At 43.3% G+C, this 107,758-nt stretch overlaps 1 protein-coding gene across 1 annotated transcript; it reads right to left on the reverse strand.

Moving 5' to 3' along the window:
* Window positions 1-3,005: 3,005 nt before the first annotated feature.
* LOC311113764 (complement C3-like) lies at window positions 3,006-76,714 on the reverse strand. Its single transcript, XM_084157074.1, has 41 exons — window positions 76,605-76,714; window positions 73,920-74,115; window positions 62,965-63,133; window positions 62,325-62,395; window positions 62,037-62,125; window positions 61,865-61,947; window positions 58,618-58,705; window positions 58,349-58,451; window positions 58,062-58,182; window positions 57,852-57,967; window positions 57,489-57,641; window positions 57,149-57,358; window positions 56,646-56,840; window positions 56,253-56,408; window positions 53,541-53,670; window positions 49,308-49,376; window positions 48,764-48,958; window positions 48,464-48,581; window positions 41,754-41,833; window positions 41,533-41,672; window positions 41,091-41,303; window positions 34,935-34,995; window positions 34,648-34,734; window positions 31,731-31,934; window positions 31,171-31,246; window positions 30,409-30,568; window positions 30,014-30,115; window positions 29,687-29,837; window positions 18,731-18,894; window positions 18,287-18,445; window positions 17,828-17,887; window positions 17,413-17,503; window positions 17,140-17,188; window positions 16,892-16,979; window positions 14,430-14,519; window positions 14,199-14,304; window positions 13,786-13,875; window positions 13,330-13,413; window positions 13,073-13,156; window positions 11,820-11,955; window positions 3,006-3,323 (listed from the first exon to the last, which is right to left on the reverse strand). The coding sequence occupies exons 1-41, from the start codon at window positions 76,697-76,699 to the stop codon at window positions 3,179-3,181; spliced, it is 4,977 nt and encodes a 1,658-aa protein (XP_084013200.1). The 5' UTR covers window positions 76,700-76,714; the 3' UTR covers window positions 3,006-3,178.
* Between the last annotated feature and the right edge of the window lie 31,044 nt (window positions 76,715-107,758).

Genomic DNA, 107,758 nt, shown 5'->3' on the forward strand with positions numbered 1-107,758 from the left:
CTCCACAGCGGAGATTGGAGTATCTGTCCATAGGACCACTTTAAGCCGTACACTCCACAGAGCTGGGCTTTACGGAAGAGTGGCCAGAAAAAAGCCATTGCTTAAAGAAAATAATAAGCAAACACGTTTGGTGTTCACCGAAAGCCATGTGGGAGACTCCCCAAACATATGGAAGAAGGTACTCTGATCAGATGAGACTAAAATTGAGCTTTTGGCCATCAAGGAAAACGCTATGTCTTGCACAATCCCAACACCTCTCATCACCCCGAGAACACCATCCATGTTTTTCATCGGCAGGGACTGGGAAACTGGTCAGAATTGAAGGAATGTTGGATGGCGCTAAATACAGGGAAATTCTTGAGGGAAACCTGTTTCAGTCTTCCAGGGATTTGAGACTGGGATGGAGGTTCACCTTCCAGCAGGACAATGACCCTAAGCATACTGTTAAAGCAACACTCAAGTGGTTTAAGGGGAAACATTTAAATGTCTTGGAATGGCCTAGTCAAAGCCCAGACCTCAATCCATTGAGAATCTGTGGTATGACTTCAAGATTGCTGTACACCAGCAGAACCCATCCAACTTGAAGGAGCTGGAGCAGTTTTGCCTTGAAGAATGGGTAAAAATTCCAGTGGCTAGATGTGCCAAGCTTATAGAGACATACCCCAAGAAATGTGCAGATGTAATTGCTGCACAAAAGGTGGCTCTACAAAGTATTGACTGGGGGGGGGGGGGGAATAATTATGCACGCACAAGTTTTCTGTTTTTGTGTCTTATTTCTTGTTTGTTTCACAATAAAAAATATTTTGCATCTTCAAAGTGGTAGGCATGTTGTGTAAATCAAATGATACAAGCCCCCCAAAAATCAATTTTAATTCCAGGTTGTAAGGCAATAAAATAGGAAAAATGCCAAGGGGGGTGAATACTTTCGCAAGCCACTGTAAGTCTTTGGTATGACTCGACAGGGGATTGAACCCTATACTTCCAATCTCAGAGGAGACACTAACAACGAAGCCACTGAGTTGGCCAGTTATCCTCTTATACAGTGCATTCAGAAAGCATTCAGACCCCTTGACATTTTCAACATTTTGTTACGTTACAGCCTTATTCTAAAATTGATTATTTTTTTATCCTCATCAATCAGCAAAAACAGGTTTTTAGAAACGGAAATACCTTATTTACATAAGTATTCAGACCCTTTGCTATGAGATCTCGAAATTGAGCTCAGGTGCATCCTGTTTCCATTGATCATCCTTGAGATTTTTCTACAACTTGATTGGAGTCCACCTATGGTAAATTCAATTGATTGGACATGATTTGGAAAAGCACACACCTGTCTATATAAGGTCAGACAGTTGACAGTGCATGTCAGAGCAAAAACCAAGCCATGAGGTCGAAGGAATTTTCTGTAGAGCTCCGAGACAGGATTGTGTCGAGGCACAGATCTGAGGAAGGGTACAAAAAAAATTCTGCAGCATTGAACGTCCCCAAGAACACAGTGGCGTCCATCATTCATAAATGGAAGAAGTTTAGACTCTTCCTAGAGCTGGCTGCCCGGCCAAACTGAGCAATCGGGGGAGAAGGGCCTTGGTCAGGGAGGTGACCAAGAACCCCATGGTCACTCTGACAGAATTCCAGAGTTCCTCTGTGGAGATGGGAAACCTTCCAGAAGGACAACCATCTCTGCAGCCCTCCACCAATCAGGCCTTTATGGTAGAGTGGCCAGACGGAAACCACTCCTCAGTAAAAGGCACATGACAGCCCGCTTAGAGTTTGCCAAAAGAAACCTAAAGGACTCCCAGACCATGAAAACAAGATTCTCTGGTCTGAATGCCAAGTGTCACATCTGGAAGAAACCTGGTACCATCCCTACGGTGAAGCATGGTGGTGGCATCATCATGCTGTGGGGAGGTTTGTCAGCAGCAGGGACTGGGAGACTAATTAGGATTGAAGGAAAGATGAACGGAGCAGTACAGAGAGATCCTTGATGAAAACCTGCTCCAGAGCGCTCAGGACCTCAGACTGGGGTGAAGGTTCACCTTCCAACAGGTCAACCACCCTAAGCACACAGCCAAGACAACGCAGGAGTGGCTTCGGGACAAGTCTCTGAATGTCCTTGAGTGGCCCAGCCAGAGCCCGGACTTGAACCCGATCGAACATCTCTGGAGTGACCTGAAAATAGCTGTGCAGCGACCCTCCCCTTCCAACCTGAAAGAGCATGAGAGGATCTGCAGAGAAGAATGGGAGAAACTCCCCAAATAATAATAATAATATGCCATTTAGCAGACGCTTTCATCCAAAGCGACTTACAGTCATGTGTGCATAATTTTTTTTGTGTATGGGTGGTCCCGGGGATTGAACCCACTACCTTGGCGTTACAAGCGCCGTGCTCTAAAAGCTGAGCTACAGAGGACCACAAATACAGGTGTGCCAAGCTTGTAGCGTCTTACCCGAGAAGACTCGAAGCTGTAATCTATGCCAAAGGTGCTTCAACAACGGACTGAATAAAGGGTCTGAATACTTATGTAAATGTGATATTACAATTTTTATAAATGTGCAGAAATGTCTAAAAATCTGTTTTTGCTTTGTCATTATGGGGTATTGTGTGTAGATTGATGAGTGGGGGAAGAAACGATTTAATACATTTGAGAATAAGGCTGTAACATAACAAAATTGTTCAGACTCGTTATAACCTCAGCTTTAAGCACGAAGTGATTTCATCCGTCTATGGAAGTGGGCCACCTACTGGTAGAGTTTGTTTTTTGGATCTATTTAAAAGTTGGTTTTCAAAAAGTACTGCATGGCATTACAACACCAACCAGCCAGGCCTTCATGGATATATGTCTTTACTCTTAACTGGTGCATGCATACATTTCCGAATGGGTGGGCCCAGACGTTGCAAGTCAATTTGCTTTACCAACTTAGCCACACAGGACCACATGGGACAGGTAGGGACATGGATGACCCTGGTTTAACCCCTGGACTGAGACTGCTGTCAACCCAGAAAATGTGTATAACATATTTATTCATGATTTCTTTGCAAGCATCTTCCAGTATAACTAACAAAGCATTTGATTGACAACTGTAGTGCTAATATAGGCTAAATTTGGTGCAAATACATTATTTTCAAGGACAAAATTAACTGTGAAGAATGAAAACAACAGAATAACACATGTTCACCCTAGTTTACACATCCTACGTTTTCCATTTCGTGAACAAAGTCATCGATTTCCAAACATCTTCTCCTGTTCGGACCCCGGGTATTGCACTCATCACTTGTGGGCCAGTATTCAATCCATGTCCGCTCACCCAAAACATACTCGAATCTAGAAACAAAGACATAGCTCTTAGCAGGGTGCCGTCTAGTAGTGTGAGGAAATATAGTTACAAATAATGAAATGGCTCATTTATAGCTTTTACTTAAAGGAGTAGTTCAGGATTTTACAACTTGATGTTAGATGAAAGTATTCTATATGCCAGGAGAAACTGTAATCCATAGTTCAGTTTTCTTTAAACAGTCACTACAAATTTAGGCACCGCTAGCAAAAAAATCATTGAAAGTGATGGGGGCATGTGAGCATGTAAAAAAATGATTTCTCCAAATCACCTGAAATTATTTGTTTTGTCGTTTCTGGAGGATTACATTGAAATTGTAACCAGCTTTCTATGGCTTGTTTTAGAAATAGTGATATTTGGGAGATGATTTCCTTTTCAAATAACTGAAAGTGAGAGGTTGTAATCTGAATAAAGGGAAAAAGGCCATTCTTGGGGTGAGACAATCTTACTAATTTGCTAGAGAACCAGTTCGGATTTAAGTATAACTTTTGAATGACTGAAGCTTTTAGTGATAGGTCTAATGCTTTAATATTTAATAATTTCTGTCCTCCGAATTCATATTCATTATATAAATAGGCCCGTTTAATTTTGTCTGGCTTGCCGTTCCAAATAAAATGGAATCTTGTTTTCACATATAATTTAAAAAACTGTTCGCTAGGCGTAGGCAAGACCATAAGCAAATAGGTAAACTGGGATAATACTAAATAGTTAATCAGGGTGATTTTTCCACAAATAGACAGGTATGTACCTTTCTATTTGGCTTGATATTACTTAAAGGTGATTTTACCATTCAAAAAGTAACATGCTCAAATCCCCCCATCACTTTCATTGATTGTTAGCTAGCAGTGGCTAAAGATAGCTGAAGTTTGTAATGGCTGTTTAACGAAAACAGAACCATGTATTACAGTTTTCCTGGCCCATAGACTGCGTTAAGGGTGAGGAACAATCCAACATCAAGTTGTAAAATACTGAACTACTCCTTTAAAGCTGATGCTGCATACCATTGTTTGTTTCATCTGATCTACACTTCAGGAATCTGATTCCAAAGTCAGATTTGACATCAGACCTGTCTCTTAAAGGATAACTCTCAACCCCAATTTGCCCAACCTCTTGAAAAAAAATGCATTCAGGTGAGAAAAAGTTGTGGATGGGGGAATTGCTCATATATACACTTTGGGGGTGGGTAAAAGTAGTTGTACCTGATCCCAACACTTTCTCACTAAAGCATACTTACCAGAAGTCCACTGGCAAGCTCTGATAATAAAATGATGTGCATCGCGAGCAAATGCTCACAGTGAAATGGGGACTCACATTTATTGCGGTATTATTTTGGGAAGGAAAGTGCAATCATCACCTTGAAAATGAAGACTAGGGGTTCAATTCAATCCAACCCACATTGCAGTATTTAAGCAGTAGCTCTTTTTCCAATGGTCAAATTAACTCAAAGATTGGTTTTGGGTACTGTATAAAAACCTTCAACTAATATCAGGGCAACCCCTCTCACAGGTATGCTTTCACTTTTCAGAATTAGAAGTGTGTGGGAACAGGATTAATATTGTAAATAAATTATAAATATACACCACCGTTCAAAAGTTTGGGGTCACTTAGAAATGTCCTTGTTTTCCATGAAAACATACATGAAATTAGTTTGAATAGGAAATATAGCAAAATGAATAAGAAATGTAGTCATTGACAAGGTTAGAAATAATGATTTATAATTGAAATAATAATTGCGTCCTTCAAACTTTGCTTTCGTCAAAGAATCCTCCATTTGCAGCAATTACAGCCTTGCAGACCTTTGGCATTCTAGTTGTCAATTTGTTGAGGTAATCTGAAGAGATTTCACCCCATGCTTCCTGAAGCACCTCCCACATGATGGGCACTTCTTACGTACCATATGGTCAAGCTGCTCCCACAACAGCTCAATAGGGTTGAGATCCGGTGACTGTGCTGGCCACTCCATTATAGACAGAATACCAGCTGACTGCTTCTTCCCTAAATAGTTCTTACATAGTTTGGAGCTGTGCTTTGGGTCATTGTCCTGTTGTAGGAGGAAATTGGCTCCAATCAAGTGCCGTCCACAGAGTATGGCATGGCGTTGCAAAATGGAGTGATAGCCTTCCTTCTTCAAGATCCCTTTTACCCTGTACAAATCTCCCACTTTACCACCACCAAAGCACCCCCAGACCATCACATTGCCTCCACCATGCTTGACAGATGGCATCAAGCACTCCTCCATCATCTTTTCACTTGGTCTGCGTCTCACAAATGTTCTTCTTTGTGATTCCTCAAACTTCGATTTGTCTGTCCATAACACTTTTTTCCAATCTTCCTCTGTCCAGTGTCTATGTTCTTTTGCCCATCTTAATCTTTTATTTTTATTGGCCAGTCTGAGATATGGCTTTTTCTTTGCAACTCTGCCTAGAAGGTCAGCATTCTGGAGTCGCCTCTTCACTGTTGACGTTAAGACTGGTGTTTTGCAGGTACTATTTAATGAAGCTGTCAGTTGAGGACCTGTGAGGCGCCTGTTTCTCAAACTAGACACAATGTATTTGTCCTCTTGCTCAGTTGTGCACCGGGGCATCCCACTCCTCTTTCGTTCGTCGTCACCGGAGTACTAGCTGCTACCAATCCATGTTTCTATGTTCTTGTTTTGTCTGTATTGGTATTACCTGTTTCCCATCATGTAATTATGTCTTCCCTATTTAACCCTCTGGCTCACACCGTGTGTTGTGCGTGTTTGTTCATGTTTTGGTTGTCGTATGTGAGCGGGTTTGTTCCTCCCTGCATGGAGGTATGTTCATTAAGATATATTCGAGTAAAGTACGTTTTTCGATTAGCTCTGTGTCCTGCGCCTGACTTCGTCCTACCGCATTACACTGACACCATGACAGAAACACGTACCAATAATGGAGTCAGCAGGTACAGCCATGCCAGCCAGATCGATGAAGGAACGCGTCCAACAACAAGCGACCATGATCCAGGCTCTCGGCACCGCAATGGAACGCGTGGTGAATACTATGGAGCGATGGGATAGAGGAGGTTTTCCTATACCTCCTCCAACTACACCACCTCCTACACCGCTGTCCACCTTTTCACCACCTGGGTCCAGTGGGATTCGGCTCTCGCTCCCGAGGGCATACGACGGTACAGCTGCCAGGTGTCAGGGTTTTCTGCTCCAGGTAGAGCTATACCTGGCAACCATCCACCCAGCTCCCTTGGGATATGAGAGCGTGTCCGCCCTCATCTCCTGTCTGTCCGGGAAAGCGCTCGAGTGGGGAGGAATAGACGCAGCATCTGTACGTTATGAGGAGTTTACCCGCTGCTTTCGGGCGGTATTCGATCATCCACCGGAGTGGAGAGCGGCGGGCGAACGTCTATTCCAACTCAGACAGTGGAAGAGGAGCGCACAGGATTTTGCACCGGACTTTAGGACTCTGACTGCCAGCACAGGATGGAATGAGAGGGCCCTTATCGACCACTACCGATGCAGCCTAAGGGAGGACGTTCGTCGGGAACTGGCCTGCAGGGACACCAACCTTAACCTGGACCAACTGGTGGATATGTCAATCAGGCTGGATAACCTGTTGGCCACCCGCGGACGTCCGGATCAGGGGCCGTCCATTCCATCCCCCAGCACCTCCGACCCTACCCCTATGGAGCTCGGAGGTGCTGCTCTTAGGGAGACCGGTAGAGGGGCCGTCCCCTGCACCAACTGTGGCTGCAGAGGACACACTGCTGGTCGGTGCTGGGGAGGGTCTTTAAGGAGTCGAGGCAGTAGGCAGAGCACTGGTGGACCGTTTCAGGTGAGTAGGCACCCGACTCACCCAGAGCTCCCTGTTGCGCATATGTGTATAGATGTTGTATTTCCAGAGTTTTCCCCTCATTCCCAGCATAAGGCGCTAGTAGATTCAGGTGCAGCTGGGAACTTTATTGATCGTCAGTTTTCCCGTTGTTTAGGGATTCCCATTGTGCCTGTTGATGTGCCCTTCCCTGTACATGCCCTAGATAGTCGCCCTTTAGGGTCAGGTCTGATTGGGGAGGTCACAGCTCCACTCTGGATGAAGACGCAGGAGGGTCATGAGGAAAAAATCCTTCTCCTGCGTTTCCAGTGGTGTTGGGGCTTCCCTGGTTAACCTCTCATGACCCCACTATTTCATGGCAACAGAAGCCTCTCAAGGGATGGTCAAGTCAGTGCTCTGGGAGGTATGTAGGTGTTTCCGTAGGGGCAACTACAGTGGAAAGTCCAAACCAGGTTTCCACCATGCACATTCCACCTGAATATGCCGATTTGGCTCTCGCCTTCTGTAAAAAGAAGTCAACTCAATTACCACCTCTGGGCACTATGAGTACCTCGTCATGCCATACGGGTTGATGAATGCTCCATCAGTCTTCCAATCCTTTGTTGATGAGATTTTCAGGGACCTGCACGGACAGGGTGTAGTGGTGTATATTGATGACATTCTCATATACTCCGCTACACGGGCCGAGCATGTGTCCCAAGTGCGTCAGGTGCTTGGTCGACTGTTGGAGCATGACCTGTATGTGAAGGCAGAGAAATGTCTGTTCTTCCAAGAGTCCATCTCCTTCCTAGGGCACCGCCTGTCCGCGTCAGGTGTGAAGATGGAGATTGACCGCATTTCGGCCGTGTGTAATTGGCCGACTCCAACCACGGTGAAGGAGGTGCAGCGATTCTTGGGTTTTGCCACCTACTACCGGAGGTTTATCCGGGGCTTTGGTCAGGTAGCAGCTCCCATTACCTCCTTGCTGAAGGGGGGACCGGTGCGACTGCAGTGGTCAGCTGAGGCGCACAGACCTGTTTACCTCGGCTCCAGTGCTGGCTCATTCGGATCCCTCCTTAGCATTCCAGGTTGAGGTGGACGCGTCCGAGGCTGGGATAGGAGCTGTACTGTCTCAGCGCTCGGGTACGCCACCAAAGCTCCGCCCCTGTGCTTTCTTTTCGAAGAAGCTCAGCCCGGCGGAGCGCAACTATGATGTGGGGGACCGGGAGCTGTTAGCTGTGGTTAAAGCTCTGAAAGTGTGGAGGCATTGGCTTGAGGGGGCTTAACACCCTTTTCTCATTTTGACTGACCACCGCAATCTGGAGTACATCCGGGTGGCGAGGAGATTGAACCCTTGCCAGGAAAGGTGGGCCATGTTCTTCACTAATTTTGTGTTTACTCTTTCTTACAGACCAGGTTCCCAGAACGCTAAGGCAGACGCCCTGTCCCGACTGTATGACACAGAGGAGAGGTCCATTGAGCCCACTCCCATACTTCTGGCGTCATGTCTGGTGGCACCGGTGGTGTGGGAGGTTGACGCGGACATCGAGCGGGCGTTACGTACCGAGCTCACTCCCCCCCAGTGTCCAGAGGGACGTATGTACGTGCCGCTCGAGGTTCGCGATGGATTGATCTATTGGGCTCACACGTCACCCTCCTCTGGTCATCCTGGCATCGGTCGGACAGTGCACTGTCTTAGTGGGAAGTACTGGTGGCCCACTTTAGCCAAGGACGTGAGGGTTTATGTTTCCTTCTGCTCGGTGTGCGCCCAGTGTAAGGCACCTAGACACCTGCCCAGAGGGAAATTACAACCCCTACCCGTTCCACAACGGCCGTGGTCCCACCTATCGGTGGATTTTGTTACGGATCTTCCCCCCTCACAAAGGAACACCACGATCCTGGTCATTGTGGATCGGTTTTCTATGTCCTGCCGTCTCATTCCTATGCCAGGTCTCCCTACGGCCCTACAAACTGCTGAGGCCCTATTTACACACGTCTTCCGGCACTACGGGGTACCTGAGGATATTGTATCGGATCAGGGTCCCCAGTTCACCTCAAGGGTCTGGAGTCTCGATCAGCCTGACCTCAGGTTTTCACCCCGAGAGTAATGGGCAGGTGGAGAGAGTTAACCAGGATGTGGGTAGGTTTCTGCGGTCGTATTGCCAGGACCGGCAGGGGGAGTGGTCGGGTTTTATCCCCTGGGCAGAGATGGCCCAAAACTCACTCCGCCACTCCTCCACTAACCTTTCTCCATTTCAGTGTGTGTTAGGTTATCAGCCGGTCCTGGCACCTTGGCATCAGAGCCAGATCGAGGCTCCTGCGGTTTCGGCGCTCGGAAGAGACCTGGAACACTGCCCATGTACGCCTGCAGCGGGCCATCAGGCGACAAAAGGCGAGCGCCGACCGCCACCGCAGTGAGGCCCCGGTGTATGCACCGGGGGACCGGGTCTGGCTCTCGACCCGAAACCTGCCCCTTCGCCTGCCCTGCCGGAAGCTGGGTCGGCGGTTTGTGGGGCCATTTAAAGTCCTGAGGAGATTGAACGAGGTTTGTTATAGGTTACAGCTTCCTCCTAATTACCGTATTAACCCCTCGTTCCATGTGTCTCTCCTCAGGCCGGTAGTAGCTGGTCCACTCCAGGAGTCTGAGGTACGGGAGGTTCCTCCGCACCCACTGGACATCGAGGGGGCACCGGCGTACTCGGTCCATTCCATCTTGAATTTGAGGCGTCGGGTGGGGGGCCTGCAGTATCTATTGGAGTGGGAGGGGTACGGTCCGGAGGAACGGTGCTGGGTCCCTAGGAGGGACATCCTCGATCCCTCCATGTTGAGGGATTTCCACCGTCGTCATCCGACTCGCCCTGGTCCGCGGCCTCCTGGCCGTCCCCGAGGCCGGGGTCGGCGCATGGCTGGTACCGCGCATCAAGGGCGGGGTACTGTCACGAATTCAGCCGAGGCTGCCCCTCCTCCTTGCTCGGGCAGGCTTCGCGTTTGTCGTCACCGGAGTACTAGCTGCTACCAATCCATGTTTCTATGTTCTACTTGTTTTGTCTGTATTGGTCTCACCTGTTTCCCATCATGTAATTATGTCTTCCCTATTTAACCCTCTGGCTCACACCGTGTGTTGTGCGTGTTTGTTCATGTTTTGGTTGTCGTATGTGAGCGGGTTTGTTCCTCCCTGCGTGGAGGTATGTTCATTAAGATACCTACGAGTAAAGTAAATGTTTCGATTAGCTCTGTGTCCTGCGCCTGACTTCGTCCTACCACATTACACTGACGCCGTGACAACAGGACTGATGGTTGCTGATACTGGGCCTCTGTATGCCTATGAAGATATTCCATAAAAAAATCAGCTGTTTCCAGCTACAATAGCCATTTACAACATTAACAATGTCTACACTGTATTTCTGATGTTATTTTAATGGACAAAAAAATTGCTTTTCTTTCGAAAACAAGGACATTTCTAAGTGACCAAACTTTTGAACGGTAGTGTATATATATCTATATATATATATATCTGCCCCATGTGGAATTAGAACCAATAACATATATAGAACCAATAATGTATATAAACCCTGGATTGCTGATAATATGTATTGGCCATTGAGAGGCTTTGAAGCCACTGGTCGGCCAGTGCAGTCCTCCATAGGAATGAATGGAATTCTACAGTGTTTCAATTAAATGTTTCAAGGACAAAATTATATGTATTTAAGAATTTTTGTTGTAACATTAGTCCTCTCCCCAAAAAAATACTTGAAGGAAAATGTTATATATTTTTTCATTGTTATGTTTAGTTCACATAATACAATTTAAAAGTATGCATTAAGGTGTCTGTAATAGAATAAGTGTGTCAAAAAGGAATGTAGACATTTCTATAGCTTCCAAAAATGTTTTACAATTGAGGAGTAGTACCAAGATGGCTGCATGGTGGCTTCAATACAGTCAGTCATCTAGGGTTTATACACATTGATTAGAACTCACAACCATTCAACTACAGTACGAGCCAACTGTTTTAGCAGACTGCGCCACCAATCAGTCAGTGGTTGGTAAAAAATACAACGAGTTGACCTGACCACCATTGTCATCTATTTCTTCTTACGATGTAGCTACAAATATAAATGTATAATCCTCATAGCCTACATGTTTTTTTGTAAAACACATAGATGTGTATGAAACGGTAAGCAAAAATGTTGCATTTTTGTCCATATGGGGAAATGTGCCTTAAAATATATTGGCACACTCCACTTACCAAGACCATTGCCAAATAAGGTGGGCTTTCACCTGCTTTTATAGTAAGACTTGAGGGTGTACCACCCAGCACATCTAGAAGGGAGGGTATTTCACATGGAACCCCTCCCTTGAGATGACGTAGAGGCACCTTCTCAAGGTACCTTTACATTACGATTTCAATGGTAGAGTTGAACTGCTAGGGGCAAAAAGAGCTAGATTTACTACTAAAAGACCAAAATATATCACTTTTGCAATGAAAGGTCAAAATGAAGACCAGAATAGACGTGTTTCACTATAACTGAGCCTAAAACATCTGGTTTTCGATTAATTGTTTTTTTCTTCATGAAAGTTACTCTTTAACACCGCAAAAATATGAGTCGTGGGCAAGATTTCTCTTCAAAACCGTTTTGAAACTAACGTAGTGTAAAAAGGTTCTAAATGACTCAAAGTGTTGAAATGATGAGAGACATTCCTTACATGTCACCACTCTGGATAAGATCTGCAGTGTCTCCCATGAGCAGGTAGTTCTGTCCTTCTTTCAGATCTAGTGCCTCTCTACAGGAGGGGTGGGCCAGGAACAAGCGTTTTTCCCCGTCCAACACATGGTCAGTGCCTAAAGAGAAATTGAACATTAACATTGATCTCATTTCTAAATAACTTGGTTTTAAACTTTCTGGAAAAACAAAAACATTTGCATGTGTGTGCAAAACCATATTGTGTGTCTAGGAAATATTTAGGTCGCTCCATGAATAGATTGCCTTTTATGTACTTCAGACATTATGTGTGTAAATGTTGATAAAACACTCAATTTACCAGTTGGATCACAAACATCTATGCTCTAACTTAACAATGTAAAAAAATTGTTTTTATTCAAATAAGTGATTTGTTTTCTCTGAAAATCACCATTTTGGCATGTCCCACATCATGTTTGTCCAACTTCTAGGAAGATTTTAACCCACATCACCCCAAGATTTTCACAAGTTTTCACCATCATTGTAAAGCCCTATTTATTTTGTTGCTTTGGGAAAGTCCTTTCTGAAGATGTTTACTTATTTCATGTGATTAGTGATTCATTAACATTAGTCCCTCAGTTTTAAGGTCAACCCTGTAATGTGAACTGAAGTCTCGTTTTAACCTGGTAAAACTAATATTTTTTTCAAAAGAAACATTGAATGTCTAATAGTCAAATCAAAGTGGAAAGGCATGTGAGTTGGCAATTTTCTGGTGTTTAATGGTGGAAAACTGAGCACGTTGAACATAACAAGTCAACACTGTTACCCATCGATAGATAGGCGAGAAATATTTTAACAAGTAAAACATTTTTATTAAGCTTGATTTAAATTGCCCCTCCCTGTTGCACACAACAAGCTTCCATTTCCCCTGTCACAAGGGAAGTTATGGCTGATTCAAGATGAAATCGTGAACACTGTTACGATCAACCCTGTTACTTTTATAGTAATTTTTCTTAATTAAACCTTGAGATGGGGAAAGTTGAACAGAATGTGAAAATTAGGTGAAAAATTGAAAATATATATTTTTGACAAATTACACTACTCAATAGGCACTCTATTTGTGGAATGACACATTTGCGTTAAAGAGAGAGGAGCATTTGAAAATGTTGACAAAATATCAACTGTCACTGTTGATATTCATAGTCCTACTCCATATAATCCAGCAGTGAATGATTATCGTGTGGAAACTCATGACTAAACATTAAGGACTTATCCTACCGTCTTTGATAATCCTTTCTATTTTCATGCGGTATGCATCGGTGTAGGACTCCAGTGTTGCATCAACCAAGGAGACTTTGAAAACTGTGAAAAATACAAAGTCATATGAATAAGTAAACATATAATTTTGTTCACTTTAATAATACCTGAGTCATGTCCAATAGGGAGAAAACACACATTTTCCATTGCAAAGCACTTTGCATTGCTGTGCCATACTACTGAACACAATTGTCTGTCTCAAAAGACTAGAGACTTACCATAATCCATAGCAGCTTCGCAGGCTTTGTCCAACAGTTTCACTTCACTCACATCTCCAAGTTTCTTCTGGTAGCTACAGCTCTCTATGAAAGAAAGGTCATGTGTGAGTATGAAAATATCAAAGTAACCAGCCAATCTATATAGTGAGGACAGTATTACTTTGGCATACAGTATATTAACGTTAGGCTGAAATTCAGAACCTGTTTTGTACAAACATTCCACTCCTTGCACTCTGTGTCATTGTTTGGCATGACAAGGAGTGGAATGATGGGGACCCAGGCTACATTAACATATTATTGTACAGGCAAAGTGATAATTCCATGTGAAAATAGAACATGATATTTGAATGGATGATGGAGGGATTGTTGACAATGGTAAAAGGATCAGAGTATGGTAAGCTCATCCTATAACTGCAACTACTTTTTGGCAGCAATTTGGCCACTGAGGCATGGTACCTTCAGCACAACGACACACATCATCTTGACAAAGCCTGTTTAGGGTTCCATCCTTCTTCATTGGGTGGTAGAACTTCACACAGCGGTTCTCTAAAATGACAAAAATCCCTATTCAAGACTTTTTCTTCTGTGTGTTGGCATTTCTAGTGAATGCATTGTAGTCTGAGGTACATGTGAGTGTGTGTGCATATATCAGACCTGGGTTCAAATAGTATTTGTTTTCTTTCAAATACTTTGAGTGTTTGATTGAGCCTGCCTGGAATGACAGATGGGCAGGGTTTATACTTTTGGGACTATTCCATTGGTTCCATTCCACCAGACATGCTGAATCAAGCACAGGTTAAGTATTTGAAAGAAATGTGAATTCTATTTAAACCAGGTCTGATTCATATCCCTTCTCAAATAAAGCATACCTTGAGCATAGTATTCATAAACGGTGACCCCAACAGGTTGAATCAGACCTACATCTTGTACCTTGTGTATTCTGAACGCCACCTTGTCTGCTAGTTTATTAGATACCTTAATGGATACCAGAGATATAGTGAAAGTTGAATAATAAAATGAAGTTACGTCATTGTATACATGTCACTGAGAAGAAGAAATCAATTTCAATACCAGTGTGGCATGCAGTCACAAACAGATACCTGGCCAAGATAGATGATGAGGGAGCCCCTCTCAGACAACGTTTTGTCCATTTCAAAATTCTGAATGTACCTTTCCCTCCCGGTTGACAACTGCAAGCAGAAACACAAGAGTGAACTTTGAACCATTAATGTTTATTGTGTATTATCCACTAAAAAATCTGAAATGAAGAAAAACTGTGTTCTTAGGCAATGCTGTGCTAAAAAGTGTTCATCCAGCCTGAGTGAATAAGAGTATTGCCATAACTACACCAGAGCTGCATTAAGCAGTTGCAATGGTGGAAAAATTAGACACTTGAAAAAGAGACACGCTTTTTATATTTTTTTAACCAAAAGCTAAGCTGTCTGATCAATTTCGTATTTATCTCCTTCAAGCTGTAGCTGTAGTTCTACCATCAATCCAATAGATGGCGCTGCTACTCTGTAGCAGTAGTAGGGATGGAAGAAGTTCTGGCCAGGCACGAGATTCTTCAGAATAAAGAATGCGCCAGAACTGCGAACACAGTAACTTTTGTGTCCGGTTATCGACTACTACAGGTATGTAAAAGCATGTATATAAAAACAATATGTTATACTATCCTCAGTAACAATTCCGTCAAAGGTGTAATCACGTGTAAGGATCAGTGCACTCAAAATTCAGTTTTTCCTGTGTTTTGTATTCTATTGTACAACAGCTGATGAAACTAACACTGTAAAAGTGTGAAACAAATTGATCTGTGTTATAGCTGATAGTTGCTGGTTGAAAATAAAATGTAATCAAGAGGTTTTGCATGGGTGGAGTTTTGGCTTGCCTGGTGACATCACCAGGCAGAATAAGTTAATAGACCAATAATAAAGAGTGTTCCAAACCTCTTGGCCAATAATAACAGCTAGTTTTCAGGTTACATATCCCTCCTATTAGGCCACTCCAATTAGGCCCCTCACTCAGACCACTCCCAGACAGTCCTAGCAAAATTCTTGCTTGGGAAATAATTTTTTGCTCAAATGCAAAAACATTATTTATTTTTTTGGACCATTTTAATGTAAAACTATAAGAGTAAGGTACTTAACTGCTACAAAGGGACTTTAGTGCAGACGGTATGGTTGCAGAAGACTATAGACACAATTTAATTGTTTATATAATCTGGTGACGCTGTATGTAATGTTTAACAGTTTTATGCATTTTGGCCATATTCTGCCACACTCAGTTGTTTCTATCTGTATCAGAGGATGCTGGTGGGAGGAGCTATAGGAGGACGGGATCATTGGCTGGAATGGAATTAGAACAGAGTCAAACGTAGTTTCCATATGTTTGATGTGTTTGACTCCGTTCCATTTATTCCATTCCAGCCATTACAAAGAGCCCATCCTCCTATAGTTCCTCCCACCAGCCTCCTCTCATCTGTATGTGTAGCTACATGTTTATAATATGTGAAATGGAAATACGTAGGACCATACTTGCGAACATTCAAAAAAGTTTCAGTTCAAGGTTGAGTTTAAGCATCAGCCAATTAAAATCGTTGATGTAGTGTCACGTGAGAGAACGCTACATTGTAGCTGGTCCCATCAGATAACCTGGCGCACATTAGCCCTATGCTAACCTCACCAGGTGAGCTAATTGTCCAGTTAAAAATTGGTGAGCGTTTTAGTACTGATTAGAAAATGGTGCTGTTTGACTGCTGTTAAGGAAAAGTGTTCTATATGTCCAACTACGTCAACGATGTTAATTGGCTAATATGGAATTTGAACCGGATATAATCATGGCCATATAGTGAGGTTAGCATAGGGCTAAATATGCCAGGTTATGTCATGGGAACAGCTAACATGTAGCCTTTGATCACGTGCAACTACGTCAACGATTTTAATTGGTTGATGCTTAATCTTAAACGAACACTTTTTTTTTATGTTCGCAAGTATGGACCCAATTGATTTTACAGGGAAATATTACAGTTAGGCTAATGAAAGACTACTAAGGATAAGAGTACATACAGATCTGCTATCTTTAATTTGACCATGTTTCTCACAGCAGGAAGAGAATCCTGTAGCAACAGGAAATGTGAATCAATTACATTTTTGTAGGGGTTGATACATTTTTCGTTAGGGCAAATCAAGTCTGATTTGTGGAAACTTTAGAAGCCTTTTTAAACCTCAAATACAGTACAATTTGCATTTCTCTGCGACAACGGAGTGATCAAATTAAGATAGAATATCTGCAAGCTGTTTTGCTAGGTATGTATCACAGAAATTGTTCAGCCAAAAGGAGCACTGTGATCCCTCTCTGATATCCAATGAATCCAGGCATTCTGGAGAAACCTGCTGGAATGCCTGGAGTCGAGGCTATCTGCAAGAAGCACAGTCAATACTACTGACCCAGTACATGCCAATGCGTTTTCTGGATCCAGGCCTGGGCAACAGTACTTCTAGGTCTCAGAAAGGCAGTAGCAAAGCACCACAAGCCATCTGCTATATCAACATTGATCACTCACCTGTTTCAGATCCTCAAAGTCAACTACAAAGCCAGTCAGCAAGCCAATGTCTAAAATGGTCATGGTGGCATGTCTGTCAGAGTTAAACCTTAGGAGAGAATGGGCAAGACTTGATTTTTGCTGATTTCATTTTTGCATGTATTTCCTATTCCTCACTAGATAAGAATCAAATATAACAATTTTGTCCTATGGCAAAGTTTGACAGTGATTAAAGTATAGCCTGAATAATCAGGTTTTCTTTTACTTACAACACGTCAATGTAGAGTTTATATGTCTCTGTAGCTTCTTTGAGTGAAACTTAAAAAACAAGAGATGTCATTTTGAAGGTAGATTTAGCAATATGACATCATCATACACAGTGGGGCAACTAAAGTCTTGCAGATATCAAGAACCACAAAACTTAAATCTGCCTCTATTAGCTCTTCCCCATTTCAATGATATAAAACAAAACAAACAAAACTTCAATTATCACTGTTGAGTGGAAACAAGTTCAAATACAATAGCCATGACAAGTAGCCTACCTGTAGCCTGCTTTATTAGTTCCACATTAAGCACAAACTTTTTGCAGTCTTGGTTCTTCTCCTTGGGCATGGCATAGTATAAGGTTGTAACCTTGACACGGATAGGCAAGGAGAGGGTTGGTGTTACTTGGTTAGCCTTGGGTACTCATTTTCTTTTCATGTTATCAAATATTGTCTTCACACTAATTAGGCTAATTTAAATCCAGTGCATTGTGTGTGCACAATTGTGTGGAAAGAAAACAGGGTATCAATTTGTAAGTCGCTCTGGAAAAGAGCGTCTGCTAAATGATGTAAATGTAAATGTATCGTTGACTTGAGCAACAAATGTTGCATCATTGCCCATTTGTCGGCAGACTAAATGGCAGTTTCTCTCCTGGAATTAAGGCATTGTAAGGAAAAGTGGCATGCTTCTTACCAATAATTCCCCCTGTCCAGTTCCTTTGGCTGTTACTGTGAAGTTCTCATGCAGCTGGACCTATACAGAATAGAAACGTTAATTTAAGACCTGCCTAACAGACAACATAGCCTACATCCCTACCCAAACTTTCATAGTCCTTCTTCTGTCTCACTGTGATCAACTATTCTCTAATTTTACTTCCTCTAACAAACATTTCTCCTTCCCCCTCTGTGCCCTATTTGTAAGTCGCTCTGGATAAGAGCGTCTGCTAAATGACGTAAATGTAAACGTAAATGTGATGCAGGTTGCCTTGTTCCTTTCCTCAGGGAACCATGTTCACACCCACAACATTTTGACTGAGAGGGGGGATTCAGGTGACCCAATAGTTTGGCTAAGTTGTGTTGTTCTGCCCTCATGGACAATAGGTCTGCACTTCTCACGTGTTACAAATGGGCTTATGTGTACATAGGTCCTTACCTTGTTTGTGCGTGTGAGTAAGGCGTTACCCTTGTTAAATGACAACTTGATGACTTGAGATCTCCCTGAGATATCAATATCCACATTCAGATTCATGTCTTTTACTTTTCCTGCTTTCGTCATGTATTCAGCCACAGCCTGGAACACCATGATAGTGGCCTATTTTGGAAGAAACAGAAGCAGGGGGTAAGAAAGTGTACAAAGTGTCATTATATGCTGCTCTTGAGTTTTGAGTATTGTATTTTCTGTATCCTAAATGCAGCTTTCTCCAACACACAGCATATTTCCAATATTGTGTTACAATGTTGCATGACCTCAAAGCAGCCTGTTTCAAATGATATGATATTGACATTAGCCCTACTTAGCCAAGGTTAGTTAGCCACAGGCTAAGGGCTTGCCCTTGTTGGATGTTTGATGTTACTTGTTACATGGGTCTGGCTGTACCTGAGTGGATGAATATTTTCCACCTTGAAACCCTTGGCTTTTGAGCCATCTGACGACGGGACCAGCCTCCTCAAAGGCATCAACCTTCACCAGGGCCAACAGTGCATAAGCTGTGGCCTCCAATGTGAGAAGGTCATTGTCTGAAACAGGCCAGTGGGTCCGGTCTGTGGGGGAAACACACAAACATTCACTGTAAAAAATATGTCATTTTAATGGACAATCTTCTGCATTTTCCCAACAGAAATGTTTTGTATAACCGCTTTACAGGTCATTTACGTATTTACCCAAACGCGTGTTGCCTGTTGGGTATTAGGCAGCATCACTACAGAGACATCTGCCATGTGCCAACCTTTGTTTCCGGAAAAGTTTCACCTTGAAAATGGAACACCTCTGTGGTAAATCATTTAGGGTATACATTTTATGAAAGCTACTTGACATATCGTTAATTATATTTTAGCAGACCGTTTAGACTCCATCATCGTTGATGGCAGATTAGCTGCCTGATTATGTGCTGTAGCTAGCTAACATTAGTTCAATTCAAAGTTGTGCTTTGAAATGAAAATGTGGAACACATCTAGCTAAACTTTTTTTTACGATAGCTGCTGGAAAGTAATTGTGTTATTTCCTGGACAGTTAGCTGCTGTGTATGTGGCTAACGTTAGCTAGCTAACTAGCTAACTTTAATTCATTCAGTTTTGGCGCCTTCTTGAAATTCTCAAAGTTGAGCACCTCCATCATAAACAATTTCAATGGTCTAGCTGTATAAGTTAGCTATACGATAGATCTGCTGGATATCATATGTTTGTTGCTGCTGGTGTGTTAGCTAAGTTAACTACTAACATTACAATAATGTTAATGTTGGTAACGTTAGCTAGCTGGCTACAGCCAGGGTCGGATGGTAAATGCTGTCACTTGGCACTGAATTAACGTTGGACTAGCTACTTTAGGCAATGTAGCTTAACGTTCTGGTCTGGGTTTCTCAAAAGCATCATAGCATTAAGTTCATCTTAATTCCATTCAATCTAAATGGACAAAATATTATTTTAGTACTACTAACGTTATGCTTTTGGGAAACCCAGCCCTGGCTATAATGCATCTCAAAGCCCCGCGTAGTAATGAGTGAATGAACAAACTCCCGTATGAGAACATTTTGCATTGCTAGCTATCTAACATGGAGAAAGGATGCTGTCCTGCCAGTTAAATTAGTATACTGAACAAACATTTAAACGCATACATTTCAAAGATTTTTACTGATTTACAGTTCATATGAGGAAATCAGTCAATTGAAATAAATAAATTAGGCCCTAATCTATGGATTTCTCATGACTGGGGATACAGATATGCATCTGTTGGTCACAGATACCTTAAAGAAAATGGGCCTCAGGATCTCTTCACGGTATTTCTGTGCATTCAAATTGCCATCGATAAAATGCAATTCTGTTCTTTGCCCATAGTTTATGCCTGCCCATACCATAACCCCACTGCCATTATGGAGCACTCTGTTCACAACGTTGACATCAGCAAACTGCTCGCCCACACGCCCATTGGAGGCAGTTTATGGTAGAGAAATTAACATTCAAATATCTGGCAACCACTCTGGTGGACATTCCTGCAGTCAGCATGCCAATTGCACACTGTGGAATTGTGTTGTTTGACAAAAGTGCACATTTTAGAGTTGCCTTTTATTGTCCCCAGCACAAGGGGCACCTGTGTAATGATCATGCTGTTTAATCAGCTTCTTGAAATGCCACACCTGTCAGGTGGATGGATTATCTTGGCAAAGGAGAAATTCTCACTAACAAGAGTGTAAACAAAATTGTGCACAAAATTTGAGAGAAACAAGCTTTTGGTGTGTATGGAAAATGTCTGGGATATTTTCTTTCAGCTCATACAACATGGGACCAACACTTTACATGTGGCGTTTATATTTTTGTTCAGTGTAGTGTAGTTGTTAGCTCACTCACTCATTCAGATGAACTTGGCTAATGTCAGCTAGCTAGCTATTTAGGTATCTTAACTGGGTAGCTAGCTAGCTAGCTCACGTCAGTTCAGATAGTAGGACCCAGGATTGCCAAGGCAATGAAAGGCTCTTTTTTTGTCTCCTTCATCCTGCTTTCAGACGCAATTATGCTGACTTGTGGTATTTGTGAGTTTAAAAGTGTCTCAGTTACCGCACATGTGAAGCACTGCAGGTCACACAGACATAGCTAGCAATGTCAGTTTTCCATGTGGTTATTCAGATTTTGAAAGGTTTTCTTCATTCAATTCCTACACTGTTCATGTCTAGAGTTCACCCTGACAGAAGGGCACAGCAACATTTTAACCAAAATGTGTGTACAGTTGAAATGTTCTTCAGCAGAGAATTTGTATATTTGAAAGGGCTTGTACCTCACTTGAGTGCCCACATACAAGAAGGTCTGAACATAACCTGTCACTTTGAAGGGTTTTCAAAGACTTTCATTGTAAAGTCATCCTTCTGTTTCCATGTCTCCAGATATCACAAACAGTGGGATGCCACTCAAATAGCACCTGTTCACCTATGTGACTAGAACTGCAATGCTGCTGAGTTTTTCACGCTCAACAGTTTCCTGTGTGTATTAAGAATGGTCCACCACCCAAAGGACATCCAGACAATTTGACACAACTGTGGGAAGTGTTCGAGTCAAAATGGGCCAGCATTCCTGTGGAACGCTTTCGACACCTTGTAGAGTCCGGGGTACACTCAATTGTTCGGTACACTCAATGCATACAGTATATAATGTATTTCAAATGATATGTTGTGACCTTTATATAGATAACAGATTGACTACTGTCATTGTCAGTTTTGTATTGTGCAGATTATAAATAGCAATCCTGGTATGAATTCTACATATTAAAGCTTTTTTCAAATGGAAGAATTTGAATTATCTTATCATGCGCTCAAAGGTTAGTTAATCAATAAACTTAACTATTTCTGTTATGTCTACCATTGCTCATGATTTGTTTTTGGTGATGTGTTCTATCCATAGGACCAAAGGCTGCCCCCAAGCCCTCTCAACCAGTTTTGTCAGAGCCTCCAACATTGAGAGCAGGTCCCAGTTACCTATCCAGTGAGGTGTTCACAATTCCTTGGCACAAACTACCCTCTAACCTCACTCTTGCAATGGAAGAAAAAAAGAGACCAAGCAAATCACTAAGAAGAGAGATGGTTTGCATTGTCACTGTTGATCTACTGAGCAAAGAGACCAGGCCCGGAAGAGGAAAGCTGTGGCGAGTTGCTAAAGAGATCGTAGAGAAATATCCCTGCTCTTTCCAAGACAGAAGTGGAAAGAATGCCATTGGAACGGGATACGATTCACTCCTTGTACAAATGGAAAACTGAATCGAAAACTCAGAGGGTGAAGATGGTGAAGATGGGGGGGGGGGGGGGGGGGGGGAGATGGTGGGACAAGGAAGACAAAATGTTCAGATCAATATGGATGATGGCAGCCTGACTCTCACGGAAGAACTGAATGAAAAGAAAACGGAGCTGAAGAATGCGTAAGAAAACATTTGCATCCAGCGCATTACAATTAACATGGAAAGCAATGTGAACACAGTAATGGGGAACTGGCCCTACCTATTTGAGGCGGCCCATCTCTTCGATCACACAAACACCCTCCTTGGCATAGCTTTGCAAACAAAGCTGGCTGAGGAAATCTCAAGAAAAGGAAAGAGCATCAAGGACTTCCTTGAAACAAAAGGGATGGTGACAGAGCTATGCGAAGACCCAGTAAAACGGATATCCTGCATTGCAGAATACTTAAAGGAAAGTCCAGAGGAACTTTTTCTTCAAAATGAGGTACTGTAAGTGGGGTTTTATCTTTGTCCACATAATTGCTCCCATTGATCACGTTTTTTTTTTATACTAGTTGTATTTTCTTGGTCTGTTGCCTTTTATTTACTTCCACAGAACGAACATAATATCCCAAGCACCCCCTGCATCATCATCATCATGGGTTCGTAGTCCGAGTTGTTTTCGTTTTCTTTTCCCAACTATTTAAAGTAGAACACTGACCATAGTTTACTTTTCACTCTCATTCACCCCCATTTATTCCTATTCACGCCCCTCACTGGTACAGGTTGAGGTCGCCAACTACAGTGCCCTCCGTAATTATTGGGACAGTGAAGCATTTTCTGTTCATTTTTTGAAAGTATGCGATGGTTAAAGTGCAGACTGTCAAATTTAATTTGAGTGTATTTTCATCCATATCGGGTGACCCGTTAAGAAATTACAGCACTTTTCTTTACATAGTCCCCCTCATTTTAGGGGACCAAAATTATTGGGACAAATTCACTTGTGTATTAAAGTGCTAAAAAGTTACAGTTGAAGACAATTCCTGACATTTAATCCTAGTAAAAATTCCCTGTCTTAGGTCAGTTAGGATCACCACTTTATTTTAATGTTAGAATAATAGTAGAGAGAATGATTTATTTCAGCTTTAATTTCTTTCATCACATTCCCAGTGGGTCAGATGTTTACATACACTCAATTAGTATTTGGTAGCAATGCCTTTAAATTGTTTAACTTGGGTCAAACGTTTTGGGTAGCCTTCCACAAGCTTCCCACAATAAGTTGGGTGAATTTTGGCCCATTCCTCCTGACAGAGCTGGTGTAACTGAGTCAGGTTTGTAGGCCTCCTTGCCCCCACACGCTTTTTCAGTTCTGCCCACAAATGTTCTATAGGATTGAGGTCAGTGTTTTGTGATGGCCACTCCAATACCATGACTTTGTTATACTTAAGCCATTTTGCCACAACTTTGGAAGTATGCTTGGGGTCATTGTCCATTTGGAAGACCCATTTGCGACCAAGCTTTAACTTCCTGACTGATGTCTTGATGTTGCTTCAATATATCCACTTCATTTTCCTTCCTTATGATGCAATCTATTTTGTGAAGCAATGCACCACCACAGCATGATGCTGCCACCCCCGTGCTTCACGGTTGAGATGGTGTTCTTCGGCTTGCAAGCTTTCCCCTTTTTCCTCCAAACATAACGATCGTCATTATGGCCAAACAGTTCTATTTTTGTTTCATCAGACCAGAGGACATTTCTCCAAAAAGTACGATCTTTGTCCCCATGTGCAGTTGCAAACCGTAGTCTGGCTTTTTTATGGCGGTTTTGCAACAGTGGCTTCTTCCTTGCCGAGCGACCTTTCAGGTTATGTCGATATAGGACTCGTTTTACTGTGGATATACAGTGAGGGAAAAAAGTATTTGATCCCCTGCTGATTTTGTACGTTTGCCCACTGACAAAGACATGATCAGTCTGTAATTTTAATGGCAGGTTTATTTGAACAGTGAGCGACAGAATAACAACAACAAAATCCAGAAAAACGCATGTCAAAAATGTTATAAATTGATTTGCATTTTAATGAGGGAAATAACTATTTGACCCCTCTGCAAAACATGACTTAGTACTTGGTGGCAAAACCCTTGTTGGCAATCACAGATGTCAGACGTTTCTTGTAGTTGGCCACCAGGTTTGCACACATCTCAGGAGGGATTTTGTCCCACTCCTCTTTGCAGATCTTCTCCAAGTCATTAAAAGGTTTTGAGGCTGACGTTTGGCAACTCGAACCTTCAGCTCCCTCCACAGATTTTCTACGGGATTAAGGTCTGGAGACCGGCTAGGCCACTCCAGGACCTTAATGTGCTTCTTCTTGAGCCACTCCTTTGTTGCCTTGGCCGTGTGTTTTGGGTCATTGTCATGCTGGAATACCCATCCACGACCCATTTTCAATGCCCTGGCTGAGGGAAGGTTCTCACCCAAGATTTGACAGTACATGGCCCCGTCCATCGTTCCTTTGATGCGGTGAAGTTGTCCTGTCCCCTTAGCAGAAAAACACCCCCAAAGCATAATGTTTCCACCTCCATGTTTGTCGGTGGGGATGGTGTTCTTGGGGTCATAGGCAGCATTCCTCCTTCTCCAAACATGGCGAGTTGAGTTGATGCCAAAGAGCTCGATTTTGGTCTCATCTGACCACAACACTTTCACCCAGTTCTCCTCTGAATCATTCAGATGTTCATTGGCAAACTTCAGACGGGCCTGTATATGTGCTTTCTTGAGCAGGGGGACCTTGCGGGCGCTGCAGGATTTCAGTTCTTCACGGCGTAGTGTGTTACCAATTGTTTTCTTGGTGACTTTGGTCTCAGCTGCCTTGAGATCATTGACAAGATCCTCCCGTGTAGTTCTGAGCTGATTCCTCACCGTTCTCATGATCATTGCAACTCCACGAGGTGAGATCTTGCATGGAGCCCCAGGCCGAAGGAGATTGACAGTTATTTTGTGTTTCTTCCATTTGCGAATAATCGCACCAACTGTTGTCACCTTCTCACCAAGCTGCTTGGCGATGGTCTTGTAGCCCATTCCAGCCTTGTCTACAATGGACGGGGCCATGTACTGTCTACAATCTTGTCCCTGACATCCTTGGAGAGCTCTTTGGTCTTGGCCATGGTGGAGAGTTTGGAATCTGATTGATTGATTGCTTCTGTGGACAGGTGTCTTTTATACAGCTAACAAACTGAGATTAGGAGCACTCCCTTTAAGAGTGTGCTACTAATCTCAGCTCGTTACCTGTATAAAAGACACCTGGGAGCCAGAAATCTTTCTGATTGAGAAGGGGTCAAATACCTATTTCCCTCATTAAAATGCAAATCTATTTATAACATTTCTGACATGCGTTTTACTGGATTTTTATTGTTGTTATTCTGTCTCTCACTGTTCAAATAAACCTACCATTAAAATTATAGACTGATCATTTCTTTGTCAGTGGGCAAAAGTACAAAATCAGCAGGGGATCAAATACTAAAAGTATTTGAGCTGAGGGGAGTGCTCCTAATCTCAGTTTGTTACCTGTATAAAAGACACCTGTCCACAGAAGCAATCAATCAATCAGATTCCAAACTCTCCACCATGGCCAAGACCAAAGAGCTCTCCAAGGATGTCAGGGACAAGATTGTAGACCTACCCAAGGCTGGAATGGGCTACAAGACCATCGCCAAGCAGCTTGGTGAGAAGGTGACAACAGTTGGTGTGATTATTCGCAAATGGAAGAAACACAAAATAACTGTCAATCTCCCTCTGCCTTTTGCTCCATGCAAGATCTCACTTCGTGGAGTTGCAATGATCATGAGAACAGTGAGGAATCAGCCCAGTACACGGGAGGATCTTGTCAATGATCTCAAGGCAGCTGGGACCATAGTCACCAAGAAAACAATTGGTAACACACTATGCCGTGAAGGACTGAAATCCTGCAGCGCCCGCAAGGTTCCCCTGCTCAAGAAAGCACATATACAGGCCTGTCTGAAGTTTGCCAATGAACATCTGAATGATTCAGAGGAGAACTTGGTGAAAGTGTTGTGGTCAGATGAGACCAAAATCGAGCTCTTTGCCATCAACTCAACTCACCGTGTTTGAAGGAGGAGGAATGCTGCCTATGACCCCAAGAACACCATCCCCACCGTCAAACATGGAGGTGGAAACATTATACTTTGGGGGTGTTTTTCTGCTAAGGGGACAGGACAACTTCATCGCATCAAAGGGACGATGGACGGGTCCATGTACCGTCAAATCTTGGGTGAGAACCTCCTTCCCTCAGCCAGGGCATTGAAAATGGGTCGTGGATGGGTATTCCAGCATGACAATGACCCAAAACACACGGCCAAGGCAACAAAGGAGTGGCTCAAGAAGAAGCACATTAAGGTCCTTGAGTGGCCTAGCCAGTCTCCAGACCTTAATCCCATAGAAAATCTGTGGAGGGAGCTGAAGGTTCGAGTTGCCAAATGTCAGCCTCGAAACCTTAATGACTTGGAGAAGATCTGCAAAGAGGAGTGGGACAAAATCCCTCCTGAGATGTGTGCAAACCTGGTGGCCAACTACAAGAAACGTCTGACCTCTGTGATTGCCAACAAGGGTTTTGCCACCAAGTACTAAGTCATGTTTTGCAGAGGGGTCAAATAGTTATTTGCCTCATTAAAATGCAAATCAATTTATAACATTTTTGACATGCATTTTTCTGGATTTTTGTTGTTGTTATTCTGTCTCTCACTGTTCAAATAAACCTACCATTAAAATTATAGACTGATCATGTCTTTGTCAGTGGGCAAACGTACAAAATCAGCAGGGGATCAAATACTTTTTTCCCTCACTGTACTTTTGTACCTGTTTCCTCCAGCATCTTCACAAGGTCCTTTGCTGTTGTTCTGGGATTGACTTGCACTTTTCGCACCAAAGTACATTCATCTCTAGGAGACAGAATGCATCTCCTTCCTGAGCGGAATGACGGCTGCGTGGTCCCATGGTGTTTATACTTGCGTACTATTGTTTGTACAGATGAACGGGGTACCTTCAGGCGTTTGGAAATTACTCCCAAGGATGAACCAGACTTGTGGAGGTCTACAATTCTTTTTCTGAGGTCTTGGCTGATTTCTTTTGATTTTCCCATGATGTCAAGCAAAGAGGCACTGAGTTTGAAGGTAGGCCTTGAAATACATCCACAGGTACACCTCCAATTGATGTCAATTAGCCTATCAGAAGCTTCTAAAGCCATGACTTCATTTTCTGGAATTTTCCATGCTGTTTAAAGGCACAGTCAATTTAGTGTATGTAAACTTCTGACCCACTGGAATTGTGATACAGTGAATTATAAGTGAAATAATATGTCTGTAAACAATTGTTGGAAAAATTGCTTGTGTCATGTACAAAGTAGATGTCCTAACCGACTTGCCAAAACTATAGTTTGTTAACAAGAAATTTGTGGAGTGGTTGAAAAACGATTTTTAATGACTCCAACCTAAGTGTATGTAAACTTCCGACTTCAACTGTAGGTATTTGGACCCATATTCATAGCACGCTATGCATCAAGGTTGTGACTCTATAGAGATGAGGACTTGTAATGAAATAATAGCAATACATTTTTTTTATGTACAACATATTTTATTAAAGTCAAGTAATGTGAAAAAATTGGACTTTTATTCATAGTTTTTTTAATTTTGTTTTACAGCATTTAACTCACATAATGCAAATTGCATTTAATGTGAAAACTGTGATTATTTTAAAAATAATCAAACCGAAACTGACCATAAAGAACACTAACTTTCATTAACTTGTTCTCTCTTTCACCAATACAGACAACATCAATGTGTACTTTTTGTCATTGATTTATTAAGGTTTACACATTGCTATTGTACATAGTATTGAATTTATTTGTTGTGTTGAGGAACGTATTGTTTGTTATTTTGCAAAAACACTACTTATTCTGAATGGTAATTTAACAATTTCTTTAAAATAATCGTTTCTGTTAATTTACGTAGCTTCATGAGGTAGTCACCTGGAATGCATTTCAATTAACAGGTGTGTCTTAAAAGTTAATTTGTGGAATTTCTTTCCTTCTTAATGCGTTTGAGCCAATCAGTTGTGTTGTGACAAGGTAGGGGGGATATACAGAAGACAGCCCTATTTGGTAAAAGACCAACTCCAAATTGTGGCAAGAACAGCTCAAATAAGCAAAGAGAAATGACTGTCCATCATTACTTTAAGACATGAAGGTCAGTCAATACGGAAAATGTCAAGAACTTTGAAAGTTTATTCAAGTGCAGTCGCAAAAACCATCAAGCGCTATGATGAAACTGGCTCTCATGAAGACCACCACAGGAATGGAAGACCCAGAGATACCTCTGCTGCAGAGGATAAGTTCATTAGAGTTACCAGCCTCAGAAATTGCAGGCCAAATAAATGCTTCACAGATTTCAAGTAACAGACACATCTCAACATCAACTGTTCAGAGGGGACAGTGTGAATCAGGCCTTCATGGTCGAATTGCTGCAAAGAAACCACTACTAAAGGACACCAATAAGAAGAAGAGACCTGCTTGGGCCAAGAAACACGAGCAATGGACATTAGACCGGTGGAAATTTGTCCTTTGGTCTGGAGTCCAAATTTGAGATTTTTGGTTCCAACCGCAATGTCTTTGTGAGACGCGGTGTGGGTGAATGGATGATCTCTGCATGTGCATTTTCCACTGTAAAGCATGGAGGAGGAAGTGTTATGGTGTGGGGATGCTTTGCTGGTGACACTGTCTGTGATTTATTTAGAATTGAAGGCACACTTAACCAGCCCATCTGGTTTGGGCTTAGTGGGACTATTATTTGTTTTTGAACAGGACAATGACCCAACACACCTCCAGGCTGTATAAGGGCTATTTTACCAAAAATGAGAGTGATGGAGTGCTGCATCAGATGACCTGGCCTCCACAATCCCCCGACCTCAACCCAATTGAGATGGTTTGGGATTAATCGGACCGCAGAGTGAAGGAAAAGCAGCCAACAAGTGCTCAGCATATGTGGGAACTCCTTCAAGACTGTTGGAAAAGCATTCCAGGTGAAGCTGGTTGACAGAATGCCAAGAGTGTGGAAAGCTGTCATCAAGGCAAAGGGTGGCTATTTGAAGAATCTCAAATATAAAATATATTTTGATTTGTTTAACACTTTTTTTGTAACTACATGATTCCATATTTGTTATTTGATAGTTTTGATGTCTTCACTATTATTCTACAATGTAGAAAATAGTAAAAATAAAGAATAACCCTTGAATGAGTAGGTGTTCTAAAACTTTTGACCGGTGGTGTATGTAGTTGATTTTTTTTCAAACACATTGGGTGTGTCTGTCTATATATGGAAAAATGTGTTTAAACATTTTGACCAATCGATTGGTCGAAAGAACAGGACAACTCTCGGTTTACCAAGATTTGTTTTAGTCTGGGACTGCCCTATATTTTTTATTGATAACAAAATAAATGTACAAAAACACACCTGCTACACTGGCAAAATGTACCTTTTTGATGCGGAGAGGACCGGGCTATAAGAGTCAGCAATCATAGGGTTCAATTGCTCCATATTTCCTACTATACTGGCATGAAGGTGGATTTGTCCTGTTACCTGTAGATGAGTGTTTGAACAGGATATCCTTGTTGAGCTTGCCCTCGTTAGCAAGGGCGTATGAGGTCATAGCCACTGAATAGGGGTTGGTCAGGTATTGATTCCGAGATTCCAGATATTGCTTAGCCCTGTTCATGCTGACTGGTAGCCCCTGGAGAGAGAGAAAAAGAGAGGCAATTGCTAACTTCTTGAAGGAAAAAGGCAATCAAAAACAACTCAATTGACTTCTTAAAAAACTGCCATTGTTGTTTGACTAAGCATGACCATAGAACAGATGGGTATGAGAGAATGAATAGGAAAACATGAGAACATTTAAATTTCACTCACACTGATACTGAATCCATGTGTGCAAAATTTGTGTGCTTCCTGCATTGCTATGAGCACGAATGCTGTCAGTGTGTCATCCACGTCTTTCCCCAGTACATCTCCCTGTAGATAAGCAAATACAAGACAGAAATGGTATGCAAGATTTCGTGTGTAATTCTCTGCAAGAATGTACCCCTGAATTTGTTTAAAAACCTTCCCATGGAAACTCCCAAGATTTTGATAAGACTCAAAAAACGAAATTACAGCTGAGGAATATTATAATAATTATTGTTAGGCTACATATATTGTGAATATTGAGATGTAGGGCTACTGCCATTGATATCATTAGTTTTAGAAAATACATTTTGCACAAATAATGATGGTTGATTCGATTTTGCCAGCAACACAAACAGTACCATCATGGAGGGGGTCCAGATTGTTCCAGATTCTTCAAAAATGCCATTGGGCCGCTGTCTTTCCACGACAAGCCACTTGACTGCGCTGCACAGGACATCTTTCGAAATAATGATGAACGGTTCTGCCATGGCAAATACCTTAGCAACATAAGCTGTGAGCCTAGATGGAAGGATGAGTTTTAGGCCTATGTGTCATATGCCCTGCCATGAATGAAATGTCCATTTATAAATTGTCTTAATTTGTTATTCCTCAGAGTGGATTCCTCAAAGTGTTACGTGCTTCTTTGTCTCATCATTACAAGATCTTATTGGCTCAAGTCAACAGATACAATTCAGTTAATGCTGCAGTCTGCGATTCGAAAAACAACAACACGGCTGCCCTGACACTTGTTTTGGTAAACAGCTGAGGGATTGGGGCTGAAGAACTGTAACCACTCAAAAATAAATTACAGCCAGAGCTATGGATGCAAGGACTGACCATTCATGAGATCAAAAACAGAAACATTGTTTACAAACAATTAAGTAAAAATGTGCTTATATTTTGTGTTCTGTTGGGGGTAAGACAGTTGTTATATTCTTAAAGAATCAATGCCTATGTCAATAATTTATTCAAAACATGTATGTACCAATCGCAGGCTGTTGTTTTAACATACAGTATACCTAGGCCTATATGTTGTACATCTAATGTTGTTTCCCTGGTATTGTGGAACATTTGAGGATATAGAGAACATTTGTGTGGGAGTGGGGGAAGATGTAGCTCACCAGGTACCACTACGCTCAGAAAGATAGGTAGCATACGATCCATCTGCTTTCCGATAGGACATTTCCTGATCATAGCCTTGATATAACAAAAGAAAACCAAGAACCATGAAGATAATCAAAGCCCATTTTGTGCTGATGATAACAAAGGATTTGTGCTGAGAGTGCTGATCACACCACAGGCAGAGGGGAGTTTCCCAAAGCCTTTGTAGTTAACATGTTAGGGAGCGTTACTTTATTCAGCCCGAACGGCGATCAGCGTTTACCCACCTATTTTTTTTACCACCACATCACTGATTGTCGAGACACAAAGTACCAAATTAGCTACAAAGGCTTTCAGAAACCCATCCCGGGCTGTTCAAGCATAAAAAAAAAAAAAAATTGAACTTGCTTTTTGTGTGGTTGCTAACCAAATCAAATGTGAGAAACAAAAACAATTGCTAAAACTGCACTGTAATATTATATCAACTTTTAATGCAAATATTCCAATCAATGCCATCCTCTCTGGGAGTTGTAAAACTGTAAATTGCAAACCTCAAATTTGGAATTCTAAAGCTTCTCACCCATTTGAATGAAGTTGACTGCTTCCTTTCTGCGTTCTAATCCCACCTTCTCCCACTGTTTGGTCTTGTCCAGGTAAAGTGTGGCGATGACAGGTAAAGACATGCCCATCATGTTCTGCTCCCCACAGCCTTTTGGTTGGTGAAGGAGATCACCCAGGGGTGAACCACTGATGGCAGCCTCTATTGTCCGGCCCAACTGCTCACCTGAAAAGATGCATATAGTGCAGTCAAAGGTAAATGCAGACAGTAAAACATAATAACAACTGGAATATGACTCACTCAATGGTCAGTGACAACATGACAAATACATTTTAATTGCAGAAATTATAAAGAAGACCATGAAGCAATAGACCTACACTACAACAGCATTATTACTGATCATGGCTTATCCTTACACTAAGCTTCCAAAGCATCACATAATGCTTTTTTCTACTGATTACCTTAATAGCCATGACGGATACATTTGCCACTCACTCTGTGGTCCTATAGCTTTGTGAACCCAGACGAGGCTAGTGAGCCTGGGGCAACTCTAGCTAATTCAACTACAGTTTTTCTCAATTGCTAAAACACTCAACCCTATTGTCTGAACCAAATGCTCAGTTGCCTGAACCCACTGATTGAATCAATCACTCTTTTGGCAAAACCATAAGCACTTTTCACCTGTTTAGACACAACTTGCCAACACATTTTCATTGTGATGCACCCGTGCTGCATAATGGTGAGCACAGGTGACAAAAGTCAAACACAATTAGAGCACAGGTGTCACCACTTGAACACAACAACTTAAAATTGATCACACTTGTGGCTAATGATGTGAGGGAACATATACAGTAAGCCAGTTCAGAGAGCACTGGTTTGTGAGGCCCTACAATGGATAGAAATCTGAGAGGAAGAGTTCGTGTGAGAGGAGGTCGAGGTGGTCGAGGTGGTCAGCGAAGACAAAGAACAGTAATATCTGATGAAATCAGAGCTACTGTGATTGACCATGTTCTTGTCCATGGTATGAGCATGAGGGAGGCTGGACAAAGGGTACAACCAAACATCAGTAGATTCACTGTGTCCACCATAATCCGAAGATTTAGAGAAGAGAACAGGTAATTACCTTTTTTTGACATAGTACAGTATGTAAATGTTGACAGCAATTACTGTATGACATACTATATACTGTACCACAGTATACTGTAAGTAAATATATGTTTCAGTACATCACTGTACCAATGTACTGTAGTATTGTAATGGAGGGTTGGTCTAACTGTTTGTAGGCCTAGTATTCCATGTATATTTTTTGTAACTCCATGTTCTCTTTTTGTAGAATTGAAAGACTGCCACATGGGGGTGGGAGGACAGGTATGTTCTCCCCACACCAAGAGACCCTAATTGTTGATATGGTCCGTGAGAACAATGCCATTAAACTGAGCGAAATTCAGCAGAAGATCATTGAGGACCATTTAAATGTTGAGGGTATCAACAGTGTCAGCCTCTCTACTGTTGATCGTGTCCTCAAGCGCAACAGACTGCACATGAAACAGCTATACAGAGTGCCCTTTGATCGCAACTCAGACAGAGTCAAAGAGCAAAGATTCCAGTATGTACAGGTTGGGATATATCCAGACACATTCAATGTTGATTACTCTAAGTAGTGATTTACTGTAGTGGCCTAAATCACTTTTTCCGTATCACTTACAAAACTATATCTATTTCTACAGAGGGTTTTTCAACTGGATGCAATGGAAAGACCCCATCAATACATCTACATGGATGAAGCTGGGTTTAATCTCACCAAAAGGAGAAGGAGAGGCCGTAATGTGATTGGCCATCGGGCCATTGTTGGTGTTCCTGGGCAGCGTGGTGGCAATGTCACATTATGTGCTGCCATCAGCAATCATGGGGTTGTCCACCATCATGCCAACCTGGGGCCCTACAACACTCACCAGCTCCTCATTTTCCTCAATCACATGCAAGATGCTTTGTTAGGGCAGCAGGATGAGCATCCCATCTATGTTGTTGTTTGGGACAATGTGAGTTTTCACAGAGCCCTCCAGGTTAGAGAGTGGTACAATATGAACCAAGGTTTTATCAATCTTTGCCTTCCACCGTACTCCCCTTTCCTAAACCCCATTGAGGAATTCTTCTCCTCATGGCGGTGGAAGGTATATGAACGCCAACCTTACACCAGGGTAAATCTCCTGCAAGCCATGGGACTTGCCTGTGGTGACATAGGTGTGGAGGCATGCCAAGCCTGGATACGGCATGCCAGGGTTTTTTTCCCCCGTTGCCTGGCCAGACAAAATGTGGCCTGTGATGTGGATGAAGTCCTGTGGCCTGACCCAGTACGGAGACATGATGCTGTGGCTGAGTAATGGACTTATTTGTATATTTTTGTACTTTATTTTTACATGGGCTTACTGTACACAAGTGGCAAACGCATAAGATTTCTGTTTGTTTTTACAAGTGCTACATGTAAATGCACAAGATTTCTGTTTTGTCTTTTTGTACAAGTGCTAAATGCACAGTTTTTATTTTGTTTTGCAACATGCATTTAGCCTACAGTGAACAATAAACATTTATTTCTCCAGCTTCATGTCCTGAGCATTGTGTTTTCTATTTTTCCACGTAGTGTTTTGTGACTGTTCAGTAGTGTTTTTAATTTTGATTGACTCGGGGCACGATTTGACAACATAGTTCAGTTTTGAGCACAGATTGAACTGTTTTGAGGTGAAAGTTTGGTTTTGCAAGAAGAGTCTGAGGTTTTGTGAATATAGCTTGAAAATTGGGTTTTGTGTTCACAGTTAAGAGAAAAGGAGAGCAGCTTTCAAGAAATGTGTCTTAGCAATCGAGAAAAACTGTAATGTTGTTAACATGTATTCGTAGTACATTTCTAAATGGTCCATGTGTGTGTCAGATCATGCTGTCTCACCTGTCACACTTATGTGTGTGCTGGCAGGTGTATTTGGAACCTGGTTAGTCAGTGCACCACTCCTAACACGCACAGTATCAGTCCCCCCTTTGAGAGAGAGAGAGAGCAAACAATGTAAACAGTTGTTACGAGTTTTTCCATTCAGTCTCACCTACAGGTAGAGCCATACAATTTGACTTGCATATTAAGAGAGGAAATTGCTCATGATACTCATCAGTGCAACGAATGGCAACACTGTCACTGGAACTATAGATGATCTACATCTGTATATGCTACCATACACTCACCGTGTCTGGCGGGATCCAGTTCCACATTCTTCACCTGAAGCCTTGTCAGCACCCCTTCGGCCTGTCATTGTTAGAATAAAAACACTGTAATTTGCTTTTATGCTTATTTATCAACTCAACATATATGTTTTTTTGCTTGAATTACAACAATTCTCCTGGTGGCCTAGGTTATCCAAATAAGGGCGATAAAGTATTTACTTGAACAGCAAATAGGCCTACTTCTTATGGGACAATTCTGGAATCATAGTTAAATAGCTGGGCTTTCCAGTTACCAAAGATTCAAGGTTCAACATCCGCCACAAGGTTCAAGAACCGGCACATTACTTTGGTATCAAAAATGAGGACAATGGTCTCATGGACCATCAGATGTTAGTACAAGGAGTCCCATTAGGTATATTTTACATTAAAGGAGAGCTTACTGTATTTGCTGAGAGGTTTTGACGCACCAGTACAACACCAGACGAGCCAAATAGTCAACCTCTTCCAAAAACACCTTGCACCAGCTGAAATCTCCCTTCTTAATCAAGGTTCATATTTTGTTACAAAACAACTATTATTGACTAACATTTCCACTGACCAAAAATGTTCAGCACTACCAGATTCTGTGTTAAGAATCAGCACGGCTTGGCGGTTCATATTTCAGAGGACGCATGACTCGACCTTCGCCTCTCCCAAGCCCGTTGGGACAAGATCCTAACAAATCAAATGTTATTTGTCACATGCGCCGAATACAACAGGTGTAGAATTTACCGTGAAATGCTTACTTACAAGCCCTTAACCAACAATGTAGTTCAAGAAATAAAGTTAAGAAAATATTTACTAAATAAACTAAAGTAAAAAATTTAAAGTAACACAATAAAATTACATAACGATAACGAGGCTATTTACAGGCGGTACCGGTACCGAGTCAATGTGCGGGGTACAGTTTAGTCGAGGTAGTTTGTATATGTACAGTGGGGAAAAAAAGTATTTAGTCAGCCACCAATTGTGCAAGTTCTCCCACTTAAAAAGATGAGAGAGGCCTGTAATTTTCATCATAGGTACACGTCAACTATGACAGACAAAATGAGGAAAAAAATTCCAGAAAATCACATTGATTTTTTATGAATTTATTTGCAAATTATGGTGGAAAATAAGTATTTGGTCAATAACAAAAGTTTCTCAATACTTTGTTATATACCCTTTGTTGGCAATGACACAGGTCAAACGTTTTCTGTAAGTCTTCACAAGGTTTTCACACACTGTTGCTGGTATTTTGGCCCATTCCTCCATGCAGATCTCCTCTAGAGCAGTGATGTTTTGGGGCTGTCGCTGGGCAACACGGACTTTCAACTCCCTCCAAAGATTTTCTATGGGGTTGAGATCTGGAGACTGGCTAGGCCACTCCAGGACCTTGAAAAGCTTCTTACGAAGCCACTCCTTCGTTGCCTGGGCAGTGTGTTTGGGATCATTGTCATGCTGGAAGACCCAGCCACGTTTAATCTTCAATGCCCTTGCTGATGGAAGGAGGTTTTCACTCAAAATCTCACGATACATGGCCCCATTCATTCTTTCCTTTACACGGATCAGTCGTCCTGGTCCCTTTGCAGAAAAACAGCCCCAAACCACCCTCATGCTTCACAGTAGGTATGGTGTTCTTTGGATGCAACTCAGCATTCTTTGTCCTCCAAACACGACGAGTTGAGTTTTTACCAAAAAGTTATATTTTGGTTTCATCTGACCATATGACATTCTCTTCTGGATCATCCAAATGCACTCTAGCAAACTTCAGACGGGCCTGGACATGTACTGGCTTGAGCAGGGGGACACGTCTGGCACTGCAGGATTTGAGTCCCTGGCGGCGTAGTGTGTTACTGATGGTAGGCTTTGTTACTTTGGTCCCAGCTCTCTGCAGGTCATTCACTAGGTCCCCCCGTGTGGTTCTGGGATTTTTGCTCACCGTTCTTGTGATCATTTTGACCCCACGGGGTGAGATCTTGCGTGGAGCCCCAGATCGAGGGAGATTATCAGTGGTCTTGTGTATCTTCCATTTCCTAATAATTGCTCCCACAGTTGATTTCTTCAAACCAAGCTGCTTACCTATTGCAGATTCAGTCTTCCCAGCCTGGTGCAGGTCTACAATTTTGTTTCTGGTGTCCTTTGACAGCTCTTTGGTCTTGGCCATAGTGGAGTTTGGAGTGTGACTGTTTGAGGTTGTGGACAGGTGTCCACCACCTCAAAACAACCTCAAACACAACCTCAAAAATGTCAATGTATATAGTCCGGGTGGCCATTTGATTAATTGTTCAGCAGTCTTATAGCTTGGGGGTAAAAGCTGTTAAGGAGCCTTTTTGACCTAGACTTGGCGCTCCGGTACCGCTTGCCGTGCGGTAGCAGAGAGAACAGTCTATGACTTGGGTGACTGGAGTCTTTGACAATTTTGGGGGCCTTCCTCTGACACAGTATATAGGTCCTGGATGGCAGGAAGCTTGGCGCCAGTAATGTATTGAGCCGTACGCACTACCCTCTGTAGCGCCTTACGGTCAGATGCCGAGCAGTTGTCATACCAGGCGGTGATGCAACCAGTCAGGATGCTCTCGATGGTGCAGCTGTATAATTTTTTGAGGATCTGGGGACCCATGCCAAATATTTTCAGTCTCCTGATGTGGAAAAGGTGTTGTTGTGCCCTCTTTATGACTGTCTTGGTGTGTTTGGACCATGATAGTTTGTTGGTGATGTGGACACCAAGGACCTTGAAACTCTCGACACACTCCACTACAGCCCCGTCAATGTAAATGGGGGCCTGTTCGGCCCTCCTTTTCCTGTAGTGCACGAGAGTCTCCTTTGTCTTGCTCACATTGAGGGAGAGGTTGTTGTCCTGGCACCACACTGCCAGGTCTCTGACCTCCTCCCTATAGGCTGTTTCATCGTTGTCTGTGATCAGGCCTAAGACTGTTGTGTCGTCAGCAAACTTAATCATGGTGTTGGAGACGTGCTTGGCCACGGAGTCGTGGGTGAACAGGGAGTATAGCAGGGGAGTAAGCACGCACCCCTGAGGGGCCCCGGTGTTGAGGATCAGCGTGGCAGATGTGTTGTTGCCTACCCTTACCACCTGGGGGCGGCCCGTCAGGAAGTCCAGGATCCAGTCGCAGAGGGAGGTGTTTAGTCCCAGGGTCCTTAGCTTAGTGATGAGCTTTGTGGGCACTATGGTGTTGATCGCTGAGCTGTAGTCAATGAACAGCATTCTCACATAGGTGTTCATTTTGTCCAGGTGTGAAAGGGCAGTGTGGAGTGCGATTGCATCATCTGTAGATCTGTTGGGGCGGTATGCAAATTGTAGTGGGTCTAGGGTTTCTGGTGTTGATGTGAGCCATGACCAGCCTTTCAAAGCACGTCATGGATACTGACGTGAGTGCTACGGGGCGGTAGTCCTTTAGGCAGGTTACCTTCGCATTCTTGGGCACAGGGACTATGGTGGTCTGCTTGAAACATGTGGGTATTACAGACTTGGTCAGGGAGAGGTTGAAAATGTCAGTGAAGACACTTGCCAGTTGGTCGGCGCATGCTCTGAGTACATGCCCTGGTAATCTGTCTGGCCCCGCGGCCTTGTGAATGTTGATCTGTTTAAAGGTCTTGCTCACATCGGCAACAGAGAGCGTGATCACATATTTACATTTACATTTTTACATTTTAGTCATTTAGCAGACGCTCTTATCCAGAATCGAACCCACAACCCTGGCGTTGCAAGCGCCATGCTCTACCAACTGAGCTACACGGGGCCCAGTTGTTTGGAATTTTGGATATCATCAATTGGATATCACAAAAAAGGGGTAAAAGGAGACATTGGTGGAAGCGGTAAATAACTGATGAGAAAATGAGAGCATTCCTGTATGTCCAACATCCCCCTTTTCTACACGTAACTGAAGATCCACAAGGGCAGACCCATTGTGTCCGATATTGGGAGCATCAAACCAATGCTTTCTATTCTGCCATCTTATCATAAAGACTGGTGACTTCAAGGTACGAGAACATCTTGATTTGAGAATTGATACCAGTCCACCTTCCTCTTTTCTAGCAACACTAATTATTTTAAGTTTGACGCCTTCTTCTTAAAGTGTAGTTGGACTGATGGGTACATGGATGGCACCAAATATTGCCAACCTGTACCTCGGATAGGTTGGGAAAGGTCACATTCTTAATGAGAAGTCAAAACCTTGTTTCAATAACTTAGTCACTTGAAAATGGCTACATTGACTACAGGATGTTTCTGTGAAGAGCAAGGGCCCCTTCGCTATGTTGGCCCAGTGACCCCCCCCCCCCCCCCCCATTGGTTACAATTGGACCATTTTATTGTGGCACCTCATCTCAAATAGGTTGAGCGCCTTTGACTCCTCTCCAGGTTTTACCTCTTGGCATAACTGTAAGATGTCTGCCCTCATCTGTTGAGGACTGGGATTTAAGATTCAAATCATTCAGATTCACACTAATCGACACATGGTCATACAGTGGGGGAAAAAAGTATTTAGTCAGCCACCAATTGTGCAAGTTCTCCCACTTAAAAAGATGAAAGAGGCCTGTCATTTTCATCATAGGTACACGTCAACTATGACAGACAAATTGAGAAAAAAATATCCAGAAAATCACATTGTAGGATTTTTAATGAATTTATTTGCAAATTATGGTGGAAAATAAGTATTTGGTCACCTACAAACAAGCAAGATTTCTGGCTCTCACACACCTGTAACTTCTTCTTTAAGAGGCTCCTCTGTCCTCCACTCGTTACCTGTATTAATGGCACCTGTTTGAACTTGTTATCAGTATAAAAGACACCTGTCCACAACCTCAAACAGTCACTCTCCAAACTCCACTATGGTCAAGACCAAAGAGCTGTCAAAGGACACAGGAAACAAAATTGTAGACCTGCACCAGGCTGGGAAGACTGAATCTGCAATAGGTAAGCAGCTTGGTTTGAAGAAATCAACTGTGGGAGCAATTATTAGGAAATGGAAGACATACAAGACCACTGATAATCTCCCTCGATCTGGGGCTCCACGCAAGATCTCACCCCGTGGGGTCAAAATGATCACAAGAACGGTGAGCAAAAATCCCAGAACCACACGGGGGGACCTAGTGAATGACCTGCAGAGAGCTGGGACCAAAGTAACAAAGCCTACCATCAGTAACACACTACTCCGCCAGGGACTCAAATCCTGCATTGCCAGACGTGTCCCCCTGCTTAAGCCAGTACATGTCCAGGCCCGTCTGAAGTTTGCTAGAGTGCATTTGGATGATCCAGAAGAGGATTGGGAGAATGTCATATGGTCAGATGAAACCAAAATATAACTTTTTGATAAAAACTCAACTCATCGTGTTTGGAGGACAAAGAATGCTGAGTTGCATCCAAAGAACACCATACCTACTGTGAAGCATGGGGGTGGAAACTTCATGCTTTGGGGCTGTTTTTCTGCAAAGGGACCAGGACGACTGATCCGTGTAAAGGAAAGAATGAATGGGGCAATGTATCGTGAGATTTTGAGTGACAACCTCCTTCCATCAGCAAGGGCATTGAAGATGGAACGTGGCTGGGTCTTTTAGCATGACAATGATCCCAAACACACCGCCCGGGCAACGAAGGAGTGGCTTCGTAAGAAGCATTTCAAGGTCCTGGAGTGGCCTAGCCAGTCTCCAGATCTCAACCCCATAGAAAATCTTTGGAGGGAGTTGAAAGTCCGTGTTGCCCAGCAACAGCCACAAAACATCACTGCTCTAGAGGAGATCTGCTTGGAGGAATGGGCCAAAATACCAGCAACAGTGTGTGAAAACCTTGTGAAGACTTACAGAAAACGTTTGACCTGTGTCATTGCCAACAAGGGGTATATAACAAAGTATTGAGAAACTTTTGTTATTGACCAAATACTTATTTTCCACCATAATTTGCAAATAAATTCATAAAAAATCCTACAATGTGATTTTCTGGAGAAAAAATTTCTCATTTTGTCTGTCATAGTTGACATGTACCTATGATGAAAATTACAGGCCTCTCTCATCTTTTTAAGTGGGAGAACTTGCACAATTGGTGGCTGACTAAATACTTTTTTTCCCCACTGTATATACATTCCATATCATCCTCAGGGTAGATACTAGATACATCTGTCAAGAAGCGATGGTTTGCCTTACCACAACACGTAAATCCTTCTTAACACCGTCTTGACCACCCCAATCTCGGACGGAGGCCTTCACCTCGATGGTATGGAGGCCCAGCTTCATGGGGATGATGACAAAGGGGACACTTCGTGTGGACCTGGCGTCCACCATAACAGTAACAATATACTTTCCCTTCTTGCTGGCAGAGCTGCACACGTCTGATGTCTCCCTCAGTTCTACACGGACCTGCCATTAAGGTGGAGAGGGTATGGTCACATCACCGTGCATCTAATCAGATAAATACCACACTGAATGGTATAATAATAATAATAATTATAATAATAATTATAATAATCAGGCACAGAAGGGGTTATACTGATTTTAGAATGAAATATTGCTCTGTATACCTGCATCTGCAGGTTCAACTCAAGATGTTCTGGGTTGCATGCCTGCTTTTAAATTACAGTAAGCTTACCGTTATAGTGTCCTCCATGTAGTTGTGAAGAATGGCTTTGATTTCCAGCTGCTCATTGCGTACGGCAGAGTAGGGCAGCTTCAGATCAAGGAAGAAGTTCTTCGAAACAATCAGCGGAAAGGGTTGAGACACACAGATTCCTATTGAGCAAAGGAGTTGCCATAAGATGTAGAAAGAGCAGCCACCAATTTAGAAAGAGGGGCACAAATAAGTGACAGTACCATGTGTTTTGGACAGGCCAATGGCAGTGATCTGCCAGGTGGTGATGGAATCCGGTAAGGTAATCATTTTCTGTATAGCACTAAATGGTAAAAAGAGAAAGAAAATAGGTAGGATTTTTTTTACAAGGGAAAAGGGATATGCATAAGAAGGCATTTTACTGTAGTGCATTGAACGATCTCACTAAATACTGCTCTTATGCAATGTTCAAGAATGGCCTTTTCCCCTTTATTCAGATTACAACCACTCATTTTCAGTTATTTGAAAAGGAAATAATCTCCCAAATATCACTATTTCTAAAACAAGCCATAGAAAGTTGGTTGCAATTTCAATTTAATCCTCCAGAAACAACAGAACAAATAATGCAACAAATATTGTGGATAAATTCAAATATACTAATTGACAAAAAACCTTTATTTTTTGACAGAATGTTTAAAAAAGGTATAATCTTCGTAAATGATATCATCGGTAGGACTGGTGGAGTTATGTCGCACATGCAGCTAACAAAAACATATGGAAATGTCTGCTCTACCCCAAATTACAACCAAATAATTGCAGCCTTACCGCAAAAGTGGAAGAGGAAAGTGGAAGGGGGAGAAAGTAAGGAACTTGTCTGTCGGCCTTGCATTAAAGAACATAATTGGTTAAGGAAAACTGTGATAAATAAAAAAGTATATCAGTTTCACTTAAGGACCAAAAGATTTACAGCCATCCCATATAGATTGCAAAATAGTTGGGAAGAGATTTTTGACGTACCGATCCCATGGCATAGGGTTTATGAACTGACACGCAAAACGACACCGGATTCAAAAATTAGAATCTTTCAATTTAAATTATTATAGAAAATTCTTGCTACCAATAGAATGTTATTTATATGGGGGATATAATCTTCCCAGCTCTGCAGATTTTGCTGTGAAGAGACAGAATCATTAGATCATTTACTTTGGTTCTGTCCATTTGTAGCTTGTTTTTGGACACAGGTCCAGGAATGGCTAAAGGATTGCAATATTTACCTGGAGCTAACCTTGCAGATAGCATTACTGGGTGATCTGAAAAGTCATAGTCAATCGATCAATAATATAATAATACTTTTAGCAAAAATGTTAATTTTTAATTCACAATCTGTAGAAGCAATGAGAATAGAAAGGTTCAGAACTTTTGTAAAACATCACAGTACGGTTGAAATATATATGGCAAATAGAAATCCTATATGGATGGTGTTAAGAGATAGATGGGAGGTATTGAATGGAGTTGAAGGATGGGACTAATAACATATAACAACAAATAATAACAAGATCACTAATAATGTAAGCATACTGTATCCATAATAAGTGTCACGGATTCTGCCGAGGCTGCTCCTCCTCCTTGCTCGGGCAGGCTTCGGCGTTCGTCGTCCCCGGAGTATAGCTGCTGCCGTTCAATGTTATCGGTGTCTGTCTAGTTTTGTCTGTATTGTTTACACCTGTTCCACATTATGTTTGATTGTTGCCCTATAATTACCCCTGTCTCTCATCAGGATCTTGTGTGTGATTGTTTCCCTTCACGTATGTCGTTTGTGAGCGGGTTATTTCCTCCCTGCGTGGAGTTATTCTGTGTTCATCTTTTCAGTATCGGATTAAAGTACTTTTCCGAGAGTTCCGTGTCCTGCGCCTGATTTCTTCAACCGCATCTCACTGACAGTCGTGACAGAATCACACACCACAACATGGAGTCAGCAGGAGCGACGGCACCGGACCAGATCACTTGAGGAGCGCGTCCTACAACAGGCAGCTATGCTTCAAGATCTTGGTGCCGCCATGGAAAGGGTGATGAACACCTTGGGACGATGGGAGAGAGGAGGTTTTCCCACACCTCCTCCAACGATACCACCACCATCGGCCACTCCTATCGTCTCACATCAGGAGTCCAGTGGGATTCGGCTCTCGCTCCCGAGGGCTTATGATGGCACCGCAGCCGGGTGTCAGGGTTTCCTGCTCCAGGTGGAACTTTACCTGGCAACCATTCACCCGGCACCCTCGGGATACGAGAGCGTGTCCGCCCTCATCTCCTGTCTGTCCAGCAAGGCACTGGAGTGGGCCAACGCCGAGTGGGGAGGAATAGATAACGCTACTGTGAACTATGCAGAGTTCACCCGCCGCTTCAGGGCGGTGTTTGATCATCCCCCGGAGGGGAAGGCGGCGGGTGAGCGTCTGTTCCACCTCAGACAGGGGAGGAGGAGAGCGCAGGAATTCGCACTGGACTTCCGGACTCTGGCTGCCAATTCGGGATGGAATGAGAGGGCCCTCATCGACCACTACAGGTGTAGCTTAAGAGAGGACGTTCGTCGAGAGTTGGCCTGCAGGGACACCAACCTAAGCTTCGATCAGCTGGTGGACATGTCGATTCGCCTGGATACTCTGTTGGCTACCCGCGGACGTCCGGAGCTGGGGCCGTCCATTCCATCCCCCAACACTTCCGAGCCGAGCCCTATGGAGCTCGGGGGTGCTGGTAGTAGGGAGGCCAGGAGAGAGGCTGTCCCCTGCACCAACTGTGGCCGCCGAGGACACACGGCGGTTCGGTGCTGGGGAGGGTCTCCTCGGATTCGAGGCAGCAGGCAACGCACTGATGAGTCATTCCAGGTGAGTAAGGCCCCAACTCACCCAGAGCTCTCTGTTGTTCATATGTGTATTCAAGTTGTGTTTCCAGAGGTTTCTTTTTACTCCCAGCATAAGGCGCTAGTCGATTCAGGCGCAGCTGGGAATTTTATCGATCGCCATTTCTCATATAAGTTAGGAATCCCTATATTACCAGTCGATGTGCCCTTCCCTATCCATGCCCTAGATAGCCGGCCTTTGGGGTCGGGATTGATTAGGGAGGTCACAGCGCCACTGAAGATGAAAACGCAGAAGGGTCATGAGGAGACTATACAGTTGTATTTAATTGACTCTCCTGCGTTTCCTGTGGTGTTGGGGCTTCCCTGGTTAACATCTCATGACCCCAACATTTCATGGCAACAGAGGGCTCTCAAGGGATGGTCTGATCAGTGTGTGGGGCGGTGTGTAGGTGTTTCCGTAGGGGCAACGACGGTGGAAAGTCTGAACCAAATGCCCACAATGCACATTCCTCCTGAGTATGCCGATTTGGCACGCGCCCTCATCGACAGGGGGATTGTGCGATAGACCTCCAGGTTGGCGCTGCGCTCCCTCGTAGCCATGTGTATCCTCTGTCTCAGGAGGAGACGGCTGCTATGGAGACATACGTCACCGAATCCTTGAGACAGGGATACATACGGCCGTCCACTTCCCCTGCGTCCTCAAGTTTCTTTTTTGTGAAGAAGAAGGATGGGGGTTTACGCCCGTGTATTGATTACCGTGGTCTCAATCAGATCACTATTAAATACAGCTATCCTCTCCCTCTGATTGCTAGTATGACAGAGTCATTACACGGGAAGCGCTTCTTCACAAAATTGGATCTCAGGAGCGCTTACAACCTGGTGCGCATTCGGGAAGGAGATGAGTGGAAGACAGCATTAAGTACCACCTCGGGTCACTATGAGTACCTCGTCATGCCATACGGTCTAATGAATGCTCCTTCAGTCTTCCAATCATTTGTGGACGAGATTTTCCGGGATTTGCATGGACAGGGGGTAGTGGTGTATATTGATGACATTCTGATATACTCCGCTACACGTACCGAGCATGTGTCCCTGGTACGTCGGGTGCTGGGTAGACTGTTGGAGCATGATCTGTATGTGAAGGCAGAGAAATGTCTGTTTTTCCAGGAGTCCATCTCCTTCCTGGGACACCGGTTGTCTGCGTCAGGGGTAGAGATGGAGATTGACCGCGTTTCAGCCGTGCGTAATTGGCAGACTCCCACTACGTTAAAGGAGGTGCAGCGTTTTTTGGGTTTTGCCAATTACTACCGGAGGTTTATCCGGGGTTTTGGACAGGTAGCAGCTCCCATTACCTCCCTGCTAAGGGGGGCCCGGTGCGTTTGCAGTGGTCGGCTGAGACGGACAGGGCGTTTAGTCATTTGAAGGACCTGTTCACCTCCGCTCCGGTGCTGGCACATCCGGATCCCTCTTTGGCGTTCCAAGTTGAGGTGGATGCGTCCGAGGCGGGGATCGGTGCTATACTGTCTCAGCGCTCGGGCACGCCTCCTAAACTCCGCCCCTGTGCTTTCTATTCCAAGAAGCTCAGTCCGGCGGAACGCAATTATGACGTGGGGGACAGGGAGCTGCTAGCGGTGGTCCACGCCCTGAAGGTGTGGAGACATTGGCTTGAGGGGGCTAACCACCCTTTTCTCATTCTGACTGACCATCGTAACCTGGAGTACATCCGGGCAGCGAAGAGACTGAACCCTCGTCAGGCTAGGTGGGCCATGTTTCTTGCCCGGTTTGTATTTAAGATCACTTATATCCCAGGGTCACAGAACGTTAAGGCAGACGCCCTGTCCCGACGATATGACACAGAGGAGAGGTCCATTGAGCCCACTCCCATACTAACAGAGTCTTGTCTAGTGGCACCGGTGGTGTGGGAGGTCGACATGGAAATCGAGCGGGCGTTACGTACCGACCCTACTCCCCCAGAGTGTCCAGAGGGACGGAGGTACGTGCCGCTCGAGGTCCGTGACCGACTGATTTATTGGGCTCACACGTCACCCTCCTCTGGTCATCCTGGTATTGGTCGGACGGTGCACTGTCTTAGCGGGAAGTACTGGTGGCCCACCTTAGCCAGGGACGTGAGGGTTTACGTTTCTTCCTGCTCGGTGTGCGTCCAGTGTAAGGCGCCTAGACACCTGCCCAGAGGGAAGTTACAACCTCTACCCATTCCACAACGGCCGTGGTCTCACCTGTTGGTGGATTTTGTCACAGACCTTCCCCCCTCCCAGGGGAATACCACGATCTTGGTCGTTGTGGATCGGTTTTCTAAGGCCTGCCGTCTCATCCCTATGCCAGGTCTTCCTACAGCCCTACAAACGGCCGAAGCCCTGTTTACATACGTTTTCCGGCACTACGGGGTGCCTGAGGATATAGTGTCTGATCGGGTCCCCAGTTCACCTCTAAAGTGTGGAGGGTATTTATGGAACGTTTGGGGGTCTCGATCAGCCTTACCTCTGGTTTTCACCCTGAGAGTAATGGGCAGGTGGAGAGATTGAACCAAGATGTGGGTAGGTTTCTGAGGTCCTATTGCCAGGACCGGCAGGAGGAGTGGTCGGGGTATATTCCCTGGGCAGAGATAGCCCAAAACTCACTCCGCCACTCCTCCACTAATCTTACGCCTTTCCAGTGTGTGTTGGGCTATCAGCCGGTTCTGGCACCCTGGCATCAGAGCCAGATCGAGGCTCCTGCGGTGGATGAATGGTTTCGGCGCTCGGAGGAGACATGGAACACTGCGCATGTCCATCTGCAGCGGGCCATCAGATGGCAAAAAGTGAGCGCCGATCGCCACCGCAGTGAGGGTCCGGTTTATGCACCTAGAGATCGGGTCTGGCTCTCGACCAGAAACCTGCCCCTTCACCTGCCCTGCCGGAAGCTGGGTCGGCGGTTTGTGGGGCCATTTAAAGTCCTGAGGAGATTGAACGAGGTATGTTATAGGTTAAAACTGCCTATTAATTATCGCATTAACCCCTCGTTCCATGTGTCTCTCCTCAGGCCGGTGGTAGCTTGTCCACTCCAGGAGAATGAGGTACGAGAGGCCCCTCCGCCCCCACTAGACATCGAAGGGGCTCCGGCGTACTCAGTCCATTCCATCGTGGATTTGAGGCGTCGGATGGGGGATCTGCAGTATCTCGTGGAGTGGGAGGGGTACGGTCCGGAGGAACGGTGCTGGGTCCCTAGGAGGGACATCCTAGATCCCTCCCTGTTGACAGAGTTCCACCGGAGTCATCCGACTCGCCCTGCTCCGCGTCCTCCTCGCCGTCCCCGAGGCCGGGGTCGGCGCACGGCTGGAGCCGCGCGTCAAGGGGGAGGGTACTGTCACGGATTCTGCCGAGGCTGCTCCTCCTCCTTGCTCGGGCAGGCTTCGGCGTTCGTCGTCCCCGGAGTACTAGCTGCTGCCGTTCGATGTTATCGGTGTCTGTCTAGTTTTGTCTGTATTGTTTACACCTGTTCCACATTATGTTTGATTGTTGCCCTACAATTACCCCTGTCTCTCATCAGGATCTTGTGTGTGATTGTTTCCCTTCACGTATTTAGTTTGTGAGCGGGTTATTTCCTCCCTGCATGGAGTTATTCTGTGTTCATCTTTTCATTATCGGATTAAAGTACGTTTCCGAGAGTTCCGTGTCCTGCGCCTGACTTCTTCAACCGCATCTCACTGACAGTCGTGACAATAAGTATATAGGTTGTATGTTGGGAGCTTTTGGGAAAGAGCACAGTTAGAAAGATATGGCATATAGAAGCAAACCGGATGGACATCATGAAAATGATCGGAGGGGTTGAGAGTAGAAGAAGTTCAGGAGCAAAAACAAATAAAATAGAATTATTGTAAAATTGACTGTGTCCATAAGGTGTAGATAGTAAGTATAGGCTGGAAGTAGAGGCCTGGGCATTGTTGTTCACTAATTTACCCCAAGTAGGGAAAGGATGGCTGGGTTGAAAAGGAATAAAGGGGAGTATATATATAAAACACATGGGGGATTGGAAGTGATGCAGACAATTACATTGATGGAAGTTACAATCTATCTGCAATATTAAGCCCCTAAAAAATAAAAGAAATAATACTGCTCTTACCACTGATTTTTGTTAGGACACAGTGGCAGACTCTCCTCATTCCATAGCCAACTCTCAGGAAAAAAGGAACGGGAAATGATTTTGTCAAAACTTTCGAATCGGTCATCCTCTTCCTCACCTTAGCAAGAGTGACAGAAAGTCAGACATTTCACATCACTGTGAATGTATTTCTCTTCTACATAGAAGGGAATACCAGAATACTTTATACATTCACACTCTGGTTTTGTATATCACACTGGATTTCCATAGTGTGCAATTTTAGAATTGACAATTCCAGTCCACTACAGTTGTTTTACTTACTGCGGGCTAATATGAGCTGGTCAGTCTTGGTGTCTTCGCGTTTGGTGGCCATTTCTCTACAACATTTCAGGAAGGCTTCCACACACTCTGTTCCATCGCTGATGTATTGGGAACGCCGCTCGCACGTGTAATCTAGAATGTTCTTCCTCATACCGTCCATGCAGCACTGTCTCTCCATGCCTGTGTACTGGCTCGCTAGGACAGAGAGAAGTGCATTATCAGTGGGATGGCAGAGTGAACTGCAAAAGCTTTGGGGAAACCCAGTGCTGAGAGTTAAAGGAATTATAAAAGTTTGTTTAGTGGCCAATCTGGACAGCAGTCTTCCTATTTCACAATTGGTTCTCATTCCCAGAGGTTGAAAACAGAAACAGTAAAACACTATTTGACATCCTCGCAACAGATGTCTGTTTGGTAAGAAATTAGTACTAAGTTCTACTAATAAAATAAATACATACGTACATGCGTACATGTATACATACAGTACATAGTTAAAAACATCCAGTTTTATGATCAGGCATTACAAGCAGAGAAACTCTTGTCCTACCCAGTGTGGTTACGACATCATTTATAGTCACTGCTCGTCGTCTCCTTGAGTTGACAGGGCAGCTGGAGACTAAAGCACACGAAGAAGAAGACTGATTTCAATGCACAAAACATACCTGGGAAACATGGCAAGACAATATTAAGGACAAATGTATTAGGCCTACATCAACCAAACTCCACATTGAGAATGAAGATACTATGCTGAAGTAATATATGATACATCAGCTGATAACTGGCTAAAATGTGATACTGTAATCTGCCAATAGTGCATTTTATTACTTAAGTAATAATAACAATAATAATAATAATACATGGGACTTATATAGCGCTTTGCAAGGAACCAAAGTCGCTTTACAATTGTAGAAATGAAACAAAAAATAGTAGTCAAAACAAAACAAAGCCAGACTAAACAAAAACATGAAACAAAGTGAAGGGTGGGCTCAATGAAGGGAAAGAGTGTGATTTATCAGTGTACGAATGAGTGAGCAGGTGTTGTGTGTGTCCGAAAACAAACGCTTAGTAGTCCTTGGTATCTTTTTGCTACATTGTAAGACTTTTACAAAGTGTCTAGAAATGATAACAACTCTATGTGGCCAACCAAGGTATCAACCCTTATGAGGTCAGAAGTAGAAGTAAAATAAAATAAAATAAAATAAAATTGTATTTGTCACTTGCGCCGAATACAACAGGTGTAGACCTTACAGTGAAATGCTTACTTACAAGCTCTTAACCAACAATGCAGTTTTAAGAAATAATACCCCAAAAAATCACACAAAAAATACAATATAAAATAATATGAAATAAAAGTAACAAATAATTAAAGAGCAGCAGTAAAAATAACAATAGCGTGGCTATATACAGGGGGTACCGGTACCAAGTAAATGTGTAGGGGCACTGGTTAGTCGGGGTAATTGAGGTAATATGTACATGTAGGTATATTTATTAAAGTGACTATGCATAGATAATAAACAGAGAGTAGCAGCAGCGGGGGGTAGAAGCTGTTTAGAAGCCTCTTGGACCTAGACTTGGCGCTCCGGTACCGCTTGCCGTGCGGTAGCAGAGAGAACAGTCTATGACTAGGGTGTCTGGAGTCTTTGACAATTTTTAGGGCCTTCCTCTGACACCACCTGGTATAAAGGTCCTGGATGGCAGGAAGCTTGGCCCCAGTGATGTACTGGGCCGTACGCACTACCCTCTGTAGTGCCTTGCGGTCAGAGGCCGAGCAGTTGCCATACCAAGCAGTGATGCAACCAGTCAGGATGCTCTCGATGGTGCAGCTGTAGAACCTTTTGAGGATCTGAGGACCCATGCCAAATCTTTTCAGTCTCCTTAGGGGGAATAGGTTTTGTCGTGCCCTCTTCACGACTGTCTTGGTGAGGTTGGACCATGTTAGTTTGTTGGTGATGTGGACACCAAGGAACTTGAAGCTCTCAACCTGCTCCACTACAGCCCCGTCGATGAGAATGGGGGCATGCTCGGTCCTCTTCTTTTTTCTGTAGTCCACAATCATCTCCTTTGTCTTGATCACATTGAGGGAGAGGTTGATGTCCTGGCACCACACGGCCAGGTCTCTGACCTCCTCCCTATAGGCTGTCTCGTCGTTGTCGGTGGTCAGGCCAACCACTGTTGTGTCATCGGAAAACTTAATGATGGTGTTGGTCAGGCAAGCAAAACCTAGAGACTTCCTTAGATATCTGGCACCAGCTGTTGTTTACAAATATACATAGACCGGCACCCCTTGTCTTCCCAGAGGCTGCTGTTCTATCCAGCCGATACAGTGTATAACCCGCCAGCAGTATGTTATTCATGTCTTTGTTCAGCCACGACTCGGTGAAACATGATATTACAGTTTTTAATGTCCCTTTGGTAGGATATACATGCTTGTAGTTCATCCACTTTATAATCAAGCGATTGTAAATTGGCCAATAGTATCGATGGCAAAGGCAGATTAGCCACTCGTCGCCGGCTCCTTACCAGGCACCCTGATCTCCTTCCGTGATATCTCCTTTTCTTTCTACTGCGAATGACGGGGATGAGGGCCCTGTCAGGTGTCTGGAGCAAATCCCTCTCGTCTGACTCATTAAAGAAAATGTATTTGTCCAGTTCAAGGTGAGTAATCGCTGTTCTGATGTCCAGAAGCTCTTTTCGGTCATAAGAGATGGTAGCAGCAAAACTATGTACAAAATAAGTTACAAAATTTTTTAAAAAACACACAAAATAGCATGGTTGGTTAAGAGTCCATAAAATGGCAGCCATCCCCTCCGGCGCCATTGAGATCAACAATAAAAATAAGAAATTAATTAAATTTAAAAAAGTTACGCTGAATGCCTGTGGTTTTGGGAGACTCACAACTTCCAATTTTCATCCAACACATCTTTTACACACATTCAGATCAGGTAAAGAGATACCGCAAGTTTGTCAATTTTCAGATGCAGTTTGAATGAAATTGCTAGCATTGATCAATGAGATTACAACCTATATTCACCCACTAAAAAAAAAAGCTGACAGTTAATGAATTTCTAATGTGTTATCACTATGCTTTCAACCATCTAAAAGCAAATTCCAATGGAAAAACAATGTCAGATTTTTGGTTTAGTTGTCACCCAAACGTCTATCACTGCACTTTCAACCATTTAAAAGCACAGCAAAGTTCACATGGTAATACAATGTCAGATATTTTGTTCATTTATACAACAGATTAATGCGTTATCACTGTGATTTATCTAATCACCTGGATTGCAGTTGAGATTACATTAAAAGTACATGGTGCAAGTGATTAATACTGTTTGAGATTCTGCGCAGATTATTACTGCAATGTGAAGATCTCCACAGCCCTGCGACGACCTATGCATGCTATCTTGAACATGAATGCTTTATATGATTACATAAGAAGACATTTATAGTTACAGCAACCTCAATATGTGGCCATGGATGTGTTACTCATTTTAAGGTTGAATGTTACATTCGTTTTTAAGATAGCCTTAACTTTAAGCAATTTACTGTCTCCATCTCAACCAAAAATCAAAATGAAAGAATAGGACTAAATCAAATCAAACTTTAAATGCACTTTTAATCAAGTTTGATTTGATTTAATCCTATTCTTTATCTTTGAGTTTTGGTTGAGATGGAGGCGTGAATCCGATATACAGTGCATTCAGAAAGTATTCAGACCTCTCGACCTTTTCCACATTTTGTTACGTTTTTTCGCTTTGTCATTATGGGATATTGTGTGTAGATTGATGAGGATTTTTATTTATTTAATCAATTTTAGAAAAAGGCTGGAAAAATGTGGAAAACGTCAAGGGGTCTCAATACTTTCTGAATGCCCTGTATATGAGTGATCGTGTATGGTCACATTTCATTTGCTCTTTTAAACCTACCCATTGGAATGACTTCGATAGCAACAGTGAATCTATTTAGTCTTTAAGTGGAGATTTTTCAACAATCATTCTCATGATTGCACATTGGTAACAGTAAGTGACAAATATAATAGCTAAGCAGGGCTTGGTTAAAACCCTGGATGGGAGACCAAAGGGTAGCTGTTGGTAGATGAAGTCTCCAGTTGGAGGTGCTGCCCAGCCTATAGTTTTTTTCTGATAGTGGATATAACGTTGAAAATCTGACATTGTTTTAAAGGTACAAATTCAAAGGTTTGTCTATGTTGAAATTTGGTTACCATGATTACATAATCCTGTGTTTGAAATGTCACCCTCAAAACAACAGTTTATTACTTTTTTTCAAAACCCATGTATTTTCCACATAGATTCAACGTCACAATATGTTGACAAATTATGTTGAAACAACGTTGATTCAACCAGTTTGTGTCTAGTGGGTAGTGACGCATTGCCTCTATCAAACCAATCAAGTATTTTGCATGGGTGCAGTTCCAAAGAGACATTGAGTTTTAAAAAAATACCTCTGACTTGCAACAAGCTAGCATGCATAAGATACAAAACAAATGCCGCATAGGCTACCATAACAGAGACACGGACAAAACAAGAAAAAATATGAAATACAAGGAAATGCCTCTACTGAGGCAATCAAATCTGAGCGCTGAATACAATTGACTCCGACTGTTCCCATTCAAACTAGAAATCCAAATGTGAAGTTTGCCTGACTTCCAATAGTCAAGTGAACGAGAAAGGATTTTGGAAGGCTGGCCATGCAAGACTAGGCAGGCCTGAATGTGTTTTGCAGCTTTTATGTAGAGGCCTTATGCTTAGGCTTCACATACCTGTCCTCTGAGGGGTGCCCCCTGCAGTGTTGGATGCAAACACCAGCCCAGCATCGTAGAAAACCCCCATACTGTCCATTCCACTCCCTGCAGTGCAGCCTGTGTCATGTTTCTCTATTATGTTCCAGATCTACGGATGGATTCATGCACATACCCATGCCATGTACACACACACACACACACACACACACACACACACACACACACACACACACACACACACACACATTTTACTCTCCTTGTGGGGACAAAGCAATTGATTCCCATTCAAAATCCTATTTTCCCTAACCCAACCCTAACCTTAACCCTAAATCTAAACCTAACCCCTAACCCTAATTCTAATCCTAACTCCTAAGCCTAAAATAGCCCTTTTCCTTGTGGGGACCGGCGAAATGTCCCCACTTGTCCGAACTTTAATATTTTACTATCCTTGTGAGGACTTCTGGTCCGCACAAGGATAGTAAAACCAAAAATACAAATACAGTGCCTTCGGAAGGTATTCAGACCCCTTCACTTTTTCCACATTTTGTTACGTTACAGCCTTATTCTAAAATGGATGAAATAAAACAAATCCTCAGCAATCTACACACAATACCCCATAATGACAAAGTGAATACAGGTTGTTAGAATATTTTGCAAATTTATTAAAAATAAAAAAACAGATACCTTATTATGGGGTATTATGTGTAGATTGATGAGGGGAAAAAAAAAACAATTTAATCAATTTTAGAATAAGGCTGTAACCTAACAAAATGTTGAAAAAGTTAAGGGGTCTTAATACTTTCCAAATGTACTGTCATGACTGTCCTGTTGTGGTCCGAATGGATCAGATCAGCTTGGCAATGGATGACAGTAACCAGACCCTCTCTCACCCACAGAAGAGGGGAGGAAGGAACTGTGTTTTTTTTTTACACCTCACGCCCTGTCATAAATGTAAGGAGAAGGAGCCTTTCCTTCCCCCTCCAGTATTGGTGAAAGGAATGTGCCTTTGTTTCACAGACTTGTTCCCAACGAAACTCTAACACGTTTAAAAGTGAATACTGGAACAATATTTCTAACATAAGAATTTAGGGAATGTTCAGAGGAGGTCTATGGAGAACTGATGTCATATTGCTGCCTATTTTGTGATGTCATTAAAAACATTATGGAGGAAATACTGTAACTTGGAAAGTGTGTCCACTATATGTATGAGGTTTTCATCCAATGCTTTGAGCATATAATATGAAAAATGATTAAAGTATTTTTGTTAAGATAGGAATGTGATTTTAGTTTTCTAATGAGATCATTGTTTTTGATAAAACTTTGCACAGTAAGTAGCCACACCCCGAGTGAAGTCAGAGAGCATGTCAGCCTGACGGAACCGCCCCTTTCAACCAGAGTGCATAAAGACTTGGTAGAGAAAGTAACCTTTAGACCAGAAAGACGTGAAGCAGGCGCTACACGTTAAAAATGGTTGGAACTCAGACCAGGAAGACTTGAGCTGCAGCTCATGTCTCTCGTGGTTTGAACCCTGAAAATCAACCCGAGGTGGAGACGATAAAGTTGCCTCTCTGACAATCACTGTTACGGCTGATTAGCTGTCTTAAGTACGGTGTCTAGAAAAGTTAAGTTAAGTTGAACCATTCTATTACTCTCTTCAAACCATCATCTACTACATTGCTCTCATCACCCCATTGGGGACCATCGACATGGCTGATTAGCCTATCTTCAGAGGGCCAATCTTCCAGAACGAGTGAATGGAAACCCCACCCTTTACTTCTGTTCAAGACTACATGACAAGTCATTGGAGCCACGGACAACTAAGAAGAAGGACATTTTGACCTCTTGTGGACAATCAGAGCCTTACACGCGAGGAGACCCAGCCAAACCTTTTCCAAGAAGGCTTGGTGTCGACAGAGATAAACGGCGAACGAAGGCATTCACACGTAAATACATTCATGATTTCTTACTCCAAACGGGCGGTGGTTTGTGTGCAAAGCATTATGATTACTGTGAGAGTAGTTTCCAAATGTATCCAAGTGTTGTGTCTCTTTCTCTCTCTCTCCCTCTCTCTCTCTCTCTCTACCCCTCCCTCTTTTGGTAAACAAGCAGTCATGTTGTTGTTAGTCTGTTAGGGACCCCTTTTCTCATGTATTAAGTGTGTATGTTTATTTTGTGTTATTGTTTAGTTAGCTAGTTAATAAATAATTAAACCAATTTGTGTAGAACTGAATCATGAGTAAGGCTGGGGTTTTTGCAGATCCAAGAAGGTTACGACTGTTCAGAATAATGATATGATAAGAGGTTATAATTTAATACGTTGACTGTTTTATGGATGTGATAGGTAAAGACCTTTAGAGTTTAATTCGGGAGATGGTAACTCTTTAAACAAATCCTGATTAGTTAATTGTTACATGATTAATTGAATTGAGTAACAATGAAACATAGTTAGTTAATTCAATAAATAACAGTCATCAGATTAATGTTAACCACATGCCCCTTTTTTTATACATATGAAAAAATACATATTGTTTAACAAGTAATTTTTTTCTTTTTCTTTTATACAGTCATTTTTGCTCATCTTTTTCAAGCATGTCAAAAATGTCGGACCCCACTGTAGGTATGGACTAACATCAATAAATTAACAATTATGCACAATTTAGATGAGAAGACTCAAAGAGTCTTATTAATTAGGTGGCAGAAGTAGGGTATTTTCAGTCTGCAGTTCTTCACCTTAGTCTGAGTAAGTCGGTTTTTGTCATTCAGGATGTAGACCCCCTTATCCACGGCCACAAGTCCCACATTGGCCCCTGGATCACCAACGATAGACAGGGTGACTGTTTTCCGAGGTGGATAACTAGTACTGGGTCTGACAGCATCCACTTTTAGCTATGGGACACAAAGATGGAGGTAATGTTTGAGAAGTCTTGAATGCAATACCTCACATAGAAATACTAACACAGTAAGGCAACAGTTTTAAGAGGGGGAGACAGGCAAATGGGTATAACAGTAGAAAGGGTGGACACAGGGATTGAACCCCAATCTCCGGTGGAGAGTGGTAGATGTGACTAGAGCCGAGTGTTACCACTAGACGATGGGCTCTGCACAGTAAGGCAACATTCTTACCGATCCCATGCACGTGTGCTTGACCTCGACCCACACAGAGTCAGACACCACCTCTGTCTGGCCCACGTGGTAATACGCCACGACACGGAAGGAGGGGATCATATCCTTGTTCACCATCTGAGTCAGTGACAGCAGTCCTTGTCCCTTCCTCCACTCTAACTTTTGGGAGTAAATGAGCTGTCCTTTGCTCAAGATCTGTGAACACAGAGACCGATAATTGTCAGTATTCATCCCTACGGGAAGGACAAACTGGCTCTAACTGGAAAAGAGTGCCAGCCAGTGATGGGTGGAGTCAGAGAGTTCCCGGTTTAAGTAAGGAACAAGACCCAGGGTTATTGTTCCTTGCTCAAAACGGCACCTCTGCACTTTTATGTTTTTCAAAACAACAAAAATATAGATACATACACAACATGCAGCATTTTTGCCCTGTAATGTTGCCAACCAATGCACCCCAGCTAGGTAAAATGCACAAGTCTAAGTGATTAAAGTTGACTGGTACACACCAGGTAGGTTATCTCATGTTTGTCATTTTGGGCCGCAGGACTGCTGCCGAGGCTTAGGTCTACTTTGAGTTGATCTTCGATTTTGACCTCTGCAGAATGGATGTTTATGTGAATGTAGTTCTGTGAGTTGTATTTTGTTTGATAGGGCTTGAGAGTCATCTTCTGTGTGCCCTGCCTGTTATATGCAAGTTCTTTGACATTGGTTTTCACCTGTGTTGAAATAGAGCAATAAAATGAATGACTACAAGGCGTCAACACTGTTCTTGACAAAAATAAAATCAAAACATACACGCACACATAATTGGATTGCGGCTTAGATACGTTTTGGTTTTGAACTTGCCATGATTGGCAGCTCAGCATTGCCCGCCTCCGTGTTAATGGTCATTTTGGCAATACCATTGTCATGGGTCTTCCCAAGCACTTTTTTGTCTTTGTATAAAGCCTCCACATCGATACCTTTGGCTGGAGTATCATCTGGATTGGTCACATACACCTAATGGTACAAATGGAAAGAGGTACAATTAGAGTAATTGGTGGGAAAGAAAATTCAAGCCAAATATACCATCCTACCCCTTGACCACAGTTACCTGGTTGGTTCTCTGGTTAAAAGAACTGGGCAACACTTTGGAATAGCATAGTAATTGAGTTAATGTAGAACACTGTGATGTTGTGAACTGTGAACTGTGAATGTTCTTAAACGTACCGAGATATCATACGGCATTCCTGGTTTGAAGTACGATGGGGTCTTCCTGAAGTGAATGCTATACGGTGACTTGACTATGTAGATTCCCTTTTTCTCTGCTTTTACCATCTCACTACCTGAATGATAAAACCTTCCCTGTTTTGAGACTGAACACAAACACACACTTCATAAGATGCAAAAGTATGCGCGTACCACAAACAGACTACTTACCTGTGTCTGTTAACACATTGACTGATATGTATAGGGATTTCTGCAAAAGGTTATTGATGTCTGGAAAAGTTTCTTTAATGTGCTGCATCTTCAGTACCGCGTTGCCCGCTCCTTCCTTAATCTGCATTCATAAGAAACAAAAGTAAAGATGTCCATCTGTCAGACTTCTTGTGTTATTCTAGCTATAGAGCTCATGAAATATAGACTACCCATGGTGAATGTTTGTGAATACCTGTATGTGTACCGAATCATACAAATAAACTCCCTCCCATATTACATGCACAAACCTCCACTCTCTGGAGAGAGCTAGGAAAACTCGTCCTGTCATCTCCTTGGACCACCCCGAACACCACAAAACCAACTCCTGTCACAGGCTCCCCAAACAGGTACCTTCAGACCAAAACCATACAGCCATATTACCACAGAGAATTCAGGGGGAGGGAAAAAGATAGAGGAGTACTGTAAATGAGATGACATGTTAAGTAGCAATTCTACCACTAGTTACCATGGAAATAACAACTATAAATATATTTTGATATTCTACAATGGCTCCAACCTGGCATCAATGGTGACCGTTAGCTCATCATCGTCAACGTAGAAGAAGGACTTGCTCACTGTCAATTTGACTTCAAAGCTGGGTAGAACTGATAAAGAAATGTGTGAGTAAGATATGACTAAAATGTCACACCCTCAGTTAAACTAATTATTAATGACTAATTATTACACCCTGAAACTGTGTGAAATGTGTGAGCGTAGGGCAAGTTAAGATTATGACATTGTGTTACTATTTAGCAATGCGAGTAGGAGTTAGACCAGACAACAAAGGACAAGGAGAACTGTCTACAGACAACTGAGAAACCAAGATAAAGAAATAGGGAGGAGAGAAACTGTTAGGCTTGGAAGAGAGTATGAAACATGTTTCAGAATATTGTGAGGACGGCGATAACTGAGGAATGCAGCCTGCCCGAGCAAGGAGTAGACTATGATAAGAACATGTGTGTGTGTGTGTATGTGTGTGTGTGTATGTGTGTGTGTGTATGTGTGTGTGTGTGTGTGTGTGTGTGTGTGTGTGTGTGTGTGTGTGTGTGTGTGTGTGTATGTGTGTGTGTGTGTGTGTGTGTGTGTGTGTGTGTGACCTGATGGTCAGGAGAGCAGAGGAAAATCACATGAGCTAAACCCAGGACAAGATGTGTACAGTGGAAAAATACAGCCCGCCTACAGCGGGGTGGGATTTTTCCTCTGACGTGTGCGTATAAAAGGATTGTACTACCATTTTGTAGGAGAGCGCTCTCATGAATAAATATGCTGACCATGAGCAGAATTGGGTCTTTGTTTAATTTATTTAAACTAACAGATTTACAACCTTTTGGGAATTATTCAAAGATTTAAGAAGTAGTTGACTTCAACCATTGAGATAACAAAATTCTCGACAGGTAGCTTAGTGGGTAAGAGCATTGTGCCAGTAACCGAAAGGTCGCTGGTTCTAATCCCTGAGCCGACTAGGTGAAAAATCTGTCGATGTGCCCTTAAGCAAGGCACTTAACCCTAATTGCTCCTGTAAGTCGCTCTGGATAAGAGCGTCTGCTAAATGACTAAAATGTAAATGTAACTAGATAGGAAGTTAGTTATTAATTAATATACTGAACATAAATATAGACGTAACATGTAAAGTGTTGGTCTCATGTTTCATGAGCTGAAATAAAATATCCTCAATATTTTCCAAAGGCACAAAATGCTTATTTCTCTCAAATGTTGTGCAATAATGTGTTTACATGCCTGTTAGTGAGCATTTCTCCTTTGCCAAGATAATCCATCCACCTGACAGGTGTGGCATATCAAGAAGCTTGTGCTGGGGACAATAAAAAGTCACTCTAAAATGTGCAGTTTTGTCAATCAACACAATGCCACAGATGTCTCAAGTTTTGAGGGAGCGTTGCACTGCAGGAATGTCCACCAGAGCTGTTGCCAGAGAATGTAATGTTCATTTCTCTACGTCATTTTAGAGAATTTGGCAGTACGCCCAACCGGCCTCACAACCGCAGACCACACGTAACCACACCAGCCCAAGACCTCCACATCCGGCTTCTTCACCTGCGGGATCGTCTGAGACCAGCCACCCAGACAGCTGATGAAATTGTGGGTTTGCTGAAGATTTTCTGCACAAACTGTCAGAAACCGTCTCAGGGAAAATCATCTGCGTGCTCGTCGTCCTCACCAGGGTCCTGACCTGGCTGCAGTTCGGCGTCGTAACCGACTTCAGTGGGCAAATGCTCCCCTTCGATGGCCAATGGCATGCTGGAGAAGTGTGCTCTTCACGGATGAATCCCAGTTTCAACTGTACCGGGTAGATGGCAGACCGCGTGTATTGCGTTTTGTGGGCGAGCGGTTTTATAGATGGCAATTTGAATGCACAGAGATACGGTGACGAGATCCTGAGGCCCATTGTCGTGCCATTCATCCGCCGCCATCACCTCATATTTCAGCATGATAATGCACGGCCCCATGTTGCAAGGATCTGTACACAATTCCTGGAAGCTGAAAATGTCCCAGTTCTTCCATCGCCTGCATACTCACCATACATGTCACCCATTGAGCATATTTGGGATGCTCCGGATCGATGTGTACGACAGCGTGTTCCAGTTCCCGCCAATATCCAGCACCTTCGCACAGCCATTGAAGAGGAGTGGGACAACACTCCACAGGCCACAATCAACAGCCTGATCAACTCTATGCGAAGGAGATGTGTCGCGCTGCAAATGTTGGTCACACCAGATACTAACTGGTTTTCTGATCCATGCCCCTACCTTTTATAAAATATATCTGTGACCAACAGATGCATTTCTGCATTCCCAGTCATGTGAAATCCATAGATGAGGGCCTAATGAATTTATTTCAATTGACTGATTTCCTTATATGAATTGTAACTCAGTAACATATTTGAAATTGTTGCGTGTTGCATTTATATATTTTTTCAGTTTATGTTTTATATATCAGCCCTATTTATTATTTACAAACACTGTACAAACACTCCAAGTCCTAGACTAGCGAAGCCTGTTCTTAAAGGGCAATTCCACCACTTTTCATCTCATTGAAAACGGTGCATTTCTATGTTTTATAGAAAAAATATATAAACTAAAATGTTCTACCCAATGACGTTGTCAGAGATTAAAACATTAAACAAAGAGTGATTTTCAAACATTATGAGATTTGCATTGACGTGAAAATACCCTCCCTCTGGCTAGAAACTCGTTGCAGGTTTAGAATATCACTGTTTTTCCTACTTTTAATCCTACCCTGTGATGTCACAGAGAAGCATTTTATTGGACCTTTCTTTTTTTTTACATTTACATTTTTAGTCATTTAGCAGACGCTCTTATCCAGAGCGACTTACAGTTAGTGATTACATTTATTTTTATTTTTATACTGGCCCCCCGTGGGAAGCGAACCCACAACCCTGGCGTTGCAAACGCCATGCTCTATCAACTGAGCTACATCCCTGCCGGCTATTCCCTCCCCTACCCTGGACGACGCTGGGCCAATTGTGCGCCGCCCATGAGTCTCCCGGTCGCGGCCGGCTGCGACAGAGCCTGGATTCGAACCAGGATCTCTAGTGGCACAGTTAGCACTGCGGTGCAGTGCCTTAGACCACTTTCTTCTTATCTTTTAAACCACAGATCATAGATACGTGCCATTTTCACATATGTAGACTGGTACAGTATGGTTCTGGAGATAATGAATATGAGGTTGAAAAGTGGCGGAATTGTCCTTTAATAAAAGGCCACCCAAACCAATACCCTTCTTACCATATTCTTTCACCTCAAAATCTGCAGTGAAGTTCTTATGTGGGGTATTCTTGAACTTGGCCACCACTTTCCAGTTTCCAAAGCTATATAAAGAGAGAATGAGAGCAGAAGAGTTCACAGGCAAACATTTTTCTGATATGTGTGTTAGGATGATTGAATAACAAAAACAAACCTGGTGATTTCTGGGACAGTGAAGTCTTTTGATATCATCCCATTATCTGGTTTGAAATCTTTCTGCTGTAAGGTGATTCCATCAGGGTTCTATAAATAAATAATATACATGAAATGTGAAAGACTAACATGGACGGATCACAGATAATGAATCTGTTACTACTCAGGACTGACAGTAGTAAACATGAGTGATGTCAGAAAAGACCTATTTTGTCAACCGGCCATATGCATCAACCACTACTAAGGAAGCATTGTCACTGCGGTTTCATTTTTTATGAGGACTACTTACCATAATTTCCACGTTGATGGAATCGGTTACAGGCTCTAGACCGGGGTTTAAGGTGAAGACTCTGTATTTAACTGAAACAATATTACTGAATTAATACACTAAGAATGTAGTTTAAGATGTTGGGTTTATATAGAGTAACATCGTTCTATCTGTGGATAAAGTAGAGAAACACGATTTTGACTCCGGGTCAAAATTCTACAAAGATCTGGCAAAAAAAGGACCATATGCATTTCAGGTAAAATAAATCCCCAATGTTCATCTCCCAGCTAGCTAGCCAAATGTCCATGAATGTTTCATGTGAGTGTCGACCTGACCCCAAAAGAATCAAATTGATTCACAGGGGCAGAGGCAGGGGCAGACTGCCCGTCTGGCATTTCGGGCAAATGCCAGATGGCCGGTCCATTTTTAGCCCAGTGGGCCTGTCTAACTAGGTTTTTTTTGTGCTAAATTATAATTATCTAGCTAATAATGGGGGCCCCAAGAAAAAAAACACGGGCCGTGTGGGAGCCCTCAAGTAAAAAAAAATGTCCGGTGTGTTAGAAATACCAGGGCCGATTTCTGGTCCCAGTCCGCCCCTGAGCAGAGGTGGTTGCTGAGTGATGCTAATTCAAAGGCTTTAGGTCAGTGGGCTCAGCCATACCTATACTTTCTGGCGTGTAAATGGTTTTGTCCGTTTGTACAAATATGTAGCCAGTTTGAAAGGAGACCAGGACTACTTTTTCAAGCTTTTGGCCTTGGAACTCAGCTTGCAGGTACACATACTGGCTCCCTGTGTAGTCCTCATCAAAGAAGTCAGGCCCCTTCAGGATCTGACAAGTTTGAGAAAACACAAGTGATGAGGATTTTTGGAGCGAAGTACACAACCACAGGTAAAATAGTGAAATTAATATCTTATATGAAGTATCCATACCCCTTGACTTATTCCACATTTTGTGTTACAGCCTGAATTAAAAATTGAATAAATATATATTTTTTCTCACCCATCTACACACAATATCCCATAATGACAAAGATGAAAACATGTTTGTAGAAATGTTTGCATATGTATTGAATACCATGAGTCAATACTTTGTAGAAGCACCTTTGGCAGCGATTACCCAGCTGTGAGTCTTTCTGGGTATGTCTCTAAGAGGTTTCCTGTTAGATTAATTTGGATTTTAAGAATAATGACTAAAGGATTTCACCCCAAATACAGTATAAATGTTAGAATTATCATGTAGTGTCAAACCACTAACAGAGGGGGCGGTACTAAACATTCAAGGGTGAAGGGGAAGGCGGAAACTGTTTAGAAAAGCCAAGGCGGAAACTGTTTAGAAAAGCCAACTAAAGGTGGGAGGAGTCAAGTTCAGGAAGTATAAAATCGTATGTTTGTGTTTTTGGCGCCAGAGCTCTCCATGAATAAATATACAGATAATACTTGTTGGTTGTGGACCTTGAATCATTGATGATTAAAACCAGAGCCTTACAACCTCTGGTAATGATTCAAGCTTAGGTTGAATTAGAGATAGAAATTCACATGACAGATTGGTCCTTTGAGCGGAGCTTAATACATCTTTATCGTTCTAAGGACACCGAAACCCGTGCACGGGCGGGTGATAGCATCCGTGAAAGAGTCCTGGCCTTCGACGTTAAGGTTATAAACAGGCCGGTGATTACTCTTTATGAACGATAAAGACGTTAACGAGTTTGAAAAAGCATTTAAATCCAAACTGCAAGGAAAAGGTCAGTCATTTTTATTCATGGATTTTGGTGAAATGATTTGAACTTGTATAAGAATAGGAATTCTTGGAAAGGGCAGACAGGTTACCAAAATCTCAAAGGAGGTAATAATTATTACGACTGGGGAGGGTCCGAAAATGACCCTAAGTAAATAGCTATTACAAAAATAAACTAGTCCGAAATGACATGGAGTGAAGGGTATTCACCAAGGTAAACTAGTTAATATTGTCATTGTGCGAGATGCAGTGTAACAGTATAAACAGGGAGATAATTATCATCGTGTGAGATAGATGAGTCGGGAGTAGCGTATACGACTGGGGATTTGCTAGAACTTTGCAAATAAGTTTAGCAAATGATTGTATAAGGTCGTATATGTGTGAAACTTAATCCATCGGGAGATGTGATAATTGTTTCAAGGAAGGAGGTAAAAATTAGGTCGCGTGAGAAAAAATGGTTATCGACCCCTTTCATGAAACCGGAGTTTTAAATAAAAAACTCTGGGTTAGGGGTTAAATAATTTTAAATGGTTAATTACAAAATCAGATCATACATTGGCTCAAGAGGCGCACTAAGATATTAGCTCCTACGAAAATAATTCGGGATTGAATTATTACAAAAAGGGGGGGGGATTTCTAGGTCCGAGAATTAACGGGGGATGAAAGATATATGTTAGGAAGAGATCGAAGAAATATGTTTTATGGATCCATTAGGGAGAAGAGGTATTCATTTATTGGGCATCTCGAAGTAAAAAAGTTAGAGAAGTTATATGATTAGGCAGATGCATGTGAGTTGAAAAAACAGCGAAAGGAGGGGCTAGAGACAGCGAGTGGTTTTTTTAAGCACGAAAGTGCTTTAACGGTAACAAAGGAATATTTAACCATCGTTACTGCAGGGGTAAAGAAAAGGAGGAGGACAGTCAATTTTTTCGTTCAACGGGTAAAATGTTTGAAAAAATGATTTGTGTCAATTAAGAATTCGCTAAAAACACCACAAAGCGATTATTTGAGAGGTACCTATAAAGTCCAACGATGCATATGTATGAACTTTCGCACTCAAACGTAGACGTACGTCATGAGTGAGAAAGTAGAGAATATTTACATTTGCATTTTTGGTCATTTGGCAGACGCTCTGGCCCGGAGCGACTTGCAGAACCAATAGAGGGTTGCATTGAACTATTATGTTGTGTTGGGCATTTGAATGGCATAAGGTGAAATATGTGTGTATGAGGGAATTCAACGGCTGGGATGAATGGTAACCGGATACTACTTAGTATTTGGTTGGTTAATGCTAAAGGGAAGATTTGGAGCGTGGTTGGGGGTTAAAAACACACTTATTCAATAGGGAATGGGTGGAGAGAGAGAGAGTTTTTACGTGTATTAAAAGTTGCATAAGATAGCTTTAGTAGTATTCTAGATAGGTCTATGAAAATATGTTACAAGTACGAATGACATTATGGAATATCATCCTTAAATGTATGCTTATCAACGATATCAAGTGTTTGTTTTATTGATTAGGGCCGAATCAGAGAGAACAGTTGAAGAAATTGGATGGCGAACTGAAGTAGCAATAGAGCTGTGAGGGTTGAGTTGAGGACAAGGAGAATGATTTGTGGCTCTGGTTGGCGGGAAAAAGGAGAGGCAGAGACAGACTTAGAGAGACAGAGGAAGTTAGAGAGGGAGAGAATAAAAGAAATAGAGAGAAGGAAACTGTTTAGGTTTGAAAAACAAGCAGGCTGAGAGACAGAGACAACAGTTTCTGGAGCTTGAAAAGCAGAGACTAACAGAGTAAGAAAAGGAACAGACGAGAGCAGAGTATTTAATGGCCACTAGGGGAAATAGCTGGTAGAGGTAGAACTCCAGAATAGAAGGGGAGAGAGATTTTACTAGAGGGGGTGAATCAAATAATTGATAATGGATCATTTGAAATGAGATCACATGTAGCAGATTTAGGTTAATCAATTAAATAATAATTAAATAATCATTGTATACTCTAAGAATTTTGAGTGGTTTTATGGATTAGTTATAAGGAATTAGATTGATACAAACATTATTGATGGGTTAGGACTGGGGATATCTGTATCATGTTTTGTGTGTACTACCATCTGTAGATTACGGATGGTAATTGAAGGTTAACAAAATGTATAACCAGGAGAAAGAGATTAGTTTATCTCATTGGAATATTGCTCAGGGCAAGGGGGAGCAGTAGTGAAGTTAGGCAGTATTTAGGTCATAAGAGGGAGCTACCAAATTAAGTTGAGCCTAACTATCTTTGATTGTTATTTTTCAATTGGGTTTTTCAAATAAAAAAAACACACCCAGCATGATGTTTATAAAGGGTTGTTATGTTGAATTTAGGGGATTTTCAACAGTTCATAGGTGGTGTTTACTATGCTGTAGGATGGAACGGTTTGTTGGGGGATATTTGAACCTAAATTAATGGAATAAGCTGCAGTAATCAGAGGAATGTACAATCTAAGGCGAGACAACTATTGCCTAGATCATTGATTTAGCAATAGGATCAGGTAGATAAGGACTAGAGAAAAAAAAATTAGATGAAGAATTATGAGCTTTTTGGTAAGGATAGACTGCTGTAAAGCTTGGGTACTCCATTATGTACTGCATACGGGTAAATTAAGTGATCTTATCTAGGGGAAGGCAATGGCAGCCCATGGTAAAATCATTTGGAACTCTGAGGAGGAAGAACAGTTTATGTTGTTGCTCTCTTCCCAAACAGTCTTAGCTTTTCATACATATATCAGGGATGTTACCCAAATGGTAGAGAGTAAAGAGGGATATGACATTGGTCGTGATTTAAAGATGAGGGTTTTTTTTTGGTGGGCTATTAGAGATAACTGGGTTAATCACGAACATAGAGGTTTTTATTCTTTGTTGCTAGGCAGAACACTTAGGTGACCTAAAAATGGACTTGTCATGTCCAACAATCAGTCTTCAGGTCAAGCCCGGGAGAGCCGGGGTAGAACAGAGGTTGAACTAAACATAAGTGTTTTTACAAGATAAGAGATTGTTTGATTGGATTACTAATTGATTCTGAACTGAATGAAAGTCGAATGTAGCCGCCATAAAGACAAAGGAAGTGGGAGGAGCAATAAAGAAGCAAAAGACAATCTTAAAAATGAAAGGCATGGCAATTGGTTGATAAATTACCTAAGGGAATGTTAGGTAGGTGGTAAATATTGACACATGAGAAGAACTATGTGTCAAGAGCGGGGAAGAGGCTAATTGTAGGATTAAATAATATACGAAGGAGAGGACAAAATACTTTTAAAAAAAACATTTTTTTAGATACAGTCTAAAAAGAGAATGCAGTCAGAAATTGTTAGATTAATCTGAACATGTATGAAGATAGTTTATTAACCACACCCGTATGTCAGAGGTTTTGTGCCCCACAGGTGAACTAAAGGAGAAGGTGACCCACTATCTAACCAGGTGACTGGTGAGCATCCAGTCACTAGAAGGAAAACTGGAAGCAGGCCTGTTGGGAAGGGCCCTATCAGGTTATGTTGGTCACCGCCTTGGCCATTAGAATAGCAGAGAGAGGAACCTGGGTCCATGTTACCCACTGCAAGAAGGTAAGACTACATACAAGCACCACTTAGCACACGCAGAGTTGAAGAGCAGAACTGGGCCACAGGGTCCGGGGGTCACCTCTGTCAACGAAGATCTCCTACCCAGACCTATCATCACTGTAGTGTGTTCCTAGGGTGTGAGTATGGGGTGGTACCGAGCAGAAGGACTCAAGACAGGAGAGGGTTGGCGGTTTTTGGGAATATGGGTGACCCTGAGCTGCATCATAGTCTCGACAATAGTCGTGGTATGTCAAGATCCACCACCACCTCGCACCAATTACGCTATGGCCTTACCATTATTAAGAAATAAAAGGGAAGCGACCCGACATACTGACCGTCAAGGGCGAGTGATCTACAAAATAGGAGTCAGAGAAGGGTGGGGAGTAAGATTCAACTTACTGGGCTTGCGCGGACAAATACGGATGGGATACTTGTCTAAGATTACATTTGATGGAGTCAAAAGATATGGAAAGCACAGGTACTGTCATTAATCCACTAACAGCAATAGACCGAGTAGATCAGTCAAGGGATGACGGAGTCAATTCGACTAACCCGTCCACTATGAAAGATTTTCTCCTCCAAGAATGGAACCAAGGGGAAGTGGAGGGGGTCCCTGATGAGAATCTCTGGTTAAAGTGGATGAAATACACCGCTAGGGCCTTGGGGGAGACCAATTGTTATGCATGCTCCATTGGGCGACCGACAATGTTGACCGCCCCAATGCCAAAGGCAATGTTTCCCTGTGTATTAGACCTGGGGTCCAATCAAAAAGAGCCAAATTGCACAGGGATTGGGCTGGCAAAATTGACATACTGGGCCAGCCCACCTAGATTCACTTTAACTCCTGGCGAATACCAGTTTTACATACATAGAAATGGCACCCGTAACTTGGGTGATTTTGATGGCTGTAAGGAGATAATTAATGTGACTGATTTAGATAAGGAAGGGAGGAAAAAAATTAGGAGCCTAACCATCCCTCTGACTGATGTGTGGTGGGCATGCACTAACAAAGGGAGCATTCGGCAGACATTACCAGAAGGATGGGTGGGTACTTGTGCACCAGTATTGTTGGTCCAACCTGTAAGAATTAGTCATCAATGACCAGTGAAAGGAAGAATAATCAGGAGGAGGAGAAATATAGGTCAGGAAGGAAATAGCCAAATTTGGATAGATGGTATAGGCATCCCCAGGGGTGTTCCAGACGAATACAAAGCTATGAATCAAATATGGGAGAGTTTTACTACAACATTTTTCTGGTGGGTGACAATAAAAAAAATATATATGGATTGGATAAATTATATCTATTACAACCAACAACGATTTATTGACCAGACTAGAGATGCAGTAAAGGGGATCTCTGAGCGATTATCCGCCATCCCGCTCATAACTTAGTAGAGGTTGGTTCTAGATCAGGCAGAAAGGGCCGGTGTCTATAGAAAGATAAGCCATTGTTGCACATTTATCCCTAACAACACCACACTGGATGGGACAGTCACCAGAGCTCTTACAGAATTAACTGCACTAAGTGAAGGATGAACTGAACTCAGAAGTTAGTACATTGTGGATAGGGTGGTTTGATGAAATATTTGGTAAATGGAAAACCCTAACAGCCACCATCTTAGGAGCGGTCAGTGTTTGTATGGGTATTCTTGTATTATGTGGTTGTTGTCTTGTTCCCTGTGTCCGAGGATTGGTGAGTCAGGCGTTGGTGAAATGCAGTATCTAAACAATGATGAGAGATGGACTGACTCCGGACTCTGACCAGGGGAATGTGAAAAACGATCCTCCAGGCTTGGTGGATGACGAGGATTTGGACCCTGAAAGACCGCAATTGGATGAAATGTTTATTAGTTCTGATGTGATCTCTGAGATTAATCATGCTTGTAAAATACATTTATCCTGAATGTGGGAATATTTTGTCAAAGGGGTGGATTGTTAGATTAATTTGGATTTTAAGAATAATGATGATCATTGCTAGACAACCATTTTCAGGTCTTGCCATAGATTTTCAAGTAGATTTAAGTCAACACTGTAACTTGGCACTCAGGAACATTCTCTTTCTTCTTGGTAAGCAACTCCAGTGTATTGTTGGCCTTATATTTTAGGTTACTGTCCTGCTGAAAGGTGAATTAATCTCCCAGTGTCTGGTGGAAAGCAGACTGAACCAGGTTTTCCTCTAGGATTTTGCTGTGCTTAGCTCTAGTTTCCTTTTTATCCTGAAAAACTAACCAGTCTTTAACGATTACAAGCATACCCATAACATGATTCAGACAACACTATGCTTGAAAATATGGAGAGTGGTACTCAGCAATGTGTTGTATTGGATTTGCCCCAAACATAACACTTTGTATTCAGGACAAAAAGTTTTACTTTAGTGCCTTGTTGCAAAAAGGATGCATGTTTTGGAATATTTGTATTCTCTACAGGTTCCTTCTTTTCACTCTGTTAATTAGGTTGGTATTGTGGAATAACTAGAATGTTGTTGATCCATCCTCAGTTTTCTCCTATCACAGCCATTAAACTCTGTAACTGTTTTAAAGTCACTATTGGCCTCATGGTGAAATCACTGAGCGGTTTCATTTTAGTCATTTTAGCAGACGATCTTATCCAGAGCGACTTACAGTTAGTGAGTGCATAAATGTTCATACAGTTTCCTTCCTCTTCGGCAACTGAGTTAGAAAGGATGCCTTTATCTTTGTAGAGACTGGGTGTATTGATACACCATCCAAAGTGTAATTAATAACTTCACCATGCTCAAAGGGATATTCAATGTCTGCTTTTTTTATTCTCACCTATCTACCAATAGGTGCCCTTTGCGAGGATTTGGAAAACCTTCTTGGTCTTTCTGGTTGAATCTGTGTTTGAAATTCATTGCTTGACTGAGGGACCTTACAGATAATTGTATGTGTGGGGTAGAGAGATGAGGTAGTCATTCAAAAAATATTTGATTGCTGTCACACCCTGATCGGTCTTGTGCTTGTCTCCACCATTTGTCCCCATTATCCCCTGTGTATTTATACCAGTGTTTTCTGTTTGTCTGTTGCCAGTTCGTCTTGTCTCGTCAAGCTTACCCACATTTTCCCCGTACTCCTGTTGTGCTCTAGTCCCTGTTTTCCAGTTTTTCCCGGTTTTGACCATTCTGCCTGCCCTGACCCTGAGCCTGCCTGCCGTTCTGTACCTTGTGACGCTGTTCTAGATTACCAACCTCTGACCGCCCCGACCCTGAGCCTGCCTGCCGTTTCTGTACCTTTCAGACTGCTCTGGATTACTGACCTCTGCCTGCCTTTGACCTGTCATTTGCCTGCCCCCTGTTTTTGTAAATAAACGTTTTGCTATTTCAAACTGTCTGCATCTGGGTTTTATCCTGAGCCATGACGGACCCAGCAGACTCGGACCAGCTCCGCAATGCCGTCTCCTCCCAAGGAGCCACCATTGGGAGGCACGAGGAGTTGCTGCGTGGTCTTATGGAGGGTTTCCAGACCTTGGCCAAATGCCATGACCGCGCGTTGAATAAATTGCTGGAGCAATTCCGCAGGTTCTCTGTTAGGCAGCCTACGACGACGGTAACTTCCCAGCCCCTCAGTAACCTGGCTGTCAACAGCGCGTCGCTCTCGGCCATCCCGGCTTCCCGAGAACCCCGCTTACCTCCACCGGAACGCTTCGCTGGAGAGTCGGGAACCTGTCGGGCATTTCTCGCTCAGTGTTCCCTCATCTTTGAGCTGCAGCCCTCCTCCTTCCCCTCGGACCGCTCCGGGAGGGCTCTCACCTGGGCTACGGCAGTGTGGGAACAACAGTCTGCCATGTGCTTCAGTCTGGAGGAGTTTGTGGATGAGGTGAAGAAGGTTTTCGATTCTCCATTGTTCGGGAGAGAGGCTGCCCGGAAGTTACTCCAGCTTCGGCAAGACTCCCGCAGTGTGGCAGACTATGCAGTGGATTTCCGCACGTTGGCAGCTGAGAGTGCATGGAACCCGGAATCGCTGTTCGACATGTTCCTGCACGGGTTATCGGAGGAAGTTAAGGACGAGCTAGCAGCCCGGGAACTACCTACGGATCTCGACTCGCTTATTGCGTTGACTATCTGGATCGATGGGCGGCTGCGGGAACGTAGAAAGGAGAGGAGATCCGATTCCACTTGCCCACCCAAGGATTCCACCTCGCCTTTGAGGCATCCCGGAAGTCCCCGACGTCTCCGTCTCTGAGAGAATCTGAGGCTACCCGAGTTTCCCCGAGAGTTTCCGAAGTCTGCCTCTTCCCGAGCCGATGCAACTAGGCAGAGCTAGGTTGTCTCCAGCTGAACGTTTGGCGCCCTGTAGACAGGGTCACCCACAATACCACTCCCATCAACCTACGAGTGTCAGGGAACCACAGCAAGGCTATCCAATTCCTGTATACCAGGTTCCCATGGTATTGGGATTGTCTTGGCTCCAGCGACACAATCCCCTCATCAACTGGACTGCTGGTGCCATCATGGAATGGAGCCCGTTCTGCCACGCCCATTGCCTGAAGTCGGCTTAGCCTGCCCCGGGACATCTTCTTGTGGGCTCGCCATTCCCGCAGAATACCAGGACCTCCGGGAGGTTTTTAGTAAGGTCCGGGTCACTTCGTTTCCTCCGCACCGACCCTATGACTGTGGGATCGATCTTCTCCCGGGCACCACACCACCCCGGGGACGACTGTATTCACTGTCGGGTCCGGAGACCAAGGCTATGGAGACCTATATCGAGGACTCCCTGGTTGCAGGGTGTATCCGGCCTTCTGCCTCCCCCGCCGGCGCAGGGTTCTTCTTTGTGGAGAAGAAGGACAAAACCCTGTGCCCCTGCATCGACTACCGGGGCCTCAATGACATCACGGTTAAGACCAGCTACCCGCTACCACTCATCGCCTCGGCCTTCGAGCCGCTCCAGGGGGCCCCCGTTTTCTCCAAGTTGGACCTGCGGAACGCCTACCACCTGGTGCGGATACGGGAAGGGGACGAGTGGAAGTCTGCCTTCAACACGGCCAGCGTTCACTACGAATATCTGGTCATGCCATTTGGTCTTACCAACGCTCCAGCTGTGTTCCAGGCCCTGGTTAATGACGTTCTCCGCGACATGTTGAACCGGTTTGTCTTCGTCTACCTCAACGACATCCTTGTTTTCTCCCACTCAGCCCAAGAACACGTGCTCCATGTCTGACAGGTCCTCCAGCGCCTCCTGGAGAACCAGCTTTTCGTGAAAGTGGAAAAATGCAAATTCCATTGCTCCACCATCCCCTTCCTTGGTTACATCATCGCAGCAGGGAATGTACAGATGGATCCCGGAAAGGTGAGAACGGTGGTGGATTGGCCACAACCTACGTCCAGAGTGCAGCTGCAACGCTTCCTGGGATTTGCCAATTTTTATTGCCGCTTTATCCGGGGTTATAGCACCCTGGCTTCTCCCTTGTCTGCACTCACTTCTCCCAAGGTTCCGTACACGTGGTCCTCAGCTGCGGACCGGGCGTTCCGGGACCTCAAACAACGCTTCACCACAGCTCCCATATTAGTTCATCCGGACCCGTCTCGTCGGTTCGTGGTGGAGGCCAACGCTTTGGATGTCGGAGTAGGGGCTGTCCTGTACCAGAATTCTGCCCTGGACCTCAAACTGCATCCCTGCGCCTTCTTCTCCCATCATCTTAACGCCACGGAGAGGAATTACGATGTGGGAATCGTGAGCTTCTCACGGTGAAGATGCCGTTGGAGGAGTGGAGGCACTGGTTCGAGGGGGCGGAACATCCGTTCATTGTGTGGACGGGTCATAAGAACCTGGAATATCTCCGCACCGCCAAGCGTCTCAATTCCAGGCAAGCTAGGTGCGCCCTGCTTTTCACCCGGTTTAACTTCTCCCTCTCCTACCGCCCGGGTTCCAAGAATATCAAACCGGATGCGCTCTCACGGCGCTATAGCCCCGCGGCTACATCCCACTTTTCATGTTTCTAGGATTAAACCTATGTCTCACTGCCCTGTTTCTATTTTTACTCCTGAACTTATTTGTATTTGCCATAACAAAGCCATAACAAAGGGGTTGAATACATATTGACTCAAGACATTTCAGCTTTTACATTTTTAATTAATTTGTAAACATTTCAAAAAATATAATTCCACTTTGACATTATGGGGTATTGTGTGAAAGCCAGTGACATAAAATGTAAATGTAATCCATTTTAAATTCAGTCTGTAACACAATACAATTTTGAAAAAGTCAAGGGTTGTGAATACTTTCTGAATCCACTGTACATTTAATTTATGTGAGGAAATATGTATAAAGACTTACTTGAATGTCCTGAAGTGCCTGGTATTTGTTCACTGAATTCAGGGACACACTTGTGGATGCGAGCACTTTATTTTGCGCAGGGAAGTTCTTCACAGTGATTTCGACATTGAAGTCAGATCCTGAATAATCTTGAGCTTCAACAAAGACCCTCTCCATGCTACCCACCCGTAGCGGGTTAGGAGCAGACATGACATACCTGCAGTGGTGAAGAGAGGAGAAAGGAAGATGAAAAATATCGAGGGTGGAAGATTGATTTGTTCTTGACTACGGTCGGAATTTAATTCAAGGCACGTCATAGCAGAGCACACTATAACATTTACATCATTTAGCAGACACCCTTATCCAGAGCAACTTACAGTTAGTGAGTGCATACATAATTTTTTCCATTTTTTTATACTGTCACCCTGTGGGAATCGAACCCACAACCCTGGTGTTGCAAACACCATGCTCTACCAACTGAGCTACATCCCTGCCGGCCATTCACTCCCCTACTCTGGACGACGCTGGGCCAATTGTGCGCCGGGCCAGTCACAGCCGGCTACGACAAAGCCTGGATTCGAACCAGGATCTCTAGTAGCACAGCTAGCACAATGCAGTGCCTTAGACCACTGCGCCACTCAGGAGCCGATAAAGATAATTTACAGTTGAGCTGAAATGCACAGCGTTTACCATGAATGTGATCTCTGTGAATTTTGGGGAAAGTGCCTTTAAAAGGCATATTGTTGGCTGTATAGTGCACCACACTATAACACACCTTGCACTGAATCACGGCCTAGACCTTTTTGTTATGGAATGACTGACCAATGCATCTGTCTGCATCTGTGTTTATTGGGCATCTGTCTGCAGAAACATGCTGTGTTTGGAGCAGCATAATAATCATTTTTTAGTTCCCATTTCCCACGCCATTCATAAAGTATAGCAACATTTAGTAAACTGCAGAGAACATCATTGTGTGTTAGAAATGTATTACCCCCTGAACAAGGTTCTAGTAGGCTATGTACAAATTAGAATTGTGCAATAGCAGAGCATAAGAGAGTTGCCACTTCAATGTTACACTGAATTAATTAGTTAAGTTATTGTTATTAAATGTTATATTCCAATGTTATTTAATGTTATTAGTTATATTCCATTCCAATATTATATTTCAATGAATATTACCCCGGTACTTTTAAAAAACGCCCCTTTTCTAAAAACAACATTTCATGAAATAACTAAAAGAAGTGTAACTGTAGCCATTTATTTCCCTTTATAGTTTATTCGCCTAAGCATGACCTTCATTCACATACCAATGTTTTTCCAAAGGTTGCTTTTTTGTGTCAGCAATTAGACATTGTTCTCAGGGGTGGCTAGTTACCCCCTAGTACCCTAAATGTCAGTTGGCTTTTCATAGCAGAGCATTCAGAGGTGGAGATAGCAGAGGTGGAGATGGAGGCTAAAGTAAGCTGCTGTTTGTAGAGGTTGTTTAAAGAAAACCAAACCATAGATTACAGTTTCTCCTGGCCAATAGACTACTGTCAGGGTGAGGAACTTAACATCAAATTGTAAAATCCTGAACTTCCTCTTTGATTTAAAAAGTGAACAATCCCTTTAAGGATTTCCCCCATCCTTTTTTATAATATATTGTACTTTTTTGTGTAATCGCAAGGGTTAAAAAATTCAACTGGTGTGTCATAACATTATGGTACCTGCAGTGACCATGCAAACAAAACATGAATAAATCCACAATACATGCACAGTAACTGGTAAACAATAAATTGTATGGCACTAACCATGTTTCCATCCACAGTAAAGTGATCATATAAAAGAAAAATCAGGACAGCTGTGATGTAAACTGAAATGTTCGGTACAATTTTTTAAATGCCGACAGATAATTTGTTCGTTTGACATGGTGTGATCTTTTTGTGTCGGTAAAATAAATTATGCGAGAAATAGCGGTGGAAACGCCTTTATGCACAAATATTGATATAATAACCATTATGTCTAACTAAACTTGGAGTCACGCGATTATATGGTGTGTGGTCCTCCCACTACGATCCGGGAAACCATGCAGTTTATTAGGCAACAGATTCAATTATGAAGTTATGATGAACTTTACAGAGTGGTTAAAAGTGCACAGTGATCTTGATGCTCCTTTCCAATAAATATTGAGGGTCTTATTCTGGCGATATGATGATCGATGCTTGACTGCCGTTTGACAAATACAAATATTCTCGCTCTTATCCATAATAATTGCATAATCTAGACTATCATACCCGCACTGTATCTGCGAGCTGTTAGCTAGAGCGCACGTGCCAAGACCGGAGTAAGCACATTTGCTATTTAACGAAACTGTTTTTGTGACAAAACTATTGGTAGAGTTGAAAATGCGATGGAAACATATTGAACCGAAAAAGTACATTTTATGTGCACCACGTCATTACACACAGAGTTTTATCCACAACAAGTCAATTTTGTCCGCAACAAATTCGTTATGCGGATTCTAGAATATTCAAATGAAAATCTGTCGCCAATTGGATGGAAACCTAGCTATTAATTCTACAATTTTTAGGAGTAATATTTATTATTTATCAATGTTTCTATGACACGTTTAACATGACAATTCTAGGAATGATGGCTGATGTATTGCCTTTACAATTGCCAAATGTTCTACCACATTGTAAACTATCTTATTTATGATGTACTCACAGCACTTCACCATTGGAGAGCATAGGGAGGGACAGAGCCACAGCGGCCAGCAACACCAGCTTCACCCGCATCATGGCAGTCTGATTCAAGTCCATCCTGACCGTAACTCAGTTCTGCTCTTGAACCTCCACATTGGGACGGGTGCCAGACAACACGTTCACCCTCCTACCCTGTATTTGTTCTTATCACTTATCAGAATTGGAATTCCAAGGACATAGAGATACAAAACACCCCTTAAACCTTACTTCTGCCACCTAATTAATGAGACTTTGAGTCTTCTCATCTTAACTGTGTGTAATTGTTTATTTATTGCTGTTAAGTCTATACCTACACTACCAGTCAAAAGTTTTAGAAGACCTACTCATTCAAATATTTTTCTTCATGTTTACTATTTTCTAACTTTAGAACAATAGTGAAGACATCAGAACTATGAAATAACACATATGGAATCATGTACTAACCAAAAAAGTGTTAAACAAATCAAAATATATTTTATATTTGAGATTCTTCAAATAGCCACCCTTTGCCTTGATGACAGCATTGCACACTCTTGGTATTCTCTCAACCAGCTTCATGAGGTAGTCACCTGGAATGCATTTTAATTAACAGGTGTGCCTTGTTAAAAGTTAATTTGTAGAAATTATTTCCTTCTTAATGCTTCTTGTGACAAGGTAGGAGTGGTATACAGAAGATTGCCCTATTTGGTAAAATACCAAGTCCATATTTGGTAAAATTATGGCAAGAACAGCTCGCCGGTTCTGTCATTCCCCTCATCTCCTACTGGGCCGGCCCCAGACCGGTATCACAGCCAACCTCCCACAGTTAATATCAGCCAAATTATCATCCTACCCGACTTCCAAAGGAATATAAAGAAATATGTAGGACGTGACCTGCAGGACCTTTTGCCACATTCAACAAAAATCTCCACCCACAGGTAAATTAGGCATTGGAAATATCTAAGGTCTCCTTCAAAACCATTCCACTACCACCAACCATTCCACTACTGCAATGGTGTAAAGTACCAAAGTAAAAATACTTTAAAGTACTACTTATTATTATTATTATTAAGTAGTGTTTTGGGGTATCTGTACTTTAATTTACTATTTATATTTTGACAACATTTACTTTTACTCCACAACATTCCTAAAGAAAATAATGTACTTTTTACTCCATACATTTTCTCTGACACCATTAACAGGACAGGAAAATGGTCCAATTCACACACTTATCAAGAGAACATCCCTGGTCATCCCTACTGCCTCTGATCTGGCTTCGTTTATAAATTAGAGTGTTGGAATGTGCCCCTGTGTATCGGTAAATTTAAAAAACAAGAAAATCTTGCTGTCTGGTTTGCTTAATTAAAGGATTATGAAATGATTTATACTTTTACTTTTGATACTTAAATATATTTTAGCAATTACATTTACTTTTGATACTTAAGAAAATTTAAAACCAAATACTTTTAGACTTTTACTCAAGTAGCATTTTACTGGGTCACTTTTACTTTAGTCATTTTCTATAAAGGTAACTTTACTTTTACGACAATTGGGTACTTTTTCCACCACTGCACTACTGGAGAATCCCCAGCATTTCAGGCTGAGTTGACATTCCAGTTAGTCAAAGGGTATCGTTGGCATGCAAGCTGCATCTGCTGAGTGCCTGCACCCAACTGTTGTATAATTGGAAACTGATCACCACACAGCCCCAATAACCCACCAGTCATACAGGAAGGATCCTGGCCTTGTCGCTGCAGCTTGCACAAAATGACCAGTTAGCTGTGCAAGTTGGTCAGGCCCCAGAAATACAACCACCACTGGCTACTTAGTCTCCTCACCCTGTTAATACACACTCATGTCCTGGTCACCTCAAAGACTTTGAATCAACTTTGCTCACTTAGTTTTAGTGGGGGAAAGAGGGAAAAGGTTAAAGCTGTACGTATTGAATACGCTACAAGAGTTGGTTGCTTTCCTGTAACTTGGTTATGCTACTAGAGTGCCTTCAGAAAGTATTCACACCCCTTGACCTTTTCCACATTTTGTTGTGTTACAGCCTGAATTAAAAATGTATTAAATTGATATATTGTGTCTCTGGCCTACACACAATAGCCCATAATGTCAAAGTGGAATTGTGATTTTAGACATCTTTACACATTATACTGAACAAAAATATAAACGCAACATGTAAAGTGTTGGTCCCATGTTTCATAAGCTGAAATAAAAGATAGCAGACATTTTCCATACGCACAAAAATATTATTTCTCTCAAATGTTGTGCACAACTTTGTTTACATCCCTCTTAGTGAGCATTTCTCCTTTGCCAAGATAATCCATCCACCTGACAAGTGTGGCAAATCAAGAAGCTGATTAAACAGCATGATCATTACACAGGTGCACCGTTTGCTGGGGACAATAAAAGGCCCCTCTACAATGTGCAGTTTTGTCACATCACAATGCCACAGATGTATCAAGTTTTGAGGGAGCGTTTAATTGGCATGCTGACTGCAGGAATCTCCACCAGAGCTGTTGCCAGAGAATGTAATGTTCATTTCTCTAATATAATCGTTTTAGAGAATTTGTCAGCACGTCCAACCGGCCTCACAACCGCAGACAAAGTGTAACCACGCCAGCCCAGTACCTTGATATCCAGCTTCTTCACCTGCGAGACGAGCCATCCGGATATCTAATGAAACTGTGGGTTTGCACAACCGAGGAATAATTGCACAAACTGTCAGTAACCATCTCAGGGAAGCTCGTCTGCGTGCTCGTCGTCCTCACCAGGGTCTTGACCTGACTGCAGTTCGGCGTCGTAACCGACTTTAGTGGGCAAATGCTCACCTTCGATGGCCGCTGGCATGCTGGAGAAGTGTGCTCTTCATGGATGAATTCTGGTTTAAACTGTACTGGGCAGATGGTGTCGTGTGGGCGAGCGGTTGGCTGATGTCAACATTGTAAACAGAGTGCCCCATGGTGGCAGTGGGATTATGGTATGGGCAGGCATAAGCTATGGACAACGAAGACAATTGAATTTTATCGATGGCAATTTGAATGCACAGAGATACGGTGACGAGATCCTGAGGCCCATTGTCGTGCCATTCATCCGCTGCCTTCACCTCATGTTTCAGCATGATAATGCACGGCCCCATGTGGCAAGGATAATCTGTAAACAATTCCTGGAAGCTGAAAATGTCCCAGTTCTTCCATGGCCTGCGTACTCACCAAATATGTCACCCATTGAGCATGTGTCGGATGCTCTGGATTGACGTGTTTGACAGTGTGTTCCAGTTCCCGCCAATATCCATCAACTTCGCACAGCCATTGAAGAGGAGTGGGTCAACATTCCACAGGCCACAATCAACAGCCTGATCAACTCTATGCGAAGGAGATGTACTGTATTGCGCTGCATGAGGCAAATGGTGGTCACACCAGATACTGACTGGTTTTCTGATCCATACCCGTACCTTTTTTTAAAGGGTATCATTCACCAACAGATGCATATCTGTATTTCCAGTCATGAAATCCATAGATTAGGGCCTAATGAATTTATTTAAATTGATTGATTTCCTTATATGAACTGTAACTCATTAAAATCTTTGAAATTGTTGCATGTTGCATTTATATTTTTGTTCAATGTAATTACAAATGAAAAGCTGAAATGTCTTGAGTCAATTAGTATTCAACCCCTTTGTTATGGCAAGCCTAAATAAGTTCATGAGTAAAAATGTGCTTAACAAGTCACATAATAAGTTGCATGGACTCAGTCTGTGTGCAATAATAGTGTTTAACATGATTTTTGAATGACTACCTCATCTGCATAAAAACTGCATAAATGTGGCAAAGATTATTTAATTTTTGTCTGAATACAGAGCGTTATGTTTGTGTCAAATCCAACACAACACATCACTTAGTACCACTCTTCATATTTTCAAGCATGATGGTGGCTGTATCATGATGGGTATGCTTGTCATCGGCAATGACATGGGAGTTTTGTAGGAGAAAAATACATGGAATGGAGCCAAGCACAGGCAAAATCCTTTAGGAAAACCTGGTTCAGTCTGCTTTCCAACAGTCTGTGTCATGCCTACTCCCACTCCCCCGCTCCAGCGCTCAACGTCGCCTGTCTACTACACCGGACCTGGCAACCATCGTTACGCACATCTGGACCTCATCATCACCTTGATTACTCTCCCTTTATTTAGCCCTCAGTAGCCTCAGTCATCAGGCAGTATTGGTTTTAGTTCAGTAAGCTTCTCCTGTTTTGTTAATTTTCCTTATTCTTATCATTAAACTCACCTTCTGCACCTGCTTCCTGCTCCCAAAATATGGATGCAGAAGAAGAGAAAGATATCTCCCAGACGGCCGGCGAACAGGGACACCTACTCCGTCAACAACACGATCAGCTGGTGCAACTAGGTGCGGCTATGGATGAGGTCTTCCACGTCCTCCACCGCCTCAACCCCACCCGAGAGGATTTACCTCCAACTAGCGGAGGGTCTCCTACCACGAGTCATCCCAGCGAACCAGCCTCCCAGCCTAGACAGCAGTCTGCCCAGGTCAGCGATGCCTGACTGTCCCTATGACGGGACTCCATCCTACTCCAGTGCTCCCTCTGTTTCGCCCATCAGACGAGAGGCTGCCACGGTCATTTCCCTGCTGACTGTGTGGGCGTTGGAGTGGGCTTCGGCCGTCTTGGAGAGAGGAGAGGAAGAGATGGGTTCCTACGAGAGGTTCATGGCTCTGTTCAGGGCAGTCTTCGACCATCCACCGGAGGGCAGAAAGGGAGGTGAGCGGCTACTCCAACTCGGGCAGGGTGCCCAGACCGCTGCGGAATTACGCTCTCACCTTCCGGACCGTGGCAGCCTCCAGAGGATGGAATGAGCTGGCACTCTACACCCTATTCCGAAGAGGACTGCGTGAGGAGGTCTAGATGGAGTTGGCGTGCTGAGACGTCCAGGAGGCTCTCCAATAGGGTTTCATCCGCCCATTCACCTCCTCTGCGTCAGCAGGCTTCTTTTTCGTGGCCTAGAAGGACAGAGGTCTACGTCCGTGCATCGATTACAGAGGCCTCAATTCCATCACCACCCATTACGACTACCCTCTCCCGTTGGTGGCGGTCGCTGTCGTACAGCTCCGCAGGGCCCGTTTTCTAAATACTAAACTGGACCTGCGGAGTGCCTACAATCTGATCCGCATCCGGGAGGGGGATGAATGGTAAATTGCCTTCAGCACGAGGTCTGGGAACTATGAGTACTTGGTGATGCCTTATGGATTAGCCAATGCTCCGTCAGTGTTCCAGGCGCTCGTGAACGAGGTGTTTCGGGACATGCTCGGACGCCATGTGGTTGTGTATATCGACAACATCCTGGTCTACTTGGTCACCTTGGAGGATCACATCGCCCACGTTGTCCTGGGACGCCTCCTGGAGAACCACCTGTATGTGAAAGCGGAGAAGTGCCAGTTCCATCAGGTCACTCTCTCCTTTCTGGGATACCGGATCAGCCCTCAGGGAGTGATGCTGGATGAAAGGAAGGTCGTGGTAGTCAGGTCATGGCCAGTCCCCAACCACAGTAAAGGGAATACAATGGTTTTTGGGGTTTGCCAACTTCTACCGCCGTTTATTAAAAACGTAAGCTCCATCGCCGCTCCTCTCACCTCTCTCCTCAAGGGCGGTCTCCGTAAATTGGTGTGGAGTCCTGCAGCCGATGAGGCCTTCCGCCTACTGAAGGGGCATTTCACCTCCGCCCCATTGCTGAAACACCCAGATCCTACGCTGCCCTTCGTGGTGGTGGTGGACTTCTCAGAAGTGGGCGTGGTGGCTGTCCTGTCCCAACACCAAGGTAACCCATAGAAATTGTATCCATGTGTATACTACTCAAAGAAACTGTCTCCTGCAGAAAGGAACTATGACGTCGGCGACAGGGAGCTCCTGGTGGTGAAGTTGGCATTAGAGGAGTGGAGACACTGGCTAGAGGACCCATCCTCACCGACCATCGGAACCTGGAGTACATACGGACGGTGAGGCGGCTGAACCCGCACCAAGCAAGGTGGGCCCTTTTCTTCACTAGATTCAACATCACCCTGTCATATTGCCCAGGTTCAAAGAACATCAAAGCCAATGTCCTGAGTGCGCCCATCATTCCACCCTCCCGAATCGTTGCCACCGTGCTTTGGGACGTAGACATGGATATCCGCCAGGCTCTGGAGAGGGAACCCACGCCTGCTACCTGTCCTCCAGAGCACAAATCCCCACGGGGGTAAGTGATTGGCTGTTGACCTGGGCACACACATCCCTCACCGCTGGACACCCAGGTATCACCCGCATCATTCAATCCATCTCCGCAAAGTACTGGTGGCCCACCTTGGCGCGGGACGTCACCTGCTATGTAAACTCCTGCTCCGTATGTGCCCAAACAAAATCTCCCCGGCACACTCCAGCAGCGAAACTTCGTCCCCTTCCCGTACCTCAGAGGCCTTGGTCCCATCTGTCCATAGATTTCGTTACTGATCTCCCCCCGTCTGACGGTTTCACCACTATTATGGTTGTTGTGGACATATTCTCTAAATCCTGACGTTTTATCCCGCTCTCTGGTCTCCCTACCGCTCTCCAGGTCGCTGAGGCACTGTTCCAGCAGGTCTTCCGGCCCTATGGCCTTCCGGAGGACATCGTCTCCGACTGTGGCCCCCAATTCACATCGCAGGTATGGAGAGCCTTCATGGAGAAGCTGGGGGCCACAGCCAGCCTCACATCCGGGTACCGGCCTCAGTCCAACAGGCAGGTGAAGAGGATCAATCAAGAGCTGAGGAGGTTCCTTAGGAGTCACTGCGAGGACCGGCAGGGGGAGTGGGCCCGGTTCCTTCCCTGGGCGGAGTACTCCTCCACCAGGCTGACTCCCTTCCAATGCGTCCTGGGATATCAGCCGGCCCTGGTCCATGGACCCCGAGCCAGACCGAAGCCCTTGCGGTGGACCAGAAGGAGCAGGCGGACCGCCACCACAGTGAGGCTCCCATGTTCCATCCTGGTGATCGCGTCTGGCTCTCCACCAGGAACCTCCCACTCCGCCTGCCCTGCCGGAAGCTGAGCCCCCGGTTTGTGGGGCCCTTCAAGGTCTTCCGGAGGGTCAAAAGGTAACATATCGATTACAACTCCCCACCAACTACCGGTTCTCACCCTCTTTTGATGTTTCCCTCCTCAGGCCGGTGGTTCCTGGTCCCCTGGCTGGTGCCATCCCCCGCGACACCCTCCACCTCCCCTGGACATCGATGGGACAAAGTGTAGAGGGGTAGAGGGATTACTCTCCCTCTATGCCATCAGGTCCGTCCTGGACTCCCGATGTCGTGGGGGTCGGCTCCAGTACCTGTTGGACTGGGAGGGGTACGGCCTAGAGGAGCGCTGTTGGGTCGACATCCTGGACCCCAACATCATCCGGGATTTCCATCTCCGCCGTCTGGACCCCTCCTCGCCCTCGGGGCCGTCCTCCTGGCCAGCGTTGTCCTGCGGCTGGAGCCGTGCGTCGGGGGTGGTACTGTCATGCTTACTCCCGCTCCTTCGCTCAAGCACTCGACTTCACCGGTCTACTAACCACCGGTCCTGGCAACCATCATTACACACACCTACTCCCCATCGTTACGCACACCTGGACCTCATCATCACCTTGATTACTCTTGTGACGACCCGGTGGGCGGAGTTGGGAGGGTCGTCAGCTACATGGGAAACACCCAGCATAAATTGACCTCTTCCACATTCATTGACGAGACTCTCTCCAGGCAGATACTTTGACTTTGGTTGTGGTATTTTTGTGGCTTTTTGGTTGTTGCTTTGGCACCTCTCAACACCTTTCCATATTACATTTATGCATGCAAACACTCACTTACACTACTGATTACTGATTACACACACCATTGTTATTTGATTTAGTTTACTTTAGTTAATAAATATATACTTTGAGTATTCCTTGTCTCCACGTGTCTCCCTTTTGTTACGAACTTGAGCTGGTTTGTGACACTCTCCCTCTATTTAGCCCTCAGTAGCCTCAGTCAGTATTGGTTTTGGTCACGCTCAGTATGCTTCTCCTGTTTGTTAATCTGCCTTATTCTTATCATTAAACTCACCTTCTGCACCTGCTTCCTGACTCCCAACGTATATGTTACACACTGGGAGACAAATTCTCCTTTCAGAGGACAATAACCTAAAAGACAAGGCCAAATATACACTGGAGTTGCTTACTAAGACGACATTGAATGTTCCTGAGTGGCTCAGTTACAGTTTTGACTTAAATAGCCTTGAAAATCTATGACAAGACTTTAAAATGACTGTCTAGCAATGATCAACAACCAATTTGACAGAGCTTGAAGAATTTTAAAAAGGCTAATGTGCAAATATTGTACAAACCAGGTGTGCAAAGCTCTTAGCGACTTACCCAGAAAGATCACTGCCAAAGGTGATTCTAACATTTGACTCAGGGGTGTGAATACTTATGTAAATTAGATATGTATTTATTTAATTTTCAATATATTTGCAAAAATTCCTAAAAACATGTTTTCACTTATTATGGGGTATTGCGTGGAGATGGGTGAGAAAATCCCATTTTGAATTCAGGCTTTAACACAACAAAAGTAAGGCGTATGAATACTCCCTGAAGGCACTGTATGTGCTTGTGTTGTTAAAGGTTGTTATTATATTTTGCGGAATTGCCCATTGTTGATATGCTGTAAGTGTGTGAATGAGATTTAAACATGAATACACACTGAAACGCTAGTTGGCTTCAGCTATTCAAGCTGACCAGAGGCATGACAGTGCCACTCATGGTCCTAGTTATACCAAGAGCCTTATGAAACCCTTTAAAAGACAGAATACACAATACAAAATAAACAAGGGCAACTTATAATATGCAGCGAAGCTGTTTGAGCGTAATCATGTTGGCCATATTTGATTCAGAATAAATGTTATTTTTACCAAAACAATCTTTATGGGCATGAGTTGTACAACTTCATATTTACACGTGATTTAACCATGGTGGCCCCAAAGAAAATACAAAATCCTTCAAGGAACCTTAAACCCCCCAAAAAGTATATTCTGATGTCTGAGCACACTTGTTTTCCTTATAGCAGATTACAATACTTGTATTCCACATTTGAGCAATATCAGAGCTTGCAATATTGGGTTAAAAGAGCTTATTAAGCACTTTTTTTGTTTAGGGGGTGTTTTACACAACCATCCATTTCATAAATGGGAGAAATAAGAGACATGGTTGTGTTTTGTTCTCAAAAACTAAAGCCCTTTTTTGATTGGCCATTAGCCTAGTAAGTGTAAGGCCGGGATTCTATCCAAGCCGCACTACAGCACAGCTGCACTAGGCACCGGACATGTATTAAAGAAAATGTAAACTTAAGCCGACATCCACAGCAATTACCAAGAATGCAAATTGAGTGAAAGCAGGGGAAATTAGCTTTAAAAGTAAATTGTTGGCTGTCTAGGGCAGCTGCGTTATAACGCGGCTCAGATTGAATCCTGGCCTAAATACAGTAGTAGCAACTCCTGGTTCAGAAAGTAGTGAGGCAGGGGTGCAGGCCAGGGTGCTGCAGAGGGTTGTCAGGTTATTCCGAACACGATCACCACTATTGATTTTGATGATTAAATACACAAAGTTCAAGAGTATATTAACACGGGAAGCGGCACAGGTCCTAATCCAGGCACTTGTCATCTCCCGTCTGGATTACTGCAACTCGCTGTTGGCTGGGCTCCCTGCCTGTGCCATTAAACCCCTACAACTCATCCAGAATGCCGCAGCCCGTCTGGTGTTCAACCTTCCCAAGTTCTCTCACGTCACCCCGCTCCTCCGCACACTCCACTGGCTTCCAGTTGAAGCTCGCATCTGTTACAAGACCATGGTGCTTGCCTATGGAGCTGTGAGGGGATCGGCACCTCTGTACCTTCAGGCTCTGATCAGTCCCTACATCCAAACGAGGGCATTGCGTTCATCCACCTCTGGCCTGCTGGCTCCCCTTCCTCTGCGGAAGCATAGTTCCCGCTCAGCCCAGTCAAAACTGTTCGCTGCTCTGGCACCCCAATGGTGGAACAAGCTCCCTCACGACGCCAGGACAGCGGAGTCACTCACCACCTTCCGGAGACATTTGAAACCCCACCTCTTTAAGGAATACCTGGGATAGGATAAAGTAATCCTTCTACCCCCCCCCCCCCCCCAAAAAAAAAAAATTTAAAAAAATTGTAAAGTAGTTATCCCACTGGCTATAGGGTGAATGCACCTATTTGTAAGTCACTCTGGATAAGAGCGTCTGCTAAATGACGTAAATGTAAATATAAACACGCACACCACACTACAAAGCTAAAAACAAGTTGCCACTTTTCCACATAAATTCCCATACGTTGAAAGACACAAAACCAAACAAAAATGATGACACAGCAATTGTGTACCTTTATTCAGTGCACATTCAATACAACTGAGCTATCCTGCTAACGTAGAAGCCTTACTATGGACCCAGCACACTGGACATGCAACTGGGATCATCTTTAAGAGAAAAACAATAGGATACATAGGTTGTTGATAGATGCAAAATGTCTATTTGAACTATGACCTCTTAGATCAACCTCGATCAAACAGAAGACTGAGCCCTTCTTACCTAATAATACCTGGGATTTAGCTGATTTGTGTGTGTGTGTGTGTTGTGTTAGTATTACTGATCGATCATTTAAACCAAATTTCCCAGCAGCTCTTATCTCTCCAAACATCAGTGTTTGTTAGGTAACTTTGCTTGCCCAGTCAGCGAAATCAAACAAACCTTGGCTAATCGAAAGAAAACAAATACTTATTTGACCCAGGTCTGCAGTAGACACGTTAAGCAGGCTTGTGATTTACTGCCAGGAAGGAAGGGACAGTGTTGGAGAAGCTTCCATTTTGGAGACTTTTACCTGGGGACCAAACCAAACAACTGGTTTCGTCTGTAGCTCAGCTGGTAGAGCACGGCGCTTGTAACGCCAGGTTAGTGGGTTCGATCCCCGGGACCACCCATACACAAAAATGTATGCACGCATGACTGTAAGTCGCTTTGGATAAAAGTGTCTGCTAAGTGGCATATTATTAATATACATTTTCAACAAAGTCGTGTGAAAGCCAATGAACATTGCCAAAATGTTAGCCTCGTAAATGTTAAACCAGCCTCATCTCACATGAACTGTTACGAAACATGAGTGCAACGGTCAGTCTGGTTTCACAAGGCTACCAAAATCAGGGCTGCGAACTTTTGAAGTAAGCTTGGAGTGAGATTTGCTATGTAAATTTCATTGCCCCCTTGCACAACCCCTGCACTTCTATGTATTTTGGCATGGCTTAGGCCTATGACCAGGGTGGACAATTTATTAAAAACCACAGGTCAGGTGTATTCAGGATGCTTTGAACATTAAATGAACACAAACAATTCAACAACTTTGTTAATTAGAGAGGTGGTTTGACACTTTTTTCAGACCGTAATGAAATGAGACAGGGAAATGGGAGAAACAGTGGGAAGGTTGGAAGCAGGGATTGATCGCTGTTCTCAGGTGGAAAGTTGTAAACGACATGTGCCAGGGAGTGTTACCACTACACCAAGGCTCTGCACAGGAAATACTCATATTAAAGGTTGATGGCAGTTGGGTGAACACATTTAAAATACCCAAATGAAGGACAACAGGAGGATTTTGCGGGACACACACAAACAACAATCACCCTTCCGTTCATGGTGTAGTGCTAATTGTTTAGTTGCCGGAGAGCAATACAAATGTAAATTACGTCATCATTTCTCAAAATGTGTACCGACAGATGTAGCCTATTGATTATCATGATAGAATATGCATAAAATACATCCTCCAATTGCAACGTCTGCTTATGCCCACACATGTTGTCTCAAGAATATTTTCAATTTTTAAAACCCTCAAACACCAAGTTAGGCATACCTAATTTCAAAATAGGCCATGGCATCATTACAGTCAATCATGAATGACAATTGTTCACGTTTTACCAGTGAGATGTCTAAACTGCGTCTGCATGCCAATAATTTGATCTCAATCAGGTTCATGGGAATATGCATTTAGATCTTCTTGAATTACTGTTTAAAGAGCAAATTACGGCAGATGGTGTTAACAAACTATACTGAACAAAAATATAAACGCAACATGTAAAGTGTTGGTCCCATGTTTCATGAGCTGAAATAAAAGATCCCAAATAAAATATTTCCATACCCACAAAAAGCTTATTTCTCTCAAATGTTGTGCACAAATTTGTTTACATTCCAGTTAGTGAGCATTTCTCCTTTGCCAAGATAATCCATCCACCTGACAGGTGTGGCATATCAAAAAGTTGATTAAACAGCATGATCATTACACAGGTGCACCTTGTGCTAGGGACAATAAAAGGCCACTCTAAAATGTGCAGTTTTGTCACATCACAATGCCACAGATGTCTCAAGTTTTGAGGGAGCGTGCAATTGGCATGCTGACTACAGGAATCTCCACCAGAGCTGTTGCTAGAGAATTTAATGTTCATTTCTCTACCAATGTCATTTTAGAGAATTTGGCAGTACGTCCAACCAGCCTCACAACCGCAGACCCCATGTAACCATGCCAGCCCAGGACCTCCACAGCCGGCTTCTTCACCTGCGGGATTGTCTGAGACCAGCCACCCAGACAGCTGATGAAACGGTGGGTTTGCACAACCGAAGACTTTCTGCACAAACTGTCAGAAACAGTGTCAGGGAAGCTCATCTGTGTGCTCGTTGTCCTCATCAGGGTCTTGATCTGACTGCAGTTTGGCGTCGTATCCAACTCCAGTGGGCAGATGCTCACCTTCGATGGCCATTGGCACGCTGGAGAAGTGTGCTCTTCACTGATGAATCACGGTTTCAACTGTACCGGGCAGATGGCGTGCATGGCGTCGTGTGGGCGAGCTGTTGGCTGATGTCAAGTTATGAACAGAGTGACCATGGTGGCCGGTGGGGTTATGGTATTGGCAGGCATAAGCTACATACAACGAACACAATTCCATTTTATCGATGGCAATTTGAATGCACAGAGATACCGTGACGAGATCGCTGAGGCCCATTGTCATCACCTCATGTTTCAGTATGATAATGCAAAGCCCTATGTCACAATTCCTTGAAGCTGAAAATGTCCCACTTCTTCCATGGCCTGCATACTCACCAGACATGTCACCCATTGAGCATGTTTGGGATGCTCTGGATCTACGTGTTTTTTTAAGGTATTCCCAGCCATAGATTAGGGCCTAATGATTTTATTTCAATTGACTGATATCCATATATGAACTGTAACTCAGTCAAAACTTTGAAATTGTTGCAGGTTGTGTTTATATTTATGTTCAGTGTAGTTACAGTGTGATTGTTTGTTCTGTTAGTCCAATGTCTGTCTTTTCCAATACTAACTCGGGTGACCCATGGGGCGGCGCACAATTGGCCCAGTGTCGTCCAGGGTAGGGGAGGGAATGGCCGGCAGGGATGTAGCTCAGTTGGTAGAGCATGGCATTTGCAACGCCAGGGTTGTGGGTTCGATTCCAGTATAACAAATAAAAAATATGTATGCACTCACTAACTGTAAGTCGCTCTGGATAAGAGCGTCTGCTAAATGACTAAAATGTAAATGTAACTGAATGGTGACTGAATGAATTTACAGTCAATCAATCAATCCAGTGTGTTCTGTGTAATTCCTTTGTCTTTTCCAATACTAACTGAATGGTGAATGTCTTGTGTCATTTTGTCTTCTTGTTGTATGTGAGAATAGAAGTTGTTTCTTAGGGGAAAGGGGAGTGACATGTTTCTTTTCCATTCTGTATATTTGAACTAAATTCAACTCATTTTACATTTTAGTCATTTAGCAGACGCTCTTATCCAGAGCGACTTACAGTTAGTGAATACATATTTTTTTTATACTGGCCCCCCGTGGGAATCGAACCCACAACCCTGGCATTGCAAACGCCATGCTCTATCAACTGAGCTACATCCCTGCCGGCCATTCCCTCCCCTACCCTGGACGACGCTGGGCCAATTGTGCGCCGCCCATGAGTCTCCCGGTCGCGGCCGGCTGCGACAGAGCCTGGATTCGAACCAGGATCTCTAGTGGCACAGTTAGCACTGCGATGCAGTGCCTTAGACCACTGCGCCACTCAGGAGTACTCCAGTTTAAGAACTGGGATAAGCTACAAATCTCCTTGTGGGGCAGGCCACATGTTATAAAGATGGCTATAGCTCCTAAACTGAATTATGTCATCAGCATGTTTCCACTGTCCATACCTGCCTACACCTTTAACACCATAGACCAATTGATTACTCAGTTTATTTGAACTATTAAAAGTGCAAGGATGAACCTAGCTAGATTACAGGCAAAGACGGGAGGATTAAAGCTCCCTAACATGTAATTATACAGTGCCGTGAACAAGTATTTGCCCCCTTTCTGATTTTCTCTATTTTTGATACTGAATGTTATCAGATCTTCAACCAAAATCTAATATTAGATAAAGGGAACCTGGGTTTAAAAATAACAAAAAACTATACTTATTTTATTTAATTAACAAAGTTATGCAACACCCAATTCCCCTGTGTGAAAAAGTAATTGCCCCCTTACACTCAACTGGTTGTGCCACCTTTAGCTGCAATGACTGCAACCAAATGCTTCCTGTAGTTGTTGATCAGAGGAATTTTAGCCCGCTCTTGCAGAACTGCTTTAACTCAGCAACATTTGTGAGTTTTCAAGCATGAACTGCGTATTTCAAGTCCTGCCACAACATCTCAATTGGGATTAGGTCTGGACTTTGACTAGGCCATTCCAAAACTTCAAATTTGTTGCTTTTTAACCATTTTCATGTAGACTTGATTGTGTGTTTTGGATTATTGTCTTGCTGCATTACCCAGCTACGCTTCAGCTTCAGCTCACAGACGGATGGCCTGACATTCTCCTGTAGAATTCTCTGATACAGAGCAGAATTGATGGTTCCTTCTATTAAGGCAAGTCGTCCAGGTCCAAAGGCAGCAAAGCATCCCCAAACCGTCACACTTCCACCACCAAGCTTGACCGTTGGTATGAGGTTCTTACTGTGGAATGCAGCGTTTGGTTTTCGCCAGTGTTGGAAAAAGTACGCAATTGTCATACTTTAGTAAAAGTAAAGTTACCTTAATAGAAAATTACTCAAGTAAAAGTGAAAATCACCCAGTAAAATACTACTATCAAAGTAAATGTAATTGCTAAAATATACTTAAGTATCAAAAGTAAAAGTATAAATCATTTCAAATTCCTTATATTAAGCAAACCAGATAGCATCATATTCTTGTTTTTTTAATTTATGGAAAGCCAGGGGCACACTCCAACACTCAGACATAATTTACAAACGAAGCATTTGTGTTTAGTGAGTCCGCCAGATCAGAGACAATAGGGATGACCAGGGATGTTCTCTTGATAATTGTGTGAATTGGACCCTTTTCCTGACCTGCTAAACATTCAAAATGTAACGAGTACTTTTGGGTGTCAGCAAAAATGTATGGAGTAAAAAGTAAATTATTTTCTTTAGGAATGTAGTGAAGTAAATGTTGTCAAAAATATAAATAGTAAAGTAAAGTACAGATACCCCCCAAAACTACTTAAGTAGTACTTTAAAGTGTTTTTACTTAAGCACTTTACACCACTGGTTTTCGCCAGACATAATGGGACCCATCTCGTCCAAAAAGTTGACTGAAGTTTGCCCAAAAGCACCTGGAAGCACCTGGATGATCATCAAGACTCTTGGAAGAATGTTCTATGGACAGATTAGTTAAAAGTACAACTTTTTAGACAAAAATAAGCCTTTATAACTGTCCAAATAGGCTCTCTCTTTATTGAGAACTCTATTAGACCAATGTGGGTTAACATGGAAGAAGACCTTAATTCCGCATTTGGAGCATCATATTATCTGAGTCAACACTTAAATGTGGGACTGCAGAATCCCATAATGTCCCATACTAAGAAATATGGCGTCAGATACATAAGAGAGACAATCTTCACCTTTCCTGACAAGCTCTGCTTCGTTATGGAACAACCATAAATAAACATTAGGAGGACAGGTAGTTGTCTGGAAAGAGTGGGAACAGGCTACCTGAGGGCAATACCAGAACAAATGGTCTACTGATTCTGTATCCTCGCAACAAAACCACTTCCTGTTTGAAAAAGAGAGATACTGTACTTTGAACAAGGTTTCTTTTTCAATTCATCAAAAATGAGACATGGCAATCTGCACAAAGGCAAAAAGGCCATTTTTAAACAAGGGATGAGATTTTCTTAGCAATCTACTTGAGAACCATTTTGGGTTCAAGTGAAACTTGTGTATATGTGAAGCTTTTAGAGAGAGGTTTAGCACTTTTATATTTAATCATCTCAACCCACCCAGTTCATATTTATTATATAGGTAGGCACTCTTTATCTTGTCTGGTTTAGCATCCCAGATAAAGCAAAATATTTTTTGCTCATATGATTTGAAAAACGAATCATCAGGAGTAGGCAGCGCCATATGTAAGTATGTAAACTAAGATATGACATTTACATTTACATTTACATTTTAGTCATTTAGCAGACGCTCTTATCCAGAGCAACTTACAGTTAGTGAATACATATTTTTTTATACTGGCCCCCCGTGGGAATCGAACCCACAACCCTGGCATTGAAAACGCCATGCTCCATCAACGCTACATCCCTGCCGGCCAAGGATGACTAAGGAGTTAATAATTGTTCCATAAATAGACGGTTAGACAATAGACAATACCCCATAATGACAAAGCAAAAACTGGTTTAAAAACCCCCCTGAAATATCACATTTACATAAGCACCTTTGGCAGCGATTACAGCCTCGAGTCTTCTTGGGTATTATATTACATTACATTACATTTACGTCATTTAGCAGACGCTCTTATCCAGAGCGACTTACAGTTAGTGCATACATTATTCTTTTTTATTTTCATACTGGCCCCCCGTGGGAATCGAACCCACAACCCTGGCGTTGCAAATACCATGCTCTACCAACTGAGCTACCTCCCTGCCGGCCATTCCCTCCCCTACCCTGGACGACGCTGGGCCAATTGTGCGCCGCCCCATTGGTCTCCCGGTTGCGGCCGGCTACAGCAGAGCCTGGATTCAAACCAGGATCTCTTGTGGCACAGCTAGCACTGCGATGCAGTGCCTTAGACCACTGCACCACTCGGGTATGGCGCTACAAGGTTGGCACAGCTGTATTTGGGGAATTTCTCCCATTCTTCTCTGCAGATCCTCTCAAGCTCTGTCAGGTTGGATGGGGAGCGTAGCTGCACAGCTACTTTCAGGTATCTCCAGAGATGTTTGACCGGGTTCAAGTCCGGGCTCTGGCTGGGCCACTCAAGGACATTCAGAGACTTGTCATGAAGCCACTCCTGCATTGTCTTGGCTGTGTGCTTAGGGTCGTTGTCCTGTTGGAAGGTGAACCTTCGCCCCCAGTCTTAGGTTCTGAGCGCTCTGAAGCAGGTTTTCATCAAGGATCTCTAAGTACTTTGCTCTGTTCATCTTTCCCTCGATCCTGACTAGTCTCCCAGTCCCTGCCACTGAAAAACATCCCCACAGCATGATGCTGCCACCACCACACTTCACTGTAGGGATGGTGCCAGGTTTCTTCCAGACGTGACACTTGGCATTCAGGCCAAAGAGTTCAATCTTCGTTTCATCAGACCAGAGAATCTTGTTTCTCATGGTCTGAGAGTCCTTTAGGTGCCTTTAGGCAAAATCCAAGCGGGCTGTCATGTGCCTTTTACTGAGGAGTGGCTTACGTCTGGCTACTCTCCATAAAAGCCTGATTGGTGGAGTGCTGCAGAGATGGTTGTCCTTCTGGGAGGTTCTCCCATCTCCACAGAGAAATCTGGAGCTCTGTCAGTGTGACAATCGGGTTCTTGGTCACCTTCCTGACCAAGGCCCTTCTCCCCCGATTGCTCAGTTTGGCCTGGTGGTTCCAAACTTATTCCATTTAAGAATAATGGAGGCCACTGTGTTCTTGGGGACCTTCAATGCTGCACACATTTTTCGGTACCCTTCCCCAGATTTGTGCCTCGACACAATCCTGTCTCTGAGCTCTACGGACAATTATTTTGACCTCATGGCTTGGTTTTTGTTCTGACATGCACTGTCAACTGTGGGACCTTATATAGACAGGTGTGTGCCTTTCCAAATCATATCCAATCAATTGAATTTACCACAGGTGGACTCCAATCAAGTTGTAGAAACATCTCAAGGATGATCAATGGAAACAGGATGCACCTGAGCTCAATTTCAAGTCTCATAGCAAAGCTCTGAATACTTATGTAAATAAGGTATTTCTGTTTTTTATTTTTATACATTTGCAAAAATTGAAACCTGTTTTCACTTTGTCATTATGGGGTATTGTGTGTAGATTGATGAGGAAAAATATCTATTTAATCCATTTTAGAATAAGGCTGTAACGTAACAAAATGTGGAAAAAGGGAAGGGGTCTGAATACTTTCCAAATGCACTGATAAATAATAACCACACCAAGGACAGATGTAGGTTGTTTGTATCAAGTTTTGAATACACTACCATAAACGATCTCTGAGAAACTGACAAAAAGCTGAAACGTGTTACAACCATCCCGGTCTCCCATATACTGTTTACAGGAAACTCACTCTACATCTTTAGATGAAGTTTCGTGGAAAAAATAATGGGGAGGTGAAATACATTTCTGTCATGGACAAAGGAACTCAAAGGTGTGATGATACTAATATACAAACATTTTGATCTGAATGTGCAAACAGTCAAGAATGAGCCGCAAGGAAGGTGGACCATTTTGAATATGAAAGTGGATGAAAAACAGGTTTGGCTCATTAATCTATATGGTCCAAATCAGGATGATTCACACTTCTTCTAACATATTTACACCAATCTATTGAACTTACAGGCAACAAACGATGAAATCATTATGGTGGGAGACTATAACACAGTGTTAACTACCTTAATGGACTGTAAAGGAAATCACTCCACCAATCAGGCCTTTATGGTAGAGCGGCCAGACTGAAGCCACTCCTCTGTAAAAGGCACATGACAGACCGCTTGGAGTTTGCCAAAAGGCACCTAAAGACTCTCAGACCATGAGAAACAAGATTCTCTGGTCTGATGAAACCAAGACTGAACTATTTGGCCTGAATGCAAAGCGTCATGTCTGGAGGAAACCTGGCACCATCCCTACGGTGAAGCATGGTGGTGGCAGCATCATCCTGTGGGAATGTTTTTCAGCGGCAGGGACTGGGAGACTAGTCAGGATCAAAGGAAAGATGAACGGAGCAAAGTGTCGTATATGATGAATGGTGGTCATTATTGCTATCAACAAAGAGTCCGTTTTATGCTGCATCGTGTTAGAGGCTTTTAATAAAATCACGAGGTTACAGCATAAATGACAGGTGACATGACACCCGCAGAACGGCTCCCCGATTGCCATGGCCGTTCTGACGTCTTCCTCGCCTAACCCCCCTATTTATAAACAACGAAGCTGACCTCTTCTGGCCAATCCCCAGTCTCCAAGACACTTCCGGTCTGCTGGATGTGGCGTTACACCTAAAACCTTCCCTCTGGATACTAACATAAACACATTCCATTTCTTCATGAAAACCATTTAACAAAGGCATAATCTTCAGATACTATATTCCCCCCTTTCGAGACGAACTAAACGTCTCGAAAACAAACAGAATAGGATTATGACTAGTAACAATTTATCTTATTGAGTATCTTTAACATTAAACCAAAAACATTCTCCTCTAGAGTGTAAATACCTTTCTATGCAATAACCGTTTATGAAGTGTGAATACATTACTATCTTTATGAAGTGTGAATACATTACTATGAAATATGAAGAAATCTATGGAGTGTAAGAGCGAAAAACTGTCCGGCAGCCATCTTTTCAGATATCCATCCATCAATCAATCAAGACAGTAAAATTCTCTCACGGTCCCTCTGCCCCAGGCAACCACCGTCGGTACTCCAGATAACCTCATAAACCATGTAAATGTCTTTGAAATTATGATGCAATTAAATACACATGTAAGCCCCTGCAAACAAAATCCTATCCATAAACATCCATTGTACGGCTGGTCAACCCATTGGACCGGACAATGAAACTCTCCCTTCCTAGCCTCTCTGTCCCTAAACATTCACGAAATAAACAAAAACATCTAAGATCCTCACATGTATTCAATAACATCAAACACCATTCTACAAAAATTAATACCTGAGACTATTACACAATTATGTATTACACATGTCTATATTTCATTGCAGACACTGGAATGTAGTCCACTACACTTCATCTCCCTGTAGTCTCTCTTCCAATGGACTGTTGATGATGGAATCAGCCACACCCTCCTTGTTTCATCTCCTCCAGTCATATTGTCCCTTCACATTGTCTTTGTTTGAGTATTTCAATCTCCACATGTTCTCCCAAATGCCTCTGGAATGAAAAGAAAACGACCAAACAGTATCTTTTGCAAAACAAACACTTTCAAATTAAACCTCAATTTCACCTAAGAATTTAAACTGATATATAAATGATGCATGAATCACATAAACCTATTCCCCCCTTTGATTCATAAATCATACCAACATCACCCCAATATTGAAAAAAAATAATAATCATTGAAAAATCATCCAATAATCAAAAATGATATTTATCCATTCAGTTCCACTGGTCCATCTTTATCCAGATCAGGAACAGTCCACACCGGCATCTGAGTGTTGTCTCCAGGCATCACTCTCCACCTATCTCAATATCATAACTTTCTCAAAGGTCAGTAACAAATTACAAACATCACAGTGTTATCAAAGCTGAAACTAAAATCTGACCCATCACTGCCCCTACTGGGCCTAACTGATCTTGCAACCAAGTCTTCCAAATGCATCCCTTATTTAACCCCAGTGATATTATCTGAAAGTATAACTAATATGTATCACTATGATCTTCCCAAATGTTACACCATATCATGAATAAAGTCCCCTCTTCTCCCTTAGATTCATCCTTCAATGATGGGCTTGAAGCCTATGACATGTCCCTTTTCATCCTATTTTGAACTCTAGTTTCAAATTGATCTGTGTTCGGTGCTACTCCTCTTTTAATAATAAAAGCCTCCTATGGAAGCTTCAACGTTGACATGTAACCAAATCCTGTCTATCCATAATGTAAGAATATATATTTTATCATCATAAACCCACCAAATATCTCTAAAATTGTCCATAGTCACATTGTCAGACCAAAGCTAATCGTTTAACCATCAAAGTCCTGCTCTTCTTATTACCTGATCCATAAAAAATTACATTATATTTGTCATCTCTAACCTTATGTTCATGCTTATCCAAAGTTATCATATAACATCCCAATCTGATATTCCCATAAACATACCCTTTACCTCATATGTTTTATTAGAACAAAAACAACTTTTAGCCCTCAATGTTTCACCTGAATACTTCAGGGTTCCGTTGTTACCTAATTTTCCTTTCCCATTTAACAATTCCCATAGGGTAATTCATTTAACCAAGAACAATTAAACCTAGGCTTAAACCACTGTTCTGACAACGACATTATTTTATCTGTCAATGACTGTTGCTAATACCACAGTCATGACAAAGCATAAGACTGACCCATACCTGATAGAGGCCGCGCGACCGTCTAACATGTTCGATGCTGGAATTCTCAACAGACATGGACCCTCAAGATTCCTCACTGATCTTACAGAATGAGTTAATCTATCTCTAATTTCCACAACAGAAGAACGAGCGGTACTGATCAGATACCTCTCCCTGTCTGTCATTAAAATCAAAGACCTCATCCTGTATCTCCATGATGAATCTATATTCTCTCTACTACTATCTGTTCTCCTATTTTAACCCCATTCGTACTATCATTGACAGCACTCTCCATCCGTAACATAACCCATGAGTCTAAAATTCCCCATTTAATTTCAGAAAAGTTGTTGTCGATGTCATACTCCCTCTTTTGCTATTGCCATCGTATCACTAATCCCTTCCAAAGTTACCATTAAAGTAGTTGACTTAATTGCTGTATCAACCCTAATTACTTCTAGTGCAAAAGTTCCCATTATCCTCTGTGTATTATATACTGTTGGAGTGACTACTATAATCTACTCCTCCTGAACTCCTTCGGTGACTGCGGAAGCTTCAACAGATTTCAAATCTTCCATTATAGGCATCACTTCACGAATTACATAGCCCTTTAACCCATAATTCTTAACCGGAACAACTTCTAATGCTTGCACTAGATAAGTACACATATATTCTCCCTGACCTTTCTCTGTAACATTACGCCAAATAAGTGAACAGTCACTCCTAACCTCTTCCACTTCATATCGTTGTACAAACTATCCCTCCTTTGACTAGGTGCAACAACTTCTAGTCCTGGTCCTGATAACCATACTTATTCTCCATAATTATCTCTCCATATGGGAGGAACGTCACCATCCTAACCCTAATAAGTATTATTTCCCTAACATTGGTGCTGTATTGGTTCCCTTATAATCAAATGCGATATATTTATGGCTTTAATAACTATCAATGTTGAAAGAGTTAAATTGCTTCTCACTGTTGTTATAATAGACTCACGTGTTGATGTCCTCAGTTACTCCTAATTTTCCCCAGTTTTCCCCTAAGACTTTGAACTCTTTACTTGTACTTTCATCTATCACCACTAGTGTCACTTTTTCCCCAAATCTCAGTTCTTTCTCTAAATCCCTGACTTTCAAACTTTTGATTACACAAAATACACCTATAATGACCTTGATCTCCCTGCTGGGAACTGTAACTATGGCTACTCAATCACCCTCAATCTTTTCTTATCATTCAGCAACACATACTTTCTCAATGCATCTGCCCCTAACAGATCTAACCTCCTACCATATCTTCCCACTAAACTTTAAAATGTCCTTCCTCACTGTTCTCTCTCTGTCTTACTACTAACTTTGAAACTTAGCTTACTGTCTCAGAGTTCCTTCAACCTGTCACGGTCGTGTGAAGGAATTGACCAAGGCGCAGCGTGTGAAACGAACATGGTACTTTATTTAGTTAAAGCACGACAAAACAAGAAACACGACTAGTGAAGTCCACAGTCACCCTGACTGAAATAACGGAACAAAAACCCACAAACCAAGGAGAAACCACACAGTTTAAATATGGCTCCCAATCAGAGATAACGAGCCGACAGCTGACACTCGTTACCTCCGATTGGGAGTCATATGACTAATCAACGACAAAACCAAACATAGAAATGAACAACTAGATCCAACATAGAAATACACCCTAAATGAAAATAACAACCCTGGCTCAACAATCAGAGTCCCTGGAGCCAGAGTGTTACAGTACCCCCCCCTAAAGGTGCGCACTCCGGGCGCACCAGCATACAGTCTCGGGGAGGGTCTGGGTGGGCGTCTGTCCACGGTGGCGGTTCTGGCCCTGGTCGTGGTCCCCACCCCACCTTAGTCACCACCCGCTTCCCTAGCCTCCTCCACATGACCACCCTCCAACTTACTCCACCTGGATTTAGGGGCAGCACCGGGCTAAGGGACAGCACCTGGCTGGACGGCTCATGGCAGGCTGAAGGATCTGGCTGCTCATGGCTGGCTGACGGATCTGGCTGCTCATGGCTGGCCGACGGATCTGGCTGCTCATGGCTGGCCGACGGATCTGGCTGCTCATGGCTGGCCGACGGATCTGGCTGCTCATGGCTGGCGGAAGGCTCTGGCTGATCCTGTCTGGCAGAAGGCTCTGGCTGATCCTGTCTGGCGGAAGGCTCTAGCGGCTCTGGTCTGGCGGACGGCTCTGATGGCTCATGGCAGACGGGCGGCTTTGCAGGCTTTGGGCAGACGGGCAGTTCAGGCCCCGTTGGGCAGACGGCAGACTCTGGCCGTCTGAGGCGCACCGTAGACTTGGTGCGGGTGGCCGGAACAGGCCGGACCGGGCTGGCGACGCGCACCGTAGTCTTGGTGCGGGTGGCAGGAACAGGCCGGGTCGGGCTGGCGACGCACACCGTAGTCTTGGTGCGGGTGGCAGGAACAGGCCGGACCGGGCTGGCGACGCGCACCGTAGACTTGGTGCGGGTGGCAGGAACAGGCCGGGTCGGGCTGGCGACGCGCACCGTAGTCTTGGTGCGGGTGGCCGGAACAGGCCGGACCGGGCTGGCGACGCGCACCGTAGTCTTGGTGCGGGTGGCAGGAACAGGCCGGGTCGGGCTGGCGACGCGCACCGTAGTCTTGGTGCGGGTGGCAGGAACAGGCCGGGTCGGGCTGGCGACGCGCACCGTAGTCTTGGTGCGGGTGGCAGGAACAGGCCGGACCGGGCTGGCGACGCGCACCGTAGACTTGGTGCGGGTGGCAGGAACAGGCCGGGTCGGGCTGGCGACGCGCACCGTAGTCTTGGTGCGGGTGGCCGGAACAGGCCGGACCGGGCTGGCGACGCGCACCGTAGTCTTGGTGCGGGTGGCAGGAACAGGCCGGGTCGGGCTGGCGACGCGCACCGTAGTCTTGGTGCGGGTGGCAGGAACAGGCCGGGTCGGGCTGGCGACGTGCACCGTAGTCTTGGTGCGGGTGGCAGGAACAGGCCGGACCGGGCTGTGGAGACGGACAGGAGGCCTGGAGTGAACAGCGGCCACCACCCGTCCTGGCTGAATGCCTACCCTCACACACTCTGTGTGAGGCATCAGCACAGGACGTACAGGGCGGTGTACCCCTGGCCTGGTGGCCTCCTGGATACTCCCCCTTTTCTCCTCCGTCAGCCCCGTCGTCCATGCCGTGTGCCCCCCCCTAAAAATTTTCTGGGGTTGACTCACGACCCTCCGACGATGGCCCTGCTGCCGCCGTTGCTCCTCTCTCGCCAGGGCCTTGATCCTTCCCCAAGGTCCCTTGCCTCCGAGCATGTCCTCCCAGGACCACGATGTGCCCACCTGGGCCATCGCCAGCCTCTCTATCTCCTTGCCCGGTGCCTCCTCCCATGTCCAGTCTCCTTGCTCCTGGACACGCTGCTTGGTCTTTCTTTGGTGGGTTTTTCTGTCACGGTCGTGTGAAGGAATTGACCAAGGCGCAGCGTGTGAAACGAACATGGTACTTTATTTAGTTAAAGCACGACAAAACAAGAAACACGACTAGTGAAGTCCACAGTCACCCTGACTGAAATAACGGAACAAAAACCCACAAACCAAGGAGAAACCACACAGTTTAAATATGGCTCCCAATCAGAGATAACGAGCCGACAGCTGACACTCGTTACCTCCGATTGGGAGTCATATGACTAATCAACGACAAAACCAAACATAGAAATGAACAACTAGATCCAACATAGAAATACACCCTAAATGAAAATAACAACCCTGGCTCAACAATCAGAGTCCCTGGAGCCAGAGTGTTACACAACCCTAATCTACTCCTAACTTATTTTAATCTAATCTTTTCTCTCATAACATTTACAACTTTTCCCCCTGACTTTGCACACAATCCCTTACCACCAAATGTTTAGAATATGTGATTGGGAAAGTTCCCCACCTGCTTCTGACTCATTACACACAGACTTGGCAAAACGACTAAACACCTTTTAGCCTAGCCTGAAATCTCTTAGTGTAAGAATGTAACCCAGAATAATAGTCACCCCTTTTAACTTTACAGACAGATTGTCTAATAGACAGTCGTCTAGTGTACATCTTATTGTACAATTCAATTTAAACAATGCATCTCTTCCCAACACTGCCATAACAGTTTCTTCTAATATTAGTATCTTAAGAGTAATTAACTGTTTTACTACCTCAAATCCCTATCCTAATTCGTTATCAATTAGTGAGATGTTTAACCTCTTTAGGCTGAACCCAGATAGGTTTTCCCCTATTCACCATCCCTTCTAATGGTCGGTTGTTTTTACTTCAATTGTTGGCTATTTTCTCTTCTTCTCTCATCGATGCTCTCAGCAATGCACCCCTTCGTCTCTTCAGCTGTGTTACTTCTAAACTATTTGCTTTATCCAGGCATGATAAGCATCGGTCTATATCTCCTATTTCGTCTTCGCCAGTCATTGGAGGATAAAATCCTCTTGAACATAAAGCACCCTTCATCTCCAAATCTTCATCGCTTTTCTTCATCAGAACTCGAATCTCTTGTCTCCTTCTTCGTTCAACTTTCATCAGAGATCAAATCTCGCGTATCCTTCTTCGTTTCTCTCTTGCCAACTTCCTTCTGATCACAGAGTCATATCCACCCATGACCTCTTCATCATCACTCTCATCTTCATCATCCTCATCTTCTTTAAGTTCACTCTTCTCTTCCAGACATCACATTTTCTTCCTTCTGGAGTTTTGGATTCATCTTCATCGTCGTTTCTGCTTGTCCTCTATCTATTATTCGTCTTCATCTCTGATGTAACAATCACCCTCCTAGATGATCACTGAAAGCTTAGAATAAACATCCCTAAGCTGTACTTTTTCTTCTCGTAAGGTGGGTGTCTTTTTGCTGAATCCGTATGTGAGAAAGGTGTACTAACTTCTGCCATTAGTCTTTCTAACACTACTTTCTAACACTACTTTAGTTAAAGGATTACTATTTTTCCCCTATATCAATCCTTTTATATTCCTTTATTATGAATTAGCTTCTTTTAGACTGTATAGCCTAAGGCTTCCCCCCTTAAATTATTAATATAACCCTAAACAACTCCAAATAAATCCTGAATAATTAAACCCAATTTTTATTCCTATATCACCAATTTATCAATTGGTGTTGGCTATCTTACCACAACCCATCAACTGCCAGTAAATGCAAGTTAGTCATCTTCAGACTAAAATACCCATAAACAAAGCCTGTAACCCCTTGCTCTATAACCCATAATTATCATAAATTTACAGAAGAATGTCCGTCTTCGATTCCCAACACATCTGTAATCAAACCCCAGTGATACACAGAGCTCCCAAAATGCAATTTTTAATGAAATATTATTTGCCAAGCCTATGTAAAATTGTCATAACATCACATATCTGTTAACAGTCTCAAAACCTTATTTTTTGACTTGATCCTCTGCCGCGTCACGTGATCGCTTCCTGTATCTCCTCGCTCCCCCTCTCTCCTGTCTCTCATGACAAGGGACAAAGACACAAGAACAGCTTTTAGTAGTTCATGCCATCACTGAGTATTTCCAACCATTCAATATTCATTCCTTCTACATTATTCACTCTAAGACTAAACTCAGAACTAAATAGATCGCTCAAAAACATTATTTTATTTTAATCCGTTATTTAATTATTTAATTCAATTTATTATAATCCGCTACCATATATCTAATTTATAAATTCAATAGGTTACAAAACAAGTTCCATCTTTAACCAATCGCAGTTTAAACTAGAATCATCGTGTCAAAGTTTCTCCTCTGTCTGTCTATTTTCTCCGTCTCCCTGCAGCCCCCAGATGGGACCTATGACCCTAACCAACCATTTTGTTTTGTAGGCTCAGCACGACCTCATGTCGTAGTTTTTAGCCCCGTAAGATCAACACGTGTCCTAATCTCGTGTCATAAACTCCCCCTTTCTGTAGTGTAGTATCGCAAAATTAAACGCATGCGCATAGCCATTCAAAAATCCCTTTCCACCGTGGAAGGAAGATTCTCTACTCTCTCTCCCCAAACAGACAGAATAACACTCCAGCTATAACTCCCGTTTCCCCCTTATAGTCAAACAACATTTAACAGCGCTCACAAAACATATAACCTGACTTAAACACAGAGACAAATTTAAGAGACTTTAATCCATCGCAATGGAATCTCTAAGGATACGTTAGCATGTAGCACACAACACAATTAGCATTTAGCATCAGCCTCTAGCCACGATGTACCATGTAGCATGAAACACAGCCTTAGCCTCTAGCTAACTGTGGCCTATTACATAGAAACATACCCTGCACTGCCCTATCAATTTTAACATATTTATCCTACCGTTTTTGCTACCGGGACTAATGACCATTACACCGAGAAATCAGACCCAATCAAACATCCCGTCGGACGAGAGTCAAATCATAATCACAATCAGATAAACCCCATGAATCCGAGCTCTCTTTAAGAAAAAAGAAACCCACCGTCCACCCATTCTATCGTGTAAACGGATTTGTCGGCCCGACATCTAAAATGGCCCCCCCTGGAGGTCTTAAATGGTACAGTGCCCTAAAGAATGCGCATATCTGCCTTAATCGTACATTTCAATACTTAAATCCTACCGTTTAATGCTCTACATTCCAATTATCTGCCGTTTCAATGGAATAAATTTTAGCAGACTCTAGTCGACTGCAATAACGCCACCCGAGGCAAGGTTGAAATGGTGCATCTCTCCAGTGTACACAAGTCGTATCCAATCTAACAAACTCCGAAGCGGTAAGAAAAACTCACCTTTTTTTTTTTTTGGCGCTTCTTCAGAGCGAGTTAGCCTGGCGGTTGACTGAAACAAGGAAGAGACGCAAACCCAGCCCCACGTTGGGTGCCATTATGTCGTATATGATGAATGGTGGTCATTATTGCTATCAACAAAGAGTCCGTTTTATGCTGCATCGTGTTAGAGGCTTTTAATAAAATCACGAGGTTACAGCATAAATGACAGGTGACATGACACCCGCAGAACGGCTCCCCGATTGCCATGGCCGTTCTGACGTCTTCCTCGCCTAACCCCCCTATTTATAAACAACGAAGCTGACCTCTTCTGGCCAATCCCCAGTCTCCAAGACACTTCCGGTCTGCTGGATGTGGCGTTACACCTAAAACCTTCCCTCTGGATACTAACATAAACACATTCCATTTCTTCATGAAAACCATTTAACAAAGGCATAATCTTCAGATACTATAAAAGTACAGAGAGATCCTTGACGAAAACATGCTCCAGAGCGCTCAGGACCTCAGACTGGTGTGAAGGTTCACCTTCCAATAGCACAATGACTCTAAGCACACAGCCAAGACAACGCAGGAGTAGCTTTGGGACAAGTCTCTGAATGTCTTTGAGTGGCCCAGCCAGTGCCCAGACTTGAACCCGATCGGAAATCTCTGGAAAGACCTGAAAATAGCTTTGCAGCGACACTCCCCATCCAACCTGACAGCGCTTGAGAGGATCTGCAGAGAAGAATGGGAGAAACTCCCCAAATACAGGTGTGCCAAGCTTGTAGCGTCATACCCAAGAAGACTTGAGGCTGTAGTCGCTACCAAAGATTCTTCAATAAAATACTGAGTTAAAGGGTCTGAATACTTATGTAAATGCAATATTTACGTTTTTAATTTTTAATACATTTGCAAAAAAATCTAAAAACCTGTTTTTGCTTTGTCATTATGGGGTATTGTGTGTAGATTGATGAGAGAAAAAATGCACAGTATGTAAATCAAAGTGCAAATCATGGTGTTGTCTTAAATACATGGAGTGAAGTGTTACATTTTAACCCATGGTCTGGGTTAGTTGTAACAGTGCTTGGCGTGAAATTTAACAGAATGAAAAAGTGCATAAATCATGACATGCAACTAGTTATTGAAAGCCTTTATTGAGACCATGAGAGCAACATTGCCATGTTTAACATTTTGTTTGGCAGAAATAATAATAAATATAAATAATAAAATGTTTATTATTTTACCCTCCATTTTACCGGTCTTTCTCAACCAAACAACAACTAGGCTAAACTAAACACCTGAACGTTTCTGGAAGTGCTGTTTGACATGGCCTGGAATGTCATATATGGTCATGGTCTTTCCGGAGTTCATCCTCATCCAGGCATCACTGGCAGAGTTCACCATTTTCTTCAATGGCCCTTACACACTCCTGTCCTGGGGCTGGAGCTTGTGTGCACAGTGTGGGTGGAAAGAAAGCAAGACTATGCCAGATTGCCTACAGAAATCAATGGCCCTGATAGACAGGTGTGAGCTGTGGTTGTCAAGAAGAAGGACCAACTTCCTTTCCAGGCTGACCTTGGTATGTTTGGCGAAGTGTTCAAGGAAAATTAGGAAGTCATCTTCCTGCATCCAGCCAGAGCCATTTCCACTTCCATAATTGGTCCAACTTGTACAAATTGGTCGTGGTCTCTTTATCGTGGGAAAACAAAAGTTGGGGGGGATTGAGTTTCATAATAAATTTATAGCACATGCCATTGACACTAGTGTACCCCTTTCTGCTGAGGTGATTGCTCTAACCTGTTTGGTGTCACTTTTCGCGACCACTCTATCAAGTGTTTGTACTGTGGTTATTCCTGTCTCGTCAACATTCCATATGTCATTGCCATCAAAGCAGTATTTATTTATCACCTCTCCTAGTTTGCTGAAAAACTCTGCCACATTTGTTCTGTTGAAACTTGTGGCCAGTGACAGACTAGTTGCTTCAGCACTCCTAATGGAGAGAGTAGGGTGCCGCTTTAGGTAAGATGAGAACCAGTCTGCTCACGCCATAGAGTCTCATCCCATGACTGAGGATGCTTGCAACCATACTGTAGCAGGCCTAGATTTACATTTAAGTAATTTAGCAGACGCTCTTATCCAGAGCAACTTACAGGAGCAATTAGGGTTAAGTGCCTTGCTTAAGGGCACATCGACAGATTTTTCACCTAGTCGGCTCGGGGATTAGAACCAGCGACCTTTCGGTTACTGGCACAATGCTCTTACCCACTAAGCTACCTGCCGATCATGGAAAATAAAGACAGGAGTACCTCTCCACACTTTAAAAAGAGTGTCAAATGATGTAGCAGAGCAGGGGAAGTCAATCAGATCAGTTGTATGGCATATGTCATGTGACCGCTGGCTATGTCCCTTCCATCTTCAAGAGAGCGAGAGTTGCACCCCTCCTCAAAAAACCTACACTCGATCCCGCCGATGTCAACAACTACAGACCAGTATCCCTTCTTTATTTTCTCTCCAAAACTCTTGAGCGTGCCATCTCTAGCCAACTCTCCTGCTATCTCTCTCAGAATTACCTTCTTGATCCAAACCAGTCAGGTTTCAAGACTGGTCATTCAACTGAGACTGCTCTTCTCTGTGTCACGGAGGCTCTCCGCACTGCTAAAGCTAACTCTCTCTCCTCTGCTCTTATCCTTCTAGACCTATCTGCTGCCTTTGATACTGTGAACCATC

This window comes from Coregonus lavaretus (genome assembly GCF_964263955.1).
Source record: "Coregonus lavaretus genome assembly, chromosome: 40".
Taxonomy (NCBI): domain Eukaryota; kingdom Metazoa; phylum Chordata; class Actinopteri; order Salmoniformes; family Salmonidae; genus Coregonus; species Coregonus lavaretus.

Bases quoted from the DNA above. Each gene is read 5' to 3' on its own strand.
- LOC311113764 (XM_084157074.1), bottom strand. From the start codon at position 76,699: ATGGACTTGAATCAGACTGCCATGATGCGGGTGAAGCTGGTGTTGCTG. The intron at 56,841-57,148 runs GTGTGTACCAGT...CTGTGTTCACAG, and splicing joins AACATGAGATAACCTACCTG to ATCTTGAGCAAAGGACAGCT. The intron at 48,959-49,307 runs GTAGGACAAGAG...TCTCTGTCCTAG, and splicing joins TGATGTCGTAACCACACTGG to CGAGCCAGTACACAGGCATG.